Here is a 144,179-nt window from a genome sequence, read left to right on the forward strand (position 1 = left end):
AGTGCTAAGGATTGAACTGCAGAATCCCCTCACAAGAGAAATGATTGTGACTTTCAACATTATCCCTCTTTATACTTCAAAGCGCTCCCTCACAAACTTAATTGGACATTAAGGACAACGTCTATACATGTCTTGCTATAAAAACTATTCATTATAGATGCCATTGCACAGGCCACAGCTGTGGCCGGATGTTTTTTGGTTGTCCGTCCATCCATAAGTATGCCCATCCCTCCCATTGCTGTGAACATGACATATCAGGAACGCCTTGAGGGAGTTTATTCAAATTTGGCAAAAACATCCACTTGGACTCAAGGATGAACTGATTAGATTTTGGCAGTCAAAGTTCACTGTGACACTCACAAATTCTGTTTTTTGCCATTACTCAAGAATTCATACTCTAACTATGACAAAATTTCACACAAACGCCTCATAGGATAAAATGTTGAAGTGCTGACATTTCATATCCAGAAGGTCAAAGATCAGCTTATATGTGACATTGTAATGCTTTGCAAACACACTTGTCTCGCTATTATTCAATGCCATAACTCAGGAACAGAAGGGGAGATTGTCACCATATTTCACATTTGGTCGGATACTGAAGTGGTGCCACTAATCTTGGGTGCCCACCTTGAAACTGTGTTGATTGTATTGATTTTCTGTGCTGCAGGGTTGAAGATGTGTGTGAAGCATTTGCAATTTGTAGCTTTTTTACAGCAACATCCATATTTGCAGCACTGTTGTGCTGATATTGAGCTCCAGGTGATTGTTGTTGCACCATGTGATGAAGCTCTCTATCAGTACTCTGTACTCCTCTGTGAAAATAGTTTCTAAATGAAGACAGCATGTTTCTCACTGGAAACTCCAAGAACATAAATAAAATACACTTAATACATTTTACTACATTCCTTTGAAGCCTTCACTAAATATTTAACATGAGTCTGGACAGACTTGTTACTATATACTGTAAGACTTTAATAAGGACTTAAACCTTTCAGTTACAAATGCACTTTGGAAGGTTTGCATGCCAAAATGCCTGACAATGCTTGGGGGGCTATTCATAATCCTACAGAGGTTGAGGATGTAAAGGATGTCGCAGAGGGCTGGGTCCAACTTTTGTCAAATTGTTTGCAAAAGCTATCAAATCCACCATCTATAGCTTTGATTTGTTTTCTGTGAAAATCAATAGTTTTCTCCTTTTTTATCTGCTAGGAGATTACACAGCACCCAGTATTTTCTGGCATCATCAGTGCATATTTGTATCTGTGCAGTATAAAGCCAAGGCTGTCAGGTTATTTCCCTCTGTAGTCCCATTCATAGTTTGTGTCAGACCACTCCCTATGACAGTAATGGCTCTTTAAAAGCTTGGCAGAGGTGTATTCCCTTTGCTGTTTGACAAGGTTGAGCAGCAATGGTCAGAGCGCACCTTGTCTCACGCCTGCCCTCTCACAAGAGCACTATCTCAGGTGTGTGGATGTGGAATCTGTCCTGATTCACAGAGACATTATGCTGCACAAAGAGATTCATGGGTGCAGTGTCATGCCCTCATTCCAAGGATTTGTAGTGATCAGTTGAGAATGTTCCTTTTTTCTTTTCTTTTCTTCTGTTTTGTATCCTGATTCCCAGGGCAGAGAGGGACAAGGCAGATAGCAGAGGGAGATAAGACACAAAACCCTTTTATTCACCACCTGATTTGAAATAGGGAAATTAATTCAGTCTTATTATCTGACTCTTCCAGGGAGCCAGAGGGCTGAAACTTGAATGTGGTCTGCAGAAATTTTCCAAAATTGTGTCCTAATGCAGATACTGTACATAATTCAAACTCTATATAAATATGAAATTACAACTTCTTGAAATGCAACAAACTTGAAGAGTTCACAACTGGTACAGTAATGGATTAATTTGATGTATCAGCTGCAATGATTTAGTTGGTTTAGGACAGAAAGTGCGATGGAATTTAGGTCAGAAAGTGTCTTAGCATAAACAACATTGTACTCATTGCGCACTGTGCAGAATTTCCACTTGTAAAGATGTCCATCATGCATGCCTTCCTCAGCACAGATTCTGAGATTGGTAAGGTTTGACCCCAAACAGTTTCCCACAAGGTTAGCATGCCCTCCCTACCATGTTCATCTCGTAGCCCCATACATCAGCGGTGACACTGGGAAAATTAATGTCACTGCGATCCAGGGTCCAGCGATGCCACTGATGGCATCCTGCTCAGTGGCCAGACACATGAGAGATCAGGTAGATTCATCCTCAACAAAAATTGGTATGCTAGATTTAATATTAGGGGAAAGTAAATATCGGTTCTCTTTTTGTCTAACAATAATGCTGACAATAAATGTAACATTGGATAAGACATATTATCCACAATGCTTAACAGCATCACATTTAACTGTTATTGCAAAATATCCTGGTTCTTTGCTGCATTCAAAAAAAAAAAAAAAAAAAACTTGAAAGGTAAATGAATAGTTAAAATGATGGTATCTTAAGAACAATCTGTCTTTTTTATGTATTTTTAATATAACCCCAAACTGTAGAACATTCAGTATGGGGTTAGAATAACTGGAGTAATAAGATGAGCAGTTCTCAGCGAGAGGCCCCCCATTTTAATTATGCTATCATTAATAACACATTATAGATCAGTCTTAGGGAGAAACAATTCATCATGTCAGTTGAAGGGTCACAAACATGATGAAGTGATTAAAAGCTAATGTTTAGTTAATGATCATTGCAATACTTTGAATTCTTCAGTATCCGAGCACTCTTTGGCTATTTTGGCAGACTATTATAAAGAGTGCTGAAATGTTTAGTATCTTACCTATCATAATAATGTAAATACCTAAGGTCTTGCATTGATTGAAATATGGTTTGTGCAATATCGTGTTGAGCTATTCTTGTACATTCATGATCATGAAACTGCATGAACTGAATCTAAACAAGTATTATTTGGAATGCTGTGCTTTCATTATGTTGTAATAGTCACAACAGATCACCTTGTAATCTTTGCACTTGTAATTATAGCAAGTTTACATAAAAAACCTTGTAATTGCTTGCAATTCACTTCAGTTTTTCTGAATTTTTAGTACTTGTGATTATAGCATATTTAGCTTGTAACTGAGTGTTCCTCTGACACTATCTAATGATAATACAGGTAATTATGTATTTTTTACTATTATTATCATATGCAGCGTAACTGCTGCACCAGTTAACATATTTTATTGCAGCCCCCTACAGTACAAACTACCTTTTCCTCCATACCTCAAAATAAAATGCTAGATAGAAAGTGTGCAGCAGATTTAAAGTTTACTCCTGCCTTGTATTCTGACTTAAAAGTACACCATTAGTGCTTCTGACTAGTTTACGAGTTGTTCACTGCTCAGCTCCTATCAAGTGGATGGATACGATGTCCAAACTACTGACTGAAACTAACGCCTTAAAGGAGAATATATAATGATTATCAACGACTGGCATCTTACACAGACAGACAATATGTGCTACAAGAGAGAGACAAGGATGCAGGAGGGAGAGGGGGAGAGAGAGAGAGAGAGTAGCGAGAGGAGTCAGAGCAGGCAACATTCCAGCCTGCAGTAACCTTGATGACACCCTTCATTACTATGTGCAGGCTGACATCCTGACAGAGGCATGCGGCACCAGATGGAGGGGAGGGACACAGCACTATTCCCACCCTCCGCTCGTCCTTTGTAGAGGGGCAGTGAGAAGGAAGTTGTGGGTAGGGAAGAAAAGGATGGGATAGAAGTTGCGTCGGTGCACAGCTTGACTGACACTGCACTGGCTCAGCTCTGCAAGGCTGCCCTTGTCCTTGTGCTTTGACAGCAGGTGGCCTAAACTCTGGCCCGACCTTGCCACATCAAAACCCTTAGCCTACTACTCTGCATGAATCGGGAGGACCCTTACTCCAACCCCTGTACATTTTCTAAACATCCCCCATAGAGAAATTCGAAGCCAATATGCTTCATCACAAATTTAAAATCACAGCAGGGGAAAAAAGTTCCATGACTTAGTGATGAGCACAGCAAATTGTGAGAGTGTTAAAAACTTCTTAAAGAAATCACTGATTTTATATTGATGATGTTCACAGTTCATCATGAAAATCCCTCTCTATGCATTATATTCTTCATTAATTAATTTAATCCAGATTAAATTTCCTCGATGGAAACCAAAGTTAATGAATGATACCTAAACTGATTATTCTTTTAAATACAGGGCAACAATGAGCAGAAAACACAGTGTTTTGATGAGAAGCCGCTTAAATCGACAGTGTTTGTTTGAATGCTACGGTGCGACACAGAAAGCTATATAACAGTCACTGCTGTGGGAAATACAGTCATGGTGGACTGATCAAAGGTGGCATTGCCAGCAAGTCCCCTTTAAGGACATTGGCAGTTAGCACAGGGCTGCCCAGCCTCTTTGTCTTCCTGGCAGCCCTTTGATGAGAGCCCCCTGGGTGATTCACTCTTACTTACAGAAGTGCACACGGCTGTTAAGAATGGGATCAAAACAGATTGAGAGGGGGTTGAATGCACAGAGAGGAAGAGTGGAGCAAAGGATTAAAAATGGGAGATAGATGGGAAGGATAGAGAAACAGTGTGTAAAAAGTAAGAGATGGAGCATGGGGCAGTCAGAGGGTGACTTAAAAAAGGGAGGATTAAAATGTTGAAAAATTCAGTCGTATCCATCAGTTCATTGTTGTCACACTGAAAGACAAAAGGTCACTGTATTTACTGGCCTTCCTGTCCTGGGGTGGGCAACATGGGTTGTGTAATCAACTCATCAATTTGAACAGTGAATCAGTCATGCTCATCTTTGCATGGCTACAAATCTGATGTAAATTTAGATGAATCCCTGCCCTACTTAACTCATCAGCCTTGACAGTTTTGCACGGACTTTGCCAGTCTTCATTAGTGTGTATTGCCTGAGCCATGGGGTGAATCAAAACGGTTTTCTGTTGTATCTGTTAAAAAGAGATCTATGTAAATGATGATGTGTGAACAAAGTGGACCGGTGCATTTCAGAATATATCAGAAGTATTTCATTAATGGAATTGTTTTAATCACCATGTCACACAAATACTGGTAATAATATAAGCATGAATAGTGACACTCTAGATAGAAGATATGAGCAATTCTGTTTGTACCTGACTCAGAGCAGTTCATTCAGCATCCTTCATCAGCAATTAAAATCAAAGTCTTGCATGTCTATTTCATTTTGGGTGCACATTTTCCATTCAATCCTTTTTCCATTTTTGTTAAGTTTCAGAGTCGTCTGACCAGGACCAATGCAACAAATACTGTTCATGTTGCACAGACCCAAAGTTTTTATGTGTTGTTCAGTGATGGTAAATTGAGAAGAGGACATCAGGCATCATTCTGAACAAATTTCCAGAAGCTGTAAGAGACGAAAAAGGCAATGTGCACGTCTAAGCAGTCACTACTGCTTAATTAAGGATAACCAAAGTCTTACTACTATCCTCACCAATCCTTGCCAAATAATAAACATGCAACTTACTGATGCAGAAGAACACTCAAGGAATACCCAAATGATTAGCAGAAAATCTTGTGCAGATTTCATATGCTGAATATGAAAGTTCTGCCTGATACTGTGAAGAAACATTTCAAGTACCATTGCATTTCTCTGAAAGCAGACTTTGATGATGCAAAAATTTCAACTCATCAGAAAAGAAAATAAGGTTGCTCAACGTTCAGCCTTTACAGACTTGTACTTTGTGTACATTGCCACTAAGTCTATTTGACAGCTGCATTAATTGTTGTATTTGTTTTTTTGGTCAACACGGGGCAGAAAAACATCAAAATGTGCTGTCAGACCCACATTACATATCATAAGTTTCCAGCTTTTATGGGTAATAGCAAAAAACTACTTCACTGACAATGGCCTCCGACAGGGCTTTACGAGAGCTGCTCAGACTCGGCCATACAGTCAACGTGCTGGGATAAAACCAATACAATGAGCTAGAACAGGCTAACAAGCTCTGTGGGGCTGCAAGGTCGGGTGGTTAATTCTCTGCAATCTCCAAAACGAGGGACCCTTATTCAGTCCTGCGCAACATGGAACATATCTGTCGTTACATGTACATAAAAATGCAGCATGGGCTGTCTCTTCTGCTCCTGTTTGTCAACAGTGTAATATTTCATTCTATCATTGATTGGCAGCAGCATTGGTTCCTGGCTGTTACTGCAGCGGCAAGAGGCACATATTAGACCTGCTAAATTTTGGTGGCAGATGGCAAAACTGTGTGCTCTCCCATGGGGTGGCAGCCAGCTGGCCTCTCTCTGCCACTGTGACTGGGGTGAGCAGTAAAGTTGCCACTTCATGTATACTGGAACATGAAACTTTTTTTTTTCTGCTTCCTGCTGTGTAAGTTTTGGACATTTAGGCATGGCATGGGAAGTGATTCCATATGTTTTTATTTGTCATGGATTCTTATTGCTTCATGTGGACCAGAGGTCAGATGGGCAGAGAATCAAGGGTGCCTGCAGGGGGCACAGTACTGAGGGAAATATATTAACATTGATGCTACTGAATCTTCTTGAACATAGGAGATTGAAATTTCAAAATACATCATTCTTTACACTAATTTGCATAATCTCAAAATGGCAGCCTCTAATGCACTCATCTGTTAGAAGTCAGGCCTGACAAGCCTTCCGGCCCAAGAAGCCCTTGCCTTATTTGTTGTGATTGAAGAGGGTCATGTGGTCATTTCAGTTTCTATATAATGCAAATGAAACCAAGAAGGCCTATAAATAATGCAAACAACCTGAAGACATAACACCAAAACAAATGCACATGGCTGGGGTTGCTAGGCGACAGGCTCCTTAACTATGGTGTACAGCATGAAGGTACCAGAGTAATCCCACAGCCATTTGCTGTATGGCTCAGCCAGAGAGCTTTAATAGCCGCATCAGTCTGGGGGAACTGATGAAATTATTGCAGCGCAGCCGAAGTTTGTTTACTGAAATGTGAGTAAACTAAACACAACAACATGAATGGCCTAACAAGCCCTGTATTTTAGTAGTGTGTGTTTGTATTTTAGGCAGAGAGAGGGAGACTGATGCAAGAAATTAGTAATGCCACAAAGCATCATGTCCAACCAAAGCCAAAGTTAGAACAGCAAGTGTGGTGTACTGTCTAATTAGTCGGAACAAACATACTACTACAATCAAGTTTTTCCACAAGTGAAAAAATCATTTGACAAACAAACTTCCAGAAACAAATGATCTTGTTTACATGTATGAATAGAAAGCTGGGTGGGATATGGAAGTTGCTAAGTTGCTGAAAAAATAAATATAAAAGAGTCAAATAACAGGCTTATTGAATGACATTCCTTCCACACAGCACAGCAACATTCTTGCAAATCTATTGATAATTAATGATCAAGCTTGAAGGCAATACCAAGAAAAGAGCAGTATCCCATTGCAAGAAACTGCCAAACAATGAGACTGAATTGCCATGTTTTAAATCTCCAATATTCAGTCTAATGTCAAGTTCCTGTTAGGTATTTTTTTGTTGCAACGAGACATTAACTTAACATTCATCATCTTAACGATTGAAATATGCTGATGAAAATGTTTTTAATTCTGTGTGAATGACCTGCATAGCTGTGTCGATTTCAACCAAGCTCCATCTGAGATTAAGCAATTTGCAACTCATCAAAACTGAAAACTGCACCAGGGAAGTAAATAAACAGCAGAGACACACTAAACACTGATGATCTGTTGAGAGTTGATGGCCACCAACGCAATAAACAAATATTCAGTACAAATGAAGTGTAAAGCATCATTTTGTGTAATTAAATCCTGATTAGGATCAGAAATAAAATAAAGGATCAACAGGAAAAGTCGTCCAAAATAGAATTTTCTAAAGTAGTCACTCATAAACGTTTGCATGCCTGTGTATATGCCTTAGATATATTGGCTAGCACCAAAATTGAGGTCAAAATGACACCTTTTCTCAATGGCTGACTAGTGTAGTATCAGCATAGACTAATTACTTGTCCTACAAATCATAATTTGTTTTGCCAAAGATTCCTCTCAGTAGCATGCAAAATAAGGCCAAAGGTAATCCCATTGATTAGTGTCATGCGAACTCCGCACCTTTCAACAATGAGGTGAGCATGCCGTCCCATTAAAATTAATTAATTACCTTTTGCCATTTGGGAACCATTTAAATTTGTAAAAATGTGCCTGGGCCAGGCAAGGTTAATTGGGCATTTAGCTCTCAGAGCTCCCCTCAACACCCAGGAGGAGCTTGTCCCTAAAACAGAAGCAGGTCCTTAATAAAAGTAGCACAGTGACCCCTCAAATAGACAATAACTGGTTTCTTGTCTTTGACCCCACCCCTCGTGATACTGATAAATAGATCCAAATGAATGTGTCTGCATAACCTTACTCCATTCTACTACAATCCCTAGAAAGTAAGAGAGGGAGTCTGGAAAGGTGTTCCTGGCTTGTGTTTTGAAACTGTGATCATGGTGCATGTGTGTGTGTGTGTCTCCCCCCTGACAGAGACAGATGGAGTGGGAGCCACCAGATTTACCAGAGGAAGCAGTTTATAGAATATTGTCAGGGGAGAGTAGGCAGTTTCTGAAATACAGCTTTCAAGTCACAGCCATCAATCTCGCCGGTGCCTGTCTAGATCAAGCAGGCTGGAGAGCTAGTTTGTTAGTGTTCACAAAAGATGAGTGTGTTATGCTGCACTAGTCTGAGGCCTCAGAGACAAAACAGCCGCCAGCAGCTTCATGCAAAGAACTAAGTAGAAAAGGTGAAGCTGTCGGTCATCAGTATGTAAATAAGTTGCCCCATTCTGTCAATCACACAGTAAAACTAGGGCAGTGAAACTGTAGGTCCTGTGTTAATGAACAGCCTCCTAGGACTATTTGCAGGCACAAATACATTTGGGACCAGCAACATGTTAAACAAATTTGACCATCCATATTTTGACCCCATTTTGATCCAATGACCCTCTAAGGCCCTAAAAACATGCATTATGCTAACACTGATGCTCATTTTTCAAAAGAAAAATAATATACAACTTGTGAAGTGCATTTCATAATAACAGGAGGAGTGGAAGTGCTAAGACTTTTAAATTGGTTTACATTAGCATTCACAAAATCATAAAAATATGACAACTGATATAGATAACTGGGATGGCAAAATGGGTGTCATTACATTTTTTTCTCCAGTTGTGTCGGGCCAGCTCAAAATAAGTGTTTACGTAAAATGGTGATGATTAAGAAACTTGCAAATACAACCTCCAACTAGAAGAATATAAGAGTCCAAGTAAAATTTACTGCTGTTATGTGACTCAAAGTCTGAGTAAGACTTTCAAAAGGCAGCATAGGTACAGCAAATCCACATAATACAGCCATCCATCGTTCAGCCAGCAAGAAATGCTATTCGTGCCTCTATTTCTTTACCAACAATGAGCTGTTAATAGATTAAACCACTGGGTTCAATAAAAAAAAAACATAACAGTGTTCTCTCTCAATAAAATATAGGGTTTGAAATTCCATTACTACCATCCCTGGTCATGTTCCTGCTGTGCAATGTCCCCCTTTAGTTGGGGGACATTGGCCTCAAAATCTGATTGGAGCATATGGCTTGTGAGGCTTTGACGGTAGAAGCTGTATTGGAAATGAATGCAATGTTCAATATATAAAACAAAGGTACACTGGGGCCCGCTAACCTTAATAGGTCTAACACAGAAATCATGTGTTACTGGAACTGTGTGCTTGCACAAGTGTCCAAAAACACCCAAAATGTATTTTCTAGCAACTGAGAAGCCCAAGAACATCTTGAAAATGAAAGAAATAATGTATTTTGACAAAAAGAGGAGATGAATCCATCATGAGGGCCAAAGAAGCAACTCGGGACAGAACTTTAACTCCCATCTTGAACTAAAAGAAAAGCATTCTTGCAGACAACCTAGAAAATGTTCAGAAGTGAAAATGTTACAGGACACACTGTGTGCATACGTTGCACCATCAACAACATATCCAATTATCACTACCCAATGCAACTATCACTACCTCAACACCATCACAATCGGCATGAACATCAATCTTATCATCAGTGCTAAAGCTCTCTCTACACACACACGCACACAAAACAGAATATATATATATATATATATATATATATATATATATATATATATATATATATATATAGCACTCAATATGCGGAGGACAGTGGTGATAATTTAGCTCTTTAGCACAGGATTCTGTCATGCTTGTGACTGTGATTCTTAAATTTACATCCAAAAGGGAGAAGCACAAATCTGTGGTTTAAAAAAAAAAAAAAAAAAAAAAGATGGTATGAAGTCTAATTAGTCCTCTGTTAGATTTTTAAGGCAGTTCGGGCAGGTTGACATCTAGGTAGAACTGCGCACATAGCATCACTTTTATACAGTATTTAGATTCCACAGAAAGTGCAGCACTAGAGGATTTTATTTCAGTGCCCAAGAAAAGTGTGATCAGAATATACACTGACACTCAGATACAGTATTGTGGCTACTTATGGCTAGTGGCTAGTAGCTACTTCCGCTTTGTTAGTGTTAGCATGAGGCACAGCCCTGCTAACACTGTGGAGCAGGGCTAGCATGACAGAGGTTGTGCCTCATTTGCTCTTTTTAAAATAATAGAAATACATTCATGGTTGCACAAGAGGTGTGTTTGTGCATCAAAAGGTAAGATTTGTTAGGAGTAAACAAATCACAACATTTCTTTGTAGGCTGATTTTTATCTTAGATTGTGTGGCTTTTTTGTTCATGAAAATTCATTTGCTAAATTGTTAGATTTCCTGATTAACTGTTTTAGTCTCGTGCCTTTGTATTCTTGACAAAACTGCAGTTCTAGTCTCTGATTTATAGTGTCGCAGTGCTATTTTGTCTTGCTTTGACTCATTATATTAAGTTTTCTTTGCAAATTTGTGATTTTGCTCTGCACCTGAGGGCCATCATAAATAGCACCACTGTTGAACCCAAAACATCATAATATCAAGACAACAAACCACACTAGTTCTCACCATGCACGAAACTGCATTAAGGTGATTCAAGTCGTTTTCTTTTCGCTGTGAGCCATATGACAACATTTCACGCCTAAAATACTTTATGCTTTTGTGAGTGTGTGTGTAGCTTGTCACAAAATTCACTCTGTAGAATGCCCTTAACATAGGCACTCACACATTTCTGTCATCCACAGCTGTTAACAAGATTCTAGAATAACAACAGCCTTGAGGTGTTTACGGTGTAGTGTCTTCAATTATCAGGAGAGCTACCTGCCAGGTTGTGTCTAATTCCTTGCAAGGCGAGAGTGTACACTAACAAGTGTGTTTATTTCTGTCAGCTGTTTTTCTGCCCAGAGGAAAGCACAAACTTAACAATAAGTTCACCTGTTCCTTGTTAATAGGCTTAATTTAGCTGACATTTATTTAACTGGGGCTGGATTGTTTCCCCCACTTATCTATAATATAAGGCTATGTGTTTTCTTCGCCCCACTTTATTTTATCATTCTGGTCTGCCTTCCTGTTGTCTGGAGTGTCTGCGCTTATGAACTTTAAGAAATATGTTTCTGTTCTCTTTTCGGTGCTTCAAAACACTTCATCAGTTCCTGTGAACCAGAGGGAGTAAGTGATAGGAAATGTGAAAAAAAAAAAAAAAAAAAACGGGAATCAAAATCTGATTTTGCACTTCCCATGGAAATTTCGCTGCAAGATATTTTTTTTCTAAACCTTGTGACACACGCTGCCACCTTGTTCTGATTAAATGAATCACACAGCATTGATTTTTTTTTTTTTTTTGTCATACTCCTAATGGATGCAACGTCTTTGATAGAAGGCATCTGTTTCCTCTAGTCTTCCTGCACTCTGCCAGGTGTTGACTAAGTTTCAGACACAGACACACAAATGCTGAAATGTAACAAAATCAAAGAAGCAATTTCTCTTGCTTGATAAAAAAAAAAGTATTCTGTGCTTTTTAAATATTTAAGGGGGAGTGGTATTTGTTATACACTTTAATACTTTAAATTGCATTTCTCTTGAGATATTCATGTTTTGTCACTAAAATAAAGAGTAAACAACGTGCACCTTTTTTCACAGAAAAATATTCACACATAGTATTTACAATTGTAGGCTCTATAGCTTATTATTAGGTGTGGGTTGCTACTGCAAGTGAGTGCACAATCTCGTGCCCCTAATTTTAATTCATGCAACATAATAATATAAACTACAAGAGAGTTTGCTCGAAACCATGAGCTGTTTATGCACAAATTACGCTGTGTCATTCATGGAGCATATCTTACACAATTCTTAATACCTTTAATAATCAGGAGGAACACTTAACAACAATACTACAGTGAAGACTTTTTCATTTAAACCACAGAAGAAACATGTATTAATTTTGAAAAAATTACAGGAGTAAACACAGAAGCATTTCCTGAAATAGTCAAAAACAATTCACTTTACTTTATTTCTATGATTGTGTTTGCTCAGATAAATGCTAATTACCATTAGTCTTGTTGTCTGTTTAGTTGTACATCTATACTGGTATATTCCAGTACTTTTATCCTGAAAAACCTCAAGTCAAACGCCTTATATGTGTCAACATACTTACAAATAAAGATTTGATTGTTGTTGAGACACAGATATTTTACTGGCTGCATCCTAAAATGAAGGCCTACAGGCCTTTACTTCTTTATTAATTTTTCAAACACATGACTCTGATGCAGTCTAGTCCAATGGGCACATTCCCTCAAGTTTTCATGAATCTCATTATGCTCTCATGAAATATGCTTGTGAAAGCATGACTTAGTAATGTAAATTCCAGGTAATGCGTTGGTTCAGTTACCACCTGCAAAGGAGATCCTAGCATGAGAGAGAGCTCTTATGAGAGAGCTCTTAATTGAATCTGGCAGGGAGCGAGCTGAACAGGTAAGATGTTGGTTTAGCAGCGTGTACTAATGGTGAACGTGTCCAGTGAGCCTGTCTCTCACTGAGAGAATATGCTGGCGGGCACCAAAGCAGTAGGTGTGCATTATGAGAGACCTCATTAGGTAAATTGATAATTTCATGTCTGATTAGGTCAATTAGTTGCGATTTGCGATCAAATGTGTCATTACAGAATGTTTGAATCATTTGCGGTAAACAGGGATACAAGGATAGGGGGTGGGCAGTGAGAAGGTGTTCAGAAAGCTATCCTGTTTAAAAAGAAAGTAACGATAATCTTTATTGGCATTGATGTGAAGCAAATATCACAAGTTGATTTAATGAGACTGAAATGTTGCTTAGGAAATAAACTTCAGGGAGCTTTAGGCTGGTGTAAAAAAAACTTTCCACGACACCAGTGTTGGTGCTGTAAGTGTCGACCAGGTTGGTGTGATGTTACAGCAGCTCAAATCAGAATTCATGTCATGGGGATCAGATACAATGGCTGGTAAGGCAAAACTGTTGCATCAGAAACAGAGCAGGGTGATGGCTTTACAGCATTCTTTTCTTGTACAAAGCAAACCATGTGACAACTTTACCTAAGGGGTCAGACGCAATATTTCTATGATTATTGAAGTCACAGATAGTGTAAGGGTTACAAAGTTGTAGAGAAAGAGGCGTGTGGAACCTTTTTATCTATCAAGAGCCATTTCAACTTTTAAAGCATCCTTTGAGGGCCATATGCATTTGCGCCCCCAGAAATTTCTTATATGGGTGGCACAAATAAGGGGGGCAGCAATTGTATCAGGGCCTTGGCCATATTAAAATATTTAACACATATATATCACACTAACCTCTGTCTTGGCTGGAACAGCTTCTCTTTGGTGAAGTCTCTGATGTCGGATGGTACTGACGATGATGATGATGATGATAATGATGATGACGATGATGATGATGTCACTCACAGCTGGTTTTCCAGGCCCAGATCAGTCAATCCTGAGCAGAACTGGGTCTTTGCAGGAGTTCTGAAAGGAGCTGCTCTCAGTAGTAGACCGTTGCTTTGCAGCTCAGTGATTTCAGGTTGTAGGTTGTCAGGCACATCAGCTGGTTCCACGTTAAGCAGTGAATCAAATCTGTTCAGTTCCTCTTTCCAGTTTAACTTGCCACGGCTTTAATTTCACTTCAAATGATTTCACATTGAAAGCAGAGAGCCGAGAAGCTTGCTGGAGCTTTAAGTTTAGCTCTGGGACTTACTTAATGTCCATCATGGAGGTCAAATCACAGAGACAGTTGCTATCACTGAGTTTCCACGCCAGGTTTTCCTTAATGTCTGTGAACAGACAGTTTTAACTTGTCTGTTGCTAGCAGCAACAAGGCACTCCTCACAATTTTTCCTTCCAAATGAGGTTTTAGCTTCTTAGCTATTAGCTTGCTAACCACAAAACTTGCCTGAACAACAGTGTCACCTGGTCTGTGGAAGCTGCCTGTTGGGCCTCTGCATTCCGCTGAAGAGTGCTAACTTATCCAAGCGCATCTGTCCTATTAGCTCGTCCACTTTAGCATGTTTGCAGCTGTAATGACGCTCGAGGTTAGCCTTCATCACTGTCCTTACAAACTAACTTAGACACACTGGTTTACATTTTAATTCAACATACAAATAATCGTATGTCCGTTTCTCTGTGAAACAGTGACGCTACGCATCTAGCTGGTTCTATTTTCTTGACATGCGTCACGACACGTTGACGTCCTTCGCATGTGATGCGTTCAGGGACCGCTTGGAAAAAATTGTAACGTTATTATATTTTCTTATTTTTTTATTGTTAGTAAAAAAAATAATAAAGTAACAGCTTTTGTGTATTTATGAATTGTTTGGTGGGCCAAATGGCTTCAGGTCCTCTAATAAAGCCTTCTGAAATCCTTGATCAGTGTCCTCATTAGTATCAAAGCTTTTTGTGTTCTCAGTTGGAGCAATGCTTGTCTGGCCCTGCAGCGTCCATGTAACATTTTTCTAATCATGTGACATTTACATATTGCATTGCAAAATTTTAGTTTATAATACTTAAGAAGCTAAAAAAAATATGAACAATATGCAAGCTCCCACAAATATGATGCCACGAACAGGCCACATGCTGGCACACTGATGTGTAGTTGAACAGAGATCATATTTGTGAGCGACAAGCACCCAAAACTTATCTGACCACATTTCTTAACAATCTAATCAAGTTCTGAATGTTCCTGAGCTTTGATTCTGAAAATTCTTTGAAAATTCTGATGTTAGGAAATTGAAAGGATTAAATAGTTGGCATTCTTTGCAGAGAGGAAATAACTTGAAAACTCAAGCTTTTATAAGAGCATTTTCACACATATAGTAATATTCCTGTCTTTTCCCGGGTCTGAAAGCCAGGCAGCAGCAAGAATCTCTGCTTGTCCGGCTGACATGCTTCAGTGGGTGTCGGCACACCACCTGAAGCTCAAGACTAAGCTGGTCTTCCTTCTAGGGAAGGCATCCCCCATTCATGACCTCTCCATTACCAATGAGAACTCTATGATGTCTCCAGGTCAGACTGCAAGGAACCTAGAGAGACACTGGAGGACCAGCTGTCCCTCACTGCCAACATTGCTTCAATAAAACGCTCGAGCAGATTCATTCTCCACAACATCAGGAGGATACATCCATTCCTCACCCAGAAGGCAGCTCGAGTCCAGGCTCGTGTGATCTTGTGCCGAGACCACTGCAACTCACTCCTGGCGGGTGTGCCTGCATGTCCCATCCAACCCCTGCACCTCATTCAGAATACAGCAGCCAGCTGGTCTTCAACATACCCAGCTGCCCCTCAATAAAATCATGAGTCTTTGCTGTCCTTACTCCATGATAGTGGAATGAGCTCCCCATTGACATCAGGACAGCAGAAACTGTACAGATCCTCCGTCACAGAATGAAAACTCACCTGTTCAGACAGTACCTTGGTCCATATATAAAATAATAACAATAATAATGATATTTTTTCCCTCTGTTGTCTCATTGCTTTGAATGTATTACTTAAATTCAGCATAATGAATTACTTTGATGTTACCGCATGATTCTTGGAATTTATGAGTTGCATCCACATGGCTAAATCCAAAGAACCTCTGGATAAAAGGATCAGCTAAAACAATGTAATGTAATTCAAAGGGATACAGTTTTTTGTGTTTGGATTCCTCTCTTATTACTGGGGATATGTCAGACTTCTAGTTCAATGCTCTGTCTTGCCATGGATTTAATTTTGGAGGGGAAACTGTGTCTCTGGCTGTGAAGTTCTTTTCTTTTTGTGTGTAGTTAAAAACTGCCCTCACTTTGAAAGCACCTCTGAGTGGTGCGACATGCATCACACCGTACAGTAAGGTAAACAATCATGACTTCTGGGAATGTGACTTAACACAGCTGGCAATTTGGATAACATATTCTATTACTACAGTCACATTTGGGTGCAGCGCTTATATGACTTAGTCATTTAATTTGATCTGCTAATTGAAGTGCAAAGAAATGTGGGATCGCAAATCAGCCAACAAAAACTGCAACACAACATGATTAGCAGTCTAAAATATGAAAAAGAGCTGCAATATGATTTGCATCCAAATAATATATTCAGTGCTGCTGCATTGCCTGTCTTTTTGTTTCTGTATCTTATTTTTGGTTTCTGATTCAGAGATTTTGTTTTCATCTCTCAGTTCTCCTCTGTTTCTCAGTATATTTACAACTGATTCTGTGTTCAGCAGTTCTGCTGTTCTTCTATTAGGCCAATAAACAACCAGTCATAACTTTCCAGGAACTCTGGAACGTGACCACAGAATCCCAATGCTAGCATTGGGGCTGCACTCTCCTAAGAGTTGAAATTAAAATTGTTTCCACCGTTAGTTTTCATTACTTATTTACGAGATCTCGCTGCTGACGATGAACAGCCCGATTAACGTGTGTCCAATTACTTTACAAACAAGCTCAGAAACTCCCAATCAGTTATGTTGCAAGTGCAGCATATAGGCTGCCACTGCACTGCAACATGAGAGAGACAGCTCGATTTATTAAGTCTATTGTGTCTCACATGAGATGTTTGCATTACAATAGATTTTCAGTTATTCAATTAGCTTAGTTGGAGATGAAGAAAAGGGGAGGGGAACCCGATATGAATTGTTCAATTTCCATTGATTAATGGAGGACAAGAGCAAAACAGACAACCACTGCCTTGCAGCTTTGTCATAAAATTGACTTGTTCCTGGACCTTGACTTTTTTTTCCCTTTTTCTTTTCTTTCTTTGTCAGGAGCCTAGAATCTTGGTTGCTGAGTGTCTCAACTCAAATGCAAAGCTCAACAGCACACGGTCTATATATATGTACATATATATATATATATATATATATATATTTTATTTATATATATATATATATTTATATATATATATATATATATATATAGACCAGCAGCATGTCAGGTAGTTATTTGAATGGCTGCCTCACTTTTGTTGCATTTAAATTAAATTACCTTAAAAGCTTTCCTTCACTTTCTTTTTATCAAGCCTATTCTTTAAGTTCAAGTCACAGCTTGGAACGAGAGAGAACCATTTTCATTGAAAAGAAAGGAGCTCCAGGGAATTATTTATTCCCATCAAATAAAACATTTTCCCCTTGCTGTTTTGAAATTCTTACACTCATCTATCAAACACATGCAATATGCAATGCAATGCATATGTACAATAAACAAAGTTAATCTCTTTAGTTTGTTCACATAAGGCAATAATATAGTGTAATACAAATGTTAATAATGACTAACAAGTTTTTGGATTACAACATTTTGCATTTTTTATTACACTATATCCTGGTGGCAATATTTTATGTTAAATGTAATATCTTGAAATTGTAACAAGTTCTAATCAAATATGCTTGAATGCATTTTGAGTCTTTCATGCACACATTTTTGAGCTCGTGCTTAAACAAGGATACCCACAGAGAAACATAGATTCATAGCCCTGACACACGGCAGAGGAGTGTCCAGGTGGCACACCACGACAGAAACCTGAGTGTTCAGTCACTGGCAGAGGCTCCTTTGGCTTGACCAGGCATTTTAACCAACACAACTGGCAGAGATGACAGGTGTGATGCCAGTGACAGAGCATGTCCAGCTTTTAGGGCTTTTTTTTTTTTTGTTTGAGACCAAATCAATGAAGATGTAGGAATGTAGAAAAAAAAATTACCAGGTAGCTATCTTGCAGAGGTTCACAGAGAAGCTAACATGCACAGCTCCAAAGTTTGCTTCCCTGTGTGTCTGACGAAATTCTGACTGTCTGAGAAGGAATGGGTGTCTTTTAGCTTGTAGCAGCTATCAGAAGCCATTAGCTATTGTTTGAAAACGATTTAGCCTCTGGGATAACAGCCAGTGTTTCGTGACTTCCGTTGTAACAGCGGATGTCTGGATAATAATAATAATAATATTAATAATAATAAAAAGCTAAATTGTCCCAGCCCAACCCAGCCGTTTAGTTTGTTTGAACAAACTTGCCTCCTAGTTTAGCCGATTCTACTGTATTTTTGACACTGTATCAAAGTATCTGTACGCTTCTGCAAGTTAAATGCACCAGGGTTTAATTAACCAAAATGCATTTCCAGTGGTGCAGCCTTGGTTAAAAAAAATGGCTCTTCAGGCAACTTATTGTGGCATTAGTATTAAGTGTGTTCTAATTCACAAGCAATAAGAATACTATGTACAGTACTGTACAGTAAGGAGAGTATACTGTATATAATAATGGTACACATTAAAACAAATAAGGCAAATAAACAATAGCATCATGTGTAACACTGACAAAATTTCTACTTCCTACTTCATCACTAACAATATTGTTATCATTTGTATCAGCAATTTCTGGTACACAGTAATTGTACTATCATCATTGTGAATGTGTGCAGTAGGGGGCAGTGTAGCTTTTAGCAAACTAGAATGTATTGCACAGACAACCTGTGCTATCACCTGACCCATCAAGCATTAAAACTTCAGCATTCTGCTGCTGCAGTTTCAACAGAGACACCATCTTCACGGATTTACAGTAGTTAGTCTTTTGTCTCCTCACTGAAGCTTACTCTAGAAGCTGCTTGTCACCTCTGAGAATCATTAAAAGAACTGAGATGTTTGTAATCTTCCGTTAAATGTTGAAATGGATTCAAACATTTGATTAATGTCTTTAGAAGTTGATTCATTTGGCCACCAAAATCAGAATGTAACAACGGTTCAGTGTTCTGAATCCCCCCTGACCTGGAAATCTTGAGCAATCTCTTCAAGTTGTTGCTGCACCTGTCAGGCGGCTGCTTACATATCCCTCATATGTCATCATGGGGGCATATTTCATTGCGTGCATGTTAAAGACTGAGAACAATTCTGCTCTGATGCTTGTACCAGCGTGGCTTTGAGCTGCTGGAGTGCTGCAAAGACAAAAAGCAGGGCATGGTTAAGTGGATCAATAGTTGGATAGAACTATTGGGTCTGTATGAATAAATGCAGAATTCGGTGGTGATGAATGCCACCGCCTTACCGGATGTGAATCCTTGGGCACAAGCATCATTTCTTTCACCGTACTCAGCAAACAATAAAATGTGAAGCCACACAAAGAACCGGTTGGCCAAGGAAGAAATCTTTGTTATCAGCAAATTTCAGAGACAGGATAATGCTTATGCTGAGAATTTTCTATGAAACCAAAGGCTGTAGTTAAGAGACAGTATTAAGGCAATGCATTGACCATGCCTGTAGCCGACACTGAAAGCGGCTGGCTCTTGGCATTTGGTAAATACTCTTCCTAGAGAATGTGCCGCATTGTTGTGCATGGAAGACTAATAGTAGGTCCTATAAAGGGAAAGGGTACAAACAAGCCTTGCTCTTCTTATTAAATATAGCATTTTAATGAGAAATAGATTATTATATGAAACATTCATTTGAAATAAGCTGATATAATGATCTCAACAGAACAGCAAAAAAGTACATAGGCAAGGTATTAGGTGTAAAAATCTTCAGACATATCCATGGATACATGTAAGCAACACTGTGGTAGCATAATGCCATACGAGTAAATGTGCTTGTTTTAATGACCTTGCAGTGGCTCAAAACTAAATTGTAATGTACAGTATGTTTTGACATTATAAAAACAGTCAGAAATTGTTATGAATCTAATTAGATACATAAGACATGGGTGCCCTGTCCTTTGTGCCAATGTACTCAAATGGAGGGCTTTTATGATGTAGTCTTTGAATTCCCTTTCAATACTGTTATATTTTATAATATTGTCACTGTAGCGGAGCATTGTTACTGCAACAGAGTTAATATTTACAGATATACTGTACAACAGGGGACAAAAAAAATATCCACCATTACTTCAAGTCATACTTTGTCTCTGTCTGGTGGTTGATTTCCCCGCATGCACAAACCTCCTTGAAGGCATAGTTCTCTGGAGGAGATGAAAAGTGTATATTTGATCAACATTAATGGTCCTAAATTCTGAAGCTAATTCAGTGTCACTCTCCTGTGTAACATCTAAAAGTCTTCTCCAGCTCTAAATGTGTTAAAGGGATAGATAACAGGCACTTAATAATAATAACAATAATAAAAAGAAACAAAAAGAATAATAAGATAACAGTTCATTTGGATAGTCCAATGTTGATGCTGAACAATAAAGTCCCCTATTTACTGCATCCTTATTAATTACAGACTTGTGGCCATCTCAGGCTTGTTATGCTTAGCTTCAGTACGTCAACATCAGCTCTGCATCTGCTTTGACCAATTTGTTTGGGGATACTGTCAGCATGCAAATGTTGCAATGGTAATGCTAAGGATGCTAACATATTTGCAAATGTGCATATTCTACCATGTTGTTACCATGCTAATAAGCTCAAACACCATAACAGAGCCTGATAAACTAGTACAAAGCCCAGGCTCTAATAGACAGCTAGCAGTTAGCAGCTACACCAGATGCAATGGTACATTTTGCAGAGCCACTGGTCCAGATACCCTCTCTCTTCTTGCTGCTGAGCCTTACCTACAGTAGAGGCAGGACTGCCATCCTATGCAAATTGGAACAATAGCACGGCAGAGGTGACTGCACACTCACTATAAGCACCTTGATGGATACATATGTATACTATTAGCCTGACAAAGCTATAGACTGATCAAAATATTGTACTGTGAGATTAACTAGACTGTATAGAGCTGAGCCTGACAGCCTAAACTTTACTAGAACTGAATTGACCACCACATTGGAAATCGGTAAACTATTTTGCAGACTACCGAGTCACCTGAAATTGATTGGATCTGTCGTGATACATTATAGTTACTGAAGTGAATGGCTGAGTTGTTATTCATAAAGCCTCTCTTAAAAGAGCGTCACAAAAATACTGACAACATTAAAATAATGCACAACGATAATCATCGTCACACAAAGCCAGACTTGATACTGTTAGCCTAAAGAGTGCACATCCGGAGAGGGCCATTTAAGTTGCGATTGTGGATGCAGATCCATCTGCAGCTGATGAGCGCACACCTCGAAGAATCAGACACAGGTTTGTTCTGCTGCTATTTCTTGCTTAAAATCACTGGCCTCGATTTTGACTGCTGTTTTCAAGAGGTGTTGGATTGGTCGAGCAATTCCAAACCTGCTTTCTAGTTTCACTGCTGTTCCCAGCCACATTTAAGTCGCAGCCCACCATGGTTGTTCCTAGATACACAAAATCAGTCTCTTTACTATGTAAGAGAACAACAATAATTATTTAACAGAACACAAAATTAAACAGAAAATACCAAACATACTATGACTACGCCAAGAGAACAGACATAAACAACAGTAAAAAAATTAGACAAACTGGAAAAGTACGAGTTTTTAGATGTTATTCGAAAAGCTTGCAACTGGGCTGCCAGCTTTTACACTGGGAAGGATGTTTTTCCAGAGTTTGGCTGCCATGGCAGCAAATATGAAGCCTCCTCTTTTTAAAGTTCATACATCTACGTCCAGAACCGCTAGGTTGTATGACATGAGCGACCTTGCCTTTGTTGTTGTTAACAAACATGCAGCTAAATGGACCTGACCCACAACAAGTCATCAGCGATGGCAATGTTTCAGCATCAGATTACCCAAATAAAATGTGACCAACGATACATAGGTAGTGTTTCATATTTCAGCTCGATGGTTGAAAGAGTTAAACAACTGTTGATGTTTCCAGCAACATGCAAAACAAGGTTAAATTTCATATCTGGAAAGAAAAACAGAAATCTTTACATAAAAAGCTTACAGATTAAACACTGCCAAAAAGGTATTTTAAGCTTTAATATAACCATTTTTTTTCTTCTTTTTTTTCCTGTGGCACAACAGAGAAATTCAATGGCTTTACAACACGATTCTTATCCAACATAATATGCCTTCTCTTGTCATCCGTCTTTTTTTGCTGTGCTCTTATCTAAAAACCGAGAGAATAAAATAAAAACATACAAATGGAACACATTTTTGTCATGTTATGAAGTAAGTACTTTGTGAAACGGGGATGGACTTCATGTCTTACTGTATGTCTACCTCAGGGAAGTGTATGGCTTTAAGTTGTCTCGCAAATGTGCCTGAACGATGAATGTTTACACTTTGCTCTTGGTGCTGAAAAGCTCCACAAATCAGCAGTCACAACATGTACATTTTGCAAAGCTGTACAAAATAGCATTGATTGTTAAATCTTCAGACCACAATATTGCACTCACGCACCAGGAGGTACTGCCTTGTGAAAAACACAGCTTGAATTTCAAACACGGGAAGAAGCGCTCCAAATGCAAGATTTAGCTTAGACTGGAGTCAATCTCAAATGACACATTCAATTAACGAACAGCAATAAGCATCAAGCCAAAAAAAGGTGTACGCACACGCACACATACACACACATTCACCCACATATATATGTATATATAAACAGCTGGCTTTTGTTATTTGACATGACTATCCATTACTGCCCTGCTGTGTGCCTTATGTGTCAGAACAATGACAGAGTGCCTCATAACTCACAAAGAGCAATGCAGATTCGCTGTGGGTTTGAAATGTAATAAAGAGTCTATAAGTAATGTGTTGACTACTTACTCACTAGGGCTATTTAATCCTTACAATGTATAAACATTTTTAATATTAAACTGTCCATTATGTTTGAAATATTTTGCACATTAGCTGAAATAAAAGGATATCTGGTCTGCCCTTGTGTTATGTCATTATTCCTTTAAAAATGTTTTTTCCCAGTAAAGAATGGCAGTTTCAGATATAACCTTTTGATCCCTCGGACTAAAATCAAGGCCTCTTTTTCACCAGTACATAGATTTAATTTTTTTTTTCTCTCTCTTTCTCTTTTTAGATCTTTTAGGGAATGACAGACATGCTGGGACAAATATGATACAGTCCTTATAGTGGTTCCATAAATCTTCTTTATCTGCCTGAAATGCTTTTCATCACTGCCTTTTTCCTTTGTCTCTTTAAGAATTATGCTTACAAAGTTAATATTACATCAAAAGGCAGAAAAGGTCCAAAAATGAAAAAGAGAAAACAAAATCAAGATTAATATCCCTTCAGAGTTCATTTGTTGGGTGTTTCTTTTTGCTGTCCTTATCTTAACGTTACTATGTTCAACAGAGTTTAGCAGTCAGGTGATCTGATTGTTTTAGTATCTCTGTGCTGTACATGTCCAAGGCATGATTTACTCGAATCATCTCGCTGTTGTTGAGCTTGAGCCGATGCTTTAGCATACAAGAGAAGAGGTCCAGCTGGGGTTTGCCAGGTGCAGATGGAGGGGCAAGGCGGTTAATCCGATCCCTAATGTCCAGTAACAGGAGCATAACAGATGAGGATGAGTAGAACTGAGTTCCTTGTGTGTATGACTGGTTAACCTGCTGCACAGCACTGCGGAGCAGGTCGGCATTAAAGCGCAGGCTGTAGCCGAACACTTGGATATCAGATATTTTTATGTAGATCTGCCGCTTGTTAGGGTCTGCAAGATCCACAGGACCCTGTCCTGTGTCATTGCGTAGGCCAGTTGGAATCTTAGCACGGCTACGCAGGTAGATGTGCACCGTCTCAAAGAAGGTCTTCCACCGGTTGCCCAGCAGGAGAGTCCAGTTGAAGCACTGGGAGTTCTGCAGTCGCACTTTTTCCCAGCGTGGGTAGCCATGTTCCCCAAATGGCATGCTCCAGCCTTCTGAGTGGCTACCACTGAATGGGTTGACATAAACAAAGAACATGGGGTCAATACTGCTGTTTCGCATCTGGCAGATCTTCATAGATAGACCGATTATCATGTGGAGGTAGTCCATCCGATTTTTGTTACTTTTGAGAGTCAGGGACATGCGTTTGCGCCATCGGGGGTCAAAGAAGGTCTCTAGCCGGATCTCATTACTGATGAAAGTAGTGTGAATGTACAGCCGCGAATCCATTTTCTGTAACAGGTATTTGAGTTCCAGGTCCTGAAAGTCCAGATCAGTTTCAAAGCTGATGAACTGCTCACTACGTTCTGAGTCCACATTCTGAGGCTCACAGCGACCACGGTACAACTTGTAGCCTTTGTTGCAGGAGCCACATTGAGAGATGTTGGCTAGGCTGCACATAGCACAGCTGTTGTTTCCACCTATGACACATGGGATGGGTCGCTGGCATAGGGTGACACCCGTGTGGCACACGCATGTCCTTTGGCTCTCCAGGAAGGTCCCCCAGAACCCGTTCTCATTGCAGTAGAGGAAGGACTGAACCCTGTTCAGCCACTGCATCACAGACCTAGAGTGAGAGGAGAAAAAATGAGGACAGAAGCATTAACAGTATTCAGATGTAAAGTATAAAGCCTTGTGATAATGGCACTCTTTTGTAGCCTATTTGCCACAATATGTATGCAATACATTACTGCTGACAATTTTTCCGTAGCATACTGTGGCATTTTGGTACACTTTCCAGAAGAATTTTGGCATTCAATCATCACTGCAGATTGTGCTGATCACATTGCAGAGACTTAAATCTAGCTCCGACTATCTATCACCATGGACATCATGTGGTTTTAATTGCACTGCAACTGTGCGGTAATGCACTTTAAAGCTCTGAAAAACTTTTCAAGGCATTTGACCTTTTCCGCTGCTATTTTGTATCACTCAAAGATGCAGTAACATACACAAACTGACAAAAACAAAGCCATCATACGCTAACTGGGGTGGATTACTTTTGCTTTGCTTTATCTAGTAGCTTCAAGTAACCTTCAAGTCAAGATGACTTAACCATACTAAAATAAATGAAGCCAATGGCTGGATGGTATAAAAATACATTTAAAAACAACAAAACAAAAAGCCAAATTGTTGGTAGCAGTGTACACATGAAAACCATCTAGTCAGGATAGTCAGGGAATAGGATAATTTCTTCCCTTCAAGGGGAGGAGTTGCGTTATTTCCCTGAGGTGGAAGGCATTACTTGCTATTCTTATCTTGTCTCTTCTTTTCCCCTCAGGCATCTTTCCTTGTCATCTTGACAGTGCTGGAACTTCTTTTCTGACTGTAGGAGGTGAATTCTGAATCCTGATTCGTAAGAGAGGAGGGCTGGTCAAGGTTAGCTTGACATGTTAATGAACCTAAACATTAACTATGATGGATGACATTGCATTTTCGGCAGGCCAGAAAGCCCCCAAGCTATACCCAAAGTGAGCCCAGAACAGATCTCCTATAGAGGACAATGAAAGTACACTATTTCAGGCCACTAACTTTCAAATTGAGGCTGGGATAAAGTGAAGGTGTGCTGTTTCATGATCCCAAATTTGCACATCATGTCCAAAATATTAAGGCTCTTAAGGCCTTTGTTTTCGGATTTGCAAGCATCATATTGAAGTGGACATACTCAATAATACCCTACACAAAACACCTTTACACAACATAATGCTGGTCATTGAATGACTAGAATTCAATTAAGTGAAATCTTAATTTCATTCTTGTCCCATTTATTGTAATCACTGCTGGTAATACCAGGGTTATTTTAATCTTGCCTACCAGCTGGTCATGTAGTCCTCAAAAATCCATAATTTTGATATTCCTTGATTTATCTTTCATCTGTAGTCCCCATCTATTCCATTCTCCCCTTTCCTTTGAGTGCGTTGTTTGATATTGTTATTTATAGTACTGGTGTTATCACAGTAGTCTTAATGGATGTGAACAAAAACACCCCCAAAATCTTGCCACTGTTTTCTTGCGCTAATAACAAAAATGGCCTCTCAGTGGTGATCTGTGGGTTCTCTTGGTGAAAAGCAAGAGGGGCTCTTTGATTTCTATTATACAGTTCTCAAAGGGAAAACTTTTCTGGAGAAAAAACAGTTTTTAGTGTTTATAATAAATGTTAACGCATCACCCATTCAAATCATACTAGGTCAGAGAGAAGTCAGAGGAAGTTTGAGTAACAGTATTTACAATGGCTTGAAATTGTTCGAGGAAGTTGACGCAGTATTTGCTGTGAGGCAACAGCTTTGAGATGATGTGCTCTTTGACAGATTAAGCTTATAAAATACTGACAGTACTCAAAAGAATAAAAAGCTTTTGAAAAGAGCTTGAAATGTATAATAACAAATCATCAGCATAGAATCAGACTACGTGTTGTTTTTTTTCTGGAGGGACACTGCATGAATGGAGATCAGAAGCAACCCCGGTGGCAAGCATTACAAGGGGATAACCCTATCTGGGAAAACAGCAGGGAAAAGTTCCTTGAACTGATGCCATTAAGATTTAGGAGCAAATCCAAACTGTAGCAAGGACAAAAAGAAGTGTGCTGTGAGTATAGATGTTGTTCATATATTTTAAGTATTAAAGACTATCTTATCATAAAGCCCATCCAACCCACTCTCATACCTAGGGTGCCAAAAACCAACAATTCACGGCCCTTGGCATCTCAAACAGATGTACAAGGTACTCTTTAGCACCTGTTTAAGATGCAACAGGCTTTCAACTAATTCCAATGGAAACCCGTCTGTGGCAATATTAGATACTCAGAGCAACAGTTCCAGCCGTCAAACATGTTCTGATGCCATTTGCCTTTCTAGCATGTGCCTAATGATGTAAAATAGTCACAGATTGGTTAGATATCAGCGTCAAAAATACTTGGTTAGGTTCAGTTTTAGTGTCACTTGTGGTATCTCACGGGACACAAACCCCAGTCTCCTAAGTGTGTGTTTGTTTTCCACATCCTTCCACCCCGCCTTCCTCCATTTCGGGACCTTCTTACGTCACCTTGCTCTGAGCACCTAATATTGCAGCAGATGGGTTTACAGTGGAGTTAGCTGAAAGCCCGGTGTGTCTGTATGAGAAACAGAGGGCCCTGACAAAGCAGCGGCATTTGACGTTCTGGGAATGAGACCAGGCTCCCCCATCTGATTCAGAAAAATAGCCCAAAGAAGCACCATGCCGGTGGGTAAGCCATTATCGTGTTACTGTATCAGCATCCAGTAAGCTCACTTGGCTGTGCATCTCTTGGTATCAGGGGTTTTTCACATGGCAGAGACACTTAAATGATAAATAGTACATCAAATGCCACATTAACTGAATGATATAGAATACACAAGATCCAATTAATGAAGTCTTGTAAAACTCTGATATACAGTATAGTGCTGCATATGCTTTTCCAGGAACTAAAAAACAAAACACAAATCTGTAGCGATGAATGATGGGTTCTGAAGACTATAACTTCATATGAAAGGATTTCAAGGCTTTATTTATTTCCTATAGATTAAGCGTAATCTGGACGCAGCCATTCCCTTAATTACGTATGCTGAAAGTCTCTCACTGGCAAAGTTTATGTTTTGTATTAGTCAGAAGGTTAGTTGTCTCTGTGGAAGAAAGCAGATTGCCTTCAGTCTGGAGAGGACGTATTCTACTTATATTAAATCTGCTGAAGGAGAAACTGAAAAGATCTAATTGAAATATTTTGTCCATGAGTTCAGTTTGTTTTTCTCTGTGCAGTATCTTGATTAAAGCACTGTTTCAATGATATGTCTCCGATTATATACTTTGAGCGTCTTTTAAGTGTTATTGTTAATTGTAGATTTTCATGGTCAATATGGCTTTTAATGTGCTCAGCCGGTGTTTCAGCTGATAGAAAGCGCCACGCCTTGGTTGTCTGTTCCGGTTTCTGTTTGGCATGATATTTGTTTGCAACATGACAGCATGAGGCAGAGTCTCAAAGCTTATGTCTCAGGCCAAACACTTGAGAGCTGGCAACCCCTAAATATGAATTATCCTCTGATTTTATCCTTGGCTTCAATTTTCCTGACCTGTGCGTTTTTCATGTATTTTCTTGTACTCTTGCCATAAATTCGTGTGGCCTTTCCAGCGCTGCAGCTGATGATGTCACACACTGATTTCCCCATTCGTTCCATTGTGGACTTGCTATGTGCCTTTTGTGCAGGAGTGATTTCTTGAGCTTGTTTTCTTATGTGCACTAGTGTATTGATGTCTGCTTTTTCCTCTTCCCGAGAGATGAAATGTCTTAATCTCCCGGTGCAGACAGTGTATTTGTGATTTTATATCATTTTCCATTGCCTTTCTGTAACATTGCAGTTTGGCCTGGAGTGTCTTTAGAGAGATGGGTGTATCATGTTAGCTTCCTCCAGCATGTGTTTGCTGTCTATTCCAGTATGAATATAAAAGGAGCTGCCAAATAGAGATATGCCAGTATACCAGTTTTATTAAAGCAAGTCACAGCAGGGCCAGCTCGGCTCTACGTCTGTCTAGCTTTGAGCTCTTGCTACTCTGGCCGTTACTTGCAATGTTTCCATTTGCTGGTAAACCTACTGGAGAACAGCTAGTTTATGGGTGTTGAGCAAATATGCATATTCCATGACTTACACAAAAGTTGTGTCAGTCATGTCACTTGTGTGAAGACTGAAGGAAGAAAGCTACTGCACTATGGACGTTTTTTGGGAAACTGGGTTTCGATATAAGACATCAAATGTGCATATTCATTTGACATATGGGACTTGCAACTATTACAAATGATTTCTTGGCCAACAACTATATATATATATATATATATTGCCTCATTGGAAACAACATACAAAATAGACTGCTTTCACAGCTGCCTTGAATGTAAAACTATTCCCATTATTTTTTATTGGCTATTCATTATTGCATTGGACACAGACACAGTCATAATGATTGCTTCTTTGAATTTCTTTGCAATAACTGTTGAAATATTCTTTCTGAGACACGGAACAAAAATATGTTCTATCATATAACTGCCTTCCTCAACAAGCTATTTGAGTGCATCATGTTGCAAGTTTTATTTGTGCCTTATTTGTTTGCCTCTAAAGCAATAGCTTGGCATAGATTTGTCATAGGAAATTAAGTGAAAATACGCTGGAGCGATGCTGTTTGTTTTCATGAATTCGAGTGTCCTGTGTGTTTGTAATGGGGCGTCAAGCAGCCCTGGTATTCAGATGACATACATCATTGCTCCCACCTGGAATCCGCCTCTGATCAAAATAAACAAAAAACGGAAAGACCAACAGATGGGGCACGCAAATTAGAAAATGGCATTAGCAATATTGTGCGATTAAGTGGCCCCTTAAAAGTCACAGGAGGAATTTTATTTCCAAAATTTGTTACTTTGCAATAAGTTTTGCGATACCTCTCTATACCATTGAGACAGGCTTGGCTGTGTTATGACACGGTTCTATGTAGAAGACAGCCTCTGGTTGTGACCTCATGCGCAAGCCTGTATTATTGCAGCGTAATAGATCAGTTGTAGAGCTAGTTCACCTTTCCCTCTCACTGACTACTGCCAAGGCTGCTTGAGACAGGCTGGAGCTGTGATTATGACTACAGCCATGTGACAGCTTTGGCAGTTGTCGTCATCGTGATTGTGGCTGTAGCCACGGCTGTGCTTTTTGGCATCCTATACACATTAGTTTACAACGGGTGTAACACTAATACAGGGCTTATATGTGGGCAGTAAATTGACCTGGCTTTGCTGGCTGAACACTGTATTGAAGCTACTGTATTGCTGAAATCCTGCAGCGTATTGTAACAAATCTGTCATATTAGCAATAAGCACCTCGTAGCCAGTGGCTGTATGCTGTCAGAGCTCTGCCTTTTGAAAGGAATAATGAGCAGCAAATGCAAAATGTAAAGTGTCACATCATCTCTACTTTCTGTGGTGTTTCCAAACTGACAGTGTATTATAGCTGGACACACTTACTGTTCCTATGCATCAGGGCAATACAACAAATATCACAAGGTAACCCAAAATGTAGTACAAGGTAATGTGCATAAGCAAGTCAGTAAAAATTTCCCTCCATGACCTTTTGGGGGCTCAGTATAAGAGAGAGCAATATCGTTTGTCATTACATGTGGCAGGATATGTGCAGTATAAAACAAAATACAAAAATTTAAACAGGATACGCTTAAGCAAAAACTGTTAAAGCAGTGTCATATCAAAATCAATAGAAATTAGAGCAAAGCAATTCATCATAGGGAGAGTACATCCATATTTGTAAATATGCTTGACTTTGAAAATGAATAATTAAAGCCAATGCATAGCTTGGATGCAAATTATTTGGCTGGGAGTGATGGAACTTCATATCTGTCACTATTAATCATTTACACCAAAGACAAACTGCTATGTTCATTCGACTTGAAGCAAGCTGCTTTACTCATTACAGGAAATGCAATGGCAAATCCAATACAGCTCAGCTATAAAATCTCTACACAGTTATTGCAGTGAGTGTTCACAACAGGAATTTACGATGCTCGTAATGAATGGATGCATTATGGTGAGGTAAACCTAGAGAAAAGGTTGTGATAAGGTGGTGATATGCAATTGTAATTATGGCCAGCCAACAATGCCTTTGCCTGTCTCATTAGCTGATGTAAATATATGAAGTGACCTCATGCAGATGTAATATGAAATGGTAAAGGACCGACATGATTTAAAATCTTTTTTCTTTTTTTTTTTTTTGATAACTTTAAGATCATATCATAATAATTGCAGTGGTTAATAAGTAACACCCTCTTCCCCTATGCTGCATCCATAATTTAATTACAATAAAAAGCATACTAGGACTGGTATAATATAGATGCTTAAAGGCTGTGTGTAAGAATTACGAGATAAAATCAAGCTAAAGAGGAGCTGATTCACTAAGAATGCATCAGTCTATTCTGCTGTAGTGTCAATCAATACTTTATCACTGAATGCAAATCATAGTACCTCTATCTGCACCTCTATTTTTAACTTAGCTATTGTATTAATGTACTGTACATTTACGCATATTCACAATTATGCCTGCATGAATAGTGCTGCATGATTAACATGGTTTATTAAGTAGATAGCAGGTCAGTAGAGTGAAATGCATTATACAAACAAAAGAGTCCTAGTGAGTCGAAGCTCACCTCCATGACTGATCTAGCTTCCTCAGCTAGGTTACCAAGGCAACAAAGCATCACAAAAGCTTTTTTTCCCTTTTCTTTTTTGTTTTATTTGTTTTACCTTTCTAGCACATTGCAAAAATTTGTGTTAGCCACCTGCATCATGGCACGGCAACAGCCCTCTTAGAAACTGGCAAGTTCTAATGTTCCCTTTTTATATTGCATGCAATGTATTTGCAGTCTAGTACTACAGTTTTCTTATTAGCGTTAATATGTCTGACAGATTATTTAACTTAAATAGGGTGCAATCATCCCCCAGGTTTACTATTATAGCACTCAGTCATCTCTCTTATCTTGGTTACCTTGAGTCACTGGTGATTTAATAGGACTGTCTCCTGTGTTAGAACCATGTATCTCTCCTTCCTCCCTTAACAGATGCGCTGCACTACGAACAGGTTTTTAGGGAACCACTGAAGATAGCATGATTTTTAACGTTCTAACATGTAAAGGTTAAGAAGCAAGCAAGATAGTACAGCCCCCTGAGGAGCCACTGTGTTTGCCACTTGTTGATCTGACACAGGGTTGCAATTCGCTCCCATCGGAGTGTGCATGTGAATGAGAAGCGAATTGCAAATTGGATAAAAGTGCTATATAAATACAGTCCATTTACCATTTCAGAAACGATGGTGTTGATGGGGTAATCTGTGATCGCACGTGTGTAGCTGGGAAATGACTCCAGCAGAGGAGTCTGGATAGCGTTGGTCAATGAACATGATTCTTACACTGCCTGTCCAAGCGGAAGTATGCAGAGAGGAGCAGGTGGACGACAGCCTCATCCTCCCCATTGTCGGCCTAATGTATGAACTGGAGGGGATCTAAATGGTCTCTCGCAAGGGTTCTGGCCTGCTGTCATTTAGAACCCCGGTGTGCCCATTCTTGGCCACTGGGGCCAGGAACAATGTTTTTCACATCATCGTCAGCACCCTCTGCAGTCTCACTGACAGGTTGAGGATGTGCTGGAAGGCCTCCCTGAGGTGGCTGGCACGCAACTTGAAAACACTTGGGCTGATGCTTTATGGGCCTTCAGCTTTGCCTCAATTCCCTCATCCTCTGATCAGCTGTTGTTTGCTGCCCAGAGGAGAGGTGAGGGTTGGAGTCCCTGTTGGCGAGGGGGGCCCTTTTCTTGAATCAGGGACAAAGAAAGAGATGGGTAGAAATGGGACTATACTGACTATACGCATGCATAGGGCAAACTCACAAATATGTGATAAAAACATATCCCTTTTAAAATAATAACTTGTACAATGCAGCTAAACATTGATGCAATAATTATTAGTTTTCATTAGACATAACATAAAACGAAAGAGGGAGTTAATGAGACTTGGGATGAAATAAAACAAAATGATTTTCTGCACAACAGTTTATACAAACATGAAAAAAAACAACAGCAGTAAAGCTGAATTTAGAACCCTGTTGTGAGCTATAGACCACTTATGCCTCATTCACACATGTATGCAAAGCGCGCACACACACACACACACACACACAGAGGTAATGAAAACAAATAAGTCCTCCATCTGATGCAAAGCTGTCTCACACAAGCAAGCAAATAAACACACTGCTCTTATTTCCAGTGCCATCAGGCACCCTCGATGCGTACTCCATGGAAGAGGAAGCGCATACTGCGGCTCTTTGATAACACTTCAGAACAAACCTCAGCCAACTCTCACACACAAATGTGGGTGTGCTCCTTTTCTGTCAGTGACAGTTGACAACTGCTCATTTTCAGACCACTTAAATGAATATTTTACAGATTCTGTTTCCATTTGTATGGTGACATCCGCAACACAGAACAGTTTTAGGGGTGTTTCATGTGGCACTTGGAAAGTTTGCATATTTTGCAGTGTTTTCTGATATTTGCTAGAGCGGATGGGGAAATTCGTGGCGTTTCAGGCAGCGCTGACACCATGGCACATCCGCAGCAGGGCTCTTAAGCTGCAACTGCAGTAGGTGGTGACAGATGTGTGCAATGACCTATCAAGAAAACTCCCACAGCTACATTTTCTTTTCAGACTGCACTGTGAAATACAAGAGTGAGCAAGAGTGCTTTGGGCATGTGCAATGCTCAGCACTAAGCTGACTTGATGGACAGAAACAACAGAACCATAAGTTGAAATATATAATGAATGACATCCTTACTGTGCATGCTTCAAGAAGCAACAATCAAAATAAAACCGCTACATCATCTTAGAGGAGACATGTCGCTGAGAGATGTCACTCCTTTGTGGGTATACATTTTCACGTCTGCTTTTCCAGCACTTGGAAAAGAAAATATCCAAAAATATCGACGCAGATAACAGCATCCTTGCCTTATGCTGCTGAGTTAATCCGCATCTAATTTCCATACTGAGGTCGTATTTCTACCCACCTTTCCCTTGGTATCTGGTGGTTTGGGTTGTGGTGACAACGGATGCTGAGGCCAAAGAGCTTGCGGGCGGTGCGCTGAATCTTGAGCCGCTGGATCTCCAGGGAGCTCTGAAGGAGCCTGTAGCGGGCCTGAAGGTCCCAGTCGCTGCCCCACAGGAGATGCACACTGCTGATGGGCAGAAAGTGAGTGGAGGGCAACCTCTTCAGGAAGGACTTAAACTCATCTGGGTGACAGAGGGGGATGGAGCGAGAGAGCAGATTGTAAAAACGAGAGATAACGAGTGAATGTGGTGTCATAGAAACCAGTGAAAGTGAAGACTTAAGTGAAGCTGGGGTAAAGTGAAAGGTATAAAGCACCGATGTACTCTCTATTTGATAATATAAAAATGTATTTCATTTAATATGGATATTTTTGTATTCTAGTTTTTTTTTTATATAATAATCAAAAGGAACATCTAAAGTAAAGGAGAGGAGTTTATATTTAATTAAACTTTTCAATTTCATTAAACTTTGAAACAAGCAAGTTGTAAGTGTGTGACATTTCCAAGTCTAAAAGTTGCACTGGCGTTTGATTAACTTTAAATGTTAAAATAATATAATAAATACTATAAAATGCATAGAAACAATCTTATCTGTGCACCTACCAGTGTCTTTTCAATGCAAATGCAAAGGCGAACAGTGTAATATTGGTGAGTGAGTTTGCTTTGCAGAAATGCTCCATTCATTTATTCAGCTAAACAAGCAACAGACAAACACGCAGCTAAACAAGCAGCAGACATGTTGTGACTGTTTGCAGGACTCACACTGGTGAGTGACTCTTGAATCTGTTGGTCCATCTGTACGTTGTCCATCTAAAATTACTGTTTACTGTAATAAAGAGCAATGCCGCAGTGCTAATCTTGTTTAGATTTGGTACGGTGACAAACAATAGTTTAGGCATTTTAGCAGAGTGGGACACAAAACAAACCCTCCTTTCATTCTGTCAGAATAAACCTTTATTAAGTGACGAATGATAACTGAGTGGTCATTTATGTTATTACTCTGTTTTAATCTTGTGAATAACTTATTGAACTGTACTTAAGCAAAAACTGAGTGTACGTTTTTAGTGTTGCCTCAAAGTTTCCAGCATGTTGTGCATGTGGAGGAGGCACTGTTTTAACACTTTGAACATTTTGGCCATTTCATCCAAAATCAAAAACATTTGCCTTTGGTGCTCTGCAGAAGGACCTTCGTGACTTCTCGACATTTTCAAAGAATCCATGTCGTTCTACAGTTTGAAAAGCGACACTGGTCAATGAAAACCCAGAAATCTGACTCGTCTCATTCACTTTAATATGCGGTTGGACATCCTTGGATTGTTTTTCGGATTGCCTCTAATGTGAGCATTTGCATAGAATTGAGACCTCCAGTGCAGTAAGCACCCTCTCACTCCCACACACTCACTGAAGAGCACTGCCCCAACACATTTGTTCCCACCAGCGGTGATGCTTGTCCTCACGTCCCTCTTTCCGCCCCTGATAATTCTTGCTTGTCTCCTTAGACAGCCCGTGAGCCCCTCTCTCTGAACCCTGTTCTCAACACTAGCTCTATTTTTTGGCAACAATGCGCATGAAGATGTTGCTGCAACTCCAGCAGCAAATACGTGAGGACAAGGAGTCTTTTATCTGGGGTGCTAATTAAGACAATATTGAGTAAAATGACTCAAGAGTAGTTCATCATTATCTCCAAAGATAAATTTAAGCACATCATTATAAATAATAGAATGAACAATTTCATGCCTAAAAATGTCTCCTTAGTGAAGTTAGCCTGGTGCAAAGATAACCATCTCTACTGAGGGTTCACTTTTCATCTTCATGCTGTCATAGTTGAGATGATGCAAAGCTACGTCCAGTCTATTGCACCTTTAAAATGGTGGTGCTACAATGTCTGCTGTGGAGGAAAAGATAACACAAATGTTCTTGGAGAGAATGCAAAGCTTCTCCACACTCAACTCCTAAGGGAACACAGCCCCATATTCAAGACGTGCAAAGACCTGTACAGTAAGCCGGCACCCTCCCACAGACCCCTCCAAGACGCTCTGACAGCATTAACCACAGAGTTAAGAGCTCTTTTTCAGTAACAGCCGAGAAATGTCAGAATTTCCTCCACTTTCCTCTCAGGCATGTCAGAGCTCCCTTCCCCCCTTTTCTTCAAAGAGGCCAGATTCCTTCTCCTCCCCTGTTTTGAACTTTCCATACTCCTCCACCCAGTTTTCAGACACGTCTGCTGCCTCCCTCGCTCTTTTCCTCGAAAAGCTTGGCGTCTCCAACACCCAATATTCAGAATTGTCTGATTCCATCACCAATAAAATCCACAATAAAGTCATTCCCTGTTCAACAGCTGCCAATTCCTTTTGACACGCGCTTCAAAGCCATCACGGAGCCCATCTTTAATAGAGCTTCCAAAGAGTCCACACAGTCCATCGAATGACTCTTATCTCAAGTTACCCAGCATCCTATCAAGAGATTACAGCTCTCCCTAATGTAACTCAACTTTACCATTTCTGCCATTACTTCTTAATTTGCTAGGTTGCAGGCATATAATGACAAATATTTCATCATATATAATTTGCCCCAACCTTTAGTCAGCATTGAGATTTATGTTGTAGTCCACAAAGCCAAAATGCTCAACATCAAATGCATAACTCAACTTTCTAGTACTCTTGCTCAAAGATTTCTAACATGTATTCCAAACTTTCATCAAACCAATGTGATATCTGAACCAAGACTTTTTTTTTTTTTGATCGTAGCGCAGAGTGGGGGAACACGTTGTGCATGTGAAATATCTAGCCGATATTTTTCGGACAGGTGCACGAGTGCAGCAATGTTGGCAGCGGAAAATACATCATCAATGGATGTGCTGGATGGTGATATCAGTCGTGACAAATCGAATCGCCTCTTCCTCCTCCTTTTGTAAAGCAACTGACAAGGCCAGAGAAGTGTCTCCCAAGAGGAAACAGGAGTCTTTGTAGAGAAGGTACTGTGCATAATTGCGATCAGCGGAAGAAAGGTGTCTTGACGGGATATATCTCATTTGCCATAACATTTTATTTAACTAATAATAAACAGGTGTGAGAGAGGTGAGAGGAAAAAACAAAAAAAACAAAATCATCGTGCAGACACATGTGACACAACCGGAAAATGTCAGTTTGCTTCCTCTACAGCACATTTCTCTGTAGTGATCACATGAAGTTAAATTATGGTTTTTATCATGATGGCAGGGAGGTCTTTATAGTAACAATGAATTTACTAGCATGAGAATATAACCAACCTATGTTATACAGCAAGGCTGCAATAACCTGTGTCTAATTGAATCGTTCATAAAAAAGATCTTTGGATCATTATTGGATTGTTTTCTGTTGTTGTGGTTGCATACAGTCAATTGTACAGTTTTAATCTGGTATTGCATCGTATATTTTGGTGGTTTTAAAGTATACAAATTGAGGAAATGATGTTCTCCCGTTTTTAAAAGTTTGGACAAATGTTCAACACAGACCCTCTGACTCTGAGAAACTCATAGATCCCTTAATTTCTTCTTTTGGTGAGTGTGGAAATTGCATTTTGTTTTCTGGGTCAGTTACACATTTATATGAATTCTTTTTTTGGACTCTTCCTGCGTACTTCATTTTCAAGCACCTCTTCACAGATGTACTGCACTCCGTGACCTCCGTGACTCACATTAACTTTCTTCCGTGGTGCATAAATATATTTATCTGTTTCTGGCAGGTTTTATTGGGACACTTTTATATCATATCAATAATAGATAGACACGGTGCCTTGCCATGTAACAACTGGGCGCTAGCTGCGCCTTTTCCTTCTGCCGTGTCTGCATTTGCATTCAGTGAAAACAGATACATTTGTTTGAGAGAGAATACTCCTTGCCATGGCATTCAAGCATTTGATGTATGAAAGTTTTCATCCCAACCGTACCAGCAATAAATCCTCATAGCCAAGTAACAAAACAGGTTTCTGTCAGTGCATTAATGACTGCTCGTGTGAGGGTTTTCTGATCTACTGTCCCTATGTTCAACACCTAAACAGAGGTTAATGAAAGATCACCATGATGGTCATAGGAAAACTACTGTTATCATCAGCTGGAGACGTGAAAGCAAACCCCGATCTTTGGTGTCGGAATACATAAATTGCATTGTCTGCCCATGCACACAGCTTAACCTTTGCACCTTGACTTGTCAAGATTTTTGTCTCTAGACTTGCAGCACAGTGAATGTTTCACACTCGTTTATGAGGTGAGCCTCAGAGAATTTTAGTTTCTATTATTTATGTAGATTTGGCAGTGAGCGACGAAGAACTACGACGCCAGAGCAAAACAGAAAATTGCAAGATTATGAGATTACTTTAACTGCCTGAGTTCTGCATGTGTGCCCATTGATAATATGCATTCCAGAATTTAAATAGGTATACAACAATGTCTGGAATTCTTCCCTTCAATATAGCATAAAATACCTACATGGCTTAAACCTAAATGCAATATTGCACAACAGATTATAGACGATTTTCATAATTGTCATGGTGAATAAAAGTTGGAGGAATTTCCATCTTACCAGAGTTCTCAAAGTCTTTATAAGAGGCCGCCCAGGACTCAGACATCCCCAACAGGGTGTTCTCCATAATCTGGATGTCGGTGATGGGACAGTTACATTGGGGATACTCGTCGGCGCACTGACAGATGCACTGGTTGTCATGGCACACGTACTCCCCCTCTCCATTGCACATGATGTAGCTCAGAGCTGACTGGACAAATTTCTCCTGCAGGTACTCTGGGAAAATAACCTGAAGACCTGAAACAGAGATAAATGGAGGTTTTAGAAAAGCATAATGTATTTAAAATGTAAGCACAATTCAAGCAAAAAAAAAAAGAAAAAAAAAACAAACAAAAAAACTAATGCCAGTCTTTGTCCCATTATATTTGTGTTAAAAATCATTGAAGCAAGTCGTAACAAAATAAATCCAGAAATCTGAAATGTGCAGCCTCCGTGCTGTTTATATCTTAAAAGTGCATTGTACAATAAGCTCTGACAAAATGGAAAGAAAAATATGCAGAAAGCCAAAAAGCACTGTGTGAGGTGAATTACTTTTTCATCATTTTGTAGATATATTAAATGTATACTAGTGTTTGGAGTAAGAATTGAATCACATATAGTGAGTAAACACATTTGTGAGGGAAAAAAGTTACCAGAATGGGATAAGGGGCGGTGAAATGGCTGACTGCCCCTCCAAGATTGCTTTGTGTTATAAGCACTCATTTATTTTTCTGAAAAATATGTTCAGCTTGAGCTGTCTGTTCTGCTGCTGGTCACTCATGATGTGACAATGCATAACAGTGATTGGTCCCTGCTCTCCTGTGCTCTGTTGGTTTATTCAGCACAGAATTGCCTTTGTGTGCACATGTGCTTTACGGCGTACAATAAGCGTTACCGTTTTTATTTGCTGGCGGTTTACATCACCAGCTTTGCAGCATTCTGCTAATTAAACACTAATGGCAATAGCTGCATTTGTAATCTAGAGGCCAATTTGGGGATGAAGCTGAAAGTACCTCTTCACTCTCACCACTGACAAGGTATTTATAATTTTTAGACTCCGAGCCAATCCATATCTCACCCTGGGGATCTCATAGAATTGAAGCTTGGACAGCGAACATTAAAGCCTTTCTCTTCGGCCCAGGCCCGGGAAAATAAATCCCTAGCTCTACAAGCCACTGGATTGGAAAAGAACTAAATAGATTTTTTTCCCCCCTTCTCGTATGAAACAGCATCTTGGTGAGGCAATATTTTCTTAATAGGTTTTACTTGAGCACAAACAGTGCTTCAGCAGCAAATATGCAGCCAGGAACCAGAACATAACATGTTATTGAATGATGAATGATTGCATTATTTTTACCGCTCACACATTATTTTCACCTTTGGGTGAAAATAGGAATCCATTTATGCAAAATCAACCTAATGTAGCTGGAATGAAAGGGAAAGTAAGCATATAATTTCATACAGAACACATGAATCATTTTCAGGGCGTTGTCATGGAGTCAAATGGTATCTCTTATTATGCATATGCATGTGGCAATTAGCGCTCCTTATTTTCACCCACAACATACTAGACTGAAAACTGTGGGTAATTGATACACAAATGGCGGTCACAACATGTGCCAAGGTTTGGTTTCGAAGCATGGGACAGCTTCAACATCCATCGTCATGGCGACAGCGTTTGAAGAAAAGTAACACATATGCTGCGTATTCATGCAGCAGTTTCTTACTCATATGTAGGGCCGAACCAAAGCTTCTATTGACATCTATCATCTATCGTCTATGATGTCCCCACCAAAGAAAAAGAACAAGATCCTCCAACAAAATCCTCAGTTTGAAGGAAGTGTAAAACGAGTCTGATCAAAATCATCTTCCATTAATCATGAACATAACTCAACAACATAACATATACTTCTATGTTTGTATGTATGCCCATAGTGGCCGCACTATAGTCTCACTCAATGTCCCGCCCATGACGCAATCTGATTGGCTGCAGATCGCAGCTGCTCTGATGAGTGAGCGGAGCTGTGTCTCAAAGCAGGGCAGCAGATAGAGCTGAAGGTGCAGTAAACCAGAATAATCACAATCTTATCATCTATCGAATGTTGACTTAGAATTTGCATGTCAACGTTATAAGTGACGCTTCAACCCATTTGGCAAAGCTCTGTTCCTCTGTGTCAGTTATTGATGCTCATAGTTCATATTTGCAATCGTGACCTCAGTTCAAATACAAGGCTACCGCAAAGCAAAAATGTTCACCTCTGCATTCATACCGAACAATAACACTTTGAGCTGTGCAAACGCTCTTTAGACCAAACAAACTTTCTTTGTGTCGTGTACCCTTTGTCGGATATCAGCAGGTTCCCTTCTGCTCCACACCTCATCAGAACCACAGCCCATCAGTAATGAAGGGAACAGAAGGAGGGAGGGATGGAGGGAGTAAAGGGGATGGATGGATCATGTCTGACCACAAAAGAGTTGGGTTGCACAGGGCTTTTTCTCCATCAGGCCTGTCTGTGGCCCCTGGATCCAATATTCATTTAGCTTGATGTATTCCTGGGCTTGAAACTTTAATGTGATTTGTGGGAGAATCCAGATGGCAAGTTCACGGATCAACGCCGCTCACTGACAGTGCTGGTGCCAGCGGCCGGGTGCACAATAACACCGAGTGCCTCAGCCCTCCCCTCTTTCCCTCTTCTGTCTAAGCATACCTCATACCCCCGAACCCTACCATCAACACGCAGACACACATTTCACTTTCTGATACCAATGCGTTGGTACCGGTGGATTGCACCAGGAACCGGTCTGGATGCTGACATTCAGCTCTGCACTATCAGTCTCACGATTCGATCTAGTTTTCCTCGCTTCTCACCGTCCTCTCACTTTTCCAATGCTTCTCACTCGCCACCTCGTCCTCCGTGTCTGTACACATCTCTTCTGTCTTACTTCATTACACTCACTCCTACTCCCGCAACACTCATGCACATGCCCCTTGACTCGTCCCCCCATCATCCTTTGGCTCTCGTTCGCTCCATCAATCACTCTCCTCATTCCTGTTCCTTCACCTTTTCTGCTCTCCTCTACGTCGTCCCACCGAGCACGTGCTGCGCTCAAGTATTGGAAATTTGATGTCTTGTCCTCCCACTCCGGTGTAGAAATGATGTCATGCAATAAAAGTAAATCCATCAACATTTGTTAGCGCAGTGGGGAATGAGTAAGAGAATTGGAGCCCTCGGGCCAAAAATTAAATGAGAAACTAATCAGAGTAAAAACATTTATCTTTGTGACTTTGGTCGCTTTGTTGTGTTAGAGCAGTAACATGTGAAAACACTGAAAATGATTGGGCCATAAAGCTACAACTTATTATGGCTCTGAGGCAGATATTTGTTGAGGAAAACACTGGATATTGGAGTAGGGAGTTACACTCGCCATCATTAAAGAGATGCCGATAAAATGAATAGAAAAAAATTGGAATTCCCGTGCAACCATTTGATAACCTCCAACTTCATGCTCTGTCAGTGCACATAATTCCCTGCAACCCCAACGCCTGGCTCGCTCTAAATAAATAGCACCTCAAAATGGCAGTTAATCTCATTGCATACATCAGAGGCTGATATATTTCCGTCACGTACGTCGCGGGATATAGCCCCGCAAACATTCCATGAATGCTAAAAACGGAGACTCTGTGACTCGGCATCTGTGACTTTGCGTTTTCATTACATCTCTTTCCAGAGTGCTCTATTTTTACATGGTGATAGATGGGGAGTGTAGGCCGCAACTGAGGCTTGTAACTGCCTTGGCAAGCAGTTGCCTGCTTATTGCAATGCCACGCTCCGCCTCATAAGTTACAGTTTCATTAAAGATTAATTGACCATTGTGTGGCCGCAATTTCGCAAAATAATCATTACTTAATCCACTGGTGCAATAAAGTGCATTACTTCAATGGGGGCATTAAATTACCATTGGAGGTTATCGTTGCAGCCATGATACAAAACCAAAGACCTCTGAACTGGAAGATTGCCTGTTTCTCCTCAGTCCAGGCCTGCCCAGTCCGCCATGCTGATCTTCAGATACTTAAAAAAGAGGTGGCATATAGCTTCAAGATTTGCTGCGTTGGCCCATTTCACACGAGAGTGCCTCTTCCACAACTAAGAGGTAAAGGTGCGGCTAAAGTAGCTATTTATCCACTTTTCATTTTTTTACATAAAGAGCTTTAGGTCTTTGACAGTGTGTGTGTTGGGCCTGACAAAGGATAACATGTTCCGCTGGAGCTGCGCTCAGCTCTCAGAATATGTTAGCATTTTTTAAAGTTCTGAATGAGGTGTACTTAGCATTCAAATGGATAATGTGTCGCTGTGTCTGCGCTGAGTAGATTATCGTAGATTATCATGAGTGTTCTCAGCACACTCGCAGGCAGCAGCCCGTGTTATCGAACAGTACTGTCGACTTCAAATTTTCTTTTTTGTGCAAGGGAATACTTGTTTTGGGACAATTTAATCAACATTTCCGTCTCAAACATCCTTTCATGTCCAGTGTCTCGAACAAAGAGGTTTTTCCTCCTTCCTTTTTGGATTTTTATGGTACATTGATGCTTAGGCACGCGTATGTTTGAAACAGCAAACAACAGAGATGCGGCAAATCCCATTTCCTAGAACATATTAACATACAAGTGCCTGCATATGCATATGTGATACACACCACTCTATCTGTGTGGAACAGAGAGACTTGAGGAACACAATGTGTTTCACACAATATCTAGAGTGTTAGCTTTGAAGAAACCCACTTATACATATTGTTAACACAAAATGCAAGGAAGGATGCAGGTGCTGTAATCACAGTGAAAGCATAAATTACATATAAAAATGGTCTTGGCATTCAGGGCCCGCTGCTCCTGCCTCCTGGAAAAAGGGAATTGCTGAAATTGCATGTTGAAGCAATTGCTGGATTGAGGAGGGCAGGCAGTCTGGAGAGGTAGATGAGCTCTCCGTGGTTCTGAGTTATTGCCAGTTGTGCTGCACGCTGGACACAGACACACAAGTAGAGTCAGAGGAAAAGTAAGTAAGTGATTGCTTCTCCTTTTCCTGTGTGCAAGATCGCAGTCGAGAGAATGCAATTTTATGTATCATATGGGGGGAGGAATAATGCCCTTAAAGTCTATGCAAATTGAATGCAGTAATTTTGTTTTCAATTAGCAGAATACTCTCAAAGTCACTGAATACTATCTGCATTTCAAAATATGCGATGCAGTCGCTGTTGGCTGCTTGTGCACTTCAGTTGCACTGCTCAAGCTGTTCCGTCATGTGCTGCCATGTGTCCCTGCACAGCAGTAGCAGTAGGGCCTCGGCTGGTGAGATATCTTACTGGTGTCACACACACATGCGCACGCACACAAACAGAAGCGGGTGGACTCGCGTGTGAGCGCATGTACACACCCTTTGCAGGCTCTTGCAGAAATCACATGTTTTACAAGAACCCTGGAGAGGGGGAGGAGAGACATGTGACAAGCTCTGACATTTCTATTTCAGCTATAAAAGATACAACTGCCCCCAAAGTGTCAAGATGTGCTGTATACGCGTCTAAGATCAAAAGCCCAAATTTATCAGAGAAATTACATCAAACATCCCTAAATACAGAAATAATGCTAATCTATTTGTATTGGGAGGCGCACATTTGCTGTACACTTTGCTCAGAATGAACAATCCACTGGTTTATAAACAAACTGTTGTGTAGTAGCACAAAACTAAGAGCCAAAGTGCACACGCTATTGTGGGTTTACTTTCCTACTCTCATATTCAGTCTTTTAAGAGGCACGAGAGGTAACACGTTATTGAAATTGTCAATTTAAGAGCGTGTGTATCATCTTATCAGCATGAACACATAATGGTTTTAATTGCTTTTCTAAATCTAAACATATTAAAATGCACGTTTTATAGTGTGAATCTCTACTGTAATAGAGGTAAATATATTACATTTTTTTAATAATGGCCTCATAATACACTTAAGGTTAGTTAGTTATACTATGATTTGAACTAAATGTCACACTTTCATGCATAAATAATCCATATTCTGTGTCATTGATGTTTAACATTTGCTATTATCCACTACATCCGCCCGAATATCTTGTGCGATATTGTTTGTTTTTTTTATTAAATCAAAATTTTCCATTGAGCAACTGAGCCATCTTTCCAATGGCATTTTTTTGTATATAATGTAGTCGATTCTAATTTGTATTCCTTTTTATAGTCTATTTGTTCTTTTTCTACATCTCCTTCTTTATTCTTGCTATTTTTGTTGTTTGTATTAATATAATTTCCCCACCATGGGATCAATAAAGTTATATCTTATCTTATCTTATCTCATCTTAATATGCATGCACACGAGCACACAACACAAATTTAAGCAACATGCTAGACAATGGGTTCGTAAAAGTAGTTCCCGTCTACATACAACAGAAGAATAAAGTAAAGAAAACCCCAATCAATAGATGAAATTCTGACTGTCAGAGAGGGCAGAAAGACTGAGTGGAAAACCGTGGCCCTTGCTGAAATGGCAGCCTGCAGCTGGCAAGGGCGGATGGGTGGAAAAAAAAAACGGAGATTTATGGTCATGCTGGCCCAAATGGAAACTCACTCTTGATTGACCACTTCCAATTGAATGCTGACCTCCAGGTCAACATGGAAAGATTTCATCAGGTGCTGGGGTTTCAGCATGTTCGAGAGAAGTGAAAAAATGCGTGCAGCCATCCATCTTGATGGAAATGATCCAGCGTTATCAGCTCTCTGGGCAAAAGGACGCATGCGTTCATAAAGGAAACGGCTGCCTCGCTCCGACGCATTGGGCCGGGAGGTCGCTCACTACCTCTGACCGCTTCTGTCCAATCCATGAGATATACGGTTGCCCAGGTAACCTCATGATTTCTGCAATGCTCTTTTAAACTGTGCAATTAGTATCTTGAAATAAATACATATATTTTGGCTTTGAAGTGTGCTTTAGAAAGCAAAAGAAAGACCAGGCTGTGTTTCATCTATAGAGAAAGACGCAGAGCGAGAGGGAGCACAGCTGGGTTGGAAAGAATAAGAAGATGATGAGAATGTGTCTGTGTGTTTGCTGTTGTGCTCATCCAACATTTGCTCTCCATGTTTTGCACCAAATATTTTCCTTCAGTAAATTATTCTCTGGTAACCAAGGACATTGTGTTTACTGATATACTTTAGTGTCCAAATCAATTTTTCAACAAGTCTGTCATCAAAAACAACTTAATTGATTTGTATGTCTGTTTGTCTTCCCCACTGTGTTTGCAGCGTTTTCACTTGAAAAGAGGGACAGGCATCGAGCGACAGAGCAATGAGTATCTAATTCATCACTCTCCGCACGACTTGCCTACAGGGCCAGTTTAATTTATTTTCACTTCAACACTTTGAAAACTGTTGGCTCAGGCTATTCTAACATATTCATAAATCTTCCAAGATAGGCTCATGGCTCTTCCAAGATAGGCTGTTGAGGAAACTGGAGGAAGGAGAAAGGAGAGGAAGCATGCGGTGGGGACTAAAGGAGGAAATTAGTTTGCTTTTGTTTTGGTGCTAATTTATGACAGCCATATTGGAGGTGATTGGGTCCATGCAAGGTAATGGCTTGTGGAGGTTCCAGGGCCTTTTATCTCTCTTTAGCCCAGTTAACCAATTTGCTATTTTCAACCCCCAGTACGTGTTTTCTCTATTTGTGCTGATATCAAATTAGACCGGCAATGTTCCAATCTCCTGCCTAATATACAGTACTGAGAGTCCCTGCTGTTTTCCCATTTCAAAAAAACACCCCCAGTTCATATACAGTAATCAATGATGAATACTTGCATGGCAGGAAATTAATTATAATTATTATTAAAAGAAAATAAAATTGTGACTATTTTCTCTCCGCCACCTGAAACATACTATATAATAAGAATTTAAACAAGCAATGAAAACCCTGACCATTTAACCACCACATACTAATTCCCTCCTTGGCTTAACTCTCACCCCCCAATAAACTATTTTTATTTTATGTCCCAGTGGAGGAAGAAAGTGAAAAACCAGCCAAAACCAATATCATTGGGTTTCTAAGCTTTAGCCTGGAGAGAGGACAAACAAACAGATAACAAATTAATGTGGGAGAACAAAAGTGCATTTAAATCCCAGCTGCAGCAAAGCTAAGTAGCGTGGATCGTTCCTTTGGACTGAACTTGAGAGAATAAACAAACTGGAGTTCTTAAAAAAAAAAAAAAAACGCCTACGTTCTAATGTTCACATTCTGTATATGGCTTTTGCCTCACATGCAGAATGTGTCTTTGGCCCAGCTGATCGTCTGTAATTCACTATAGGTCGATTATATCATGTTCAGACACATCGGCGTGTGCAAGGTGATGCAAGGTTATGGGTTCATCTTGCATGTCCACAAACAGTCTCTTCTAATGACGTATCCTGACGCCCTCTTGTGTTGTCTTCAGCTGCCAATAAAGCTGCGCATACGGTATGCGCCCAGGCGCTAACCATGCCAAAAACTGAAAGCCCCCACAGTCATATTAAGTTAAAGCAAAGTTTCATGTGTGTTAGATCAAAGCTTTGCTAAGTCATCCATGAAATCCAATGTGAAAAAATCGTTCCAGTGCCATCTCTAATTCTGATGATTTCAGGGAGAGAAAAAAAAGGGAAAAATAATGGGAGAAAGCAGAAAGTGTTGGTTAATTTGCCAAACATTTTACAAAGCCAAACTGTGGGAGAGAAGAGGACTGAGTTTAGGCTTTGATAGGTAGCTCCCTTGATGTCAGAGTCCACTACAGAATTCTAATCTAAATCTAAGTGAAAGCAGAAGGAATATCCAGGGAGTGTCATATCCGCATTGTGTTATCTGGGGCTCGCAGCCCCACCAGCTCACAAAGAGCAGACCACAGGGGTGAGAAGGAGGGAGAGAAAAAAAAAATTCCCTTTTTGAAAATTCTGTTATTTTGGAAAGAAGTGTCTGCAGGAACTGTGACCACAACTAAACTCACTAGCTTGCTTCTTTTCGTGCCCGTTAATTTAAACCAGAACGCTGTCTCAGACCATCCCGGAGTTAATTCCACCAAAGCGAATCGCCGAAAAAGCAGCAAAGCTGTTTGGTTACAGGTTTGTAATCATGTTCCTGTGTGTATTTTCTGTGTAGTTTATTTTCTAACAAAGTTTTGCAGTTACACTTATGCCTCAAGGTAGATAAAAGTGCTGAGGTTTGGAGTGAAAAATAAAAGTGGGGGGAAAAGAGGCATGATTAAAAGTTTAATTAGAAGAATGAAATGGAGTGGGTTTTCTATTACTGCATCCTCGTTGTAACTCACATGGTGCTGCATACTAATATGATCCCCTTATTTAATTCATAAGCAATTAAAATAGCTAGTGTAGATTAAGGTTTTTATGAGTTTATTCATTTCCAAAAGATGAGGATGTTGGGGAAAAAAAGGGATTTTTGTTCAACATTTAACAGTTGGTCATAGATAATCAAAGAGTGCATGTTTAGACTGTCCAACCTGTCTGTGCAGCACATTGAGTCAGTAAGTAGCCAAAAGAAAAACATTAAAAAAGGAAAAAGGATTGATGAAAACTTTAGTTAAAATCAGACAGACAGACAGAGACAAAAAAAAAAGAAAATGAGCGAAAACGAACGGGCTGAGTCAGGGAGAGATCAAAGCAACGTGGTTTCCAAAAGAACAATTTTTGAATCAGGCAAACTGAGATAGAAAAAAATTAGTGAAAAAGCTGACAAAAAACGCTTATCTTCGCTCACCAGAAGTGGCTCCTGCACGGTGGAAGATTCCCACACGCCGATCTGACATATCGGCTCAATCACAAACAGAGAGAGACGTGTACAGTGTGTGATTCTGCAACTACAGTTTCCAAAAGCTGTGGAAATCAGTCGTCATTCCCCCGCTGTTTGTGACTTCGACATCCGTCTCAAAAAGCCCTTCTCATCCACCCAAAACGAGTTCATCCGGACCGAAATGAAGTCAGTCGATCAGCCCGTCAGACTGCACTTGATACCTGATTATTGTGTTCCAGTCACGCTGGCGAAGACTCCAGTTAGCCAGAGGCCTTCTTCAGTCTGAGAGCACGATGCAGAAGGCCTCGAGCCGGGAGCTGAAACATTCGTGCTGCGTTATTTTACCTAAGTTGACAAATGAGGGGTACTTTTTCTGAGCCTCTGGAGCATTTTTGCGGGCACAGACCCTCCTTTGTGCTTTATGCCACAAGTGGTTTTGCTAAACGCGGCAGATCAAAGAGGACTTTTCTGGCTAAAATGCACTCTTGTTAGTCCAAATTCAATGAATCAACATTTGTCCTTCTCAGGATCCAAACTGCAAATCATCCGGACCATGTATCTCCAAGACGTCAGCTTTTCAGACAGTGGCCTTCAACTATATAATGTCCACAATGTAGGAAGAGGCAAATACAAAATAAAAGGAAAATACACTGAAAATCAATAAATACAAAGACATTCAGGCAGTAATTCTACAAAAGAATAATGTGAATGCTTCTCCATCACAACAGAACACATAAATCTAAGATATTTACTGCTGGGAGGTGTTTTTGTTTTCCTCTGCAGACTTGAATGTGTGCATCCAGTTGTTTGCGAATTGGCTGACTCTTAAGATGTGGACATACGCACACTGGAAGCCTGAATAATCTTCCTGTGTACTCCAGTCATGCTGATTGCCTTGCGAGCTCATTGATTTGAAGCACATGCTCACCATGTTGAACATTCACAAGCCACCTGTCCTACACGCAGACGATGTGTAGAGGAGTTAAAAATAACACGATTGCATCAGGGTTACAAGTGCGCCGCGCTCTCCCCCTTGCTTTGATGTCTACATGTGAGCCATTACCTCACGTGAACAAGCGTGTATTTCCCTTCAGTTCTTCACTGAAGACGCATTCGGCGTAGTGAGGTGGTCGAGCACTGGAGGCACACTGGGGTTATATCTTTTTAGGCTTAACAAGATTTGTCTCAAAAAAACAAAACAAAACATTGTGTTCAGAGATTACTGTACAATAGAAAACTTCTATTTCAACTACAATGTTGCACAGTGTGCATATTTTGCACATTAGGGAATGCTGCCAGTGATCCGTGAGCTTCCATATTGGCCAGATGTGAGTCCTCCCCACAGTTTAAATGCCAAAAGTTTGCATTTTAGCTAATTGCCTAGTAAAAGGTCAATAGGCATTGGAAAATTAGACACACGGTGGGTGTTCACTGGATGTGCTGAGAGCTGCTAGTGCTTATAAGAGCAGTCCTGGGCCCAACCAATGTCTTCCTCCTCAAGGGATAGTTTGTGAAGTCCATTTATGGCGTGTTGTCAAAGAACAGGACAATGCTGTCAGAGCTGTTATTTTTTGGGCACTGACTATAAAGACCAGCCAAGGGATACAGTAAATCTGTGTTTTGTATGAATAAAAGGAGATCAAGCTGCTTTGGGAGGCACTTTGAGGTTCACAAGTTGTTCCAAATGGCTCAACCATTAACTTGCAATTTTCCTCATATCCAATTATTCTAAGTGCACCCAGACAAAAGGGGGAAAAAAATTAAACATGCTGCTGAGATGGTGCTTTATACCTTCTTTTCTGTGGTGTGTATGTATTTTTCTCATCACTCAGAATTACCAGAGCAATAACTCCAAATACCCCAGCAAGGAGAAGACGGTAGCAACTGCCAAACAATACACTTTAATGCACGTTGCACCATCCTACTAGCCAAAAAACACCCTAGCATCTAACAGCTATCTGGAAATGTCAACCATCAACTACTTGCCATGCCCAACCAAAATGTCCACATCACCACACCAATCTCCTCGCAACACCCTAACAATCTACCTGAACAGCAAGAAAGTATCTGACAACACCCTAGCAGCTGTTGAGCACCCACACATTGATGCCCCACCAATCAAACATTTAGCCATGCTTGGGCACAGCTTACAGATTGATGCTAGTACATTTTGCTTACACAGCAACAGTTAAAATGACTTCAGGAAATGCATCCTTTTGTCGTTTTAGAAAAATTCCATTCCATTATTCTTTTTTTCTTTCTGTCCAAAATGATGAGATGCTTTATTCCTTTCTAACGTAATTCAATACATAATTTAAAATGTGCACAAACACCACATGCACCCACCAACGTTTCATGACTGAGATCTTTCAGCCACATGTCGTTTTGAAATTTCAGATGTTGTTAGATGCCGGGAGTACTGATAAACATATCAAAGTAAAGACCATCTCTGTGTTTCTCGGTCATCGGCTTGTTTGTTGACACAGGGGAAAAATGGCCTATGGACAGAGCCTCCTGTATCTTAATCTAAGCTCATATCTTTCAAAAACAGAGAACTCTAGCGATCTACAACAATATGTAGGCTTTATATTGCAAAAAATATATAAATCTGACTGAATTGTCTGGGATCTGCAGAGAAAATCAGAAGCAGTAGGACCAGAGGTGTGACCCAAGTGAATGAAAAGGTTTAACCTGTGCCAAAACAAGGCTGGCTTGATCCGAGAGGAATATACATGGTTCACCAAGGGATAAAACAAGACCAGCTGTTTCACTTAACCTAATATTCATGACAAAAGGAAAACCGTGGGGTGAATTAAATGATTGGATCTCATTAGAAATATATTTGAGCTGAATAGACCTTAAAGCTCTCCATTGACTACATGCCTCTACATGGGCTGTGTGAAGTGCTATCGCTTTGAAGAGCACTACGCCTGATGAAGAAGTTACACCATCAGCTGTCTTTCTAATTAAAGACAGAGACGATAATTGCTCTTAAAAGAACGCATTTCCAGGAGAGCACTCAACACCTCCTATCGCCCTTTGCTCACACACACAATGCATAAACACATTCTCACACACACACCAATATAATTTGGCCTAGTACAAAAGTCTAAGCCAGAAATCACCCGGAAAAGCTTTTCCATTCTTGTGGGGTTATTATCAAGCCGAAAGAAAGAATCTTTGGCAGGCCTGTCATCTATCAATCGGTAAAAAAAAAAAATAGTCTTCAAAGCAGCAGGCTAATACATTTGGTGCATGACAATAAAGCTTTTCCCAAAACCTATAGAGTCCTTTGAGTAAGTGGCAGCGGAGGACTTAAAAGTGTTTCTTTGACAAACCACTTAGTTCTCTGATTTTAGAAGACGAGTAATGATCCCTTTCTGAAAGGGAAAGGGAGGGGAGAGTGTGGGTTGGATTGAAAATAAGCCCCTCTGATTCTCAAACTGGTTTTAATAACCTGCGTAAACTCGAATAAATCAAAGAACCAATCACTCTGCTCAAACACTTGACCACGGTTACACAGTGTTTCATCATTCTTTTCCCCCAGGGTGGCTGTCACCGCGAGCAATTCCTTCCCTTCGGCTAATTATTAGATGTGTCAATGTTTAAGACGGAACTATTTTCACTTAAAGGAAGTTTCTTTTTTGGTTGACTAATGAGTAAAAGTTGCTATTTGCATCCACTGATGTATGATCTGTAAGTGTTCTGCAAGTAGATTCTGATACTGAGGAGGCCTGATTAAAGTAATTTATACGTTGAATACGTTCTTGATGGGCTAAAAATAAATCAGGGTTTGATGCTAATGTTTATCGCTAAATAAGACAGCTAAGAAGAGCAACACCTTCACACGCTGCAGAGTTTCTGCTCTTACGCCTGAATAGTTTGCACAGTTCATGCAAGTGTTTTAAATTCAGGCCTGTCTTTGAGCAAAGCTTAAGGAGACTTAACATGTTATAACATCTATAACCACAGAGATTCATATTGCAAACCTCAGAGGGGATCGGGAGAGCAAATCTGCCCGAGTCCCAATTAAAAAGCACACTGACATTCGATTTCTGACAGCTGTTTCTCCTCTCGACCGAAGAGCATTTCATGTATGACTATAGATTTCTGATTTTAAAGGCCAATACGGAGTTTGACCCTGCTGCCCTGGAATGTCCAGCATCACAAGGCAGCGGATGAAAAATATTGATGTGCTGGGCTTGTTTACCTTGCAGATGAAGCTTGCTCTCGGGGCTCTGCAGAAGGATTGAGCTAACTGAGTCCAGATTGTCATAGCTACTGCATCCCAGCGGCCCCGTCCGTGTCTCCGTCACCTGCAACAGAATCAAGACCACAATGAAAGACACATTTTGCGAGGCAAGCAAGTGCGCTTGTGGCGTGTGCGTGTGAGTGTGTGTCAGTACTGTGTTCTGGTGCGTTCCTCTTACAGCGCTCGGCGGAAAGTTCAGGATCACAAAACTCACCAGCAATTAACAGCTGGCAGTGAGACGTCAACACCTGCTTGTGACTGCTGTCAGCGGATAATGTAACAGCCATTAGCGAAGTTTCTTTTTTGATTGACTTCGTTCACATTAGTATATTTAACACCCTGTGGCCCACAGACAAAGGCTGATTGTGAAGTGGCAGCATGAATTGAGACAGGTTCTTACACAAGAAATATGTTTTATAACCTCAGCAATTTTTTTTCCACCAACCATAATGCGAGGACTAATTGACTTAGTGTTCAAAAGAATGATTAATTGCATTTTAAACAACACTTCTGCACAGAGCATCATTAGTGTGGCAGTTGGTGACGTGCGCAACTCTTCGCAAGGATGCGATTTCTTTTCGAATCACTTTAAAAACGAAGGAGACGCATTAATGGCCGTTTTTCTTGACCTTGTTCCATTCCAAACAATAGCACTGAGACTATAGGAGCCGTTCTTGTTGCCCACCCTGAACCACCATCAAAAGAAATAATGATGCTATTCAGATGTGAAGAGGCTGCTTTAAAATACACAGCCTCCACTTTTGAGACCTTGAGGAGGCTGCTCTTGAAAAAGAAAGGAGGGAGTGAAATCTCTTCTCCTTCCAGTTGCCTTTGCTCATTAAGTCCTTCCAGTAGTTCCTAATAGTATTTTTACAAGTTTCCAAAGAGCCAAATGAGATAGAAAACAGCGGAGGAGATTGAAGGAGAGACTAGGTGAATCTCACTAAAAACTTTTTGTGTCTTGCAGGTCTTTGTTGAGCACAAACTTTGAAAAAAAGAGTCTACCAAGAAGCAGACCCATAATACATAATAAAAAGACAGTAACCAAATATTAAGTTTATTTACGTTGACATATTATCACCTTTTTAGGTGATGAGATGAATTTGTTTGCAAGCAGCTGCTCCATATCGACAGAGCAGATATGGAGCAACATTAGTATTCATCCGGACTCATGTTTCTAGCCACCTGGGGAACATGATAGAATGAAATATCTGGCTATTTAGTGGCTAAATGCTCCGTGTTCACCTGCTTGTTCAACATATTTGCACTCCAAACTGGTCATACAGGTGCTTGGTCAGTACCTCGAGGCACTGGGTACCTCTTTAGCGCCATTTTTTCACCATGCAGGGCTCTGTTAGCAATAATAAAAAAAAAACATCCAATTTCCCTTTTAAAATAAAGAGGTCTACATTATGAAACAGCACTCATCTTAGGTTGAGGCACCAAAACTACTTGGTTAGATTTAGTTAACAATCGTGTGTATTTGAAATAAGTACAGTTACTTGACTTAAAAAAGACATTTTTACTTTTGGTTTCACATGGGATGCTAACCCATGCTTGTATACAGTTGGAGGATGTTCCCAGATGACCCACAGGATGGGGACTGGTGCCAATTAGGACGCACCTGAGTTTCCAGTTTGCTGCTTACAGTAACCCATGGTGCTCTATGGACGTGTATGTACGCTTGCTACTTGTACTTGAAACTCATCACTGAAATGTGCCTGGATTCTTGAGAAAGGGCGTCACGTATTTAGTCATACTGAAGCTGACAAAAAACCACCACATTATTTGTTAAATAAAAATGACCAAATTGTTTGTGAGATATCCACCACCTATGGCCTCAGTGACTCGAGCAATCTGTGTGTCTGTGATTGACAGTGTGATACCATTTTTCCTGTCTTTAATGTTGATACTGCAGCAGATGGTGGGCTGACAAGCAAGAAATTAGACAGATGTATATCTTAGCCTCGCCATCAGGCTGTTGGGGGAAAAATGCAGAATCATAGGGAGACAGACAGGGCCAGACTCTGCAGGAGAACTATACCATCTTACTATTCAGTGGCTTTACTCTTGAATAAACTTAGCTAATTCATCATCTTAAGAAACATGGCATTCACATCACAGTGCTGTAACATGACTACTATATGATTTAATCCCTTTTACTGTTAAGGAACGTCTGAATACACTGAATATACCTATCAGTCTATTACAGTATGTTGCTGTTGCATTGGAGTGACATTCTTAATGTGTATGTGTTTTAAACACAGGTAAAGTTTAATGACTAGTAATAGATTCAATGTGGATATGCATCATTAGCTACCATAGAAATATTTCACAATACTTCTGTGATGTCATAAAAAATATACAAAAGCAATAAAACACATTAGGGTCAGGGTAATTTCTTTACACTACCAACACTCTTTAATAATGTTTCGCCTCTGCAATATGCTTTCATTAACGCACACACTGAACTAATGGACTAGAAAGTTCATCAAGTGTAGTCTGTTTATTTTAGTTTCTATACAAACCTTGTTTACATCCCGGATGGTAATGTAATCCAAATGACACAGAATGGATTACTAAGACTTACAAGGTCCTACTGGTTAGTAAAATTGCATTTCTCAAGCTGCTGCTGTTATATTGCAAACATGCTGCGCTCTCTACATCTCTATGAGATGGGAACATAATTATGTAAAATACATTTTCATATGGAAGTAGCACATCATGCATGATGAAATGCTTTACGGTACTGTTAAGATCCTGCATAAAAATACTTTAAGTGATTACATTTAAAGGGGTCATGAAGAAGTTTACATTTTACCAGATGGTTCAGTGAATGTTTTGATTTGGCTGCAGGACCTTCACAAGCTTGTATGAAGGTATGTAGGTGGAGCACAAACAACCCACACCACTACAATGCACTTTAGTCCTCTTAGGTTTATATAAACTTCACCAATTCCACCTGGATGTCAAAACTGAAAACCAATCTGTTGCTAATAAACAATGATGCTTAGCGGCCTCAGACTACAGAGGCCTATGTCAGTCTAATATCACTCAAAACACAATATGTTTTCCTGCTTTTAGTAAAACTGGGATTAAAAAGGTTTAAGCAACATTAATGATCATCTCATTGCATTTTTCACCCAAATGATCCACAGTTCGAAAGCATGTTCCTTTCTTTATTTCCTTCCAGCCAAGCATTGGACTTTGAAATGCACTGTATGGCCTTGCACAAAGTGCATGTGCAGATTGATTACAGAGCTAGACTTGCCTATCACACTCCACCATCTTGATGGCTGCTGACAGCGCTCTTTTTCCTCGCTTTTTGTTGTGCTTATCGCCAAATGAATTGCTTCCTTCAAAAGGTTGTGTTGCATGATCCATGGTGACTGAGCAAAATGAATATCTGTCCTCTCTCGCCAACGGACATGCTCCCAGGTGGCAATGGCTTGCTCGGGCACATTTACATTACAACTTACACACAAATCCCGCATGCACACACACACACACGAACACTCACTGTGAGGGATGTGCATAAACATGAGCACAGCTTGCCAAAGCCAGTTTGCCATAGAGTCATTTTTCCACAAAAATTATTATTCTGAATTGGAGGCAGACATATCCAGCTTTATGGATTAGAGACTGACCCTTGTAATCTGAATGACTTTAGGACAGCATATGCAGCACTTGTTAGGCCCTCTCTTTTCTTTCTCTCCAGCACACACCATAAGAGTACTGTGCACCAGATTATGAAAATGGAGTATAACGTAATAAAAATACAAGGAGCAATCAAAGGACTGAAGTGGGCCGAGGGGGACTTAGAGGATTTGGATTATTAAGCAGAACACAACAGCGGAATCCCACTGGGCCCAGGCTGTATCACAGGCAACAGTCAGAAACCACGGTTCTGGAACATCCTCTCTAATTGTCATCTGTCATCAAGAAAATCGTCTAACCAAATAAATAAGAGATGATGCACATGAGATCCTAAGTTTCTTTTGTTTCTGTACTTTCTGTTGGCAACCAACTATACACGCACAATTCCCCAAGTCTCAAATGTTGGAAAACTAAGTTTCAAACTTCTTTGCTTTTTTTTAAGTGTAAAATTCGTCCTGGTGACATACATAAAATGCAGCTACAGCACATCAAGTGCGTGTGGGCGAATATTTGGGTTCTGGATGTGTGTGGGCTTGTGTTGAGACTCAATATTGCTTCTTTCTGTTCATATTAGAATGAATCCTAAATGAACCAGTGTCTGTCAAATAAGCAGCACACCAGCCAAACATTATGACCTGGAGCATTTTTTGGCTTCATGTTTAAATCTCAATCTACTCCTTATACCAACCCAGATTCCTAAAAAGTTGGGTTGGTGTGTGAAACGAAAATAAACAGAATGCAATCAGTGCAAACAAACTGGGTTTATAGACACAGTTTTAACGACTGAGCGTTTCCAGGAAGCTCCTTTCATACCCAGTCATGATACTATCACCTGTTACCAATCATCCTGTTTACCTGTGCAATGATCCAAACAGGTGTTTGAAATACCTTAAAGTTATGTTTAACACTTGTTTAATGTTTAACACTGTTTGATTGGAACTGGCTTAATTGACACACCCCAATTAGGCACCTGTGGCAAACAACTGTACCGTATTTATCTTACAACTGATGCCAACACTATACTTGTGTTTTTAGCATAGATTTCTTCACTACGGCTACCATTTCCATGCGCATCAGGATTCTGCAGTTTGACACAATTTCTTGTGTTCGACAGTCAACACTGGAGGCAAAGGTCGCCCCAGGACAGAGGGAATGCATGCTATTATTGCACTAAGCAATGCAAATATTCTTACTGGGTGTAATTATAAAATAGACTCACATTATCATGGAGCACTGAATTATCTGCGATAATTGTAGGCCTCTCAGAGCATAAATTGTAAGATAAATGTCATAGGACTTCCTCATACCTAATTAGAGTGATTGAGAAGTGGGTCATTTTCAAACAAGAGGCTGTCATCAGTTTCCTCCTTACAATGTCCAAATTAATGATTGTTTCATCATTTTCACCTTTTTATCATTTCAAGGGAGTCTAATGTGATTTTTGCCCACATGCTTACATCTGCATCCCCGTCTGTCAATAGAAAATACAGCAATAACGTTTTTACTGTAATGCATGGAATAAAATCAAAAGTCTGTAGACTTAATCAGCATTGGCTTTACATTAGCATTGCAGTCCTGTAACAATGGAGAAAGAGAAGTCGTATGCATTACACACCACCCTTGGATGTGTATCGACTGTTGCAGTTGAGCAATAAAACCACTTTCCACCAAGTTCATTAAAATTATCACAGCATATGGAGCTCTCATTATTTCTGTAATTCCTGTAACGCGTCATGGGAACAGTGTGTTCTCACTCCTGTTTTTCAAACCATGCTGAGAGCAGAATATTTCTCAGAAACCAAACCTCACGTTATACTTTGTCCCTGGGTTGCATTTCAAGTTGAAAGGCAGAGGAGAATAAAAAGGCGGTTTGAAGCTATGTGAGATAAGGAAAACAAGGGATGAAGGCAATAAGATGGGTGAGTGGGACAGGGAAGAGTACTGTAAGGTTGAACTGTCTTCATTACGCACTGCCTCTGCTGAGCCTTCCTAATATGCCCATCACCTGCCATTCTCTTAATGACTTGCTATTTTTGGATACATAGAAATGAAGAGACGTGCTCCTAAGTAATTCTCCAAGCCTGAAGATCTCTGAGGACATTTTATCTGCCTTGTTCATATCATATAACACGTGGCCACAGTGTTACCAAAAGTCACATCCTGATTGCTCATGTAATAGAACATTCCTATAGCATTCCTTGTCTGAATATTTAAACAAGAATTCTTTAGAAAATACAAAATATGTCCGTAAAAGGGACTTTTAACGTAACTCATTTGTTTGAAACGACACTCAAAAAATGATCAACTTTGGGGCATTTCTAATTATAGCTATTGTGCCCTCAAGTGTGCAACACAAGCAAGACTGCATATGAAATCTGTCATGCTTGCTCGTGGCAAATGCAAATTAGATGTAAACTGCTCCAAACTTGGCTACTGCAGTCGACAAAAATCTGGGTCATATTGTATACAAGTTAAAATCCCTTTACCCCACACGAGGCTCATACGACCAGACTGTGGTGTGAGCATCAGGATCGTGTGGCTGCGGCTGCCTCAAGACCACCACCCACAGCACTGCAGCATCATCAGGAAATATGCATATTCAACGCTGGTGTAAATCAGTCCGCAGCAACTGTATGGATAGGTGACCTTGTGAGGGATGCAGTGAGCGCACTCACCACCGAGGAATGCATACTTGCACACTCCATGCATGAGTGAATATACAGTGCACACGCCACAGTCGGCCACATGCGCTCACTTATATGCGATAGCACGCGAGCCCATACACACTCAATTCCTAATCGCGCTCTGTACTGCACAATCACGCTTTTCCACAGGAAGATACTCATAAAACTGACGTTTTCTTTCCATTAAAACACTCCATTGGGCATCTTATTTTCATTCCGAAACGACCCTCACTCCCCACTGGAGTCCTTGCTTGCAGCAGACAGATTCAGCCACACAAAGACAAACAAGCATGTCATTTATTTCTATCAGCAAGGTGTGATATTGTTCACAGTGGGAAGAGAACACTCTTTACATGGTTTATATATATATATTGCTGTGTTTTAGAACCCCACTGATGTATAATGTATGTGGATAAATCTAATCATGCCTCTAAGATTAAATGAATTATTTTTCCTGCTTAAGGATTACAAATTGGTCCACCAGTGGGAAAGGAATCAGAGCTATGCGGCCAAGTGGTTAAGCATCGTTGGGAAAGAAGTGAAAATGATGATGAATACAGGTTTTGACAGAAGAAGGAACAAAAATATGATTTATGAATCAGTACAAATGTATAATACCTCCATGTTAGATGGATTCTGTGATTTTTTTTTTCTTCTATTTAATAAAGCAGCTGCAATACATTCATGGAGATGAATGATGTATAGCAGGAATCCCCTATACTGTACGATCTCATTACATCGTAACCCCAGGCCAGCTTGTTCAGTGCTGTGGCTCTAATGTGTGTTTGTTTGTTTGTTTGACTTTGCGTGTGCTTTGCAGGCTGCGATAGCTTCAGCCACGGCTTTGAAAAGCCAGTTTTGAAAGACCAGATTCACTGTACAGGCATCCCTGGTTGTGTTATTCACCTTCAAGTTACATGTTCATGTGCTCTTTACTTTTGTTTTAACTTTTATCTTCATCACGCAGCTCAGTGCACAAGGGAGGGCGGAGGAAAAAGCATTTGTTGTAGTCGATGTATTTCTGGATGTGTGACTTTCAGGTAAATAACAAGGCTGCGGAGATTCTGTGGAGGGTGCCAGCAGCACAGTGGGAATGTGTCTTGGTTTTGATTAACGTTCACATGTAGCTAAGACCTCTTAAGCAGTGCAAAAGCTCAGGGAGACAGAACGGGGTATCAAGGATGAAAGGTTTGATAAATTCAGCCAGGCACTGTGCACGTACCAGTCCATGCATTTAGTGGCAAGCAGTTGGATATGGTCTGCACAAAGGAAACACACACACATAGACAAAGCTACTCCCTGCAGTTTAAAGCATATCTCATGTTTTTCACTTTATCACTGATTTTGATTACTAGTGAGTTTTGTATTTCATATTATTCCACAATAACATCAGCGCTACTTAGGGACCAATTTGTACATGCTCTTAGAAGCACTCTATAAAGTGTTTTCAGTATTCAAACCGTTGCAGCTTGCACAGCATGCGCTACCTGTAGGAGTCCAATAACAATCAAACAATTGTTTGCATTTCTCACTGATGAAAAGACGACTGAGTTTATAATGAGAAAGCTTTGCATTAGGCTGCACAGATGTCTGATGACATCAAAGACTGATTGCTGCATTTCCTGCTGGCTGCCCTGATGTTCACGTACTGCTCCGCTGCTTCATTAGTAGTCTGATAATGACACAGTTAATCAAATAATGCTTGAAAAAATTATACACGACATACATTTTGTTTTGACATACTGAACATGTGCATTTAAATCCAAATGGAATTAAACCATATAGTTTTTGTCTTCTGCTTTTGCTATGTAAATTATTTCATCACCTGATCAATTTTTTTGTTTCATGATGGCACCTGCTGTTTTTGCATTAATTCAACTGAATACAAAACCTTGCATAAAGCAGTAAATTCTGCCTTCGATCATAGGCAGAGTGGGCGTCACACCAACCAGACAGCAGCCTGCTACACAGAGCCACGGGCGTTGAACAACCACATTAGCTTTCCTGCTAAAGTCTTCGTCCTATCTAACTTAAAAACATAAAAAAAATGTCCTGTCCTGCAGCTTAGCTTGTTGAGCGAACAAACCGACAAACATTCAGCAGAAAAATTGCACAGCTACCGCCACTTTATAGGCTAAATTGCTAGTTAGCTGCTCAGCTGCAGCACATTAAAAGACCAGAGTGGATGCTTTAGTGGCATCTAGTGGTGAGATTGCAGATTGCGACCAACTGAATACCCCTCGCCTCACCCCTCCTTCTCTAAGCGTGTAGGAAAACCATACGGTGGCTGCGAAACACAAAAGGTGCTCCCTAGTGCCAGTGTTTGATTCGTCTGTTTCGGTCTACTGTAGAAACATGGCGGTGCAACATGGCGGACTCCGCAGAAGAAGCACCACTCACTCTGTAGATATTAAGAGCTCATTCTAAGGTTAACAAAAATGCAATGATTCTGATTTTCAGGTGATTATACACTAATCAAAACCTAACTGTGAATATTGTTTTCGTTTTTGCCAATAGATCTCTCTAAATCCTTAAAATAGTGTGAGAACATAACTGCAAATCTCACTTCTGTGCAGTTAAACGCTGCTGTGGACCTTACTCTTCAGTACCACCGTCTGCCCCTGACACGTACGCTACAGTGCAAGTTTGTTTATGTCGTCTCTTGTTGCCCACGGCAGCGGTGGTCTGAGGAGCAGGAGCGAAAGCTGCAAGTGAAAGTTGCGATGCAGCCTTTATGGTACCTTTCATGTTTTCTTACACACTGGGCCACTGTGGAGGGCTCCTCATCATGTTTTATATACAATAGGGGCTTTTTTTTTCACGAAGCGGCAGTGATTGCTAAGGCCCGGTGATGTAACACTGGTACTCTGGCAGTCTGCAAGATGCTATCAATAAAACACAGACCTGCCACTCTATCTCCACCATATATTACCACAAGAGCCTTAAATTTCCACCTATAGATCATTTTTGAGGCATTATTTATTATTGGAAATTGATAATTTAATTGATTTGATAATTTCATTTAATGTTTTGAGTGTAAATCTGTACAGTTGATTTAGCTGTAAAATTGATTTTGCTTTGCTAGATTTAACTTGTATTTATAAACTGGATCCCTACATGGCTACAGTGTAGTCATAGTGTACAGTGTGTACCTGACAGATTTTTCAGATTTGCCATACTGTATGTGAACTTGCCACAGCTTATGTCAGCAACCAAACCTGATGTCACATTTCCTCAGGGGAGGATAACAGATTTGGTTACTATTTTGTTTTGGTTGGAGGAAAACTGCTATCCATCATAGGAAACCGCTCTGTGATATCAGGCGAGGAGCCAAAGAAAAGCTGGCGGAAAACCATTTGGGACATTTTGTAGAAGGGAGGGGGCATCCACCAGCTTGTCCCTGACATCTGCACAATATGTAGCCTCTTTTCTCTTCAAAATCAAATGCAATTGTGGTTGGTGTATTGTAAAACCACTTATCAAGGGCCTGTATTTATTTATTTATTTATTTGCTTTATTGGCTAATGGCTTCTCCCTGGGCAACAAAGGTTTAATCAGCAAGGTTTTCTGACCACATTTGCTTGCTTGATATTGAAACCCCCTCTGTTGTACCTTGTTGCAGAAAGTGCAAGAAAAAACCGACACAGCACAAGAGATGGGCACTATTTGTGAGAGGCTACGGAAAGCAACTGAAATAAAATGTAGTCTATGACATTTTAGGCTTTTATATGAATCTTTGTACGTGGGTTCAGTATTGTACAACTACTTTGTTATGAGGCTATATGACCTAAATCAGTTCATCTACTAGCTACTTTTTCTATTTAACTATTGAAATATTCTACTCCACTACATTCATTTGACACTTACAGTAAAGTACTACTTTCTGTGATATGCTTATATAATGTGTTGCAGTACTATACTACTAATCTACCTAACAGTTTTTCAGATTGGCTCCATTGACAAACTACAACATTACAACATAATAACTTAACCCGATTAAAGCAGCCGTTCTGCATAATCAGTAGAGTTACTTTGATCATTGAAGTACATTTTGCTGATAATACTTCTGCTTTTACTGAAGAAACATTTGGAAATCAGGAGTTTCACCTATAGTGAAGCATTTTTCGACTATGATTTGATCATGATCCCAACTTTTACATTCTAAATGACCTGGGTTCTTCTTCCACCACTCCAACCTCTGTGTATACCCAGATGCTGGCCTCAGGCTCATAATTATCATTGCTGAAATCTATCTTTGATGGAAGAGAACATACATATTTCAATGCATTTAGTGTCAGGAGAAAAAAATCAGCAATCAGCAGTTCTGTTCATTGCATCAGTAGTTTTGTATTATGCCGTCTGCATACATTTGTTTATTAATTAGAAATGCTGAACAAAAGAAGGCTCTCCTTTTTTTGACCCTGCGGAATCAAGCAAAGGAAAAGCAGAATGTTGCCATGGTATCGTGAATATGGTACAATGCTTCCTTTAACATTTTTGGCCTTACGATTGTTCTTCTGGATTATAATTATTACTATTGTTATTATAAGAGTGAACTAATGAATGTAAAAATCAGAATGATAAATTAACAAACGTAAATTCCTAAAAAGTAATTTAAATTAAAGCATGTATGTGTGTTGCAACTTTGAGTATGCAAAATGCTACAAAGTAAAGTGTACAAATGATTAAAAACTGTTGGAAAATAAGCTTATCATGAAGAAATTAATGAATTGATGAATCCCTCAGAGGCTGAAGTTACAAATGCTCACAAAAACATAATGGTGGAACAAAGTGAACCTGCTTGCAGACAGGAAATGTCTAAAACATTTCTGCTGTATTGACACGTGTTTTTCATCCTGATTGTAAGTTTGCACTCCAAAGCTGGTCTCACAGCCATACTGAATCAATATTGGAGGAGCAAAGCCCTTGTTCTCTGTGTTTATAGATCCATGCCTTCTGCTGGACTTTGCTTTCTCTGCACATTCTGATCACTGTCTGTCTGCTGGCGACGTGACTGGAGAACTGCAATTTATGCTGCCTGTATTTATAGTCGAGAGATACGAGACTGCGAGTTCAGCCTAAAGCTGATCTCGCTATACTATGTTGTACGTATCCGACGGTTATATCAAAGAGTATTCTAAGATAAATCCAATTGAAAGCATTTCATATGTCCACAAAACGTGGTCATCTGTTGCTAATTTAAGCTGTTTCAACTCTCATTTGACCAATATTTGAAGATACGTACGCGCATCAGCATATTCATCCATTAGCTCCGTGTTCTTTTGTGCACTTCATGAAAATGACTTGCAGCCGTGCATAAGGCTCTCAGCTTTTATGCCATGCTGGGAAACATTTTTCTTTAGAGAGAAGGTGCCCTGGACTCTCCTCCCAGCCTATTAGAAAACTGTCTGCTGAGATGAGACGTGTTCATGTGATTGGCTGTTTACTGAAGGCTGCACTGACTCTATCCTCTGATAATATGTTCCTGAACAGTGTATTTGTGCCTATTTCACACTTAACCCTTTTTCTCGCATACTCTTGTGCCTGTAGGGACCACATTGCAGCAAATTGTTGGTCATACCAATGCATGTTTGCATGTGGAGTACACATCGAGCCTGCGATGCGCTCCTTAAGTTGCTTTGTGTCAATTAGTTTGTGGTAATTTGATTAAACACACATTTATGTAGAAATTTGCATCATATAAGCATGAGAGACTGAAAAAAGAAGGTACTGAAGTAAATTATGACACTGGCCCCCTCTACAGGACAGGAATTAAATATTACTCATCTTAAGGTGCTTATCGTTGATCTTGTTAACCAAATTACCACAGAGCAATGACACAGACTGAAGGTAAATCTTTGAAGGTAAATCACTGGTGCACTGTACCAGAAAAAAAGAAAAACCCCAATCCCACTGTACACTACTCATTTTAGGTGCTATGTCTACACGGCAATGTTTGTTTCACTTGATAGAGCAAGCCTATTAAGCTGCTATTTTATCCTGTTAGAAAAGCAACAGACATCCACTGTGAGTTTCAAACAAGTCATTACTAACTCTCAGAGGATGCAATACCTGACTGGTGAAAGACAAGCTATCTCGCACGCCTGCGTTCCCACTAACCAACTCACAAACTCACTCACATCTCCAATCCATTCCTCGCCCTTTTCCACACTGAGACGAAGCCTCACCTCTTGACATATGCTACAGGTCCATCAGTCTTGATCAGCAGACATGCAGTCCACTCAGCTTTGCAGTAACTTTGCGTGTGTGTGTGTGTGTGTGTGTTTGTGTGTGTGTGTGTGTGCGCGTGTGCTCTCCCTCCTCTCAACACCTCCCGCCTTCCCTTCCAGAGAAACTGACTCAGCAGCCACTGTCAGGTCTGCTTAATTTTGTCATGGTTGACTTCCTGCTACCTGGAGTCTCATCTGCCAGAGCCCCTTAATCCACTTGTCACTCACAACAACAAAAAGCTAGGAAGGTGCTCCTTGAATGAAGACAGGGAGGTGGAGCATTGGTGGGTGTACGGGCAAGTTGAACTGGAGGGTTTTTTGTGCAGGTGCGCAGCACAGGTGCAGCAGCTGTGGGAGCTCTCGGACTTGTGGAAAATTTCAGCGAATGCCAAGACTATACAGAGAAGAAGTCAACAAATCATTCTACCATGTAAGCAACTTGTATGTGTCATAGGGAACAGATTAAAATGATTTCAAGAGCGGTGAAAGTAAAAGGAAAGTAAAAATAGCACAGAAAAAAGAATGCTGCTATTAGTCATGTTTGACTCCATTAAAAATAAAAACAATGAACTCTATGAAAGCTGTGTCACTGAGCATATAATACAATTACAATACTAGTAAACAATTGTAAAGTAAATGTAATGTAAAAGTGATTCATATATAGGTTTTGTGTTTACTGCACAGTGTCAGTGACCAGCACAAGTAAATATGAGCCCACTTGTATTTTATTGTATTTACAGAAGCAGCCATGCTCACCATGTGTCAAAGGTTTACTCAACTGATGCTGCACTTTCTCCTCCTAATCGCTGTGCAAATAACAATCACAGCAACGTGTTTCTTGCCCCGGCACCATCAAATAGTTAAAACGTTTAAGCGATGGCTCTGTTCTTTGACAGCTTTCTGGTCACTGCAATTAAAAATGCATGTTTATCAATGCTAATTTTTCCAGACCCAGAAGGGCATCAGGCCTGCAGCTGTTGCATCCCACTAACCTGGGATGAAGACGTGGAAGGAGGATTGGCAGAAATGGGCAGTCCTGAGGATGTTTGGTGTTGTAGAGAGGAGAGATAAGTTTAAATTAGTTTTCATGGATCGCTGTAGCCTGTGTTCCAATATGCCTCCAGGATGCCTTCGCTCCTGCTGATCTGCACTGCAAAAACTAGCACTTTGGTTAGGATAGCGACAATAAGCAAGCAGCTTGATGTGCACAGACATTTGTCTGGTTGTTTTGCAACGGCCTGGTGCTGACTGTGCATTATTTAAATAAGCCAGCCACAATGAATTAAAGTTCTGTAACCGCACTTTCTTTGATGAGGTGTTTTATTTTCCAAATGTAGAAGTGAAACCTCTAAATGTAATTTCTGTTGTGCCCAGACAGCTGAATTCAATGAAATGACAAATGAACCTGAAAACAGCCAAGATGCAGTTATGGATTGATGATTTATCCATTAATCTTTAGCTCAGATGAGACTTTACTGGCATTACTGGCAGTGTTTTTGATGCTGATGTGCACAGCAAAAGTGGTAAAGATACCAACAATCGTGTCCTGCACCGTCTCAGTTACTGTGTGAAATGCACAGGCCTCAGATCAGCTGTGTCAAATTCACAAACAGATGTTTAACCACATGCCAGTATGTTATTCAGCTCAAGGATGACAAAATGTGAAGCGTTTTTTTATCAGTGTTGCTTTAAGAAAACCGGACATGATGAATCGCATCTATACCCTTGATTTTGCTGGATTCGTCTTGTGAGTCAGTGGTTCACAAATTGTGATCTATCGAACCCACAAGGGGTATCTCAGGAGGTCCCCAGAGAAACTGACACATTGTCCCGTGTCATAGTTGACAACATACGTTTTCAAATGGGGCTCTGGAGCCAAAATCTGTCAGCCTGAAGTCAGACTTGAGAGGCTCCACTGATATTTACAAAAGGTGACACACTGCTGCAGGATGAAAGTCTATACGATCGCGTGTCATTCCAATTTCTCCGCGGCGCCGCTTATTTTCTCATCTGCAGTTGGGTTTTTGCTAAGAATTGTATGATTGCAGACCCATGGAAAAGCAGAGAGGTCTGAATAATTATGATCACCTGGGCTTGAAATTAACACCAGCCAGCTCGCTCAGTGGAGGTAAAATTTGACTGTGGCAGGTAGCGCAATTCTACCACCAGTTTTGTTGGCTTGTTTATTTGTCTCTCTCTATTTCCACATAAAAATAAAGCTTCTCTGGTGCTGAGGCTTCAAAAGTATGTGCTTTTATGTATTCTATCCCACCTACCTGGGACATTTTCAATTTACCGTGCAGCTGTCTTATTGTCCGTTCCTGAATTTTGTGTTATTGAGTGTAAGGTATAAAGACGTTCATGAAGTGGCATGCTTTCAGTTCTTTTATCTACAGCGCAGTGGTGGTTGCTTTGTAGCTGAAGTGCATGTTAAAAGGGAAGAACTGGGGAAATTGACATTTGCATAATGAGTATATTGTTTTTGTCACTATACAGTTTACATGTGAATTTTGCACATACATGTGGTGATATATTTGCCATATTTACTTAGAAGTGAGCGTGCTTGGGTGGAACAACACTGGAGATGTGCAGCGACAGTTCACTGTCAGTAATCAGTGCTGAGGTGCTCTGGGCTATCAGGGTCACTGCACCTATACTGGAAGAATAATAGAAACCAGCAGAATCCGCTGCTGAACTGCAGGCTTGTTTGTCAGGTTCACAACTTCACAATTCATATGTATTGTCTTGCAAATAGGTGCACATGAGCAAGGTCATAGCAGACAGGGACGTTTTATTATTTATTTGCTATACATGGAATTATAATGCTTATTACTGCCTGTTTTTTATAGGCTTGATTTACTATCAGACACTATGTGGGGGCTGGAACTGTTGTGGCCATGCTTTGTTTTAATACTTTGTTTTCCTTGCAGCAAAGCCGCCTTAAGTGCTTCCATGTCATCAAGCATCGGATGAAATTTACGGTGGAGAAAGACAAAGTCATTACAACTCTGACATCATGTTTATAAGGCTGGGTGGAACAATCAGCTGACTGCAACACTCTGATTTGTGAGTTCACATGCTATTTGATAATGTGATAACAAGGGCAACTCCAGTTCACATGATTTAGTAAAAAGAAATTTCTCTGAAGGAAGTAGAAAGCTGAGCCATGTTCGATGCATTGTTGTTATTATTATGAGTGTTAATAATGATAATGAATTGAGAAAGCGAGTCAATTTGGGTTCAGTCAATGGATTTACATGAGTTTTAAAATTACTCCATGCTGGTACCACCTCCCTCTTCACCTGAGACATGAATGAACATTTGGGCTAATTACTGGAACATGCTCTCGAGGGAGGGGTATTCCAAAACCCTGGCCTATTTGGTTTTACTCGATGTTATTTATATTTTATATTTCACGATTGCTCTCCCTAGCCCCCTCTCCTCAGTCTCTCTGGGTGGATGAGCATGCGAATGACCACAGCTGACTAGCAGTCGCAGGCAGTAGGCTCACACGGCTTAAAAATCCCATTTTCTTCTTCTTTTTTTTTTTTAATCAGTCCTCTGACGGCAGAAACAGGACAGAAAGAGGAGACTGTCTCCAGCAGGGGAAAAAAAAGAGGACAGGTCATTTGTTCGAATGCCTAAATCAATCTGTGTGGCCTGCTGCTGTTTGTTAATGTTCACGGTTAAGTCATTTTTTAGCACCTCCTAGTGGTAAAGTCTGATAACCTTCTCATACATGACATGTGATGAATATGCATATAGGAAGTGCGTGTTTAGAATCACGGAAACTACAACTCAGTCCCATGCAAGTAAATGTATGTTTTACGATCCATCTGCTCCTGCTTGCATCCTTCAGCCTGTGATAGCACCTCCTGCATTTATTTATCTTCATCCCTCCTTTTCTGTATGAGTACCCTGTGAGTTTGTGCATTGACAGTGGTCTTTTTGTTTAATGCAATCATATAAATTCAGTTGGATGCACTTTCTTTGTATTTCTTTTTTTTAGTTTTATTTATTGTCACTGATTGGATAAAGATGATCTTTTAATCTTGCAGTTTAAACACGTTCTCACACCTTACTGACTCACAAAATGACATATATCGCCTTTGGAGACGACCTGCGAAACAAATGACGACCTCCTTTGTACCAGACCTTCGCCCTCACGTTAGGTTTAGGCACGAAAACGACTTGGTTGTGCACTACTGTTTCGTATATCATGCAACATAAGTCCGTTGTGTAACTTAAAATGGGTACGAGACACAAACAGCGGCCTCCTGGCCGAATCCATCCATCGACCCCACCTTCCTCCAAATGCCGACTTTCTTCCTCTTTACACTACGTCACGTAACATCCTCCTTTGCTCCTGTCATAATTATTACGGCCACTAGAGGCCAGCACCAAACAGTAAACCTAAATATGGCTCGTAATAACCAACATACAAAGCTGATCGACCTTTTTTCTGGTAATTTGGACTCATAGTTTTAGATGTCGTAAGGGTTGCTTTATAAGCTGGATCATTAATATAATGAATGCTAGTTTCATAGAAAAAACAATTAATTTCTATTGATTCTAAAATCAAGTTGTCAGGGGCATGTATAAAATTTAACGTTTGTGCTATTTTCTGTATGTATGCTGCTACGACATGACTTTCCTCAGGTAGTGCTTCCGTGTTTCACACAGCAGTATTGATATATGACGTGCATTCGTATGGGCATGTTCAGTGTGCACTCACCTTGATGGCATTGGTGGATATTTGGATCTCATGCAGCTTCCTCATCGTGCCATCACGGTCAATGAAGTAGGACGAGGCCAGCTGATGAAGGGCTTCCACGTTCTGAGTAGCGTTGGCAAGCTTCCTGTCCAGCTTGTTTTTGGCCAGATACATAGTCAGAGCCTCCTCTCCTGCAGGCAGCACAAAGAAACGGACACATGATAAGGATTATATGTACTTAATGTCTTGGAAGTTTTGGGGGGAAAAAAAACTTGTACTTTAAAGTGCTAAAACCAGATAGCGAGTAAAAAATTTTAAGGTCTCAACTGAAAAAATTACCTAAATTTAAGGTGCACTGAATAAATAATGTGGGCATACTGTAGATATCTTCATTTGTGAGCCCAATCCAGACTTATCTTTGCTGCCAATAGAGCTCTTTACAGGAGAGATAAGTCAGAGGTCTAAATACCAAGGCAAGCAGTTTTAGCTTGAGAAACCAGATGCCCCAGTTTTCCAGGAACAGTCTCAGTATTTGCTGCTTTATCCCCAGCTGGCACCGTCCCCAGAAATGTCCCCGGATTTACCCCTACTGGGATGGCATTATTTCCATGAGAGGTCTAGTGATATAGAATTTTTACCCCAATGCCGCAGGAATTTTATCCTGTGGAGAACAAATATATCACATCCGGTATCTTATTTTTTTTTTTTTCACATGCACCCCAGGAAGAAAAAAGACAAACTGACTAGAAAACACATTACAATAAAACAGTAAAACAACATTAGCGATTGCAGAGATTTAATAAGTGTTGAGAAAATTGGAAAAAAAACAGAGATGAGTAGGGCAGAGCTGCTGCAGTAGGTGTTAAAACCATGTGGAGCCCCTTGAGGAGGATTGTCTCTGTTTATCCGTACAGTAGGATTGTGTGGCATGTTCCTGGATTACCACACTTCCACCGTTTTTTTTTTTTTTTCTATTTCATCTGGATGACTGACCAAATTTATGTGCACAGTTAAATTAAATTACTGACCCTACTAACACACTGGCTGAAGAGGTGTCCATTTAAATCATTTCTATTTTCCAATACTCAACACTAATAGGGGAGATCAGAATAACTGAAATAACCAAATTGTTGTGCTTAAACCAACTACAATCTGGCTGGAATTTGGTTGGTGTCACACCGACATAACTATCTGCCAGAATTAAGCCAAAGCCTCCCAAACATAGACTTGGGCAGACCTGAAATCCTTCCTCATTTTCTGAAGTAAAGAGGCAGAGTTCCCACTTCCTGTGTGATGTGAATTCAAAATCACTGCCACTGTAATGAGGTCGCAACTACTGTGAATACAAAACTGATTATGCACACAAAAAAAAAAATCAGCATGTGTCTAATCCCTCTCCATAAACGCGGCTCTGTGCTCACAATTAAAATAGGAGAGGTGAGAAATGAAAACCCAAAAACTCCTCACCTGTCACCTCACGTGTGTACAGTATGGACTGCGTGTCGAGTTTGAATGTCCGCAGGCGTACGGGGGGGAGGGTCTGCATTTAAACGGAAACCACTGACCTTTCAGTGAGCGGCTGAAGGGGAAGAATGTGAACGCTTAGAGCAGCAACAGGGCCAAATATTTACAGAGCACCAGACAATCTTCCTGATTTGCATGTCATATGTTTGTCTGTTGACACACTATGAAGGGTTGAGCGGCTCATTCTATACACATCCCATTTTTCCATCTCGCACTCCTACAAGCAGAAACAGACGCATAAAAAGCAAACAAGCAAACACCAATTCATTTCCACGAGCTCACACACACGCACTCACACACACACACACTTGCCTTCCAAGATTACTGCTCAAACGGCAAACCATATGCCTGCAAGTCGCTCAACGGCGTGTCACATATGTTCAGGTTCCTAGTGATGTGAATGGTTATTCGGCCCCCGGCGATGCATTGGAGTTGGTCACTTAACTTGTGGTGACCGTGACCAGGGGTGGGTAGAAGTCAGGGCCAATGTCTCATGCCTGGTTAGAGTACAAGCACTGAGGGGATGAGGCCCCATTCTCTGACGCTACCATGCTCCCTCTCCCTCGGGGGTTAGCATAGTTACTTACACACACTTGACTTACACTACTGCACAAGAATAATGGCGCCACATTAAGCCGCTGCAATGCCCTTTTTTTAATCTCCATTGCAACTTAGTGTGGCATAAAGGAGGTCTTCTGTACATAAATATTTTGTGGTTATTGCTGCTGGTCAGGCAAAATCATTACCTCCGAGGCTTTAAAAAATTCATCTGTGTGCACCTCTCTGTAAGTAATACATTGTGTAACATTATTACAGGGCACCTCGCTGGCACGCTGCCAGAATTAATCAGCTCATGCAGGGTTTATGTGTTTACAGCTGAGAGGTATTTAAAAACAATGTACCAGTTCCCCTCAAAATCAGTGAGAGTGAACGTGAAAACGCAGCCTTTTCCTTAACATTGGAGTAGCAGTTGCACTGAGCGTCTTATACATTCACGGCGGACGGGTTTACGTCGGAGTTAGTTTAAAGCCCAGCATGTCTCATATGGATGCTTCAGGGCACCTGGCGCAGACGCGGAGGGGTGTGACAAAGCGTCATCATTTGACGACCTGGGAATGAGAATGGGTTGGAAAGTGTGCATCTACTGAATATGAATCTTGTCTCTTTTTTCTTTTCCTTTTAGGTGCATGCATGCCAATATCAATGAGGGTTAGGAGTTCAAGTAGGGTTTTAAAGTAATGGAATAGCTGGGAGTGCTCCATTTGGTGTTAATGGTACATATGTGGGTCACTTTATGGAGAACATTAAACTATACTGCTCTCTACGCTGCAGATGAAAGAAGCTAATGGATGTTTTTGTTGTGCTGTTTTTTTTTTTTTTTTGTCAAAATACTTTCATAAACCATATAGATTCATAGAGTACATGCACAGATACAGTCAGTAACTATCATGCTTCATTCGTCTATATGTTCAAACTGAGGTCAGATTTGGGAAAGAGACCCAAATTTATGATGATGGTAATTAGATATTGTTCTCTATTTATAGTAAATGCAAAAACAAAGGATTGTCCTCAGGCCAACACAATCAGTGCACTTCACAACATACTACAGTAGAGAGCAGTAAAACCCAACTATGGCAATGTATGTAAACTTTGTTTTCTTAAGTTAATCAAGAAAATTTGATAAACATCATAAATTGATTGATTACTACAAGATTTTCCCCTTGAAAACAGGTGCATAGACTTTCTAAAATAGAATACATAATGAATGCACACACGCAGCACGTACAAATAAACAGAGGAATGAATTGAACCACTTTTCTATTCAACTATAACTAGATTGTCCCCGCTTTATGCAAGAGATATTCCGAGAGCGGGGCTGCTGCTTTGAGATAGCCACGCTCTCAATGCCCAGTTATGCCCTGTACTTTTTATGTTGGCAGCAGGACAATGGCGACTACACAAAGTTTCAAGTGTGATGTGGCGAAAGGTAGCGGCGACAGCTTTCCCTGGCCAGTCTTCCACCACAACCCGAGGCCCAGCCAGCGTTCTGCACGCGAACTGCAGCCTCAGGCTTCAGTGACCACAAGTCAGCTCAATAAACTGCTTCTTCCTCCTCAGCGCTGAACGCATACGACTGTTGCGCTGGAAAGGTCTCTGATCTAGTCGTATAGGTTGTGTGTTCAGCAGAGAGTAGCAGGGAAATGAGCGTTCAAAGCTCCTGCATGAGAAATCTTAATTCGGCGGCTCATCGCTCAGGAGTTGTACTGATACAGCCTTGCTTGATCTGGTGGGACCAGCAGCTGATGGTAGATAGTGTTCGCTAATCTTCTGCTGTGAGTGTGTTAGCGGGTTACTTACGTGTTACCGAGTGTCTTACTTTAAATGTACAGTATGTAATTTCTGCTGTTGGGGGTCCCTCAGTCAAAACAATGGAAACTAAAGGTGTACTTTGATGACGCCGTGAAGTCGTGGGATCGTGAGATTTGTTGTCTTCATCACTAAACAACCACAACTGCCAATGAAAACGATGATGTGACACAGGCTGAACCGTTCACTGACGCGGTACCATCTTAAATTTTTAGTCATGATACATTTAATCTTGTTTGTCCACGTCCTTTCTCACTCGACAAATCATCTGGAGTTTGTTTGCCTGAAAGTTATAGCAACTATGAAGGGATAAAAGATATATGACAAAATGAAATGCACCTATACCTTGAATAAAATTATGGATTTCTCTGGGTTTGAACACTGCAGGTATACAACTCAACAAAATATATAACATACAGTAGGTCCAGCTGTTTTCAAGGCTTTTAATGCAGAATTGCTACATATTATACCTTCAAGAGCCCTCTTTAGCCCGATGTGGACAATAACCTCTTCAAAAATGCAGTCGCAGTGAATTCAATTGTGTCATTTGTCTTCCCACGCTTTCGTAAACATTTGCATCTCTTCCCTCGCTCAACTCGAATGCTCCAGACCGCAGAATTCACGGTGAAGCAGCAGCGCTCTCACTCGAAGTGGAAAACCGATTTCAAACATACGAGGGAGCGGGAATGACAGATGTGATGAAATATGTTCCTCACAGCTTTGGCAAAATGCAAATCTGTCCTTCACGCTTTTTTTTTTTTTTTTTTTCCGACAGCAACACCCTCCTCATTTGTACATTTATACACGGGCCTGCTTGCTCTCAAACCCCGGCCACACGGAAAGATTTGGATTCTGTTGTCAATAAACATACCACACCTACAGTATTATTCTCAGTGGCCTGAGGCGGAGAGAGATGTTAAGCGTCCGTGTCAAACTGTTTTGATGTGTTTTCCAGCTTCGGCTTCAGAACTTCAGTGATGTTCCGGAGCGCCTGCTCACAGCGGTGGTGTCTTTTGTTGGGAGGACTGAAATGTGTTTGCTCTGTTCAAACTTCCAAGTCTCCCACGCGCACTGCGGACCCAGGATGCGCTCGGGTCGTAATGTTGCACTTCAAAATCCACCTCCCTTGATGCACACCTTTAAAGCATCCACGTAAGCCAGAAACCAGCTTCAGCTGAAATGTTCAGGCAGAAGAAAAGCGGCAGCTAATTGTTCATTTTTTTCCTCAAACATCTCAAGCAGATGCTGTCAGTCAGTGGTAAGAGAACTTGGCACTGCTCCTCTCTTAAGTGCTTGTTGGGATGGAGCATTACTACATTATCCTATTTCCAACCATTTACAAACTAAGAGTTTTGAATTAACATGGTCCAATTTACAGTTAAAATGGATGTTACTTTGTTATCTTATTTGTAAGTAAATCAGATATAATCATGTTCAGCTCCTTAAATATTCTTTGAACCTATAACATCTGATTAATCTTTTTTAAAGTGTAACAACCACAGCGCAATTAGTGAGTCATTGCCTCGCTTCACCCGGGGCCAGTGCCTCTCCCCAGGCAACGGGAAATATATAAGCCTTTATATTCAGTAAAGAGTGGCTCCATAAATCCAGAGAAAAACAAAGAGTATTGTCACAAAGAGTTTTTTGTTCTCTGAGCACTGCGTGCTGGTGCCCGGTGCTTCCAGGCACCGCAGGCATCATTGTTTTTGGCCTGAAAAGAAGCCGAGGGACAGCGAAATCCAAAAAAAAAATAAATAATAAATTGATAAAAAGGTCACACTTTATTTGTAGAATCCTGTCGTAATACCGTGCTAAACTTGGGGCTTTAGTTTTAAACAGGGGATAAAGGACGGGGATGCATGCTCAGCTGAGAGGATTAAGAAAAAAACAGCAGCACTGGTCAGTTGTTTAAACAGTCGATGGCAATGGCAGGAGAGCATTTGCAAAAACAGATAACTGCGTTTTGATTTATTTTCCTCTTTTGTGCCCTCCAAGGAATATGAATCAACTGGTGTTGGTTTATTCATTTTGAGACTTTTATCTGTTTTTTTTTTTTTTTTTTTTTTGCAAACGAACGTCTTCTACTGTTGCATTTAGTATCAGGGGTGAAGAAAGAGTGGACGTCAACATGCTCGCACTCGTCCTCTCTCCCTACCCCAGCAGTTAATCTTTGTTTCTTTGAAGGTCATCTTTCCACAAAAACTTGAACCATGATCATGTTATTTCCTTAATCACAATCAGGTAGTTTAAGTTGCCTTAATTTGACCAAACCTTAAAGACGCCCTGTGGAGCTTTCTCGGTTTTTGCATCCTTTCCTCCTCCTACTTGCAAAGCTGTTAAATTTATGTTCTAAACGGTGTTTTGTTTCCATCAAAGTTTGTTTGCTTGCTCTTCATTGCCTTAGCATTAGTCAGCAGAATACCATGAAACCGGCACCAGGACTTTCCATCAGCATATACGCGTATTGTGTGCATGACGCAAATAAATCAGAGGCCCGCTCCATCACTCCATAGGGCTACTAGTGCTCAAATACTCCACAGGGTACCTTTAACTGGAAGGCAGTGAAAGCCTCCCATCCAGCCTGCAGAATATTAATGAATTCAGAAAATGGCACGCTTTTAACGTGACTCACCGTGGAAGAAACCCAGGCCATCCTGAGAGTGATCACGCACAAGGTACCCCTCAGCGTCCTGAGAGAATCACTAAGCCTGTCTACGCAAACGCAAGAGGTGTCAGCGGGGTGTATTTTTCTTGGCTAATTGTTGTATTGAGTCCCAAGGTGAGTATTTTTGTTTGCTTAGTTTTTTGTTGAGATAAGGACTCATTCATTGGTAGCTGAACTGTTGGTTTTGTAATGAGCACTGACTGCCTCCTTGGCTGAGGTCTGAGAGCATTTTCTAGTTAAGTATCTAGATCAAATTATGAATTTTCCATGGTTTTTTTTTTTGTTTTTCTGTCCACACTGATAGAGGCTCATAAAAAGTGCAAATACTAAACAATAATTCCATCTTCTGTTTGAAAATCCAGCCCCCGAGGTGTCTGCTTTGAAGAACTCTGCTCTCAACAAATATAGTTGATGACCCCTGCTGTTGGGGTGCCTGATCACAAAACACCTGACCTGAAAGGATCATATGAGTCATTTTGAAACCGCCTGGCAAATGAAAGCTTTTTGTGGACCAAAATATGCATGTGACACTGTGTATTTGTCACTTCAATTTCAATCAGTTATCAAGACCGCACTAAGTGACAAAGTAAAATAACAAGGTGGCTTTTATCTTGATATGATGCTTCCAAAAATACTGTATGCACATAAATGTGCCTGCTCTTTATTTTCCTGCGCTATTATGTTTCAGTCACTTCACTTGAAGATCACCAGATTATGTGCATTTGTTGCCTTGCACAACCAGGAAAAATCAGAAAGGAAAAAAAGACCAAAAAAAAAAAAAACATGACACAATCGTGCCTCAGTGGCTCTGCATTGTAACCATTTCTATGTAGTTGAGAAGCGGGGATGTTTAGTGGGGCTATTTAGGCTCGACCACTCAACTTTAAGTTTCCTGTGAGAATGAGAATTCTCTTTTTCCCTCTCAAGTGTATAATGGCTCTCAAGACCACAACCTGTAGGGCCTTAAAGATTATTTATAATTAGCCTCTTCTCTGTACTTTATCACTAGTCTGGTGTGCACATTTATTGGTTCATATAACTGTGGTCTTTAATGGGGAAACCCAAGATTGAGATAAGCGTGCGCCAACCCACAACTTGAAACAAAATGGGCTCAAGGTTGAGGATAATGTGATGATTACTCACAGATAGAGAAGAGGAGGCAGAGGTTAGGAAAATAGTGGAAGGCAAGAAATGTAAAGAGGAAGCATGTAAGGTGATGCAATGCGATGAGAATAAGAGGGATGCTGCGGTTGAAAATGATACCGTGATTATTTCTGTGGCAATTTATTTTTTCAACTATTTTCCAATTTTAGCCACCTGGTGCATCGGTTGCAGCGGCATTCTCCCTAGCTTAGACACACTTAATTACATTTTACCTTCATATCATGCTTCAGTCCAATATTGTGTTTCCAAATTCCAAAATTAGCATCTGAGCACTCATCACCTTACAGAGTGGTGTGTGTGACACTGCGACTCTTTCACGCCTGATATTCCTCTGCACCGTTCAGCTTAATTATTAAAGCCTACTGTTTGACATAAAGTGGACTGCAAAATTTTTAAATGTAACACAGCTCCTACTGGATTTCATTTTTCTGTTAAATGTTTAAGCATCTACGGCTCTAGTTGAAGTATCAGTGCTGACATACAAAAATGAATTTGTTCTGTAATATTAGACAAAGGGCTCTGTTGTAACTCTTTATGAAACAGAACATATCTGCATGTAATTATGGCTTCAATAGATGCAAAATTCACTATAGTCTCGACACTTTTCATCATTAATCCCAAATTATCCTTTGTGCTAAATGTTAAATCAAATATACACCATGAAACCAGGGGAGCAGTTTCAAGGTCCAAGTATGTCTGTACAGTGAAGACAAAGGAGAAGAAGTGCTGCTGGGTCTTTGTGGTGATCGCATTCAGGCTCTCTTTGCATGCTTCAAGTGTCCTCCTGAAGGGCTCATTGCATGTAGAATATGGTCTGAAACAAACAGGTGAAATGCAGGTCTCCTTCAAATACAAGGCACGCTTGGTGAGGTTTGTGCAAGATTAAAACTCCTTGCAATGTGTATTCAAAAGAGCGAACACGTGGCCACATGGGTCTTCATCAGGGTCAGTGTCAGCAGCAGCTTCCATTGTGTCACACTATGAGTTGAGTGGGAGGGTGGCTCTTTATCAGTGTGCGAGCCCATTGGTTATAGACTCCAATGCGATACCTTTTGGATTGAAAGCAACGCAATACCCTGGAACCATGAAAACCTTTCTCCTTTTTTTGTCAAATATTACTTCAGGAATAATGGAGAGATTTCTATATATGGAACGACTGATGGTTCTGGTGATTTTGTAGTCAACATGTGTTTGTAGTCAGGAACGGGAAAATGTGAATTGAGGAATTTATCATCTATGCCACATATTGGTAGCCACATTATATCCATCTTCTGTTTAACATGCAGGTTTACCCCTTCCTGCCCCTTCTGTTGCCTCCTACTTCCTTCTCCCTTCTTGTAATGATGCATCTCTTCCTTCGGCCTCAGATTGTTTTTAAAGGAGACGGGCATTATCAATTTTTATTGAGACCATTTTCCATTCATGCCATGAGCCCTTCACAAGGTGGAATATGTCTGCACAGTGTTGCTGAGGAGAGGAAAGACATGCCAAAAGTGCCATGTGCACCTCTCAAAGACATTTGATGGTGAGATTACACAGTGACAGACATCATTTTTGCACAACTGGAGTGACTTCTTGGCAATGTTTCATGCATACAATTATATAACACAGGGTCTGAGTAAAAGAGCGGATTATCTTACTAATTATATCTTTGAAATGCAATTGGCAAAGTGATCACAGTTAGCTGCCTTCATGCGTCCCTCGGAGCTTGAGATAAGATAAGAGATTCGAGGGAGAAGCCATTTATATTTAGACTTGGACAGCAGGGGTGCTTAACTTTTATTTTGGGAAGCAGATCCAAAATACTGAGATCATTCATTAGAGGCATTTATTCCTCTTTCCACAGTGAGCTTTTGGAATTAGAAATTTTATGTGACCTATACATTTTCTCACAGTCTCATTATTTTGGGAGGGATGCTTTATTATAACCAAAATAAAAAGGAACATTTCATAAAGTAACAACAATGTTTCCTTGATAAAACATGCATTTCTATACAGCGTCATATCTAAAAGGACTATTTCTCTTATACAGATTACCTGAAATGTGCTAAGTGTTTCTATTATTTGTTGTTGAGTCAGTGCTTGTAGATAAATCAGAGCAATCCATGTGATAATCATCCTTCCCCACTTACCTGAAAGGTCCATGAGTACAAACACTTATGAAGAAGATTACCTTCAGGTTAAATTTGGCATGTACAGTATGCAATTACCATATGTATGGCTGTAATGGTCTTGGGAGTTGGGAATGAAATTGAAGCTGCGTTTTGTTGGAGCCTTGTGCATTGAGGCAGCTGTTTCGGAAGATGATTTTCTTTCCAAGACTCCTGTCATCAGCAGGTTGTTAGCCTATCACATTCTGTCCATTTACCCATGATGGAAGAACACCGCGCAGCTGTACAACGTGAAATGACGAATCACATGGTGTTCTTATTTGCAACTAGTGTTGCTCGGGGCGGCAAACAAGGCCGGAAGAAATTTTCTTAGAGTTCTGCTCAGAGGGCAACACACGCTGTGGCAACGGAAATCTAGCTGGCTGTTTTTTGGATCGCAAAACCCTTCACATCGCCTGTGGGAACATGTCAGTTTTGATTTTTTGACTGCCAGCCTACGGACGGTCAAGAGCTAAAATACCTACCGGCTATGTGTACAAGTTAAAGTCATTATGCAATGTTTAACCTTCCAGAATAACACTGTCTGTGGATCTGCTGGCTTTGCCACCATGTAATGTCAGTGTTCTCTGAATACAGCGAATCACGTTTCCACTTTTGTTTCATAAAGTTGTGTTCTTCAGCAACAAGTGAACCATTGTCTCACTTTATTTCACATTTGATGCTGATGCTGATTCGATGCTGGTCGTATGCCTCTTCCACCTGCGTGCAGCTATATTCTAGATACAGACTGATCGTTTCTCATACAAGAAATTAACATCTCACTTGTCAAATGAGCCCACATGATTTTGGCCACCGCCGATGTAAGATAGTGCTGTCGTACAGTAGCTTTGATGCACATTTTGCGTCACTGTCCTGCTGGAAAAATCCATTTAAGCCAGACGAGAAGACCACCTGTCCAATCACTAACCCTGGACAACTAACAAATCCACATACCTGAATATAGCCTTTACCATATTTTTAAATGCAGGTCTTACGTTCTGTTAAATTTACTTCTCATACAGCAACAAATTCCGACCCTCCTGGACTCTTAAAACTTTCGCTTGTGTGGCCAAATGCTAAATGTTTGGACGCACTTTGTCATCAAATAAATGGACTGGAAACTGCTGCTCATTCATCAGTGCCGCTCTTTGTTCGTCCGTTTTTTGCTTTATGGATGCAAGTGCTGCTCTGGCACCAAGATGTCTTATGAAATGGTTCAGTAAGCCTACTGGCGCTCACTTTAAATTGCCTTTATCTCGCTTTGGAAGAAAGTCATTTGGTTTGTGTATCTGGTCCGCTCTGTCCAGCCCTCTCGCGATGTGGCTGCAGCTTTGCTGTGGGAGAGTTTTTCAACACCCAGGAGAACAGCTTGACCCCGAACTGCTTCGCTGAGCTGTTTTGACATTGTTGCAAACAGGCAGATGAGTAATCGCGGACACCGTGGTGTTCCAGTTTCACAGCACAATCATATGTCGTTGAATAATGGTATTTATTTGCACAAATGAGTAGAGAAATATTTACTCATTCACATGTTTAAAAGGGTTCTGGCTTGTTTTAGAGTTGCATAAAATGGCAAACTCAATTCATATTTGCAGCCCAAAAAATTTGGCTTCTGACAATGTTCTTTACAACTTTACCAATGAAGTAATTTCATTGACATGAAGCATGTCAGCAAACCACAACTATGCGTAAAAAGCATTTAAACCGGTGTGTAAAAGCTGTTAATCAAGCATGGAAGAGAGCAAATGAAGGCAGTGAACCTCTCTTACCTCCCAGCGTGGCTGAGATGAGAATGTGGGTCCCATATTTCTTAATGATGGTGTCGATGAACTGCTGAGTCGTGGGTCTGCGGCCCAGCAAGCGCACGCTGCGCTGGAACTCAGGCATGAGTGGCACCGGGTTCCGGATCAGGTCCCGTCTCTCAATCGCTGTGTTCCTCACCTTCCAACGTGCAAATTCCCTGATAATCACATGAGAAAACACCTGCTCACACCACAGTTACGCACTATCAGTGCTATAAGTAAAACAGTATTAATTATGGCGTCGTAACACATAAATTAGCACCACTCTAACTCATCAAATGCATTTGCGGGAAAACAATACGCATCTGGTGGTGCACACTGTGGTCTAATCTGTCAGATAATAATAACAAAAGACTGGAGTATTTTTATAATATATATATAGTTCTGAGCATCCAGACATGAAAAATCACTTTAAATTTAATTTAAAAACAGCAAAACGCAATGATACACATGTTTAATGAGTTTGGTGATGCAGAAGCTTTGCATTCTGTTTTTTTTTCTTTTATTTCACTCTGTCCTTAATATCAAAAATCTTAGCTTTTTTAATATATTCTTTGACCACTGTCGTTGAATTTTCATCTGCGTTTGTGTATGTTGCCATTTAAATTGCTCAAGGTCCTTTTCGAGCATTGTCTCAAATTCTTAACGTTTATATATAGTCAGCAACAGCAAGACAGAAAGTGATGCCGACTGAATTATGTTTTTTTATTAACATAATGTGGAAATGTCGTTCAACGTACCTGGAAAGTTGCAAAAGTTAGTTGATACTGACTGTATCTTTACTGACAACCTACTCGTTGTTTTTCTGCCAAAATATACTAGCCACTAGTAGCGACTGCGGCATTATTCAGCTTTTTTATGGCTATGTTTAGGAGAAGAGAAAGACAATGGTCTATTTTAATGCAGAAGAAGTAAGCAGTAATCACGATCTTTCCCTTAACTTAACTAAAGTGCTTTTGCTGCCTAAGCCTAACCTCAGCCTGGATTCTGCACGGCACCGTTCTGCACTTTGTACACTGACCATCCACCTTGTCTACCTCGATGGGACTTAAACAGGGTACAAAAAATGCTGTGTTTCACTCAGTCACTCACTAAATGCAAATTTCCAGGAGACAGAGTTGCCTTTTGAGAAAGAAAAAAAAAACAAAAACCCCACAAGGGACTATATAAACCAATAGCACAACTTGCTAAACTGCGCATCATTCTAGCCTTGTTGTTTTCGACTGCAGTTAAAGATATGTTCCACTGCGTAAATATTAAAACGAGTCAGTAAACTATTTGTGCGGATGCTCTTGATGTTTGCTTCTGCACCCGCTGAGACACACATCAAGAAAACATCTCCACAGACAGACATTACAGGCATCTCTGTTACTCTGAGGGTTACAGAAAAACCAAATATCCCTGCCCTGAGGATAAAAACACCAGGTTTGCTTCAGCTGTCTGAAATGCAAAAGAAGCTATGCTGTTACTGAGCCAGTGGTTAATGCCTAACCCGCAACTGAAAGTCAGTGATCGGGCGTTCATGTAAGTACGCTTCTTTGTGTGGTAAAATTGTCTGTATTAAGAGTTACATAAAAATTTATACATGTTATTGTTAGAAAAGAAGCAGTTCATACCAGGCAATTCAGCAGATCTGTTTTTCCTTGGAAAGGCACAGGATGGATGATGCATCGCTTAATTCTAAATCATTTTAATGCAAATTTAATCAGAAGCTGTGATTTTTAGCAGCATCCTTTCTTTCTGCCAATCACACAGATGTTACGATTTCCATATGGATTAAGCTCGGTCTCAAACGTACATGTATGTGCAAGCTGATCTGTCATCACGGCTGGATGTGTGATACAGGTGCTCACACTTTTACCTAGAAGGTGTGAGTGTGCATACATAGAGATGCACAGTACCCATTCAGATGGGATACAGATGAGTCTACGCTCTCCGCACTGCTGAAATGAGCACAAAGCTAATTCTCCTGTCTATAGACAGGGGAAAATGTAATTTCCTAATTACTGACTGATAGTTCTAAAAGCATTTCCTCAGAATTAGATTTTGATCGAATTTAGATATATCTAATGATGCAAGTGTTAGTATATGAATGATGAGCCCAATTACAGTAAGTGTGTGACTTAAAGTGCAACAAAAGCTCCATCAGATCGAGCACAAACAAAAGGCTTCATCGTCTCAATAACGTAACCCTAAAAGCCTGCTGTAATTGGAATCTGAGATCTGTTCAATAACATATAAATTCAATGCAAAAATCTACCAAAAAACACATGCAGATAAATAAAAAATACAAACACACACACACACACACACACACACACACACACAGTGTGCAATCCAAAACCAACCGTGCTCAGAAGGTTTTAGCTACTCTTTCTGCTTTTTGGATATTGCTTTTTAATCTGATTAAAACATGTATTTAGATGAGTCTTGAAGAAATCAAATGGGAACAGAAGGCACAAAGTGATTTAAGAAGCAATTCCAACTTTGATGAGATTAACTTTACGAATCAGTTGGCGGAATCAGTCGCCATAAATACAGTTGGTTCGTCGTACACTCCATGTCTCTGTGACTTGAACTAATTACACACATATGATGCATTTTGTCTGTGTTGCACCATGGAATGAAAAAAAGTTTGCCAGGATTTCCGTAAAAGGTTATGATGTTGCTGAGAGTCAGTGTGACCTCTCGCTCTCCTGATCACGGCTGTGACAGGTGTCGACACTCAACAACATTTCAAGTGTGTAAAAAAAAACACCTGCGCACCGACGATTGCAATTAAAGCCAACCAAGACAGACACAAGAGGTTAAAGTAAAGGAAGCATTGTCGGAGTTTGTTTAATTACATCATGTACACGTCAAGCTTTTGTGTGATATACTGCAGCGGCGTGAAACAGCACTGAGAAAAGAAGCACCGTGGCATTGGAAAGGTTTGTTTAATGACCCAACAGTGTTTTAAAAATGATTCCTTTAATTGAAAAAGTAAGCAATGTGGATGAAAGCTACAGCACAGCGCTTCATAACAGCTTCATTCAAAGCTTTACTCTGAGTCTCCTCCTTCGCAGCCCTCAAGGGCTCATCATAATGATTTAGCCATGAATAGGCAGCTCCCCTCAAATTGATCGTCAGTCACTCTGTCTCGATCCTCTGACACGCAGTCAGTCGGTTTGCCTGAGCTCGGCTTGACGGCAGCACTTTTAAATGCTCTGTTCAGCACTGTATATGAGTATTATAGGTTGAATTCCACTCTGTCAGTTTCATACATACGACTTCATTATGTTGCCAACATTTCAACGGTAATATCCTGACAACTCCCTCAAAGAAGAGGTCGTTTTACACGTTCACTCTAGTTCTATCACGGAGCAGTAAGTTGAGAAAATCAGAGCTGGCTTCATGCATAAGCGAACTATGCGCCTGTTTAGGGTCCCGGTGGCCACCAGAGGGCCCTTCAAGAGCGCTTGAGATGTCCGATGAGAGCTTTACAAATGCAGACATTAGCAGGCATTAACTGCATTTTGATGCAAGCGCAGTCAGTCCCAACTAATGTTAGCCCAATAGATCATGTAACGCCAGTCAAAGGCTGTATTCAGAACAGCCTACTACTATACTACCAATGAACGCAGCTTGCAGTGTGTAGTACATAATGTGGGCTAAACGGGGTCTGTGAGCACGACTGGCCAGCTGGCCGGCTAGCAGCTCCTGTTGGACCTTGGAGAGCTTCTCAGCTTCTGTTAGTCATCAACTTTCAGAAACTGCAAATTTTTGAAATAGACACAGTTGATTTCTCGCCTCAAAAAAGGTCACAGATGAATGAAAATCGCAAGGCGGGAGACAAAAGATCAAATTGCAGTTACTGTATTTGTAAAATGTCATAAATTTACCATCATTTCAAATGTTACTTCTTTCAAATGATTTTGTAAAAGGTGATTCTCCTGTATTTTACCCTCCTCTCCTGCTGTACTGCAAAAACAAATGACCTTACCTTGACGGGTAGCATAACCTCCTACTTGATGTGTTTCTTGTGTTCCTCTGCAGTACCGCAGGTGGCAGTATGTAGAACATTAGCTGAAGCATCTAGTGTCTCACTTGACAGTCGCCTCTCTCAAAATCAACTGAATTGTAATGATTAAGTGATGTGTACATGTCCTTAAAGTAATGCATACATAAACTAAGTGCTGCATTTATGTGCCCTTTTGTATTTTCATATTAATATTGCAGGGATGTTCACAGTATTTCTCTTTCAACCAGGTTTCTGATTCTGACTGGAGTCACTTTGGTGGGACGGCCCAGAGCAAGGCACTGGAAAAATTCCCATATTTTTAAATCCCAGTCATGCATGTTTACAGGTACGCATGCAAAACACACTGAGCTTACACTTCGTTACAGCAATGTAAAAAATAGAGACAATATTCTTTACACAAACAAAGGAATAACTTCATCTATTACTTTGCTGAATTCACAAGAGGGGACAAATAATTAAGTATTTGATGCAGACAGCGTTTCACAAAGTGTATAAAGTTTCCCCTAACTCAACAACTCAGTAAATTGGATGATTTTTTAAATGGAGTCTGGTACTTTCTCCCCAAGTGACAAAGGTGTACATTGTGGTTACTTTACTCTTTAGATTTTGCCCCTGCTTCCTTTTTAGAGTGGATATTACAGCCAATAACAAAACATACAGTGCTTCTCTCACTCCCCTCACAAACACATATTAGTTTTATATAGTTATATATACTGTATAATTATAGTATGTAATATATAGTTTATAGTTTTGTTCCATAGTTTGAGTAAGTAAGGAGAGCCCTCAAAGAAAATCCTGCCTACAGCTCCCTTTTGTCTTGAGCCACGCTGGGTGAACATGTAGTCTCAGAATGAGAAACTGAATGCGTGTATAATGACGATGTAGAATCCAACCCCGCACAGCACTTCCTTTCCTCTGTCTAATCACATACATCCTTGAGAAATGTTTTCCAACCGGATATTCAATAAGTGCTTTGTGGCAGATTTGCAGAACTTTTGACTTTGCAAATCCTCGACGCTGCAAAGGCACAAGTTGTGGCGGGACAGGTCTCACCACTCATACCGGTACAAGCTGATTCAGCTTCCCCTCTTGTTCCATGACTTGGCTTTATGAGAGGTACACGTTGCTGTTATTTCTGAAATCTGGAGCAAATATACAAGCCAGCAGATCTGAGAGAAGCTTTTGGATTTGCAGCAGATGTACCGATATTTCTCCCTTTTCATTCTTTGCCCAGCTCTCTCTCACTTTATCCAACTCTGCTGCTGTCTCCCTCAGATATCAGTTCATTTTCAGCGAATCCTGCTCATGGCTCCGTCACTGCCAATTATTACATAAAACTTTATATGGCAGCCATATGTACTTGGGCCCTTCTGCCCCAGATTAGGCATGCCAGCAGATGGAACCTGCGACATGATTCACTGCTTTGCTTCACAGCTCCAAGACCGGTTTAATGACCTATCAAAGGAAGTTAAGAGGAGATAAATGGCATTGCAGCTGCATAAGAGGAAAATGGGAACGTAGGTGATTATTGCTATATGGTTTTCAAGTACCTCGCATGGGAGGGTGGATACATTACATTGCCTGTGTGGAAGTCTCTGTGACGTATAGAAAATACTGAATAAATAAACAGAGAACCATCAGTAAATACTCAATTAATTTCGAAATACTGTAAATGCCACTGACAGTCTTATATATAGAATGTCGCAGTGGAGCTGTGCACCACATATACTGTATTGCGGATCCTTATGCATTAATAATGTGCACTCATTGATCCCGCATACATACATTCATATATTCTAACTAGCAACATTATGAGCAAAGAGTTTGTTTGATGACTGAGGAGTTTTTTCTCTGAAGAATCAGCAGAAGTCCGTTAATCCCCCAGTGCCCTCATTGAGACCACCATATTATCAGATTACTTTCCAACGTTTGTCTCAGCACAGTTTAGTCAAGTAGACATGAATGGTGGCTGCTAGGTGATACATTATTGGAATGAAACAGCCGACCTCCTCATCACATATACCATAGATGAGACGGAGGATGTTTTTCGCCAGAGATCATTTGCTGTAATGAATGGACTGGTGGCGCTAACATGTGTGCTTCTATTTTTCGACCTTAATCAAGAAGCCTGAAGAAAAGCGATGTTTGGAACACATTGATTGGAAATAAATGTCCTTTTTTTTTCATAAAATTTGCAAGGAGAGAACTCAGAGGGAACTCAAGCCAAGTTTGTCGAAGTCACCCCTTGAGCAACGCAGCCAGTAAAAGTGGTCCCTGGGTCAGATTGCAGGGACTGCTCATGAACATACTTGAAAGTCATCTTTTGATTATCAACTAGATCCAAAAATGCAATGTATAACTGAGTTGGCAGAACGAAAACAAATTAAAAATTGAACAGAATGCATTAACACATTTCTGCCAGTGTCCTGGTTTTATTATTTTGGAATAATTGATGTTCACAAGGGGTGTAACGATTCATTCATTTCATCAGTGCACCAAGTATAAATTATGCCAATTCAACTGTATCAATCTGCTAAAGGAAATAAACAGGAGGAATTACTGACTTCAAAAATGATGAGCTTGAAATGCTTTGAACCAAACTATTCGTCATGAAATCAGACCTTGTTTTCGATATTATTAAGTTGCCATCGTTTTCATTGTTGGTGGCAACGTCCGCCATTCACACCCTGCATTGGCTAACTGTTTACCTAACACAAGGGATTCGTGGGAAATGATGCATTTATGTACTGCTACGTCACTGTTTTGGAAAACCTCTAGTGTCACATGCAGCAGGAAATCAGACTGCTGTCAGTTTGTTTGGCTGCACTGGAAACAGGAACACCAACTCTGGTGGCACAGTTGTTCTTCTTTTGTATTTTTGAGCAGTATTTCTGTATGTTTAAATCTTTCAGGAGTATATTTAAAATCCTGCATGACCTTTATCAGTGTTAGTCACTCTGCAAACTTCTACTCCCACATGTAAACACCCTGCCAGTAATGAAATGTTGGATTACTCTTTCTATGAAGGCCGACTATATATTTATTATCACGTGGAAAACATTGTATAACACAGTATAACAGTTGCAAGGCATTATAAATATGATGATGATACTTTTGTTTGTCAGGTATTATTTTGTATTACTGTATACTTGCTAAGACAGTAATTGCCTTACTCAGTCTGCATGGGTTGCAAGGTGCTCTCTGTAGCCATAATGGACGGAAAGTGTGGGTATGACATGTCATAACACCTTCCAGGCAGCATGTTGTCTGCTTCAATTAGAGTTGGGCTGTATTGACATCCAGTGAATATTCCCCAAAGCTCTGACAGGGGCAGGAAACGACCATCATAGAGCGTGTCACTGCAGGCACTTTGTTGATCCTGGCGCTAGAGCCCAGATTTAAAAAAAAAAAAACTTGACAGTGCATGACAGACATTCAACGTGGAAGTGTGGCGGCACAGAGGAAAGAGAGTTGTCGCAAGAAAATCTCTAATTAATTGAGTGGGAGACTGGCTCTGCAGGACCCAGAGACAACATGTTCTTGGACGCCACATAAATGACAGACAATAATAAAAGCAGGAGTGTCGTTAAATTACAGAACTTGTCATACTTGGCTTCTTGTTTACCTCTGTGCTCCTCTCATACTGTATCAGAGTCTTAACAGCCAAATGCAGCACACATTCAGAAGAATATGTTGCACAGCTACATCTTGACCTTTGTCAGTCTGTGGTAAAAAAAAAAGAAAAAAAAGAAAACATGCCTGTGCCATTTTCTCTTTGCTTGAAGCACACAAACAACCATTTATGATGAAACAAAGCAAGTAAAAATGTTACACCTAGCTATAAACATGTTAGTGGTATGAAAACAGCTTGACTTCATTTGAAGCAGACAAGATGTTGTCATAAAGGGCAACAGGGTGGCACTCAGCATTTTACAAGGATGATTTAAAGATTGCACCTGCTTTAGAAACAAAGCAGGAACAAAAACAGGCCAAAAAAAATCTTGCATTTTTTATTTATTTATTTTATTTCTTTTTTTTTTGAGGAGGGGGGTTGACATACTTTGTGTTTATCTCCTTGACTGACTGCGGATATTTAGCAATGTGGTGTTTAATAATACATCAGGACAGCGTTAATAAAGCAGTGTTTGGTCGGCACAGCATCTTTTAATTCTGCAAGTGCAAATTATTGCAATAAATGTTGCTTAAACTAATATTTATTTAAGTTTATTTATTTCATAGGTTCATAGCTACTGAATCAAAGCATTATTAGCATACAAATTGTAAAAGAAGAACTGAAATCTGCTCTAAGCTTAAATCTCAGACGACTGATAGAGGGAAACCTTAACTGAAAAAATGTTTACCTTTGCAGCACTTCCACTTTTAGTAGCACTTTCAGCATGTGATAAGCTCCCCATTATGACATACAGTCGATTACAGTCAAGAGAGAATCAGACCCTCATGTTCTGTACATCCTGCTCATAATGATCATTTTTACACAGACTGTGTAAGAGATTCAACGCTGTTGTAATTTCTGTCGCTGAAGTTTGTACTTATGTTGTACTGAGTTACATCATACTTTAGTAGTAGCAGCAGTATTTATTGTAAGCCTGTCTGTCACAGAGAAACAACGGAAAACAACTTCACAATTTTTGCTGTTGTTTTAAAAATGCAACACTTAGACTGCTTTAATTGTGCAACAAAACAACAAGAGCGGTCGCATGCAGAGCAGCAGAGCCTGAAGTGACTTATGAGGGCAGCAAAGTCACATCTGTTTACTGACACTTCCATAGAGCCACGAAGGCTTTCAGCATCTGTTTGGTATTGTTCCAACAATGTTAATTATTGATTATTTGGAAGTCAACTTTTAATTATCAGAGCTATAACCATTAACATGCCACACATTAATTGGGAAATTAGATTAGTGTGACAGCATAATAAAAGATGAAAAACCGACATTTAAAATCCTTGTGGTGCAAAAACAATACCATTAAAGGAGCATTACTTATTTTTAGCCTCAAGGTTTTGATTTATAGATAAAGATACAATATTCATCATGCTGAAGTCACACCAAATGTTTAATTTAGTGTTACATTATTTTGCAAACCCTGTTGTTCCAATGCTTCTGCTATATTGTCCACTGAAAGCGTCCACAGCCATGGGGCTGAACATGCTTTGTGGTTTCATCAACCTTCACAAGGCACATGGTTTTATCTCATTGATAACAGCCTCACTGTTTGCTGTTTATACTGTAACACAGCCATATTATGTTACTGCTAATGCAAACCAATCATTTCCTACTGACGCGCGAGGTGGCTTTTATTGTGAAACAGCCACAGGAAGCCGCAACGTATTTGTCACTGAGGTGAGTGCTGACTCAAACTCATTTTCTGCATTTTCTGACAGCAGATCAGCTTTAAACATTGCAGAGATTAATGGGAGAAGGTGGATCAGGCCACAGTGAGCAGCAGCAAGGTGCAGACCACGGGCTACACAACTCAAACTTCTCAGCAAGGTAAGGATACAATATTTATCCTGCTGAAGCCACGCCGAATGTTTAATTTAGAGTTACATTATTTTGCAAACCCTGTTGTTCCATTGCTTCAACAGTAATATCCACTGAAAGCCTCTGTAACCATGGGGCTAACCACACTTAGCAGTTCCTTCAGGTTCCTTCACATTCACCCTGCAGTCATCCAGTTTTGCATATCACCTTTCACATTGTACATGTTTCACATCTGATGAGTCAGTCAGCTCTGTTATTCTTGTCCATATTCCCATGATACATATTTGAATTGAAAAAGAACTAAATCAGAGGACTCATGGCTCCACACGCTATGGTTGCCTTTCACTGTACTGTATCTAGTTGGCTTTGCATGAATCTGAAACCGAGTGCCACAGGCTAAGAGCACTGGAATCATGGACAGGATGACATGCTAATTGATACATAAAAATATGATCAACATAGAGCAGAAAGGACAGAAGATTTATCTGAAACAAAGTAATTAATTAACATTTGTTTCCTCTACAAGATTCCAGTTGTATTCAGGGTGCCTGTGAAATGCAAACTTCATGGAATAAGCTGTGTTTGTTTGGTGCCAGTGATGTGGTGGCGTTTGCTCCTTCTGAAGTGAGGAGGAACAGACAGCATCGGTTTTTATGCTTTGATGAAGGATGAACCTTTCATTTTTAGCAATTTGTTCCACCACTTGTTTTTTAGGGATGACTTGACTAATACTTCAATTGCCGGTTGAAAATAATACAGTACAAAAACACCATTTTGAATCTACTTTGGTCACATTTATTGTCACATAACAAAATACTCCAGAGGCTAACAGTCAATTTCCAACACCCAATCAAAGGTGTGGAAACATCAGCTGCTGTCTATCTAATCCCTGCCCTAAAAGTCTAAATCAGCTGCAGTTGAGCTTAGGTTTGTACACATGGCAGCTGCATTCTAACAGGATTGCATTTCACCATCAAAAAAAGGTCATTTACCAGTTATACATTATCTGTATTTATAAAAATATTTCAACATAATATTGTGGCACAGAAGAAGCACTTATGCTGATACTACTGCTCTAAATTAACATATACATAATGATTAATCAAAACAACCATTATTAAAAAGAAATAACTATCTGCTCTCAGTGAAAGTAAAGTATGACATGAGATCATCTGTTATCATTTGCGATTTTTGCAAAAATTGATAACAGATGTATCCTGTATCTACCTGCTCAATGTACTGTCTTGCATTTGTGTGACTGGCTTCGAGGTACCGGTCGGTTGTCGCGCGAGCAGTAGTCTGACTGACACTGAAGGCATTTCACCATGCTGGTCAACAAGCGATTCTGCTCTTTTCCAGTCACTACTGGTGCTGATCTTTATACAACGTAATAACTTTATGAATTTCCAACAGAAATGTGTACCTGGATAAGCGTTGCTAATCCAGTTAAAAGGGTCATCGGCCTGTGTGATGATCTGTGTGTGTGTGTGTGTGTGTGCATGTGTCTGCTCATCTCTCTCACTCCCTGTTCAAATGGACAAATATGTGGATCAAGTGTGTAATTAAAAAAAACAAAAACAATCACAGACAGCCGTGATACCATTTCTAAGTAGTTTCTAAGTTCCTAAGTACAGTGGATGGGCAGTTTTCATCATGTTGGGAGGACTGGAGGGGAACAGTGGGGAGTGGGGCAGGCAAATCAAAAGGGTTGGCAAGCATGGGATGCTATTTTATCATTCATCAGAATCAGATAATTCATATCCTACATATCATTTATATGGTTTCCAACAGATTATCAGTGTGTTTTCTTGCCAGATTCGCCCGCAGTGAGGGGAGAAAATCGAACAGACGCCGAAGCTCTCGCTGCAGACTGTAAGATGACCATGGAGCCCCGCGCCACAGCTCGCTCTGTCTGAGCGACCAAATTGGTCGCAACTTGGGCATCGAAAGGCGGCAGGCAGCGCTTCGCTGAAAGAAATCTGGCTGCTCAAAAGGTGGTGATAATTCTCGTGTTTTGGACAGTTTGAAAAATAAAGCACATTATCTGGAGTAATGATTGGTGCAACTTTTTAGAAATGATATGGCCTAATACAGTATGAGCCAAATGACTGGGGGCGGGGTTGGGGGGGATCATCTGAACCACGATGATCCCATTTGTCTGTGGCCATAATACTATCTTATTAAAATTAATTAGCAAATGATCCTACACATGGAGATTTTGCATTATAGCATCCTACATTATTAACAAAAGCCCATTAAGCATTCCATCGACATAATTGATTGAATCTTTGCCACACTGTTCTTTATAGAGCCTTGCTCATCTGAGTGATAGTGGAGCACCATGAGGGCCTCAACAGAAAACGCTGGCAAGCTGCAAGGACTAAGGAGACTTTGATCCAATAATGGTAATTCCCCCATGAATGACTTTGTGAAGCGATTTTGTCTTCCCACACAGTATTGACTTATTCCCTTTCATTCTGTACATGGTGTTCCCACACAGAAATGGTGCAGCGTGATCTCATCTACTTGGATGTGATACATTTTCAGGGATGTAGGATAAATGTTATTACATCTAGACCATCATGTGGCCCAGCAGGCTTTATGAATGTGTCGCTTTTCAGAGGCTGCTTCCTTTGAAGAACAACTTGTCAAGGCTACCAACAAGGGGCTTCCGTGATTTATATCCAGGGGTAGCTTTTTCAGTTGTCCAGTTCATGTGATTTACCAGTTATGCAGCAGATGAGCACCCTGAGGTCAAACACCAGGCAAGCAAAACTTCATTCAAGCTGTCCTTGACCTCACACGGATAGAATATCAAATGGCGCTGATCCTGACTGCAAAGGATGCTCTGCTTGTATTTGAAAATTTAGGGCAACAAAGTAGTTTTCATCAACTGCATTCCCAAGTCTTTGGAAAGGGAAAGCATTGTGATTGGTTCAGAATTTGCTTGTTCTTGGATTGGGACAAAGCCTCTAATGGAATCGTAGTGGAGTCATCGTGGATTGATTCAGTTTTTGTTTCACTGAATTTATCATTTATTATGTCTTACCGTGAGTATTAATATGCAGATGACATTACAGTTTATATACAAAATATATCTTGTTTTTACACGCTACCTTTACACGCTTTGCTACAGTTTATACTTTGGTTGCATGCTAGGCCTGTGAAAAGCCGACTTCTGCGTAAAACTTTTATGTCAGAGTCAAAACAGTATTTTCAGATCCTCACACTGAATTCTTTTATTTATTATTCGGAGGGGCAAGGATATGTTATTTTGTTGTTCCCAAGCAATCAATAGCAAGTGATGTATGCACCCTGCCAACATCTTTTTTGTCTTGATACCTTTCTTGCATCAATTATTCTGTCACCATTTTTACTGGAATTAGCTGGGTAGCAAGGTAGACGTGAGAACTGATTAAGAGGTCTGGAACTAGGTTTGCGTTTTCAACCACAGTGCAATATAGGTCACATTGCTCAGTCAGGGTATTGTTCTGCTCCAGTGTGAAAAGCAATATGGACCAAAAAATCTTCGTCATGGCTAAAATGTTTAACTTTCTGACAATCAAAGCGCCTCACAGGTTGTATCTCCATGATCTGGTTGAGCTAGAGTAGACTGAGCTATTTCGAAACAAACAAGCACCCAGAATACTCTCATCATCTACAGTGCACTACAAAATGCAGATTTGCATGTTCATGTTCCTTGGGGGGCAGTATTAAGAGTTATTACTTTGGGGAAGGCCCCATAATATGAGACCTCATAACCTATGTTCCTGTGCTGCTACGGCATTATGCAGCAGCTTGACGGAAGGAAAGAAGAAAAAAAACAAAACAGGCCTTTTATGGTAATAAGGAGGCAAGGCCCAGTAATAAATCAAACAGAGAGAGATACAGTTGAAATCCTGCATGATTTTCAACCACCAGGACCCATTCAAAATATCATAGAATGAAGCTTAATCCTGTGCTCCAGTGCATAGTGAAGGGCTACGTGGAAAGAGGTGGGATATTATTAGTGGGCTGAACTGTTTGCTCGTGCCTGTTTTACTTATTTACACTTCAGTGCTGGCATGGGCAATGTTCCTGAACACAACAGTGTAAATAGCACAGGAAATTGGAGGGGTTATTTTGAAATTCTTAGTGCTACTAAAATGAAAAAAAGCAGATTCCATCAGCATAGAGGCCATGTAAAAATATCCAAGTGACTGTTCCAAGATAACGGGTTTAGATAAAATTAGATGTGCGTTAACAGTAAATCGCTTTAGACTCACTGTCAATGTTCCCACATGTCTGTCAAATTAATGATAATACTGTACACACTCTACCTGAGACGCTGGCACATTTTTCATCAAGTATAGAAACATTCAGTGAGGCAACTGACACTCTAAAAGTGCCATTATATGCACTTTAAATAGCTGATCGAGTACAGAATGACTTGATGAGAGAAGTGATAGTTTTAAGGTTATAATGCGAAGGTACAAGTTAAAGGACTGTAGGATAAAATATTGTTGCTAATCCTTCCAGGATGATGAAGAAAACTGTCAAGGAATATCGCAAAAATTGCCTCTCTCCCCCCCGTCACCCAACCATTGTTTCACAAATTGCGACAACATGTTTCCAAGTCGTGATGCATGCAACATGCCTGATGCCTGCAGAGTCCATCTGTGTAAGATGGTGGCAATGGGCTGGTAATGGCCATACTGTTGTCAGTGCAGAGGAAGGGAAGGACAAATAGACAAAAAGGGAGAGAGAGAGAGAGAGAGAATCAGTTTCTAAGAAAGGATTACATCACGGTTGTTGTGATGTACAAGAGAAACACGTAGAAGTAGAAAGGCTGTATTTAATCTTACAGTGTGGGGAGCTGGTTTGGGTAGATTTTTGATTTCTTCTGCCAGCTTTTGTACGAGCTGACAAAAGTCTGTCTCAGCGATCTCTTTTGAAAAATTGCATTGATGTATTCAGAGTCTAAACAGAGGTAAAGAAACGTGAAGAGAACAAATGAGGGAAGCCTGATCAAATTCAGAAAACTGGCTAATCTGTGAATTCATTTTCTTTCCTGTAACTGCACTACTGTTGCTATAAAGCTTTTTAGAAAGGCTTTTGGCTGGACCGTCATTTATTTAATTTTGCCTCTGCTGAAAATGTACTGGCCCCAGAAGAAATCCTCAGTGAAGACAAAGGGGAAATACACATAAATCTAATTTGCTGACAACCATAATGACACTGTTAATGTAATAAAGGATGCTCAGTGGTAACATAGCGCAAACTTATAGCAGAGTTATTCTGAGAGCTGCTGTATGTTGAAGGTTCAAGGAAAATAATGTACTTCACAGATATTCAAGTATTTAATAGGTACTTAAAATGATCCTACTATCTCCATATTCACACGTAAGCATCTTATTTATTAACCATTAACTGGAGCATATCAGCCAATGGAACGCGATTTCCTAAATAGAATATGATTGCTGGCGTAATCGCTTTGTTAGTGCACTCTGTAATTGTGATGAGGCAATGAAACGAAAATGGATCTAATCAAAAACAATCTCTTAATTCACTTTAATCTCAAGAATTTGATGGGACATGGTGCCGGAAGCGAATGCACGGGTGAGTGACATGAGCATGTGTTTGAATCTAATTAACTGTGTAATGTGAGAAGTTCTGCTGATGAACTGTTCTGACTGTGTGGGCAAGGACTGCATGGAAATGATTATTAGACTTCACAACAAATAACAGGATGGGGGCGACGTCACTCGCATTCAAGTGAAACCCGGAATCATATGGAATTTCAAAATATCTATTCTCACAAAGGGGAGAACACATGGCTGAGTGATCACCTTGAAAATGTTGCTTACATTGCATTCACAAAAGCCACCGCAGCCGAGAAGATTATTTCCCTATGCCTCCATCTCACATGTAAAGTCTTCCTGTATACTGTATATTGTTTACAGTTTATGAAACATCTCATCACCCTCCGTGTCCTATAATGCAATCACCAACAATGCTCTCCCTATGTACATATAACGAAAAACCTACCAAGGTCAAGCCATTCATGCAGTAAAACGAAACGACTGCTATTGTCTCTGCCCTCAATGCTGCTTATTGTATCTCATCCATTTGCTGCTGAACTCAATTTGCCCCATAATAACTGTCAGTCATACCCCAAATAAAACGGCATTATGTTGATGATTTTGACGCACTGTTTTCTGCTGGTGTAATGGGTAAAATAAAAAAGCAGCTCTTTCAATACAATAATCCCTTATCTAATCTACCTGAAACAAAGCTTCTTACAATTCACTTCACTCTCTTTAATTGGAGGATATCAAAATGACTTCCGTAGCGCCATATTACAGATACTGCTGTACATATGATGAGATTAAATCATTTAAAACAGGCAGTCTGGCATTCAGATAAATGGACACAAATTTGTTGAACTTGTTGGGAATTGCTGCAAAAGAGTTAGGAACTCTGAAGCAAACAAGATGTTAGAGGATAGATTTCAGCACCTTGGACAGCGATGGCTCCCCCCACAAAAAGAAGCCTGTGGATGTGGGTCAAATTCGAGAAAGCCAAAACAAGTGTTTTTCAGGGGAACACTTTTTGAAGCTGTTTTTTTTTTTTTGGGGGGGGGGACGGGTTTAAAGGATAACTTTCGTTTTTTACAACCTGGACCTTATTTGTAGCATTAAATACGACTATTTACTCACCCAGACAACTTTGGTGGCATTTGGAGTCGTTTTGAAGAAATTAGCCCCAGAGGAGCGGCGCGTATACCGTATAATGCGAGTACTCGGGGCATCCACGCGCAGCCTCTATATATCCGACATTTTGTTATGATATGCTGGTGCTATTCCCCTCTGAGCCGGCAGTCGGCTAGTTTAGCTGTAGTTTGGCACAGCTATGGTTCGTTATTGCGTATTCGTAGCTGACCGACGCAGAGTTACCCATGTTGTGGCTGGCTGCTCGCACATCTTCCACGTCAGAGGTAGTTGTCTAGAGACGCCGAATGTTGATAACATGGCACCACGGGCTCAGAGGGGAATAGCACCAGCATATCATAACAAAATATTGGAATATGAACGAGTTTCGCCGCAGATTATGCGTGATATAGAGGTTGCGCTGAGTACTTGCATTATACGGATATACGCGCCGCTCCTCTGGGGCTAATTTCTTCAAAACGACTCCAAATGCCACCAAAGTTGTCGGGGTGTCTAAATGGTCGTAATTAATGCTACAAATAAGGTTTAGGTTGTAAAAAACGAAAGTTATCCTGTAGCTTCTTTCCAGTTTGAGATGTGTTGTATGCTTGTGTGACACACATTCAGTGCAGGGTAATGTGATACTTGTGTTCATTCAATCTCACATGAAAGGAATACGGAAGGCCGAAGAGGACATATTTGTGTGTAATTTTTTTTTTCTTGTGAGCACAAAATAACTAAAAAAAAAACAACATAACACAACAACAGTCGAAAGCTCAGATCAAGCAAGTAAGTGGACTTTGAGTTGAATTTTTTTTGGGTAATCTGTTAATTTGTGATGCCAAGGCCAAAAATGGACTGTCAAGCTCTACACCTGATTTTAGTTTGAATTGACATACCTAGACATACAAAGTTTTGACTAAATACATGTTTTACTCAAGAAACTGATGACAGAGAATTAAGAAAATCACATGTGTCCTCTCTGGCCTTCCATAGAGGCTTTTTTCTAAACCCTTAATTGGCACGTACACTTTGCAAACCTTTTCTTGTGTTTTAGCTGTTTGATATCAGAAGTGTTATAGCGGACACACACATGAACAAGTCAGGCGTAATATATAACATCATCAACAGCTGCTTCGAGTCTGAAAATGAGGAACATGACTTTACTTGTTAAACCCACTAATCACGCCTTTGCTGTGTGAGCCTCGAGAGATCACAACAACCTTCCTGAGGATATCAGGCTAACTTTATAAACTCTGCACTGCTTGCTACATGGAAAATAATGTAATAAATATATTTTCACCTATATCCCCCATGTATGGCACTTTATGATTAGAATGTTCAACATCCATATTTTCTGCATGTCTTGTTTGTATACCAGCATGCTTCTTTTAGTCCATTGGTCACCTAATTTGACTTCTTGGTACTACAACAGGTGACAAAATATACTTTTCAGAGGACATTCTTGAAATGTGCTATGTCTGAAGTTAATATGTCTGTATAACTATCGCTGAGTGGCAGCTTTCCTACTAGTTTATATCCTTATTTTGGCTCATTAAAAGGTAATTAATCAAGGTTTTACTACAAAACGTTCAATATTGTTTTAAAGAGTACATTCTTGGCTTTCATTCAACCCCATCTGTGAGTCTGAAGTCCCTTGAGCTGCAGTGGTTTTTATCACATGGACTCATTTATCATTCTTAAGAGAATGTCAGCTGAAAACACCAAAGATCCACTGTCACGGAACAATATGTATTATCTATGTTGTTTGAATAAGATAAAAGAAAATTGCTGTATTGCTTCAAAAGCCGAAGAATGTCAGAAATCAATTTGACACAGCTAAAAAACCAAACAAACAAAAAGGGGGTAATGATGATTTATCTCATAATAAGAGGGCAATTGTGTTTTCCTCCAATGATTTACTCAAGCTTTAAAGCTCTAATCCTTAACATTTTAATGTAATGAAAAAGGGTTTTGATTTAATGAAAACTAATTTATTTTCAGCAACAGCCTTTCTGTGTATTTACATTGTGTAATACCTTTCGATATAGTAGTTATCATTCATTAGTAACACAGTCTGCCATTCCCATCCTGATTGGATGCCTACCATTAACGTACAATGTGAGTTTGTCTGGCTGCACTGTAAAAAGTTGCGCCGGTGTTTCTGGCACAGTAGCTGCTCCAGGAGTGTTTGCAGCACCCAGAATTCAAGGTCCTGTAATATTAAACTGCACTAAACCACACTAAATCAACCAGGACTGAATTCTGAAAAAGGCTGCTTAGCAAATAAACACACCTAGTGGTCATGTTCCCACTGGATCACTACACGAGCGGGCAAACAGCCAACATGTTGAGGCCGATATTACATAAAAGCCCAGATGAAATACATTTTGGACAAGTAACCTTTCTGAATTCCTCCAGTGCAGGAGACCCTGTCACACACTTCATCTCTACCACAGCTCGGATAACATGCCCACGTTTCCAGCGTATCGCTGGAAGTGAACTGACTCAGATGTTCTGCGGGAGGCCGAGAATAAACCTCTTTGTGTTTGTGTAGGTCACACAAACCACCAAAGAAGTGAGAGAGCAGAGGCTTGGAGCTGAGGTGCTGTGCACTGACTCTGGGACTGAACAGATTCCCAGCTCATATAATTTCAGACGTTTAAAGAATGTTTGTGAATTTGTTAATATCTCAGTGTGCCTTTGCGATTGGATTTTTGTCTCTGATTTCATTTGAGTAGTTTGACCTTTAATTATATATTTGATTCCTTTCTAAAAAAAATAATGGTGAAATGAAAGTAATTATCACTTATTATCCACTACAAACAATTATGTATAGCCTCAGTTCAGGCAGAGCTCTGAAGTTGCGCTTGTATTGACTAATCGGCATCAACTGTTTGCCATATGAATTACAATGACTTACAGCAGTGTGGCTGGCAATGCAAAATAATACTCATGCAGATGTATAGCCTGGACATTATAACCTGAAGCAATCAATTAGTTTACTCTGATAATCAGCTTAGTGATTCTCCAGCAACTCCTGAGTGCAATTGGTGTGCTGCTGTGGGCTCCAGGAAACGGCCATCCTGGGAGCCGAGAGGTTTGATGGTGGGTCCACGGAGCAGTGAGGGTGGAGCTGGCAGAGTTGGGAAGCAAAATCAACAATCACTCTCAGGATGGACTGGGCCTTGCTGGGTTCGATGTGGCCTGTGGGCCACCAGCTGACGGTCGCTGATGTATGTTATTAATTACTAGTATTATAAATCACAATAGTCATAATAATAATATTGAATGACAGCTTTCCTCAATAAACTCTTAATTACTGCTTCTTGATACTAAATGATGAAGTTGCTGTACCTGAATTATGATCTTCTTGACTAATCCTTACCCTTAAAAACCCTAATCCACACATCTCCAGAATAAGGCATTAAAAAGTGTTTTATAATGATATAAGAGCCAATGTGCTACTAATACGCATACTACTTTTACTAATAATGACATAATAATAATTCTATTTATTCCCATTATTTTAGAACTAGAATACTCCAAACAACACTAGAGTCGACCCTCACAAGTATTTTCAGCTAGTTTGCCTGATTGATATTATCCCAGGACTACAGAGTGTTTATATACTTCATTGTGACTGACACCTGCCTGACTCTGTTCTGCTATTTGTTTTGTACCTGTTGGGCAACACAAGTAAAAGCTTTCATTTAGTTGAATATAAGGAGTTTGGGGACCTCAGCACTGCCTAACTTTAACCTAAAACAAGCTCAAATCAGATAAAATGAAAAGGCCTGCACGGATTGACAACATCTTTAAAATGCAAATAAGTCACGGAGTGCAGTGGGAGGTTCCTTTGGTTTTACTTGTGTGGATTGAAATTCAAAAACGGCAAAGTAGTCACTGAATGACATTTATTCTATGGCCGGCAGCGTTTCCCAGTGTGACAGAATTGTTATAATCATTTTATGCACCTTTCTAGTTTGTTTTTGGAAACAGAGCATTCACTTAAGTGGAATATTTAGCATGATTTAGCAGCTCGGATCACCACATCGCAGACATGATAATACGAGACATGGCTGCTTCAGCATCTTCTCATCAGAGCCTGCTGCTCTTGCGGTGACGCTGCATTGCCAGTCTCAAGGGAGAGTGGCACAGGCGTCCCACGCATTGAATTAGTCAGTACTTAACCCTGACAGTTTCTTCTAGCCTCCTGTTTCTCCTCTAATTACCATCCCTTCCTTGCCAGTAATTAAGTTGTCCCACAGCGGGGGCTTTTTACCACTAGGTAGGAGAAGGGAAGTGGCATGGACTCCCTCCCAAGATCAGCCCCTGTTGATTCTCCCAAACTTGTACAGCTGTGAAATCAGCAGATCAACACCCAGTATCAGCACTGCTCCATTGACTGTAATTGCAGTGCAGCCCCGGGATAGCATTGTGCTTTGTGTATTTGTGTCTGTGTCTGTTACCATGTGTGTAAAAGATGAAATGTAAATCTGATGTGAAGCAAGTTTTTTATCTTGCGCCAATCCTGCTACATTAATAAAGTAGGATTTGAAAGTCATGTGTACATGTCATCATACTCACACACAAAAAAGTTTAAAAAAGAAAAAAAATGACTAAATTGGTGCACAACAGTGACAGGCTTTGCTGGAATGTCAGCTTGCCTGATTGGCCGAGGCGAGCGTTCGAAGCCCAAGTGTTGGAAGCGATTACTGCATCAGTCAGCAAATGGGAATTCGCGTTGTCTGCCAGAGCGTGAGGTGACAGCCAACGTCCTCTGTGGTGGCAGCGTGCTCATGACTCATCTCATCAAAATTTTCACAATCACCTCGTCACAGTATCACTTAGAAAACGCACAAGATTTATGGCTTTTACGGCAAACGTCTCCGCCGCAACTATTTTTAAAGAATGCATGTGCTGCGTTCAAGGGCCGGGTGGAAAAACAGAAATCCTGGACTCCAGGTTGAAATAACTAAAATTATTGTTTTTCCTCTTGCAAGTGTCACATTAATTGTCGTTGTTGCCTCCATACTATTCAGCATTTATCCTGACTCCACCACAACATTCGTCCTCAGGAGACTGTCTCTGTTAGCTTCTCGCCGCTGAGAAAAAATCAAAATGAAATAAAATAATAAAAAAATAAAGAAATAAGATTTAATTTTCTTTGCTTAGAATCCTTGTCCAAGTCCTGGATGTTATTAAAAACATTTTGACGAATGATAAACACGTGATTTTTCGAAGCACAGCTGTGACGCAATGCAGAGAAGGCTTTAATAATGGACGGCCTGTGTTGTTTTTTGGTTGCGAGAGAGAGAGAGAAGTGCACTTGGGTACATGGTATCTGTGAGTCATCTGAGGCACTCCAATGCCTCTGTTAGGCAGCTCTTCCTCACCTTGACTATGACCTCACTGCCAGCGTACCTGTCTGCTCCCTCATTCCTTGTTTTGATACTGAACTCACCGGACCCCCTACATGTCTCTAGCACTTACATACATTTTTTTCTATCACGCAGTTTTAGCGCCTTCCTGTCTCGCTGCTTAATGGCATCTTAGACCCCTCGATGTCCCTGTCCTCTTTCTACAGTCTGCTTCATCCCTCCTGACTTCCTGACTGCCTCGCTCCTTCTCTTCCTTTGGCTACAGCCTGCTGAATTAAACATTGCAGCAGCCTCTCTCGGCGAATCTGCCGACTACATCAAATCCGCCTTCCCTCGCTCTATCCAATTACAGATGGCTCATCCAAACTAATTCAAGACCTGAGTCGGACAAATGTTACACCTTGTTTCTGTTTAAAACAAATCGGGCCCAGATCAGCACTGACACAGACGCACTGAACACATGAACAACATGTTTTTGTCACTGCCCGTCGCTCCTCAAAGAATAAAAAAACATAAAGACATCGATTCAACACGCGATGCCGCGCTCATTAGGAATTAAAAGAAAAATGATGATTAAAAAATTGGAATAAAAGGTGAAGAGAGTCTCGAGATGCAGGGCTATCCGTTTGATGAACAGTTTAAATTAGAGGCTGAATAAAAGACGTTGTTTGCACATGCAAATTAGAGTTGTAGATTATTCATTCAAGGTTTAGTGCTGATCAAGTGGTTGTCTGTGGACTGATTATAGTTAGGAATAATTAAGATCATGAAGGAAATGTTCAGCTAGAGATACACATAATGTGCTTTCATTAAATATAATTATGTCAATCCAGTGAAAGCTGCCTCAAACAGTGGTTTGGTGCAGGTATGGAGCTAGCTGGAGGGCAAAGGTAAATTTCCATGTAATATATATTACATTATGATTATTATGATTCACTGAAGACCGACTGCCTCTGTCAAAACCTCAAAAGATGTGCCCTTGAAGTGCAGAAACAACAAAACATCACCTCTGCCATCACCTCTGTCTTTTTAGTACCTGTGGGCATGTCAGTGCATGCAAGCTAGCTAGTAGTTTTGCCTATTAGCACTTTCTCTAGCTATTTACGGGATGTGGTGGCAAGCAACCCTTCCTTTTTGTTTGTACCTGCAATCTTGGAGGTGAGGAACGTACAAAAGCAGGGATGCGAGGTTCAAAGATAAAGCTAGACAGCTTGTTCCTCTGCAACATCCCTTGTCCAGCCGAATTCTGCTTCCATTTACACAAATATAACATTTTCAACTTTTGACCTCGCATTTCTTTTTCTGTCATAGGAACAACGACATATAACATGTTATTTAGGTCCCCCTGTTGCCAATCTTTATGCTAAGCTAAGCTAAGCGAACCTGTTGCTGGCAGTAGCTCTATCTTTATTGTACATGAGAGTGGTATCCATCCTATTATGTAACCCTCGGAAAGAAGACAAATAAGTGTATATCACAAACTGTTTCTTGACACTTTCCACCCAGCGAGGAAGCTTGGAATGTACTATCAACCAAAGCAAACACTTTTGCTTGAACTGACCAAATAGAACGACAGAATCCACTGGCACAAAATAAAAATGATCATAAAAGACCTCAATCACCCCAGCAACAGACCCTTCACTCCGCCCGGTCAGGGAGGCTTGAAGGCCAAGGCAGAGAGGATGAGGAGGAGTTTCTTCCCTCTACTCGGGTCCTGAACCAGTGACTTTACACACACATCATTTCTAATCCATCCACCTGCCATACATCACTGTCACACAGATGCCACCTTATACTGCATACACGATTATGCACTAGTCATATTTTTTGCCTTGTTCTGGAAGTCACTGCTGGTTATATAAAGCCCGGTTATATTGTTTCACAGCTTCATTTTCCTGAAACGCCCACTCACACTGAAAAAAATTACAGATTATACTGTTTATTGTTCCACGTTTCAGTTTTCGCTCCAGTTTATATATTTCTGTATTTTCTAGATTTGTTCCAGGTGACTAGGAATTTCATTATCTGATTTATAAATGCAAATAATTATCTCTCTTTCAGACACTTTATTGAAGGTTTATGTTGCTTGCACTGGCTGAAATAATACAATTAAAGCTGGCCATGGCCTTTTGGCTATCCATTGGATCTATTTCGTCATTGTCATTTTGAGCACAGCTCTGCAGACGCTGGCTATGACAGTCGCCAAGAGGCCTTTTACTTGACTTCTTAGCTTGCTACCTATTAGCTTCAGAAACCGTGTAATGTTTAGTTTTGCGTGGGGAAATCAGTTGATGCAACGTTACTCAAATGAAAAGCGGCTTTTACTGCTGCCTCGTCCTCAGAGACCGCAGTGGAATGAAGTGAGACAGAAATAAATGCCAACAAGGATAAACTGAGATATTACTGACGCTAATCTCTCCCAGTTTTTGTATAACACAAAGGAACCGTCTCAGAAGAGGAGAGGCAGACGCTTACTAATATACAGTGTAATATCGAAATGAACATCATAGTGTTATTTTTCTGTTTGATCAGAGCTATAGCTGCTTTGGTAACATATTTATGTCCAAGTAATCTCTCAAGGTTTTAATAAATAGAAATAAAATTAATTTAATATAGCCTTAACAGATATTATACTGGCTTTCTGGCTTTATTTTACACATTACATTATCACACTTAGAGATCGTATGTATTTTAGCTGATTCTGTGAAATCTGTTTTGTTTGCCTGACCATTTAATTTGCAAGTACAACTTTTGCACAGGTCATTCAAAACCTTGGATGAATTTTGAGGTCTTGATGAGCCCTGGTCCAATGACATGAGTAGCTCTATCAATGCTCTCTATTCATTCACCTCAGCATGCCTTTTTAAAGTGGGATCAATCAGAGCCATTCATTGTCATAAATATTTTTATTCTAAATAACAACCCCCCATCTCACGTCTTTGATTACAGTGCAATGCTGATTTGAGGCCTTTAAAAATGCATTAATGGCTACCAGATTTGCATTTATATTGGTTTTTCTCTCGGGCACACAAGAACCTGAGATAGAGCTCTGCGAACAAAGACCAAAGAGAGAACACGCATCATCTGAAACACATTCGACCCCATAATAGAGTACAAGCAACAGAACCAGAGATGCTAGTGTGAGCAAAACAGGCTGCTGAATTTCACCACTAACTGAAACACACACTGATACGCATTATTCAGCTGCAGGTCTGATACAGGCGCGCTATGAAGCCAGCAGTGAAAGTGGCTTTCTTGTGACTGATGAATACCATAGAGGAAATGTACACTTATGCATACAATAACCGGAGAGAAAGAAAGAGAAGAATTCAGTTGAAGATTGTCATCAGAGGTGACACAGTGGTGATGCTTACTTGGATGAAACACGCTCCAATGATTTTTTTTTTAAGCGACATAAGTCTAGAGGGAGAGGATAATTGCTGCCTTGTGGTGTGTCTTTCCCCTTCAAGCGACTGTGACCTTTTCAGAGCACTAGACAAGAGGCTGGCACTTCCCAAATCTGTGTTTATTCTTCAAATTAGGCAGAGTGCCCATGTTATTAAAGATGGGGCAGATTTGTTTGTTGCTGATCAGGTTGGCACTGTCCACGCAGCGTGCCTCCGAGGTAATCTCTCTTGATAAGAGAGCCCGAAAGGAATGGATGCTTTGTCTCTCTGCAAATCTGATTCAACCACTTTCCACCACTAAATCGTTGAGGCAGAGAAAGTCCCCAGGGAAATTTACAAAGCGATTCGGTTCTCATTGCTGGTTAGAGTAGAGCACGGCTGGGCAATCATGTGGCGAGGAGGACCGGGGCTATGTATGATTTCATTCCAGCCAAACACTCCACCAGCTGATGTCACTGATTTCCTCCCACTCTGTGGTTAAAGACGTGCTAATCACAGAAATTAACTGGTGTTCCAGGATGGGATACAAATTCTTGGAAAACACTTGGATCTCTGGGGGAACATTTAATACCCTTTCCAAAAAAAACTGTATATGATTATTCACTTAATATGTATCCCTCGCTGAAGTGCATCTTTCATTTAGTCGACTTATTTGTGGTAAAAGCACTGCCCTGTCTTGCACGAAGTTTGCTGTCTGCTGCAGTAATGGATATGCTCAAAGGCATTATTTGAGGGAAATCACTCAGAGCACAGCAACAAAAGTAAAAGGAATCTATCAAGCTTAACTTTGTCTGACAGTTCCACAGACGTCTGACAGATGCAAGTGTGGATTGTTGATTGTCGTCATTTAAGCTCTAACGAGAAAATAAATTTCACACTCTTCATGCAGGATTTTAATTGTCTTGTCAGAAGGAAAGGGACATCTAGCACCGATGGCTGAATTTGATGCCACTAATGGTCTGTTAAGAGGGAGGAACAACAGGAGCCACCTGGGCCCAGAAATGTTCCCAGCAGCACCCAACATGCAAACACACACTCTCGGTTTTAATAAATCACCGCAGCATCAGAGACAGCAGTCGGCTGCTGTGCGAAGCAGCTTCAGAGGTTCTGCCTCTGAGATTCATGTCTCTGTGCAACATCCTCCTCTGTCAAGTTACACATTATGCAAATGCATTGTTTACTGTTCATGTGACAATATCAAGGCACGAAAGCCAGTGGGGACCAGGGGCTGTGGCAAGTTACCAAGAGAGACGTAGGCGACAGAGAGAGAGAACAAACTCTGCTAAAGATCTGCCAAAGGAATGTGGCATATGACTCTCTTAGTCTGTCTCAGTCTCTCAGTTTCTGAGTTAGCAGACTGCAGATGGATGCGAAGAAATCAAAGCACGTAATTCTGAGAAAGAGGTTTCCTAGGCATCTGATTTCTCTGTCTCCACCTCACTAGGTGAAATACAGTATGAGGAGCTGAACGAGAAAGACGTGTGGTGGAATATATAAACCGTGCTGCAATTAGTTTATCGTTAGAGATGTCAGTGATCAATGGTTTAAAGAAATTTGCAATGGCCCTAATTTGGGAAAAATTAGGAGTAAGATTTATATGACTATAGACATATTGAACTTTAACTAGTTGCTTAATAGCATGCATATTAGTCGTGTATCGGCTCTTTATTAGTCATTATAATGCACTTATTAATGCCTTATTCTGAATGACCATATTCTACAACTACTAGGCCATTAACTAAGTAACTAACTTTCCCCTAATTACTGCATATTGACAGTATGTATGGAAAATGTTGGACATGAGTTGCGATCTTAATAACCTAACCCTTAACCTTAATAACCCTATCCCCCAGAATAAGGCTTTATAATGACTTATAAGACCCAATATGCCATTAGTATTCACACTAATGAGCAAATAGGTAATGGTGAATATGTGTCCTGTATAATATCTAACATATATGTGTAACAGTACTATATTTGAAGTTGTTATAATGTAAATTCACACAGTATGTACGAGGAACAGATGAATTTCTCCTTAGCATGATTTATGCTTGTGGCTTAATGTGACTAAACACATTTGGGCCCTGAATATTTTCATTAGCGAATAATTCACACACCGTTTAACGTGACAAAAAATGCACAACATATGCGGTTAATCAGCATCCAGTTAGTATTGTCTGGGGTTTCCAGTTTGGCAACGTGAAGCTCATTGTGTGACTTATAAAAAGCAAACGTAAATGTGTTTCATACAGCTGCTAAAAGGTGTTTTTTCTCCACTGTTTTAAATGGGAGCTCCACCAATTTTACACATGATGATCAATTCGCGTGCCTAAACTGCTGTTTACTGTTACAATAATGATGTCACCAGGGTCAGCCTTGCTCCGGCTCAGTGTGTAACATAAAGTCTGTGTTCCAAACCAAAAGGGGAAATTATGGGAAATTTAGGATCCAGTATTTTTGGATCTTAAAGAGGATTTCTTTGTCTCTACTGTCCTGATTTTGCTTGTTCATTTTGAATTGGTCTCTCGCAATTCCCCCGACTTCTTTATGGAAGCACAATAATAAATTGCTTGAGAACCCATTGAATTGTTCAAATTTGTACAAACACTGTATCTATTATTAACAAGCTGCCTAATACTATACCAGTGCTCAAATATTTAGGCTGTTATTCTATAATAAGATCCTAAAGCTGTTTGTTTTCATCTTTTAAAAAGGCAGTGAAGTCTGGAAAAATAAAGCTATATCATGATTATTGTGTTTATATTGCATGTGACTCTGGGAATAAAACTGGTCCCAAAAAAAGACTTGAAACTTGAAAGTGCAAGTACACAGCCCTCAGAGTGCCTGCCAGTAAATATCAAAAATGCACACTTGATAGGTTAAAAATGTACACAGTGCAGCTTTTTGCAACTAAAATCTCAACAAAGAAAAACCATTAAAACAGACGGACGCTTACGAAGCCGGTGCGACATCAGCGCACAGGCTGAAAGTGAACTCACCTATAAATTTTATATCTGGTCGTAAATCCTTGGCGGAATCTTTCCACAAAGGACAGATAACTCCGAGAGTGGTGGAAAGGTCCACGGTCAGAGATGAGCCAGTCATATTGCTTGGTGACATGTTGTTCAGTGGCCAACGGGTCCTGGCGGGAAGACTGAACTGTTATATGGTCCCATATAAACAGGAAGCAGATGACCTCAATAAACCTCCAGTTCATGCTTTTTTTTAAGCCGCTCTCTGTTCATTCTCGCTCCATTATGTGGAGACCTGATGGGAGAGAAGAGAAGAGGGGAGGAGGGAGGGAGACACAGAAAAAACGAGAGCTGTTACATGACACAGTCTATTTTAGCAGCACGAGAAGATGTCATAGAGTTAGGTTAATTGTGTCGTACTGAACAAATAAGATAGTGCCCTTGTCATTGTCACTTTACTGTGACGTGATGTGTATTTATTTTCTGCTTTTTCTCACATTGCTCACCCTCCATGCCTCCCTGGAGTTTTTCTTCGAAAGCCACACAGATTGAGCCTCTCTATACAACAACTGCTACCCTTTTGCAGATGAGCATGAAGTACATCCTCCGCTTCGTGGCTGTCTTTTTTCTGCCTTTTTTTTTTAAAGCTAATTGGTGCCATGATAAGTTCTGACAAGGTTAGAGGACGGCTTTATGATATGTTATGACACCCAGCCATTACTGTGGAAGAATACCATCTCCCTTTACCCAGTGGTGTCAATTATTGCCGGAGGAAACTTTCAACTATTGACTTGCGACTTCATGAATTGTTAAAAGTATTGTGGCACAAAATATTGTCTTTTTCATCAAATATAAATAGGAATTCAATTTGGTTCAACTAAAGCTGCTAGGGATAGTTAAAACAATGATATTATTGTCCTTAGGATCACACAATGACACTGTAATACTGGATGTGAACCTGCCTGGACACACAGAGCAGATCTAAACAAGGCCAGGTTTATGGTGTTTCTTTATTTAAAAAACTCGTAGAGGCAGCAGATAACACACACCTGGATTGGATAATGCTAAGAATGCAGCTGTATGACTAATATTCTGATATATTATACAGCACAGCATGATCTTCCATTTACTTCCCCTTGCAGTAATCTTGGAGTAAAAAGGCCACAGCTGCATTACGCTGCAGAAAGGCACAACATTTAACATCACATGCTGCTTTGTGGAAAAAAAAAATCTGGAAAACATTTTCACGTTTCAAACAGAACATTAAAATGACACACTTCGTCACTGTGCATTGACTGCGAACATTATTATCCACTTGGCAGTGAAATTATGTCTCTTAGTTACTGATAAGGAAGTGATTTTCATCAGTAATTGCATTTAAGAACTTTGGCCCCTGGCCGTGGAGCACCCAACAGTGTGCTGTCAAGTGCTACTGTATGCAAAAATTCTTCCCCCTTTCATGGTTTATTAGACAATAACACATCATAAAAGAGCAGGGAAAATTTAATGGGCCTAATCTTTCCCTGTTAAACAGATGATGAACTACTTGATTGCAAAAAGTTAAAGAAATCACAGTGGCATACTTAAAGTGAGATTTTTCTCTTTCTGTCACATCACAGTTAAAATTAGTGTGTCAGTTTCTAATGACAACTTAAATCAATTCTGTATTTTTCTATTCAAACACTGTTTCACCTGCTTGGACCAGGAATAATCCAGCATAATATGAATATCTCAACCTGTGTAACTAATTATAATTATACTGCCAGATTTGAAGTATAATCAGTTCAGCTGTAACAATCTCAGCTACAAACTGAGAAGAATGGATTTCAGCTATAATTGCACATTTGACAGAAGGAAAACTAGTCCTCTTTTCCCGCCATTAACCAGATACTCAGTGACAATGTCAAAACAGTATTGTTAACAGGCCTAAGCACCATTGGTAGTGGTTCCTGGAGAAGTGCGTATATGCCCCCAATTTATGCCCCTTACTCTTACCTTAACAGCACTGATGTAGCATTGCAAGCTTGTTTGTAATTCAGAAAGCAAATGTTTGTTTAGGTTTGCTTCATCGTCCCTATTAATTTCACTGATTAAATATTTTAAAGGCCATATGTTATTGTGCTATAATTTGAGGTAAACTAAAAGCACAGACAGGCTGCAGATTTTTTTTCTTCCCTAGGATTGCAAGGCATGTCCCGCCCTACTCTACTGTGTACTCTGATTGGCTTACCCTGATATTCGTACCCTAACCACCTCCTAATGTGTGAATCTAACCAACACGAATAACTAAGTCAACGAGTACTAGCCCCGCAGAGGCAGAGTGGGGAAGGTCATGCTTTTACCATCCTAGGAAAAAAAATGGTATGCAGCACATTACTAAATGATGCTTATCAGAGGGGACGCGCAGATATGTGCAGCACCAACTGATAATACGCTGAAAAAAATCCTGGCTATACCCTGCACTGCACCACTCCTAATTATGTCAGACTAATTTGAGTTTGGCTGTCAAAATAAAGCAATATCTAATCGAGAGGAAAGAAAAGCGCAAGGTGGAATTTAAATACCTTCGATTCATCCTAGATTCAAATCTGTTGTTAAAAAAAGTAGTTAGTACCATTAACATGGATAGTTTTAGGCGTATAAGACCATCCCTAACGACAGAGGCAGCCAACCTTTCCCACATAAAGTAGCATACTGTTTTACAAGCTGGCAAAAAGCGAGCATGACAACTCTGAAACTGCACAAAAGTTCAACTTATTCAATTTAAATAGTTTGAAACATTTTGCAGACGCTTGCCTCATCTTTAAGGTCTTACATGGCCTTGCCACTCCCCCATGGAGCCAGATCATAAAGCAGAAGGATAGCAGCGGCAGAGCGACAAGGGCAGCTACCAGAGGGGACTGTCCTGTACAATACAGACGTAGCAAGTTCGGGCAAACAGCCTTCTCAGTCACAGAAACCCACAGCTAGAGTAGCCTAGGTCTTGAAAGAAGAGAGATCAATAACATTTCTGGTATTTCTGTCATCATGTATTGTACTGTAGTGCTTGCTGAAGCATTGTATTGATGACATTAGGCGCTGATTTGTGACAACCTGCCCAGGAACTATGGGTGAAAATTAGCTCAATAGCTAGCTGCGTCACAGCGGCATTGATGTGTAAAATGAAATGTTGATTAATGTGCATTCTCCCTGGTAAATAAATAAATAAACAAATAAATAAATGCTGAGCTGGGGATCGATAATAATAATATGGCTTTGTCCCAAATTGAGCTTCAGTGTTTGTGAATTTTGAAAGTACGAAAGTTGAGCAAATGTGTCATTGAATGAATATATCTAAAAATGCTAACAAGTGGTTTATAAAGGTTGCTTTGTTTGATGAATTTTTATACAGCAGTCACTGTCTAAAAGAAAAATACAAAAAAGCCAAAAATAAAAAAAATAGCTGTAATTAGCAGGGTTCAGGCACTATGTGCCAATATATGATGAAGATGACTTTCAGTAGAACAACAGCAAGGAGACCCTTCTCTCTTTGCATTTATAAACCTGAGGAGGTTTGCTCAAAGCGCTGTTTCTACGTCAGCACTGGAAGTGAACGCAGCTTATTGACAGACACGTATGTTACTACATAATTGTGTCTTCATGTATGCAAAAGCTATCATTAGCCACATAATCCCTTAATACTGACCATTTTCAAAGTGCAGCAGTGACTCTAAGCAGTTAATTAGTTAATCAACTGATTGCAGTGAATAACTTCATTTATTGACAAAAGAGTTCACTGTGAAATCTTAATGAGATCTGTCAGCATTTCACGATGAATATGAATAAGTGTGAATGGGGCTTATTGGGACTGTTAATAAAAACAAAAGAAATTATCAATCGTGACCACATTTTCTAATTTAAATGGGAAGTTAAAATGATCCTTGAGCACATTACAGTACATGAAACTGTATATGAAACAAATCATTATAATTTACAGATCTTTAGGCTTTTAGGGGCTTTTAGGGGTTAATCACCAGCCAAAGCCACCAACCACTCAGACTTTATAAATACACATTTATGCCAATTTTTTGTTACACAAGCACACCTGTTTTTTCCAGTTAATAATGGGGCCCACCCAAAATAAAATAAAATAAAAAAACGTATTTAATATTAACAAAAGCAAATTAATTCACTCATTCTAATTGCTATTTTGGCACAGGCTATTTATGTGCTGTGTTCATGTGTTAATGTGTAATGCTCTAACTTTCTTATTTTGTGCTTTGAGGTAGACCCAAACAAATAAGGTCACAACCTAAAAAACACAGCTCTCAGACACAATTTACCATTACCTGCCCTTAAAAATCTCTAATTTATTGCATTCATTACTAAAAACCTGACTCTGAAGTTCACTTATGCAATTACACACTGAACCTTAACCCTAAATCAGTTCTGCAGTTGACCCAGAGGCTTAGTTGTTTCTACCACCTGGGGCATCTGAATCCCTTAAACCTCCTGCAGGGAGTACATTTACGTCCATACAACCACATGATCAGAGTAAGTTCTTAGTGCTTCTTTGCATAAGCCACATTTCTGTCTTGTACTACCATGAAACGCCAGATTTTCTGCCTGTTTGCTTTGCGAGTTTTGCAACTGAACATCATCGCGCTTTTAAACCAAAGTCTGTGTAAAAGGGACTCTGATTCATCAAACAGCACCGACGGATAAAGAGGAATACTGGACAAATATGAGTAATCATGGCCAATTTCTATCTCCCATGACGACATTGATGTCACCTTTTTCGTAACGTGATTTTTTTTTTCGATAGGGAAAATATATTATGAAGACAAAAGAGAGTGGTGAAAAATGCGAGGAATGGGTTTTTTGTAGTGAGAAAACATGTCGTTATTGGAAGAAAAGCTGATAGATTGATCAAAATGAATGAACTGCATGCCCACATCACAATCTGAGGGCTCCACTTTACTGAATCAATACACACCGTTGCAAAACACTGTTCACATGTGGTGGGATGATGGACCTTTGGTATTTTGGGGGTTGGCGCCGTGTGGTGCAGTGCATCAGCTGCACAGCTGGAGATAGGCTGCGATTAGGAATCAGATACACTCTTATAGTTCCCTTTAGAAGATGCAGACTCTGCGCCGCACTGCTATTTCAGATTAAATAGTTGGCCACGTTTGCCACCCGAAATAATTTCTTGAGAATAAACTGACGCTCACGTGCAAGATGTGCTGAGTCACCAAGAGAAAATGCAGCACTGTAAATAAGGCACCGAGGGCAGATGATGTTAAATTAGCTTGGGAGGAGATAACACATTTGGTTAATAATTGTTGCCCAGGTCCTATGAGAACTGTTGTCCGATGTAGGAAACAGTTCAATGCCACCACAAGGAGAGCCAAATAATTTGGCAGAGAACCGCAGGGACAGTTTAACAACTGGATGGGGGCCATCCACTATGGCCAGTCCCTCGCTGGTACTGAGGATGTGACTGCATCTGCAAAGCCGGCTCAAAGCAAACAAAGGTTTTAGATGTTGCAGGGCAGCATTTGGAGATACACTCATAGCTCCACCAAGTCTCTAATTGGCCTCAGCGTTGATGTTCTGGGAGGAAATCTGGGGATTTTGGGAGTTCTATTAATGACATCAGCGATTGCATGTTTCAGGTGAGAAACTGCAAACGAGTTGTAGTGACAAAACATTGTTTTTGTGCGTTTGATGAGACTTTTTTTAAGTTGTGCTGATGCTGGACAAATATGCATCTCATGCAAAAAAGTTTAAACCTGAAAAGCTGTTTGCAGAGGGAAATTAAACTTCATGAAGAACTATGCATGCCCAATCCAGGTGTGACGCATGAAGAGCTTCAGCAGCCGGTCAAGGTCAGAGGAGGTTAGTGAAAGAGGAGCAGTGCGCCATTGAACAGGCGATGGCGCCCGGCTCGTCCCTGATCCACTGAAGTGCATTTGATGTGTTCAAAAAGGAACTGGCTCCCTTGAATGGGATGCCGAAAGTCCAGCTGGAAATTAAATTGCATTTTGTTGTCTGCTACAGCGTACATATCTGCTGTGCAACTCACTTGTGCTGTGTTCTCCTTTGAGAAGAAAAATCGTCGGAAGCCAAAAGGGAGAAATGTCTATTTTCTGGTGTCTTGCATAAAGCAGTAACGTCAGTGTTCTAGACGTCATACTGAGCCAGACAGCAGCCTGCTACACAAGAGCCCCAGACTTTCAACAACAACCACATTAGCTTTCCTGCTAAAGTCTCTTCTTTATCCAAGGTACAGACATGAACACAAACATGTCTTGTCCTGCAAATTAGCTTGTTGAAAAAGCGACCAGATAAACATTTACTGAGAAAAATTGCACGACTACGTAACATATCTGGAACCAAAAGTCACTTTGGTGCAGATATGCTCTTGTGGTCCTTCGTCTTCTATCATTAACAACATGCTGTCTTCCTCTGACATGCAGGCTACGATGCATGTTTGTTTATGTCGTCACCAACGCGCCCCTCCGGCCAGCCGAGATGAAAAAGAGCATTTCTGATCTGCTTTCCCAAAGAACTTTTTTCCCCTTCCTTTTAACAATGAGAAAACTACTTAGAGTACATTCAGAACACAAGCTGACATTATTTATTTTCACACAAAAAGGGATGATGAATGCGATTTCGGCCGGACTTTAAGGTCGACCTCACTGTGATGGAGAGAGTGATACACACAGGAGCCTGCTGCCTTAAGAGAAAATGTTAGATGGCAGAGGCTGCAGAGCAAACAACCAACATCGCCCAGGGGATCTACTCCACCAGCTCAGGCCAAGAAAACTTAATGTAATTTTTTATTCTAAAGATGGTGCATTTCATCAGAAAACACAGTCACCTAAACCAAAACCTTACGCACTAATTAAATGTATTGACAACCTCACCCTGACGTTAAGGTGGACAGAATTTGCAGGGACTGGTCAATTCGGTTCATTTTAATGCGTTAGTGCTTGTTCGATTACTCACTGAAAAATATTGCACCAATACTCCGCTTGACTCCATCGGCCTCGTGGCAATGGGCAATTTCTCAAACTCTCGCTCTGCACTGAAGTATTTGTGTCCAGTTGCTGCGTGAGATCAAACGCCAACAGATCCCAAATCTTGCATGCATTTTTGATACCATTCTTGTTATTTGCGGAGTGGATTAGTGAAATAGAGAAAGGAAGAGACAGAGAGTGGATCACGTTACCCTTGAATAAGCAGGGTAAAAAAGGGAGGATGTCTGCTTCAGGAAATCACAAGACAGGACAAGGGAGGCCTGTTTTCTCCATCCTCTTTTTAAACAGCCTTATTCATGCCGCAACTCCTCCTCCATTCTGGTTCATTCAAGGGGATTCAATCTCCATTCTGGTCCCGTCACTAGCTTTGCCAATCAATTCCTCTCTCCCCTGTGTGGGGCCCTAAGTGTCCCTCTTTATTCTATAAAGTTCAAAAGAATGGGGAGGCTTGTTCTCCTTATTTGTATTCTCAATCCCAGGGAAGCAAGAGATCAGGGTAGAAAGAAGGCTTTTGCAGGGATACAGGTAGACTCACGGGAATCAGAGCAGATACACTGTCTTTCTACACCATCCATGTATCCAGTGCTCATGCATGACATCTGGTCACCAACATGCAATATTCATTTTCCACATTATTTGTAGATGGAACTGCATAAGCAAATGGAGTTTTCTGTGAACTGTTATCAGTTCGGCTGCCTCAGAGCGAATTAATTCCCAGTGATATGGGTATCATGCACGAAGTGTAGCAAAACCTTTGACTTAAGGTAATGGATGGCTAGCAGCCTAAAAATGAATTTTTATACTCCTCTGAGTTATTTTAGCCTCACGGTTTATATTAATATGACCTCAATGGAACCAAAGGGTTATGTGAGGCTGATGCAAGGGAATGATAGAATGACGAAAGAGAGAGAGAGCTGCATCCAAAGATGCCAAACCGGCGTCGTCTGAATTCTGAGAATTATTATTGCACAGCTTACAGCCATGTCTGGAAAGGTGCGGTAATGGTCTGCCACTTGCAATTGCTGGGAAGCGACAGAGGAATGGGAAGGCCGGCCGTGGTTAACTTCGTTTGTAGTGGATTATTTTTCCCCCCGCCGAACCTCTCGCCTTGCTCCTGCCTTTTTTCTAAAAAGGACTGCAGAGGCACCCTGACCTTCAGAAAACATGGCTGAGCAAGCAACACTCCGTTTGATAATTAAATTCTCTGGTTGGTCAGCAACCAATCAGCTCAGCTCGGGGATCAATGGCTGATTTTAAAGAGCAAACTAATTCACTAATGGTTAGAGTTATTCCAATTTACCTGGCTGCTGAATTATTGTGTCTAAATCTATTCTGGGAGGGGAAGGATCAATGCAAGCCGGAGAGAGGGGCCGGTTGCATCTGTCATGTGAAGCAGTGCAAGGAGTGTGCCGCGAGGTTTATTTGATAGCTGCCCAGCTGAACAGCAGCAATGCGGGGGCGGTTTATGGGATGCTTCTAAACAGGGACCGTCTACGCCATAAAGCAAACTAATTAATAAGGCGTCAGAGTCAGCATGAGAGCAAGCTCTGTGGATGGTAAAGGTATAAGGTTTTTGGATGTATGTCTCGGATAAATGAAGCACACTGGCTGACGGAAGGGCAATTAGATTTGGTATATAAAAAAACAAACTTCATTTGCTTCATGAGGGATTTTGCAGGAAGGGAAATGAAACCTTTTTTTATATATATATACACAGTGCTCACCTTTTCATCACCACCGTGAATGGGAGAGCTTAATTGATTATCAGTAGCATATGTCTCTTTACACATTCAGTGAAAAAGAGCAAGTTGTGATTTGCTCATATGTTCATCTCATTCTGGGAGAAGGTGTTTTGCACTGATAGGAAATACAGAAGGATTCTACCTCTTCACCAAAGAGAATGAGATGCTCGCTAGCACAGGCGAGCTATTTGTCACCACATCCACCGCTGCTGCTTTATGCTACTGTGGCTGCGTTACAGATGAAGATTGATCATTTGTCAACTCGCAAATTGGCTTTCAAGTGCTTTCTCTAATTACTCTGTGGTTTTATTGATGAGAAACCACTGACTGCTTTTCCTTCGATTTACCTCGGCGGGCACAGTCTTCGTTTTGAATATGTTGTCGCTCACCTTCCTCTCCAAAGGCATTACAGGGGCAAATAAGACGGGGCGAAATGCTCCAACCTTTGCAGATTTCGCATGCTAGCTCTTGTTCTAAACGTTCCGCTGAAACAATGTAAGATTAAAGGCAAAAAAATGCCAGAGCGAATTCCATTCCCTTAGCTGGTCACACTGAAAATGCACCCAGAGGAGCCCCCGACATGAATAAGAGCCTGAGCAGGAGTAGCTGGGAGGATGTAAATGACACTGTTCGCGCTGCAGTTCCTCCCTGCTCATGCATGTAAATGTCAAGTGATGTTATCCACTGTATGGTTTCCACTGAATAGGCCCAAAAGGTCTAGACCAAAGGAAGGGATGTACAGGCAGGAAGAGAACGCCTCAGTGGAGGTCTAAATGTGTTTATCTCCTAAGAAGCACATGTAAGATAAGTATAGTATAAATACACCCAAGGTGCTCCGCTGCTTTCCTCTGAAGTGTCTGCACGCATGCACACGTTTGTTTTTCTTTGTCGCTTTCGCAGCTATGCAATCAGTAAAAAACATAGGCTTTTAATGAAGCTGCGGTTCACCTTAGGCCCCATTTATATGTGCTTTTTTTTTTTACAGTAATTACTAGCAGAATTTAACAGCATGTCCTCCTTCCTGTTTTCTTCCTTCTGTGACTGATCTGTCATAATTGCTTGTGTCTGTAACATTTTATTCAAATCTCACTATCAGTGCTCTGGGGTAGGGTGTGATGAAGTGTTGTTGCGAGGCAACTGTGAGACTGCAATTGGATTTGCAGAGCCGCATTTTATTTTAGAGACTTATGTGAGGAAAGTATCACCTTATCAGGGTGAAGGCATGATTTGATCATCCTATTTCAGTGTCTGTGGTACAGGACAGGTAGGGAAAAGGAATGTGTCTTGTTTTGTTTCATCCTGGATTGTATCAGCGTGCACACGAGACGAAGCCTGAAGAGAACAATGTGTTTCACTCCCAGACTCGTCCCTCCTCACTTGCGCTCCTAACGAGTGTCATACTTGAGCAATTTCTTCTGCCAGATGTTTGTATATCGAGGGGAAAAAAAGATAAAGGAAAATGTTTTGCCAGCACATTTTTGAGTGTTAATGCTGCTTCACCTAACCTTTTCACGACAACCTTCCACTTTTGCACATTTTATTTTGAAAGGGGGTTGGTTCTCTGACAGAAACACATAACAGCTGCTGCTCTCTCAAGAGACTGGACCACTGGCGTTATGTGGAGAGAGGTTTCGTCCAGCTGCAGCGGTTTATTTTTGTTCGCTTTTCCTACCCCCATTTGCTCCACGCACTCTGATGCGACGCCATCCCTGAATTTACTGACCTCGTTTCCCTCTCGATTTGATGTTTGCTTTCCAATTCACCCTTTGACGAATTGCTAATCACGAGACCTTGGCAAGAGTTCCCCGTCTGACCAACCGCCTTGCTCTCCAGCAGCAGAAGGAATGGAGTGTTAAGGCGATGGTCACTGCTCCTATTGTTCCTAATTCAAAGCCATAAATTTGCGAAATGGAAGGAAAGCAGAGGAGCAAGCACAGACTCAGTGGGCTCCATAAATCAGCAAAATCTGCAGAGACGCAGAGCAGATGGTGAAAATAAAAAAAAAGTGCTCCCATCTCAATTCCTTGCAGATTAAGCATTGCAAAGCTAAACTGCTCTGTATTACGTATGCCTAGTGTCAGTACTGTGCATGAATATCAATATTCTAAGGGTGTTTTGCTCTGTGCCAGGCTCAATCTCCCTCACAGTTAGAGTGAACTTACTCTGTGTCAACTGCAATTTAGTGTCATCTATTAACCTACAGCATGCCACTTGCAATTTACTGTTGTAATGTACATCGCAGTGTCTGTCCCACAAAGACACTCAAAGACTTCTAAATTTGCCTTTTTTATATTCAGAACTACACTGCATATATAATATGGCATCTATAAGAAGAGGTCTTTAAAGGATGGGCTCTTTTATTTGCTCGCAGTCTCCAGATGAATTGGATGCATCTGCCATCTAGCCCTGGGAGCATTTTTTAGTGATTACTTTGCAGTGCCAAGGACAACGACGATTAAGTCTCAAAACGGATGGACATACTTCACTGAGATGGATTTGTGAGAGTTTGCCACTGTCTAATTGCAGATGCAAATATGATTAGCCAATAAATCTGAAAGATACATCACTGTACAATTATGGTTAAAAAAAAATGGAGGTCAGAGCTTCTGTCATTATAGTTTGTTTTTTTTTGTAACAGCTGTGACGGTAAATGTTGTCACGTCATGGCTTTCGGTGATTTTTGCCGAGCCCTTCAAATAAGATGTGATTCATTGTATCTCAGAGGAGAGACTTGGTGATAAGGGCGCTGCTTTGGGGAGACGCTCTGTCATAGACACGAGTGCGCTCACATGCACGCACGTGGTCATAAAGTACATAGATCCACATGGGCAAAGGCATCCTGAGCAGACATTTTTAGGCCTGATATGACTAAAAGGATTGTGATTTTTTTGCTGAGAAAAGCGCTTTCTTTTTCTGCACCACATTTCGCCTCCTCGTCTTGGGAGGTTATCGTTTGCAAAAACGTGCCCTTGATACGGGTTACAGCAGCCAACTTGTACCCATTCCCCATGTTAAGATTGAAAATAGAGTGCTCTTGACCTCTTGCCTTTGAAATTCTTCCACTGTCGCTGTATTCCTCCCCTAAGCTGTCCTCTTTCTATGCCCTAGCTCAGAGGCACTTGCCACCAGGCTAGCATTTTCATTTCCCATGCTCTAGCATTTCTTCAGCTTCCTTCCTTTCCAAGACGGGACTAAACAGAGTCATAAGCCGTGTAAAAATGCATTCGGTTATATAGAAAATCAAGTCATCTGTGGTTATAAGCACCAAGTGAAGCCTCAGTGCATGACAGCTAATAACAACATGGCTATAGCTGGCAATACATGTGCTGTGAGGCACAGAAGAACAGGGGTGATTATCCAAGGTCCTCTTCAAAAGAAAAGAAAATCATTTTTGCAAAAAACGGACAGGTTCCATTACAATGTTTTTGATACCTTCTTTTTTTTTTACATGAAACAGGGTAGCGAGTGGAATTATAAATGCTGTGAATCCTTAATAACTGAAGTTGCTGTTTTCAAAGCTGCCTTTCAAGCCTACAGGTGGTGAGACTTTGATATTCAAAAGATCAAATTTCCAGTGGAGCATTTCTTAAAGGCATTAAAACCGATGAGTGGCGGATATCACAGATGGGTGTCAGCTCGATACTGTAGCCTTCTGATGCTGCGGAGAGAAGAGCTGTGATGGCAGGTTGAGACAGGAGGGGAACAAGACGAACAAGACGCCTCTGACATGCGAACGGCAGAAAAGGTTTTGTTTTCCAGCCTCGGTTGCATGTATGACTTTGGTTACATTTTTTTTACCCTGTTTTTGCAACACAGTTGTTACTGTGAAGGCTTTTTGCCTTAAAGTCCAGATGAGTCGGTGTGTGTTTGGTGTGTGTCTGCCTTCTGCCTTCTTTTGCGTGGGCTCATTGAGGTCACCGTAGAGCAAAGACTGATTGCTTGGCTTTTTCAGAGAGAAAATGCGGCGAAAACTTGTGTCAGTTCACAGAAACATTATGCTGCTTAGAGAAATTATGCCTAAGCGAGACTCCAACAGGTCTGAAAATAAGCTTTCTTCCTCCATTTCCTCTTTTGTGGTACGGCTCTGGCTTGGTGGAGTCATTGTCTTAATGTGATGTGCGTGTGTTTGCAGTGGATCTGGTGCAACTTTTGATAAGGGTGGATTGTTTTTGTCAAAGTGCCAAAAAGGCCACTGAAGCCGCGAGCCTCAGAAGCAGTTGAATGGGTCGGTAAAGAGCGGGCTGATTAGTGATTAGCTCCCATGTGGGTAGCAGAGTGGGATTAAATCTCAGACTTACTTCATTGGATGAACTAAGAGGAGGCTGCCTCTTGAATTCTAAACTGATATCATAATGGAAGGAGGTGGGAACAAAAGGAATGCAGCCAAGAGGCGTGGCTTGGATGGAGTAATGAATGAAAGAGTAGCCTAGAGGTGAAAGAATTAAAAATGAAGTAGTCTTCCTTATTAAACTTTCGCTAAGCTCAATTACAATGATAAAAGACTTGCCTGATGAACCATTCAAACAAAAGAACATTGGATCAGAGCATCAAAGTACAAGCACATTTTGTGGAATCTCTCCTGAGCTCAATAGTGCATTAGCAGAATGTAATCTGGTGTCAGTATCCGGGTCTCTTTTGAATGCAGCCGCACTCTTATCCAAAGGCTACTACCATAGCACTTTTTTTTCCCTGCTCACCAGTGTGACTTGAACATGCCGCGTTGCCTCTTCTCTGCCCTACATTGGTGTCACGTTGGTGCGCTGAGTCTGCAGAAACACCAGAGAGGATGCTGCTTCACCTGGACTGGCCCCTCCATCATTAAAACTAACAACACAGGCTCCATCAGCAAGGCGGCGCAGAGGTCTCTGGAGACGGTTTGTGTGTGCGCTTGGCGAACATGTGTGTGTGTGATATGCAAATGTGTTCTGGTCCTTGTCCCCGAAGATTCAATCGATGTTTTTCTGTTTGCAAAACATGGCACACGCTGTATTGGTTCAGCGAGCATCGATATGGCATCAATGTGCTGAATCAATGCAAAACACATTGGTAATGTGTCATATTTTACGGAAGACAAAACATACACTAATAACCCCATAGGTCAGCAATGGCGTGATGACTGTATTCCCATTACGAAACTGATCCTTGTATCCCTTTAAATAAAGAATCTATTTTACGACGCTCAGTTATCAGGTGGTTCCTTGGTTCAGGATATCAGAGGAAACGAGAACATTTGAGGGGAACCCCCCCACAGAGAACAGTGAAACTCCAAACGGAGGACCAGGACCTGGATTCAAAACGAGGACCTGCCTACTGTGAGGTGACAGTTCTAACCACCAGGCAAGCACGCAGCAAAATGCATTTTTTACCGCATCTCTGGGAAGCATCATATCAAGCAATGATGTAACTTTAAGATCACAGTATACACAATACCCACATCACTGTAGCATTACATCCATAATTTATTTGTTGGGAATTAAATATAGCAGAATCTGTTGAAAGTAAATCACACTATACAGTGATTAAATCATACATGAGATGCCTCTGACTTTACAGTGCACACCGTGCCTCTTCTTCCAGTCAGCACACTGTCAGCAGTTTGATTCAAACACAAATCTGACTGAAACACAAATCTTTTCCCTGTCTGGCTCGGGCATGCTTGTCGGCTTTTGTAGGGGTTTTCGTGCTAAAATGGCGTTTTGGCGTAACAAATAGGCCCACTGTGGGTTGATTTGTGATACTTTATTCACAATTCAAACGCTTAAGATCCGTCTGTGTCTGTCTTCTCCGTGCAAAGCACACATAAGACTGGCACTCGGTGATTACGCGTTGTTCAAAAATTAGGAGGAGACTGTTAATGGAGTGAGGTGCCAGGTTAGCACGGCGCTGGCAGCACTGCACTTGGTTGAGAAAACAAATTATTCATGTTAAGAGAGTCAATCAATGTGTAATTCCAATGCCTCTGCCATTTTGATAGAAGGCAACAAGTGTGTCACTCGCTGAAGTGTTTCAGAATTAATTAAATTGGGAATATTTTGATTTATTATTTCCTGCATTTGGACTGACTTAGTAGGGGTGTCCGGTTTTACCCAATTAAGATAGAACGAACATACAACAACTGAACTGTATCTGTTGGTCTTTGTGGGTCTGGATGTTGCACGTCCACAAAAAGACCTCAGTAAAATCAATGAGACTAAGAAAAGGGCCGTTTTTTTGTCCTCCTGAGGTGTTTCTGCTCAGTCTGCTCTGGCTGCCAGATACAGTCTTGAACTCAAATCAAAAAACATTTGGCCTTGCTCGCATCTCCATCAGCTGATTTATGTGACCTGATGCACAATCATCCCAAAGCGTAATATAATTACCCCCGACATTTCTTGATTGCATTTGACTCGGTGCAAAGCGAGCCCCGGGGGGAGCATCGTAAAGACCTGTTCTGCTTTACAACTGGATTTCACATTATTACAGTTGTTTTAGTTCATCTCAAAAATCTAATTAGTTCATGTGTCCTTTGGCAAGTCTTTCTTTTTTTATATATACTCGAAGAAAAGTCTACAAAAGATTCCCTGGATGTTCTCCTTAACCCCACTCGCCTCGCGAAACCTCTTGAGTTTTTAAAACCACTTCCATAATTGTCCTCGCTACCTCAGCCTCCATCTCCTGTCAGCCCCTCTCTCTTCTCCCCTCCCTCATGTATCCCCAATACTCACCATCTCTGTCACCCCAACTCCCCTAAAAGAGGATCAGGAGAGAGGCCCCCACCAATTTCTCTCCACCTCTAATAGGCACTGCCTTGTGTTACATGATCACTGGGTGTCAAGATTAAAGAATGGCTACTGCTTCCCAGGGCAGACATAGATAGGAGACAGAGAAAATAGCACTCCATAATTACTGATAAATCGAGCACACTGCCTCCTCTCCTTCCACTTCCTCCCAATCCACCTGGCCCGATGTCAATGTGAGGGGCCGAGCGAGTTAAGCCGAGAAAAAAGTTGACCACGCCAGCCACTTTTTTGCACTGCTGATATTGCAGTTAAGTTCGAGCAATTCAGGGCCAATTGACTGACTTGGAGCTTTTATTCACCCTCCAATCGTGTCCTCTTTGAAGTGGGACTCAGGCCTAGGCTCACATAAGGCAGCTGCAGCCAGAGCACAATGGCACCAGCTTACACTGCACGAAACCATACCGAACTACACTCTCTACTTAAGCTGCCATTCGAAACATACAGTGCCTCCAGTCTCTGAAAGAGTTATGACCTACAGGGGACGATGGATGCACAACAGGGCAAGCATCCCTTCCCACTGAACACGACACATGTGCAGTGTAAGGGACGGCGGCTGGCGTCGGTGGAAAAGGATGGCCAGCTGGTTGGGTCTCCTCCCTCCACAAGGCAATCGCAATAGGTTGCCAGGTGGCAACCCGCTGCCATTGTTTATTAGTAATCCCAGCAGCTTTCATGGAAACGAAAGTAGAGGCGAATGGAGTCCAACAGTGCATAAAAGCCTCTGCTGCAGTGAGACTGTTCCTGTCATACAGGAGAATTTCAATGTTTCGTAGAATCTGCAAGCAGCCAGGCAGTGATGAGGCATCACCATCACAAGTACCTATGAAATAATTTATTTAATATAGTTCTATCCTAAATTATTTTGCAGCATGAAATTTTACATGTTACCTGTAAATGTAGTTTCTTGAAATTAAAAAGCAGATCAAATCGTGTAAGTGGGCTACAAAATACTTGAAAATTAAAATTAGAATTCAATATGAAGATGGATATATGACACTGAATAGAGCAGCAGCTGCCTCAACCCATAATTCCACTTATAAGGACTTAAGGAATTACAGCAGAAGAAGTAACAAAATCATTAGGTCGATACATTTGTCCTACTAAGTCTCAAATTAATCTGATTCAGCATTTTGTCTAGTTTGACTAGTTCTGTGGCCACAGTTCCTTTTCTATTTTTAAAGATGCAACACTTGATCCTCTTTTCTGAAACCATGCTGACAGTTGACCTAAACCCCTTTCCTGCAACCTATGAGCTCTTTTGTAGATTGACCTTTTTCATCCAGGATTAGAAGAAAAAAAAAATGTAATAACACAGCTGGGATTCTTTATGAGTGAAAAATACCATCTTTGTGGTTAAGGTCTGTAAAATGAGACTGGGAATTTTCAAAAGGTGTCTCTGAAGCGTCCCAAGACTGAGCAGGAATCTTATTTTTGCTGGGGAATGAAAGTAATGGTCACATTTATGTGATTTACAGTAGCTTTCTAGGAGACTTCTTCATTAGAGTTGGTCTAAGATTCCCAGCTCCATCTGCTTCAGCGTCTTTCAGGAAACATCTGCCTGCTTGTTTCATCTTCAGTGGACATTTCAAGTGGGATTTGGCAGAGTTCGGTTTTAGTTCTTGCTTTTTTGAGATTTCTAATCCCAGTTCTCTCCCTTTCATCTGAGAAATACTTGTAAAAAGTGGAGAGTTTTTAACCTTTCACGATGTGGAAACACAATAGCAGAGACTACAGGCCGCCTCGACCCATCTTCACATTTAACACCTGTGAGTTTCATATTAACTATATGATTTAACGACTCCTTTCAAAGCACATACAGCCTTAATAACTTCAAGTCATGCATGAGCAGACCGAGGCCCCTCAAGGTGGTCCGCTTTTTACACAGTCCAAAATGTAAATTATAAACAAGTGACTTTGATTGTTGCCATCAAACTGAACAATACTGATACCATCGCACAAGGCAATTTTCAGTTTAACTACAATCGCAAACACAGAACATTTACCAAATCATAAAGCTATTTAGACGCAACACATGCAGGCTTGGGAGTGATATTTTATTTATTATCTTTTAATCAGATTCTTCATCCTGAGGCAGATCTATTTTATATTCAATAACGTCCAGAAGAATATTACAGCCCTGAGGTGTGAATTTTCTTTCAAACTGATGACCTGAAATAATCACATTTAGTATGTTTTTTATATTGTATGATCATAATCATTCCATATCTATGTAGGTCTTCTATACGCTACTTTTACTGTAGCCAAGGCTGTATTCATGTCACATATGGGACGAGCTACAAAGATCCAAAGGCCGATCAGGAGTCATGCCGAAATATCTGGTAGTACTCATTGCACTGCACAGCAAAGTGATTGCATTTATCTGGCAAAGGGGCTGTAATGTTGCAACCTACATGGAACTACACCCAGCTCAGGTGGATTCATTCACACACACACACACACACACACACACACACACACACACACACACGCAGATGTCAACATATATGTATCTCCACACTGTGACCTATAACTACAGTCGGGTTCCTCTCGTTCTTTACAGATTCTGGGCCGCGCTCTGTCCACCCTGACTCCGATCACACGCGCGTGAATAAACCAGCCAAAACTATGAATCCACCGGTTGCTCGATTGATCTCAACTTCCTCTGACCCTCGACTCAATCTTCCCTTCACAAACACAATTATGAAAGTCCAAATACAGCAGTGAACCCACATCAAGGGAAAGCACATGTCATTATGAAACTCAAGTAGATATTTTTTCTCATCATTCATGCATTGATTAAATAAGAAAAATAATGATTGCATGGACGATAGGTAGAAATTAAGCCGGCCAAATAGAAGAACACCAGTCGAAGGCGTGCTACAAGGTTAGAAATGTTACCATGGCAACAGCCCTGAAGGCAATGTCAACCGATCACAAAAAATGCATGGATCACCAGTCAATCAATGTTCCTCAGGCTACATGTGACAGGATGTGGTGCTTAGGCAGTAAAGCCCACATAGTGAGAGTGAAAATGTGCTAATAGTTGACCTATTGGGACACGCAGGATTGACATTAGTGAACATTAAGGTTCTATGTTTAGAATTCTAATTAATATACATGTCTGCTTCCGTGGCAGATTTTCAGCCTCAGCCACTCAAACGATGCTCGAAGCGCGCACGTGCACAGGGACAGGCAAGGTCAGGCACGTAAACCCTTTAGGTCGGTACTTCTGTGAAACTGCTGTGTCAGGTCATTCACGTGCTACTTCTGGACTCAGTGGCACAAAGCCTTTTACAGCACGAAAGGTGTTGAAAGAATGCTGCGCTAATCAACTGCACTTCCCACAAATGAGTGTCCATTTTGCTTTAGCAGTTGCATTTTCGGGGAAGAAGGTTGCTGCCTGGATCATGTTCTCCATCTACATATCAGACAGAATGTCAGACGGGATCCACTCACGCAGCTGAGGAAGTTAAAATTATAATAATGATTAAACCCAAACTTAAAGCTTTCAAAACTGACACCTGGTATGAGCTGGCATGTATTTCAGTTCCTTTAATTATGTTATAAAAAAATAATAATAATCACATCAAAATGCAAGTTCTTTTTACCAAAGTGAAGAATTCTATATTTTACTGGCAAAGAGCTGAAAATCTGGCCGAACTCCTCCAGGGACTGAAGTCTTTTTCAGACACAGAGTACATAGCACTCTTCAGTCTCTATCTATCTACAGCATATATTGGTGTTGTTTTTTTTTTTTTCATCCAGATACAATGTGGTGGTGACTTTAACACTAATGTTTCTTACACGGCAAGTCCTCCAAATTAAACAAGAAAATATGCAATTTGTCCTCACACAAACACAAACAACACAGAGATTTTTCTGATCTGTACAAATCACTGTTATAAGTAAAATAAATCAAGTTAAGGATGATTAAGGATAGGGTGGGTTTAGGCACAAAAACAGCTTGATTAGGTTTAGGGAAAAATCGTGGATTGGGCTAAAATAAGCATTTGTTAAGGCTAACATTATGTTTTTCGTGGATGTTTGCCATGAGGGTTACTATAATTAACACGTGGTTGTGGTTTGGGAACAGTCGCTGTCGTATTAGAAACGGGAAACGGAGAGCAGTAAAGACAGATGTTTTGCTTACTCCATCCACGCCAACTTCCTCCAGACAACGTCACCTGACTTTCTCCTTTGCTCCTGTCATAATTACAACAGCCGCTAGAGGCCTTCGTCACTTAAACATAAACATACATTGTTTTAGGGCACCTGAAATAATGTGAGTTAATGGAGAGGACGGCCACCACATTTAGGTAAACAGGTGTATGTTTAAAATGGGCTTTATATTTATCCAGTAAAGCAACTTTACGTAATCGTTGTCAGGGTACATACTTATTTCACAATGAGATTACAAGAGAGGCCAAACAAAATCAGTCTGCACATGCTGATCCAATAGCAAGACATCTGCAGTAAGATTATATAAGAACGCTGAAATTGTTGAGTTAATGTCTCGACCCCTTCAGGAGCTTAGCCAGATAAGAAAGCATTTACGGCACCTCGTAATATTCTCCCACTCCAATCTGAATATTCAAACTTGATCAGTCATTTGCGGCATTGTAGGCAGCTGCTGCCCTGAGCTGCAATATAGGTCATTGATGCTGAGAGCCACTGGCATGAGCCAACAGTGCTTTGACTCACCAGCATCCCATCGGTCATGGGTCAGTCTCTGAATCTACCCGTTCTGCCGAATGAGCGCGCCACTGTTTAAATTTTTAAAATCGAGACATGCTGTATGTGCTAGAAATATATGCTTCTCATTTCCACCCAGGTACCACATTGTAAATCCCAGACTATTTCAAATGTTTTAGCAAATGTTTCTCTATTCTTAAGGAATAATTGGGGGTACCTGGAATGTTCCAGCAGGGAGTGCTTCTCGCTTGCAAGTCAGCACTAGGAAGATTGGAAAAGATTAAAACCGTCTCTGTGAGAGGCCTAATTAAAATTTTTCAAAAAGATTATCATCCCATGATTGTTCACATCTCAAAATGAGGCTTTTCACACAGACAGCCACTTAGCTGACTCAAAGAAATAAGTAATGCTTTAGATATGTTTATAAAGTTTATAAGCAAGTGTGAAAGTCCAGGATTTTTTTTTTTAATCTATTCCTAATCAAACAAACATTCAAATTGAGTTATATATCTAATTTAAGATAAGATCATCCTTTATTAATCCTACAGCAGGGAAATTTGCAGTGTTACAGCAGCAAAGGGGGTAAGATAATAAAGTAAGATATTATATATATTAATAAAGGATTAATTTGCTTGTGACAAAAACTGTAAAAAAAAATGTGGACGAATGTGCTGATATATTACAGATGTGTTAATTATAACAGGTTTAAACACAAATAGATATAAATAGATCGATGCTTGTTTGATTTAATCTTAAAAAGTAGGCTGTTAGATGCATTTTTTGTTTCAAGTTGCATTCAAAATCTAAAAACAAATGTATTAAAAGATAAAAAAATATATATATATTTTTTTCTGTTTGGGTTTCAGTCATGAAGATAGTCTCTCTTGGAGTTCAAACCTTGAAACATGGGGCAAGTTTGTGGCTCTCCTGGACTTGAACATGACCGTATTTTTATTAATAACATCTGATTCCCTCCTTCCCTTTAAAGGCTTATAACGTGATCCCTGCTACAGTACACTGACAGTTGTACACAGGAGACCAAACCAACTGCTTTTTCAGATTTTCTTAAGATTTGAAATCCCCATTTCAGTCTTGTCTGTCCATAACGACCCAACCCGATTATGAAAGACCAAGATTGACACAGTGCAGTTAAAACATGGGCTTATTCTGTCGCTCGCCTGTAATCTGTTTTCTGTACTCAGTGGGCGAAAGGGTACATTTACATGAATACTTGCACCCATGACGATGATTCAGAAGGCAGACAGAGTTGTGACAGAGCCGACAACTATATGATAAGTGAATTTGTTCTAATAAGTACTTAGTATGAGTTTTCAGTCGTTTGTTTTTGGGCTAAACCAGTCACAATGCCTTGCCACTACCGTTAAAACTTTGGGAAGAGAAAGATATAGCATATGCCACCGAAACACCTCAGGAAATGCTTTCGATGAGAATACAGAGTTACTATCTTGGAATTCTTCTTAGCACCCTGGAAATCTCTGGTGAATCTGCGAGAGCTGTTGTTTTAAATGTGTAGCCCGGAAATCACTGTTGGTGCAGTGGCAAGTGTACTGTAGAGCCCTGGAAGCTGTGAATAACACAAAAACACTGAGCCAGAAGGCATGAAGCTAGAAGGAAATCATTCTCACAAGGTGCCCAGAGTGGACTGGGTACATATTAATGTGTTGAAAAGATGTGTTTTGATTCTGCAATGCTGCAGCAATTCCAATCAATGCCTAAAACTGGGGAAATAAAGTCAAAAGTAATTGGACTGGATTTTTTTCTTTAACCTCTATGCAGCTTGATGAGATGGGCAAAAGACCAAGGTTGTTTACATGCAGTTAATTAACAATGTTCATTGGCCGAGGCAGGAAATTATGTGACATTTACACAGTGAAAGAGTGTAGAGGTCAGGGTGTTAGATGGCTGTACAAAAGAAGAAGTTAACGTGTTGCGATTTGTCAAATCTAACCATCATTACAACATTTGCCTGATCTAAACCAAGATATTTTTAGTGGCTTAACCTTAAACAGACATTCATAATAATTCTATTCATTTATTTATTTATTGCACTTGGTTGATATGGAGAAACATGTTATGAAAGAGAGGATTATTGCCATGTTCTACACTTTCTTAACTCCATTTTGGTCTCCACCAACTCCAGAAGGAAATATCCAGCTTTTTTCATTGCTAAACAGATCACCATGTTCTCAGACTTTGTCTGTCTGCTGTTAAGTGTCGGGCAGGTAGCACACAGTGAAGCTGCGGGCCCTAAAACCAAACAATAAGCCCCCGCTTCGTGGTAATTCTATGTAGTTCATCACTAGTCGCAACCCCTTTCACATTATATGCAATCATCTGATCCATTTTTAATATGGAATATTGGTAACGCTTCATATTAAGGTACACATATTCCTTATTAACTATTGGCTCTTTATCAGTCATTATAACGCACTAATTTAGTACTAGAATATGAACTTAAGACTTTTCCCTCAATAACACTCTAATTACTGCTTTTTAATAGTAAGTAATAAAGTGGTTGTGCATGAATTATGATAAGATATGACAAGTGCTTTAGAATGAAAAATAAAAAAGAGCCAATGTGCTACTGAAATGCATGCTTATAGGCAACGATGTAATGGTGAATATGTATATCTTAATATAAACTGTGCCCAGAAAATTGATTAAAGTAGCCTCAACAATACATTAATCATCCTTAAGTTGCGACAAGTGGACATTGTAGAATATAACACTGAAAAATGGCCTTAGTGAAAAACATATACTACAAATCAGCAGCGCAGGACCTTTTCTAGACCTTGGTAGTCCAACTTACTGATGAATTGTCTGCACAGTATGTGGCTGTGATTCTTAAAAGGCAAAGGAATAAATACTCATGATTATGAAGGAATGGATGATATGGGTGAATACACACATACGTTTGCATGTATGATACAGAGAACATAATCCACACAGCATTATATTTCAAGTAAAATGTGTTTATATCATGGCTACTCACAAAATGACCATGCAGATGTGGGTGGGGCAGGAAAAACCCACCACAAAATTGCAAGTTGCCATACCCTGGTCACAGCTGCATTTCAAACTCCATCCAAATCGGGGCCCTAAGATATTTTACCACTGAGAAGACTGTATTTTGCTTTGAACACCTCAGACGCAACGTCCAGACTGCAGCAGATGAAATTATATTGCTGTAGGGAACATGGGAGGCAAGAGTGGAGCAAATTAAGTTAAAGGTTCTATGTGTAATCGCCAGACAGTGACGTGAAAGACCACAACACATCAAAACATCGCTCTCGCTCTCATGCTCAACATAACACGGTGCAGAAAATTCAAACCGATGTACAACCAGTGTCGAGCAAGACAAATTACTGTAGTTATTACTGTGTTGTCAGAGTTATCATATTTTTAAGGAGTAATAACTGAGTTCCCTGGCAGTGTTTAATGACTCTGGGTCAGGTTTGTAAAGGCTCAATTTAGCATCACTTTCCTATCCGGTGTCTCCCATGCCCCAGCTCCCAGCAAATGTGAGGTCAAGATGGATAGTTTGCAGAGGACTGTGTATGTTAACCAAATATGCAAGCTTTGCTTTTGCATGATTGAAAGCAGGAATCTTCAGAGTAAGTATGTAAGGAGGATTTCTTTTTTTTTTTTTTTTTTTTTAACTTAGTGTCACTGACAAGCATTCAACAACCAGTGCTGATACGTACAAGTCAGATTATTTCAGTCACACTAATAACATCAAGGTCATCAACTGATCTCCGTGACCAAAGTAAAAACACATAACAATACTGCAAAAATTACAATTCTGGTACAAAACTGACAACTGACTGCAGCTCCGGTAAATACACTTAACATTTAATGTGTTTTTTTTTCATGTACCATCATGTTTAGGTTCATCAATAGTCAGAAAGTAAGCCACGATAGGCATTGCTTCCAGGAACTAAAGGTGCATACTTGTGTTTGTCTGCTAAATAACAGATTTCTTTTTCCTTGCAAACTTTTAATGTGCAATTTACTTCTTGACTGTATGATAAAATGGTGCTCATGTTCCCTGACAAACATTCAGACTGTGGTCTCCTTCTGTGAATGGAGGGAGGAGGAGAGAGAGGGAGCCACAGAGAGACCAGACAAAGGCCTCTGCATTCAGATGAAGACTGCGTGAACTGAACGCCTAAATAGTCTTTTTTTTAACAATCAAATTGTCACTGTTTGAGGATGTTGAGGATTTTCCGAACCTGCTTTCAGCTCCCCTGAGGCGTCACACAAATTCTGTCACTCCAGTAACTGACAGCGACGGTGAAGAGCAGAAGATCTGACTGAAACTACGGTTGCCCACTCGGACAATACGTCATTGTTTTTCCACAGTGCACTGCGCATGAGAGTGAGAGGATGTCGCTCCGCATGAATATTCAGGCGAAGGGCCATTGTGAAAAACTAACACAAAATTCCCTCCTGGAATTGTTAATCAAGGCTTAACATGGTTTGAATTTTATGGTGTGCGAGAATGCAATTAACCACTCGTGATCAGCCACCAACCTTTTAATTATGAAACTGCGGGGTGAGAATACTCTTTTGAACATCATACTGTACATGCATAGTTAGACCCATGCAGACTTGCGGGACTGATAGCAGCAGTGCATGGGTCAGACAGCCCCTAGTGGAGGTCAAATGATTCAGCTGCCCCTCCAAAATATTGTAAACTCACCAGCATTTCTGCGAGATTTTGTCACATGTCATTATGCGACCCTGTTGTTTGTTTTTGATAAAAACAGCTTTTTTTTCTCCCAAACCTCTTGTGAGGCAGCCTTCTGGCCACTGCAGCTGCAGCCAGCACCCACATAAAAACAATGCCGTGCCAATGCAAGAATACAAAGAGAGAGACGTGGAGGGGGAGAGAGGGAGAGAGAAACAGAGCTGGTGGGTTCTGCCAGACTAGTACTGTTCTCTGTCTACCACAAAGACAGTTTGCAAATAACATCATAATCTATACACAGGATTCTATACATAGAGCAGCTTTGTGTGCAAAAGGTGACTGCATGAATTCTACCATCCATCCCTTCCAATTAAGTTTATTGGTGTTTATTTCTTTGCCTTTTAAGAATCACAGCTTTGCAGACAATTCGTCAATAAGTTGCACTGCCAAGGTGTGTAAAAGCACCCCTGCCGCTGAATGTTCTCTTTTCAGCCCTTGAAAGCATCCTCAACATTGGGTCATCTAAAGCCATGACACAAATATAGCTTTAAGCTACTGCTGGCATTTTCATTTTGGCAATATGATGTGGAATGCTTCCCCTCTGAAAATGATTACATGTTGCCAGCGTTTTGCCATTCAAAAGGCCACCAGATTGAATGAGGCACAGTGAATGAGGCAGCTTTTCTTCTGCAGTTTCCGCTGCCAGTGCAATTTTCTGCACTGCATCTGGAGAAGAAGACAGAACAATATCGCAGGGTGTATTGACTCGCTGTCAATGCTATGTTCATTTCAGACATTAAAGTTTAATTTAAAGTTCACATTCGGTGTGGCGGATTATTCACAGCTGGGCGCCGCACGTACACAGTTTTTCAACTTGCTCTTTAAAGGCTGAGCTCAGTGTTTTCAGTTAGACTGAAATCTTGCATTGTTCACTGCAGCCCATTCATATTTTTGTTGTCATGAGACTGATCATCTTGTGCTCTAAACCTGGAAATCATGAAAGTGCATTTTTCTTCTGGATACATTTGTTAGTGCTGCATGGATGTGAGCTGGTTAGGCCTTCCTTTCTAAAAACGACACAATGACAAACAAAACAAGAACCGCAGTGGCAGTCGTGGAAGTGGAGATAAATGCTTCCGGACCAATTTCAAACAGAAGCCACTTCTCTAATTTCATAGAGTTGGTATCAGTCTCACACACAGTTATCTTGCCTTTAGCCACATAATGACACCTGGTGTAAAAGAGCATGAGCTCCCCTCGCAGTTAGTGAGTGGAACAGCAATCAAAGCAACTTGAGGGAGCACGGAACGCCAACTTTGCCTCACTGGTGACACACGCGCGCGCGCAGACTCACTCACTCACTCAAACACACACACACACACACACACACACACACACACACACACCACAAAACAAGCATGTGCGTGCTCGCTTCCATGCACGCGCAACCTCGTGCGCTCAGAGCCACGTACAACACAGAGCGGCACGTACACACGGACACAGGTCCAGAACTATCTGCTTTCACAGAACACATCACAGGCAGTAATTCACCCGTGAGATGGAATCGACAAAAATATAAAAATAGAACAATAATAATACATAATAACAGGAAGCACCACCGCAACTCATTGAATATCCAGCATCCAGGCTGGGATGACACTCACTTTTAGTTCACGGCTAATGCAGTTTCCGGGATGAATTGATCAACGTGGATGTAAAAAGCCGCGACTGGACTGCAAAGGGAATTAGCTTGAATACAAATATTGATGTCGACTGTGCGGTGATGTGCAGGCCTGCAAAAACACGTTCACTCTGAATGTTGCCCCTGTAATGCCGTTCATTCAAGCCGCGGCGGCTCTGCGTAATATGCGAACCCCAAATTCTGAGATCATTGTTTCTCACAATGTTTTTTTTTTTTTTTTTTTTTTTCTGGGCTCCTTTATGTCCGCACTTCTGCAGCACCGCCTCGGGATGATGCTGCCTCGCAACGCGAAACGAGAACGCAATCAAGCGCACATAATAGCGAGAATAAGTCATTTGCGTAGTGTTTGGAGACGATGGGTTTTGGGAGGTTAGGAGACTCGGGATATTTTGTGCAGTAGACCCAGAACGCACCGTCGACATGCAGTCCGGGCGGAGCTTGAAAGGACCCGCACGCCGATTATTTTAAAGGTAGCTTCGCAGTGGGAAGAACAAATTGCCTCCATCCTGTAAAAGGACACCACCGGCCACCCCGGCAACATGCTGACCACGCAACATCGCCATAATTGTGCCACAATATAGCCCTGCCTACCCCGACTACTACCTCGTGGTCAGTGATGGACAGAGAAAAATACACATAAGATGCCCTCATATTATGTTAGAGGTCCAAGCCGGGATAGCCGTACTTACCTAAAACTGACTCTCCCCTCTTAGCTGTATCTGTGGTCCAAGATTTGTTAGTTCTCTGGCCAACAACTTCTGCTGGAGCATATGTATCCAGTGCTCATGCTGGTGGCTCAGTCGGTGATGTTGGATTGCGGATGATTTGGCAATCCTTTTCATGCTCAAGGGGAAAAAATCCTTCGCTTCGGCGTGGTCTCGGGCATCGGCGCGCAGAGGAATAAAGTGATGAAGTCCGTCAGGAGGGAAAGGAGGAAAGGGAGCTCTGGATGTGAGATTTATGCCGACGTGTTTGAAACTGTTCTGCTCTCCTTTTTTTTCCCTCACCGTAGGAGCCGTTTGCGGGTGGAGAGGTGTGGGATGGATATCTAGGAAGGGAGGCTGGGATGCACAGACTGAGGGCGAGAAAGGGGAGGTACAAAGAATACAGTCTCATATTGTAGAGGACGGTCATGGCAGACAGTAAGGGGTGGGTCTGGACTGTATGAGGCGGAAGGCGAGGGAACTGAGGGTGGATGAGGATAAGAAGCCGTGTCGTGACTTTTCTCTGCTGATAGGTACATATTCACACCAAGGCTGCGGGTTGACCGCCACTAATGGTTTGACCGCTTCGAATAAAGGGGGCAAAATCGGGGAGGATCTAATCATAGGGGCAGATAGGCTTTGGGATTTAATAGGCATGAGAGATTTCGAGAAAACTGAACCCGCAACAAAGTGAGAAGGCGGGTGAGTTGCACAGAAGGTGCCACGCTGTGCCACGTGTGGGCTGTGCGCTTTGCATAAAATACAACGTGACTGCATGGCTGTATTAATGTAAACTTGAAATGACTCGCCTTGAAAGTCTCGCTTCTAAGATTCCCCGAAAAGGCCAGGCTCTGTGGAGTCTATTTAACTTTACTTTTCTTAAGTGAGACACCGGCGGTTGCTGTCTATAGTGCTGAAACATGATGGAACAGAATAATTCTAGTGGTCGCTGTCCATGGTGCTGAAATACAGTGTATGTGTATGATCTGGTAGTTGCTGTCTTTAGTGCTGAAACACACCAAGTGTTAAGCATTCGTGGATCTGTTCAGAGTGCTGAGACGCAACTCAGTGGGCCTATGGTATTCATGTAGATATTATGTCAGTTAACCATGTTTGGTCATTATGACCACTATACTGTCAACTGCTGTATTCACTATGGACATGCAGCCCATATGCTTTACCTGTTGACTGGCTGGCATTGTCACAATTGTTGTATTGCTTCTTGAAATCTGGAGATAAACCTAAAGTTTTTAAGGTTGATTTCTAGGCTCCATATTCTCAAGCTTGGCAGCCTTAGGTCAATAATTCTAATCACAATAAAGGGATTCTGCATTACTTTACCACAACTATTGTATACTCTTGGCATTGTAGGGAGAGCATTTAAACAATCACGTAAGGAGACACATTTAACAGAAAATATATGCTATTTTACCTGCTAAATAAAGAAAAAACAAACAATGTGGAAAAATATATCAGCAGCTTTTGGTTGTTAAGACAAATTATTTAGGGTGGCTGGGCTGCATTGGAGGTTTCAGGATACCTTCATTAGTTTTTCTAAAATCCTGGCTACAGCCCTGATGACTGGGGCATCTTAAAAACTAAAAGACTACTAAGATTTGTAAACTTATTGCGATTTGCACTTAAGGCATACTTTTAGGGTGTCATCTAAAAACACCTTGCTTTGGAAATATTGCCTTTGACCTACAGTCCAACCTCTTGTGTTGTGTTCCATGTGTTAGACCTTAACTCACTATCGCATCCACCTTGACCAGGATACCTTCAACATTGTGCACACGCTGCTTTTGTGTCTTTGAATTTCATACAAGACAACCAATGACACTTGATTGTTATAATGTAAAACAGCTGCACATGCAAGTTATATAGTTATATATTGCTTAATGATATGCATGCTATCGGCTTGTTAGTAGCTAGGCCATGACCAACCACTTGCTTGACTTATAATGTCAACCTTGCAAGGTTGCAATATCATAGTAACATTCTGTCCCTCAGTCGCAGTTTTAAATAACGTAAATCCATATAAATCAAAACACAAAACTAGAAACATTAGTTAAGCCCCAGTAACTTCTGTTCTTGTAGGAGTAAAATTACTGCCATCATTCTAAAGTGAGTCTAACTCATAGCACCCACATCGAGACTGACACTGTTTATTACTATTCTTAAGTTTTTACACTTCACCTTCACCTTAACTTTTTTACAGGATATTTGGTTGTCTTTTGTCATTTGAACAAACTACAAACACAACTACTACTGCTAATACTGCCACTACTACTACTACCACTACTACTAATAATAATAATAATTCTAAGTTAGTCACTACCAGATAATTTTCAGTGTGTGTGTGTGTGTGTGTGTGTGTGTCTGAGAGGGTTAGTGTATGCCCTTAACAAATCTGTTGTTATCCACCTTAGTACCTAAAATGATGAGTAAGAGTGCACACTGTCACTAGCTATTAAATATTTACTTGAGAAGTTGTGTAACAAATCCTCCTCAGGTAATTTATATCCCTCTAAATTTAATCCTAGTACCACCTGCTCCTTCCTTTGATACTAGATACTCCAGATACTATATTCCACAGCTGTGCTGTATTACAGAAACTCCATAAAATACAGGATATGGATAAAAGCTCAACTTAATATCAAGCTGGTAGCATAGCAGCTGAAACTTTGCCTCAAGCCATTTTGGTCAGGTTAATGAAGGTTGCTTAAAATGTACAGTTCCTCCTGGGCAGTTTAAAAGTTGTTAAGTATAAAAGTTTGGCGGCATCACGCTGATTAAGTGACACAACACAGCATACACCAATGAACGATGGGTGGGACTATGTTAGTTTAATTTAAGTGAGCCCATCAATATCTTTTTCATATTTAGAGTAATTGATTTCAAAAATGCAATGCAGAGAGTTACTGCTGCACTGCCTAACATAATACATTTTGATGAAAAACACATGCTGTGTAGTACAGTTTAATAAATTTCAATGCACCCCGATGTATTATTTTACACCACAAGTTATCAAAGAAACCTGGATGGAATTCTATAAAATCTTCCTCTTTCCCGTCTAACAACACATCATTTGGTGAGCATATTCTACAGCACCCAGTGGTTACATGTTCATTTAAAATGTTTATTGCAACTCAAAGTCAAAGTGTGTCGAAATGGTAACGTTTGAATTGATTTTGACACCACTATATCCATTGTGGTCACAGACAGCTTTGCAAATCACTAGCTCTCCAATGGTCCACTTGCAGTCAAGTGTTTGAAGCGTCCACCAACGGGCAAAGAACCTGGCGGGACCAGCGTTCCAGCGAACTCAATGAGGCTAAATGGATAAATGGTGCCATTACAGAGTCATTAGCCTGGAAGTGGTGTTGACACGTGACAAGTTGCCTTTGCAATAGTGGATATTAAATATTCCAGGGGTCATTGAAGTCATTACATTTCATAATTCTATTGGTCATAGCTTTTAATTTGAAACTTCCCTTCAACTTCGTTCATCAGGATATTCCACGATTTACAGTCACTGAGCGAAAGGGAAGGCCTCAAATACATACGATGTGGATCTTTACGTTCGATCATTCTTTTGCTGTCCCCGTAAACATACATAATTGCATCTACAGATAAGTAACACCACACTGCCAAATAATTCACAAGTTGCTGTCAGCCCATGTATGATACATGAGCTACTGTGTAAGGACAGACTGGATTTTCAGAAACACTAAAAATGTCAGTCAAGGCTTCATCAAACACACCAAAGCAAGCGTTTTTTCCATGTGTTACTGTGCCTGGTTTAGAAGTACTGGGGATAAAAAAAAAAAAAGGATGTGAGCTACTGTATGTGCATGCTGGTCATGAATGCCATAGTGAACCATCAATAGAACTGTTGCACTCAGTACACCTGTCTGAGGCAATGTGTGGCTCTGTCTGTGTGTTTGTGTGTGTGGTCGATGACAAGCAGTGTGTCGGTAGGATGCATATTTTAAATTTCCTCATCTCCAGAGGGGAAGTGCTGGTGAGGAACTCTTGGCAAACTAAAAAGAAAGAGGAGGATTAAAAGAGGAGGCAAACAGACTGGAAAGTGAGAAAAAAAGGCAAGAAAGGAAGGTCTATTAACTATTTGAAAGAAGTGGTTTGAGGTCCATTGTGTACCACACAAACACACAGAATAGCTTGTATTTCAAGTCCAACAAACCCAGTCTGAACAGGTAAATATGAGCTCATGATCTTCTATTTTGATTGTTTGTTGATTGCTCGACAGAGTCCTGGTGAGCAAACAGACTTCTTGGGCATTTGGCATCGGAGGTATTAAAGATATCATAAGGTTCAGCAAATAAATTCAGGGAAGGCATTCGAGGCAGAGCTGACAGGCAGTTGTACAGATATATGAAGGTCTTACTGGTAAATCTGGACGAAGACTAAAATCAAACTCTTGAAGTCCAACCTAAAGTAGACTGCACTGCTATTTTCTTTGACAGCATACATATTTGCTCTGTAAACTGCGTCTCACACTAGCATTGGAGTGTAGCTGTTATGGAATAATGTGGGAGGAGGTTTTCCTGCTCTTCTCACTCTGACAAAATGGCGACAAGCTAGTCAGCTTTAGCATGTTGAACAGCTTCAAATCTCAACTGCAAGTTTCAGTCAGTTTATGTGCTCCTGATTCTTCAGCGCTAACAGGCACTGTTTGTCCTCAGTCTGTAATACCCTTAAAGTTTGCATTGTGTCTCAATGTCCCTGGATTTCTCTTCAGAGGCTTGGAGGCTAAAAGCCCTTTTTTTTTCCCTCTCCCTCTCTTCCTTTCAGTCGTAAACAATATTTTGAAATGACTTTGACAATGATTTTGACTGAAAAAAAGAGATGTGATTCCAGCTGGATTGTTAACAACTGCGATTGTTTGTGGAGTCCATTAAAAATGCACATGCACAGAACTTCAAAAGGCTTTGTAACACTTGCAATCAAGTGTGTCGATACTTGGAGGAAAACTGAAACAAATACACAAATTATGTGAAAGGACTCTGGATGCTTAGAAGAAAACTGAAACAAATGATCTGAAAGGACTACTTTGTCAAAAGAATACTTGACGGAACACTAAAAATCCCACACAGATAGAGTACTTCGGCATATAACAAGCTAACAGTAAACTGTGTGAACCTTCTCACGTTACTATCACCTCTTTACACCCTTTAAGTCACATGCATCAATTATTTTCAAAAAGTGTCACCAAGGTAGAGTATGAGTCTTTTTCATATTAACACCTTATTAGAACAATAGCCAACTGTGCAAAGTGTACTAAGAACCTCATTTATGTGCATCACCTTCCTTAATGACTTCCTGTTAGGTGAATTAAGGAGCAATATGCTATCATACATGCCATCCAGCATCTCATTATTGGTGAGCATGTGCTCCTTTATGTCAAATACAACCAAAGTTTGTAACTCACAGCCTTCTGGGAATACCACTGTCACATAAAAATGTACTTTTATTCTGTCCAGATTTGACTTCATTATCCACATAACTACAATAATTGTGCCATATTCAACAGCAGCCCAGACACAATACCCTTACAGGAGCTAAATTTATCTGGACTGTAATGATCTCATATCCGTGTTGGAAGCCATGGACTGAATCTTCCTCCTAGCAGCCCAGAAGACTGTTAGCACTTGCTAGATTGACAACCTACTAATGGCTGATCTCTAAGGCCTTGGCTACAGAGATGGTTCTGCCCGGTGTTAGTGCACGCTGTTGTGGAAGCCTGTCACACTGTACCCAGACCTCTCCCTGCCAGGGCTATGAAGGAGAAGACAGATGTCCAAATAGCCAGCAGGTCCATCAGTCATGAGGATTTTTTCTCTTGCAGGGCGAGGGAGGGAGGGTCAAGTGGGAGAAACACAGATGAATGAAGATGACACCATTCTAGCCTCTCTGCTGCTCTAATGAAAAACAAACTCATTTTCAGCAAGTTTTGTGGGTAATAAGACAGTCAGCCAGCCAGATCCAGACAACAACTTTCAAAAGTATTACCTTACTATTGAGGCCGCCTCACCTCATGAATTTTCCATTTCAAGCCAAAAGTCCTTTCCCGGGTGTTAGAAAAACAAACATTTAATTGTGGAAAGATTTCAGCATGCAACATGTTCCAGTGTATTTGTTGACCAATGCTCAAAGCCAACAAAACACAGGGAAATGACAAAGAAAAGCAACAAGTGCGCAAAACATGTGATTTGTTCGTGCCCTCTAGAACAATTCAAGTGTTTTCTGATCTGATACCCCCGTCGTCAGGACGACGTCACATGTCGGTTCAAATTTGGACAGATTTGGGCAGATTTAAACTTGAACTTGTCCTCATGGTCCTCACGGCTCACACGTGGTGAAAAGAGTTCTAATCTCTTTGGCAATAAACATTTAAATGAGTCACTTTTCTTTTAGTCTGTTTTAAGTCACACATTAATAATCTGTGCATGCTGGCATGCATCAGTTGAGGAAAGGTCCGCAGTGCATTAGCTTCTTCAGGAAGTGGAATCTTGAAATCATCTCAAACTATTAATTTCAGACATATGCAGCTTTTATTGCTGAGAGATTCTGGTAAAATGGTTTTAATACAATATGCATATCAAAATGTATTATAAAAGAGTAAAAGCGAAATGATAGAATGGAATTACTGGACCCATAATGTCTTTGTAGGAGCTTCCTAAGGACATAATGATTTTGCGACTAAACCGTTAAATACCTGCTGCAAGAAAATCCCAGATGTCAGCTTATTGGCTGTTGTGTGCAATGCACGGAAAGTTTGAAGCCTAGCAACAAGGACCTTCCTGAGGTATATAATATGAGTGGTGTTACAGGTAATTTCACCACATGTGGCAATGTTGCAGCCAGTGTGTGGGTGGCTGCTCAGCATGCAATAACAATATTTCTAATTGCCCATCTGGCACAAAAGCAAAGGACCGAGCACGCTGCGGGTGGACGCCATGTCCCAAAGTTTAGCAAGGCATGAAAAGAAACGAGTTTCAGGCCTTCCTTAAAAACATTCCTGAGTACTGGGTGAGATTCAACAATCCGCCAGTGTTTTTGAATGACTATACTGAATTCTTAATGGAGGAGAATACTTGAGCGCTGGTGTGTTGCCTCTTAGGCTTCACTTTCACTTCACCATCAAATATTGTTTGGCTGTATCAACACATCCATTTTTCTTTGGTAACCTCTGTTTTAAAGGTGGTTTGTGAGTAAGTTGCCTGAAATACAAACAGTAAGTCCTGGTTGGATGGACACTGAAAATCAGGTGAAGTGTTTACCAGTGTATTTACACTTACTCCTCTTGATGTACTACTAATTTCTTTTGGTAAATCTTGGATAACCAAATACAACATATTTTCTACGGATATCATTTGTTTATGGCTAAGCTGTGGGGCTAGAGAAATTTGGAAAGTGGTAGTTGCTAATGCAAGA

The 144,179-nt window shown here is 40.5% G+C and overlaps 1 protein-coding gene across 1 annotated transcript; it reads right to left on the reverse strand.

Annotated features, from left to right (window-relative positions):
* Window positions 1-23,610: 23,610 nt before the first annotated feature.
* Window positions 23,611-109,611, reverse strand: brinp1 (bone morphogenetic protein/retinoic acid inducible neural-specific 1). Its single transcript, XM_041960531.1, has 7 exons — window positions 109,394-109,611; window positions 81,358-81,548; window positions 69,740-69,909; window positions 52,392-52,497; window positions 38,384-38,620; window positions 33,785-34,007; window positions 23,611-24,751 (listed from the first exon to the last, which is right to left on the reverse strand). Exons 1-7 carry the CDS (start codon window positions 109,609-109,611, stop codon window positions 23,611-23,613), a joined length of 2,286 nt encoding a protein of 761 aa, XP_041816465.1.
* Between the last annotated feature and the right edge of the window lie 34,568 nt (window positions 109,612-144,179).

This window comes from Chelmon rostratus, chromosome 19, assembly GCF_017976325.1.
Source record: "Chelmon rostratus isolate fCheRos1 chromosome 19, fCheRos1.pri, whole genome shotgun sequence".
In the NCBI taxonomy this organism is placed as follows: domain Eukaryota; kingdom Metazoa; phylum Chordata; class Actinopteri; order Chaetodontiformes; family Chaetodontidae; genus Chelmon; species Chelmon rostratus.

Excerpts from the sequence above, each read along its gene's own strand:
- brinp1 (XM_041960531.1), bottom strand. The coding sequence starts at position 109,611 with ATGAACTGGAGGTTTATTGAGGTCATCTGCTTCCTGTTTATATGGGAC. Across the intron at positions 81,549-109,393 it reads ACCAGATATAAAATTTATAG|GGAATTTGCACGTTGGAAGG; the intron begins GTGAGTTCACTT and ends TGTGATTATCAG. Across the intron at positions 38,621-52,391 it reads GAGCAAGCTTCATCTGCAAG|GTCTTCAGGTTATTTTCCCA; the intron begins GTAAACAAGCCC and ends TCTCTGTTTCAG.